General features: G+C 45.1%; 1 protein-coding gene across 1 annotated transcript; it reads left to right on the forward strand.

Moving 5' to 3' along the window:
• Positions 1-15,385: 15,385 nt before the first annotated feature.
• Positions 15,386-100,533, forward strand: ERP27 (endoplasmic reticulum protein 27). The gene is made up of 7 exons (XM_085601018.1): positions 15,386-15,555; positions 18,543-18,634; positions 68,755-68,892; positions 69,480-69,596; positions 93,671-93,796; positions 98,829-99,026; positions 99,837-100,533. The coding sequence occupies exons 1-7, from the start codon at positions 15,453-15,455 to the stop codon at positions 99,885-99,887; spliced, it is 825 nt and encodes a 274-aa protein (XP_085457144.1). The 5' UTR covers positions 15,386-15,452; the 3' UTR covers positions 99,888-100,533.
• The last annotated feature ends 43,646 nt before the right edge of the window (positions 100,534-144,179 follow it).

Here is a 144,179-nt window from a genome sequence, read left to right on the forward strand (position 1 = left end):
CCGAGTTGTGACCCCTAGGCTATGTGTACTTTAATCAAACTTTTCTCATGAGGCTTGCATGCACCCCCATGCTTAATTGTGTCTCAATGTTAATTGCTTAGACTAGCAATGCAACGTAGCTTCAGATTGTTAATAAATAACAGGCGGCGATGCACACCCTGCTGTTATCAGCGAATTGATTTTTATCAAATTGCTCAGTGTGTCCTTTTGAGATAAATTACAGTCTGCAGAGGGGTTGTGACCTCTAAGCAACGCATGTACCCTTCCATTTCCAGTGCTTTGCAGCCGTTTTAAAATCTTCTTACAGTTTCTCGTTGCTCAAATGGGTGTCATTTCTGATATTTATGTTGCCTTTGTTTTTATTGCTTGCTTTTCCTTGCGAAAAAAGTGTCACTCCTAGTTGTTCAAATGTCACTCATAATTACGCTGACATTATAAAAATGTCACACTTAGCAATCTGAAACCTTGGCAGCTATGCTTCCTTTATGTCCGGCCTGCGGTTGTTAGCTGTACTTCCAGTGCCAGCTGCGACCCTCCATGTGCACAAACCATGAGCTGAACATTGCAGGCATTGCCCTGCAACTGTAGAAACGTAGACATGGCCGCCAGTTGTACAGTGGGGTGTCGGAGAACATTCCATAAAGTATAGAACCCTGCGAATGCTGGTAATTTCTACGTTTTTATTTCTTTATTTGAAATTTTATACCACTCGCAGACGACGTTAAAGTACTCTACAGTTTTTTTTTTTACAAAAAAATGTGAGAAATGATTCCATATAATAAACATACATATTTACAAAGAAATGTTCAGGATGACGTCAGAGCATTTTGCAATTTGTAGATACATATTTTGAGAAATGCATCCAAGTCAGATAAATCCATGTTAGCAAAGACGTGTTGTCTTATAGTTAATGTTAAATTGTCAGTTTGTTCTTCACGCTACAAGTTTTGATTTAAGAATGACACTGCATATGTGGCGGTGCAGGTGCTTGAGAGAGCTGCAATTAAATGTCACAAACGTAAGTGTTAGTATTAGGTGTTATGATGCATGAATATGGAGTTTTATTGGATAAATAAAAAATCCATATTCTGGGTGCTGTTATTGAGATGGAGTAAGGGCCTACTTTGGAGTTTGGCCGATGGGACACTCAGACACAAATGTATTACAGGTGCATTGTAGCCTATAGCCTTTGTATATAGAGCACAGGATATGTGCCACTGTGTGGCAGAGTATTCCATTCACCAATCTCTAAATAAGGCCATACGATTTTTGTATGTTGAATTTCAGAGCTACAAGCATCAGTGCTTCTTTGTTTCTGGGGTTTCTGTTTTGCCCAGTGACGTGTAATTGCTGATGCTAGGTAGGTTGGTGAAGGGCTTTGAAGGTTATGGACACTGTCCTGAGTATGCAGTATTTCTCTACTGGGAGCGAGCTCAGACATTCTCTAACTGATGAGGTGTGGTCTGCCCTTTCCATGTTTGCAGTAAGCCTTGCTGCTGAGATTAATAATAATGTTGGGGAAGCCAGGCTCGATAGGCCAGTGAGTAGGGCAGTTTCACATACCTACCTGGTGACATCTAGAGAATGGACCAAGGTTTGCAGATCTTGTTTTTAACATAAGGCACCACAGCATGCACAAATCCTGCACTGAAACAAGATCTGCTATTCTCGAGTTAGGGCATGAGATAGGGGTTGCCTTAAAGCTGGTATTAGTGTTTGAGTTGGAGTGACAGTCAATATTAGTGTTAGAAAGAATTAGGTTACAACTAGGATGAGGGTGATGGTTAGATGAATGGGATGGGGTGGAACGAGGACTGGAATTATTAGCATTGCTTGGATTAACAATAGGTTTAGCGATACATGTATGATTATGCTTAGATTGCGGGTTAGTTTTAAGGTTTGGATGAACACAAGTGTTTCGATTGGGTCTTACCGCAGGTTTGTGGTTATGGTTTGTGTTCTAGGTTTAAAGTTACAGTTAAAGTAATTGAGCCAATAATTGTGCAAGGAGGAATCCAGACTGCTTAACACCCAGCCTTAGCACAGAGGCCAGCAATTTACAAATAAACATAGAATTGTCAGAGACTGTATCGAGCTCTGAAAACTATAAAGGGCCTACCACAGCAGGCTTCTTTTTTTGGCCACTCTGGTGAGACACTAAAAACACACACAACATGCGCCCGTCTTTAAAAATGCAACTGAGTAAAATATCTGGTTACCACATTATCAGGCCAATACCTGCCTTAATAATGTCCAATGGGCTTGTGACACATTCATATGGGAGGGGGACTAGAATTTCGTTGAGTCAGAGGAGGTAATAACCAAGAGAAACAGGATTGGGAACACCCAGTGGTGCTCGAACAATTTTCAGAGTGGCATCGCTGCCATCAGTGCTTCATCACTGAACTCACAATGTTGAACATATATCACTAAAGCATGGTGTGTTCGCGCAGTGTCATTTATAGACAGCACAATCTCCATTTAAGTGGTCACTTAACTTGCAAAGACATACAATTTTACAGATAAAACTAATGTACCGCACAAATGGTGTGTGGAAATCGGGAGTCACTCAATCAAACAAGCAGGATTTGCATAGCGCTACTTATCACCTGTGAGGGTATCTAGGCGCTGGAGGGTGGGGGCGGTGCTGCTGATTACGGACATTAATCGAATAACCATGTTTTTAGGCCCTTCCTGAAATCCTGCTGGGTGGCAATCTGTGTGTTCTCCTTTGTACTGCCGGTCACCGGTGTATTCAACTGTGTAGCCTTGGACCGTGTCATGTATGTGCAAGTAACTTGCATGATCGAGGTAACTATTAGCGGCGATACTACGTGTCTCTTGGTCCTTTTTCACCAGCACCCCTCACCCCCCTCTCCAGGGGCGGCAATCTGAGGGATAGCCCCGGGCGCCACAAGCTCTAGCTACGCCTCTCTGTATGTAATACATGGCTATCATGTTGTCAGTGGGTATCAGGACAGTTTTGCCTGCAAGGTGAGTCTTGAAGGCTTTGAGCTCTAGAAATACTGTTAGCAGCTCTAGATGATTTATATGAAGTAGCTTTCACTTTTGACTCCACAATCCTTGAATCGTGTGAGTCTGGAGATGAGCTCCCCAACCCGTGAGCGATGCGTCTCCTCTTAGCACTGTCTGTGGAACTGGGTCGAGGAAGGGCCACCATTTGGATAGGTTTTGTAGATTCCACCACTGTAGAGAGCAATGGGTGCGGCCATCTCCAACACTAGATCTGACAAATGACCTTGAGACTGATTCCACTGACGTGCTAAGCATTCCTGAAGGGGACACATTTGAAGGCTTGCATGGGGAACTATCATGATGCAAGATGCCATCATTCCCAGTAGTTGCATATATACTCGAGCTGGTAATGACTGGTTGGGCTGAAACTGTGAAATTAGAGCCTGAATATTGCAGATTCTGGCTGCGTTGGGACAGACTTGAGCTTTTTGAGTATTGAGAGTGGCTCCTAAGTATGTTTGCGTGTTGGAGGGTTGGAGATGGGACTTCAACACATTTACTGTGAACCTGAGATTGTGCAGTAACTGTACTGTTATTTGAGTCTACTGGAGACACTTTGGGTAAGAACTGGCTTTGATGAGCCAATCATCCAAGAATGGGAAGACATGAATATGTTGTCTTCGCAAGTGAGCAGCGACTACTACCATGCGCTTGGGGAATACTCTGGGAGCAGTGGTGACTCCGAATGGAAGCACTTTGAACTGGTAGTGTTGTCCCGCTACCACAATCCTGAGATGTTTTCGATGAGCGGGATATATTGGAATATGGAAGTATGCGTCCTTTAAGTCTAGAGTAGACATAAAGTCGCCTTGCTGTAGGAGTGCGAGCACTTGTTGAAGTGTCACCATGTGAAAGTGATCTGAGTGAATATATAGATTTAACTCTCTGAGGTCCAGTATAGGCCTGAGAGAGCCGTCCTTTTTGGGTATTAGAAAGTATAGGGAGTACACGCCGGATCCTTGATATTGTAAAGGTACGGTGTTTATAGCTCCCTTTTGCAGAAGAGAGTGAACCTCCTGTTAGAGGAGGTGTAGATGCTCTGGTGACATTTTGTGTGAACGTGGAGGAATGTTTGAGGGATTGTTGGTAAGCTCCAGGCAATAACCAGATTGGATAATTCCTAGCACCCATCTGCCTGAAGTTATTGTATGCCAGACGGGGAGGAATTGAGAGAGACATCCCCCGACAGGTGTGGAATGAGTGGGGGGAAGAGGAGGCAAGTCACTGTTTGTTTGTTGAGGGGGAGGTGTGGGGTGTGGAACCTTTACCCCTTCCTTTTGGGCAAAGCATGTTGTTGGAGCCGGCCTCGTGGCGTGGTCCTGTTCCCCCTCGCCAAGCCGCACGAGGTCCCCTGCACCTAGGGGCTCCTCCATTTTGGATTGTACGTGACTCTGCGCACCAGCCTACGTGACCCCGCTCAGCCCGGCCTCGGCCCCAGCAAGCCCCCACATCAAGGCACCAACAACTGGCCAGGGGGTACCACGTGAACACTTCTCCACTCCCGGCGGAGGGCAGTATCGATGGGACCCCCAACCGTCCTCCCACACCTAGGTGCGATCGCCCCACAGCTCTCCTGGGCCTGGCGCCTCTCCTGCTGAGCATCTGGCCACTCCCAAACCGGCCTCTCCGCCCCCCCGGGCGCAAGGGTCCGGACATCAAAGGGCTCCAGACCTATATCTGGGGCGACCCTGCAACAGGACAGCAGTTGTATCCCGGAGTGAAGAGCCCTGCTGATCGGATTGCGGCTGACCCTACGGAGAAAGACTCATCCTGGAACCACGCTCTGAGCCCTGCTGACTACGTCGCGGCTCCACCGTGCTTAAAGACCTTCACGAACCTTTGGGGCCCTGCTGACGCTGTCGCGGCCCGACCTTGTTGAACTTGCCATCAGAGCCCAGCTGACCTCGTCGCGGCTCGACCGAAGCGGACCTACCACCGGAGCCCTGCTGACTGTGTCGCGGCTCGACCCAAGCGGAACTACCACCCGAGCCCTGCAGACACCGTCGCGGCTCTCCACGTCCGAGCTGCTTTGAGACCAGCACCTGCCGCTCCGATCCCCGGAGCCACCTTCGGCCTAACGCAAGGTCTGGCGCAGAGCTTCCCCGTACCAGGCTGGTACTAAGACTGTCCCGCTACCCTGTCCCTACAAAGACATTGAGACTCTTTCTGGATCTCTCGATCCCCCTGTAAATATTTCGAATGTGCTACTATTGATAAAGTACCTAGATAAGCAACTGATACGGAATCCTGTGTGGTGGTGTTACTGGGCCTAGTACGATCATAGGAGAAAGACCTCTCCTAGGAGGCTTCTCAGCGGCGCTCGGCTATAACTATGCGGTAGGAAGGTGCCCCGGAGTGGGCCCCCTGACCCCCCGGTGGTCCTCCCTCCAACATTTGGTGGCCAGCGACGGGATCCGAGCCAGACGCAATCGTACAGGCAAGTAACGCACCCGCTGCCTAACCAGACGGAAAAAGAAAGAGAACCATGAGCAGCCAAGAAACAACCGTGGCCGCAACCTTCCAGCAAGAAAGGTTGGAAGAATACACCCACAAAGAATTGAAACAATTCTGCAAGGACAAAGGGATCCCAACCACAGGATTGGGCACCAAGGAAGAAATGCAGAAAGCCCTGAAAGCCTGGGCAGAATACGAGGCCACTCCACCCCAAGGCGACGGGACCTCGGCCCGGGACAAAAACCTGCCACCGACCATGACCCCGGCAGATGGGGGACGAAGCATCCCGGAAGCTGGCCTATCCCACGAAGAAATGAGAGAACGGGAGAGGGTCCGGACACACGAATTGGAACTCGCACGACTCCGGCTGGACGGTGAACTCCTGCTGGCGGAGAAAAAGTTGGCCTTGGAGCAACTACGGCTGCAGGAGGAAATTGAAGAAAAGAAACGGCATCGAGAACTAGAAGAGAAACGGCTAACCCTCGAGCACGAGAGGGGCCTCAAGGAACTCGAACTGAAATCCAAAACGGGGGAGACTAGCACCCCCGGATCCCGGGACGCTCTGCCACTGACCGAGCCAAAGGTTCATATCCCCAAGGATGTCGTCAAGGAGTACTATAAAAACGACGACATCCAGCAATGGTTCCGAGCATACGAGGTAGCCATGACCTCCCATCGGGTACCCCGGAAGGATTGGGGTGCCGGCCTATGGGGGAGGTTCCTCAGCGAGGGCCGGGATACCCTGCTGCAACTCCCCGACGCAGTGATGACCTCGTACGACCACACGAAAGAGGCCCTACTCACCCGCTACGGACTATCAGCCGAGATGTACCGGCAGCGCTTCCGGGACTGCAAGAAGCTCCCCGGTGCCACATGGGTCGAATACGTGGACTTCTTCAGCAGAGCCTTTGAAGGGTGGATAAGAGGGAGCAAGGTCACCTCGTACAGCGAACTGTACGACCTCATTGTCTGGGAGCACCTCGCCAACAACTGCTTTGTCGAACTAAGGCAACACCTCCTTGACAGCAAACTGACCGAGCCCCGGAAGCTCGCCGCTGAAGCCGACCGATGGGTCAACACCCGGGTCCCCCGGAATCCCATGGGGGACTACCAACGGAGTACCACGGGACCTCCTCGCCAGCGGGGCGGAGGAGGAGGGTCCCACCGCAGTCGAGAATTCCTGGCCGGGCCGCCCCGAAGCCCACCACGCGGCCAAGCCGCCAACCACACGTCCCCGAGCATGGTCCGTAGGGGGACCCCATCGCCAGGCCTGGACCCCGACCAACAGTGACCTGCTTCGGCTGCCAACAGACAGGCCACTATGCGAGCGACCCGGCCTGCCCCGTGAACCGGCGAAACGGGACCGCTGGGCCCCCTCCCCGACAAATAGCCGCCGCAGCCCTGGGGGAAGGAGAAGAAGAGGAGGAAAACCGCGACGTCGGGTCCCCCGAGTGGGAACCGGCTGCCATGTCACTCGTATGCCTGGGCACCCGAGAAATGGTGCCCCGAGCCCCCATCCCGAGCAACACCCAGAAGTACCAGCAGTGGGTCACCATCAATGGGCAACGGGCCGAAGCCCTCCGTGACACTGGGGCCAGTGTGACCGCTGTCCGCTGCCACCTGGTGACCCCCGAACAGATCCTGCCGCATGTCCTATGCCCTGTCCGGACCGCGGACAACACCGAAAGCATGTGCCGGATGGCCCGGATCCCCTTCGAGTGGGGAGGAGTGTCAGGCACCCTGAAAGTAACTGTCCGCGACGACGCTCCAGTGAACTGCCTCCTGGGGAACGACCTGGAGAGCTCCCCCTGGGCCCAGGTGGAGCGCCGAGAGCATCTGGGGATGCTAGGGCTGCCCGAATGGGCCTGCGCCACCACCCGGTCCATGACCGCCCAACCAGCCGCTGCAGTGGCCCCCGTCGAGCCTGCGGGTCCAGAACTGTCACCCTCCTCCGGCACGGAGGAGCCTGACGATGAGGCCGGGCCATCCAAACTTTCCCCCGACGAGGCCGCCTCCCTCAGCGAGACCCCCGAGCTGGCCCAGTGGCGCCACGACGGGGGCCCCACCCGCGAACAGTTCCAACAAGAACAGAAGGCCTGCCCGTCCCTCGAGGGGGCCCGACAGCAAGCGGCCGCCCAGGCCACGGGGGACCCCACGGGAACCCACTGGATCTATTGGGACAATGACTTGTTATATAGCGAACAGAAAGTCGCCGAACTAGGAGCCGGCCGTGTGTTGGTGGTTCCCCTCCGATTCCGAGAGTTCCTCCTGAACCTGGCGCATGACGTGCCCCTCGCCGGACACCTCGGGCGAGACAAGACCTACAGCCGCTTGGTGACCCATTTTTATTGGCCCCGAATGCGGAGAGATGTGGACCACCACTGCCGGTCCTGCCAGACCTGCCAAGCCAGCGGGAAGACTGGGGGTCGAGTCAAGGCCCCCCTCCAACCATTTCCAGCCGTCCACACCCCGTTTGAACGGGTAGGGATCGACATCGTGGGGCCCCTCGACCCCCGAACCGCCCTGGGCCACCGCTTCATCCTGGTACTGGTCGACCACGCCACCCGATACCCAGAGGCCATCCCCCTCCGAACTGTGACAGCTCCAGTGGTGGGCCGGGCCCTGATGGGCATCTTCTCCAGGGTGGGGTTCCCCCGAGAAGTGGTGAGCGACAGGGGTACGAACTTCATCTCGAAATACATGAGATCCCTCTGGCAACAATGTGGGGTCACCTACAAGTTCACCACCCCTTACCACCCCCAGGGGAACGGACTGGTCGAGCAGTTCAATGGAACCTTGAAAGGAATGATCAAGGGCCTGGAAGAGCCCCTGAGGAGGAGATGGGACGTCCTGCTGCCATGCCTCCTGTTCGCCTATCGAGAGGTTCCACAGAAATCCCTGGGCTTCAGCCCCTTCGAACTGTTGTATGGGCACCCCGTCCGAGGGCCCCTCAGCCTGGTCAAAGAGGGCTGGGAGGCGAGCGTCCAAGATGCCCCCCCCCCGACGTCTACAGGTACCTCTTGACCCTGCGGAACCAGACTCGGAAGTTCCGGGCCCTGGCAAAAGCCAACCTCGAAGCCAGCCAAGAAGACATGAGACGCTGGTATGACGAAAATGCCTCGACCATCGAGTTCGAGCCGGGCCAGCAAGTCTGGGTCATGTCGCCCGTGGACCCCTGCGCCCTTCAGGACAAATGGACCGGGCCCTTCAAGGTGGTTGAGAAGAAGAGCCCCGTCACCTACTTGGTCGACATGGAGTCCCCAAGGAACCCCCTCCGGGTCCTACACGCCAACCGGCTCAAGCCCCACTTTGCCCGAACCGAACTAAGCCTGCTGCTGGCTACCGACGATGGGGGCGAAAGCGACTCCGAGCCCCTACCCGACCCCCTGGGGTCCTCGGACCAAGACGGCTCCATGGAGGGCGTCAAACTCTCCACCACCCTGACCCCAGAACAGCGCCATGACTGCCGGCAGCTGCTGCAACCCTTCGCTGCCCTCTTCTCTCTCACGCCCGGGGTGACCCCCTGATGCTTCCACGACGTGGATACCGGGGACAGCCCCCCTGTGCGACACCGCGCCTACAGAGTGCCCGACCGGGTCCGAGCCTGCATACAAACGGAGGTCTCCAAGATGCTCGCCCTCGGAGTCATCGAGCCATCCAACAGCCCGTGGGCCAGCCCTGTGGTCTTGGTGCCGAAGGCCGCCGCCCCCGGCACCCCCCCGGAACTCAGATTTTGTGTAGACTACAGGGGCCTAAACGCAGTCACCAAGACCGATGCCCACCCCCTGCCACGGGCAGACGAGCTGATCGACCGCTTAGGGGCCGCCCGCCACCTAAGCACTTTTGATCTCACCGCTGGGTACTGGCAGATCAGGCTCACCTCCGGCGCCCAGGAGCGATCCGCCTTCTCCACCCCCGATGGGCACTACCACTTTCGGGTGATGCCCTTCGGTATGAAGAACGCGCCAGCGGCCTTCCAGAGACTGGTGAACAAGGTCCTGGCCGGACTAGAAGCCTTCAGCGCGGCCTACTTAGACGACATTGCAGTCTTCAGCAACCACTGGGCCGCGCACCTAGGACACCTCAGAGAAGTCCTGGCCGCTCTCCAAAGGGCCGGGCTCACGATTAAGGCCAGCAAGTGCCAGATCGGTCAAGGATCAGTGACCTATCTGGGCCATCAGGTGGGGAGTGGCCAGGTGGCGCCCCTCCAGTTGAAGGTCGATGCCATCCAGGCGTGGGAGCCCCCCCGCCACCCAAACAGCTGTCCGGGCCTTCTTAGGCCTCACAGGCTACTACCGGCGATTTATCAAAGACTATGGCAGTATTGTGGGCCCCCTCACGGAGCTCACTTCCAAAAAGCAGCCCAAGACGGTGCACTGGACACCCCGCTGTCAGACCGCTTTTGAAACCCTCAAGGCGGCAATATGCGCTGCCCCTGTACTACAGGCCCCTGACTACGGCAAGGAATTCGTGGTTCAGACAGATGCCTCGGAGTACGGGGTTGGGGCGGTCCTCTCCCAGATGGACACCGAGGGCCTCGACAGACCTGTGGCCTTCATCAGCCGCCGACTGCTGCCCCGAGAACAGAGGTGGAGCACCATCGAGCGGGAGGCCTTGGCCGTGGTATGGGCTCTCAAAAAGCTCCGGCCCTACCTTTTCGGCACCCACTTCCGAGTCCAGACTGACCACCGGCCCCTGCGGTGGCTAATGCAGATGCGGGGCGAGAACCCCAAATTGTTGCGATGGTCCATCTCGCTGCAAGGGATGGACTTCACCGTAGAGCACCAGCCCGGCAACGACCACGCCAATGCCGACGGCCTATCCAGATTCTTCCGCCTCGGCGAGGAGAACCCCCAAGGAGATGGGTGACTCTCCCTGCCTTCAGCTGGGGGGGACGCTTGTAGAAGCCGGCCTCGTGGCGTGGTCCTGTTCCCCCTCGCCAAGCCGCACGAGGTCCCCTGCACCTCGGGGCTCCTCCATTTTGGATTGTACGTGACTCTGCGCACCAGCCTACGTGACCCAGCTCAACCCGGCCTCGGCCCCAGCAAGCCCCGACATCAAGGCACCAACAACTGGCCAGGGGGTACCACGTGAACACTTCTCCACTCCCGGCAGAGGGCAGTATCGATGGGACCCCCAACCGTCCTCCCACACCTAGGTGCGATCGCCCCACAGCTCTCCTGGGCCTGGCGCCTCTCCTGCTGAGCGTCTGGCCGCTCCCGAACCGGCCTCTCCGCCCCCCCCAGGGCGCAAGGGTCCGGACATCAAAGGGCTCCAGACCTATATCTGGGGCGACCCTGCAACAGGACAGCAGTTGTATCCCGGAGTCAAGAGCCCTGCTGATCGGATCGCGGCTGACCCTACGGAGAAAGACTCATCCTGGAACCACGCTCTGAGCCCTGCTGACTACGTCACGGCTCCACCGTGCTTAAAGACCTTCACGAACCTTTGGGCCCCTGCTGACGCTGTTGCGGCCCGACCTTGTTGAACTTGCCATCAGAGCCCAGCTGACCTCGTCGCGGCTCGACCGAAGCGGACCTACCACCGGAGCCCTGCTGACTGTGTCGCGGCTCGACCCAAGCGGAACTACCACCCGAGCCCTGCAGACACCGTCGCGGCTCTCCACGTCCGAGCTGCTTTGAGACCAGCACCTGCCGCTCCGATCCCCGGAGCCACCTTCGGCCTAACGCAAGGTCTGGCGCAGAGCTTCCCCGTACCAGGCTGGCACTAAGACTGTCCCGCTACCCTGTCCCTACAAAAACATTGAGACTCTTTCTGGATCTCTCGATCCCCCTGTAAATATTTCGAATGTGCTACTATTGATAAAGTACCTAGATAAGCAACTGATACGGAATCCTGTGTGGTGGTGTTACTGGGCCTAGTACGATCATAGGAGAAAGACCTCTCCTAGGAGGCTTCTCAGCGGCGCTCGGCTATAACTTTGCGGTAGGAAGGTGCCCCGGAGTGGGCCCCCTGACCCCCCGGTGGTCCTCCCTCCAACACATGTGATTCTACAGTTCTAAATGCCAAGAACAGATGCTCACTGGGTAAGTAACATTATCCTTTTAAATGAATTGAAAAAGATAGGACTGTGGGGTGGGGAGCAATAGATAAGTCGTTAGTGTCAGGAAGCAATGAGGAGTGTATTTGAGGGAGGGAGAAGCAGCACATAAACGAGAGCAACATGGGGTACTGCGAGAGGAACACACAAGCAAACTACAGCAACAGGGAGCACATGGAGAGGGACAGAACACACTAGAGAAAGGGATCAACACGGAGTATGGGGTGAAGGGAAGCACACCGGTGAGAGAGAACACAGAGCATGGGGTAAGAATCACACGAAGGAGACAAGTGGAAAACACATGCACTCTCATGGAGTGCTGAAGTCAAAATCAAAAAGTAGTTCCTTAAACATAAGGAGTGGAAGGACACAAGTAAAGAGGATATGCTCCAGGGCAGGGACAAACATATGCCATTCGAGTAAGAAGCAGGCAAATGAGTGTGACCAAAGAGCCATCCAATGGGAATCAATAGGTGGGCTTTAAGCCCACTGTCAGTAATTTCTTGGTAAGCTGACAGTAGGTATTTTTCAACCAGACCGCTTTGCTGCCTGGGAGGCTCGAACTAAAAAGCCCTGTCCAGTGCTTAATTTATAAAATAATGGGTTCCAGGGCACTTTTCAGGAGGCCACTGCAGCTTGCACTACCCATTGCCTCTGCCAGCCCTACTAATGAACATCACTACTAACCATCACACTCCTACAAGAGTGACAATTGAAACTATTCCAGGCCCCTCAAAGCAATAACAATGGCTTGGGCTGCAGCTATTAGTCATTTTTAATGTGTATTGAATTAATCAACAACTGTTGTTGTGCTCATCTCTAAACTAGACACACAGCGCCACCATGTTGCGCACTATCATAAGTGCCGGTGTTGTCAATTAAGTGCTGTGACGAGCATCAGAAGCCACCAGCTCAAATTAAGCACTGCTGTGCACCAGCAACTCGAATCAGCTGACACCAATCGTAGGCCTCCCTAGGGCCTGGAAAAGGAGATGAAAATCACACTGGTCTCCGGGTGAGGGAACACTGCTTGCCAATACTCAGCTGTCAAACATCAGTTCAAAAACATGGAGGCAGGCGAGAGCACTCAAATGCACCTATTGAGGAAAAGCGCAGGAGTCCATTGCGATGTGACGGCAGGAGGTGTGAGGAAGATGGGAAGAGGTCAGGGGGTTGATCTGGTGCTAACAGTTAAGCTGAGGTACATTAAGGGCTGATTACAAAGTCTTTAGCAGGACCTCATTGAGACAAAGGGGGGTGAATGAGCTGCTGTTTGCATGACATTAAGTCAGGCAGCTCCCAGCTGCTCCCCTCGCAATATTGGCGCCCTGGACCTGGGTTCAGCTGGACCGGCCCTGACTGCATCGCATAGCATTCACGGCGATGAATGGGCCTTTGCCCCTATAAAGGTTATTAAGAGTACTTAAGTGCTATATGCATTTTAGGACCTGGACTGTTAATGCAGAAAGCAAAATTCTGCCCCCTCCTGCTTCCTGTGATGCACCCATACAGATTTTCATATCTCACAGACATTCATAAGCTTTAGGCCGAACGTGGGAGTGCCAAAACTTGGAGCGACCCCAACCTACTCCATTGTGCCCCGCCCAGCTTTTAACTCGCCTTCGCCCTTACGAGTGTCAGAGTACAAGTTACAGAATAGAAGGCAATATGCACTAGAAAAAGTAGTGTTAGTTGGGTATTTCCCGCCTCTAGAGAACGCTCAGCACATATGGCTCGTGCTTGATGTGTGTTACTGGAATTTGTATGTATTTTGTTTTTATCCTCCATGCTTTTCACAAATATTCACTACTCAACTTCTGTCATTGGGGCAAATGATCCTGCCCATTCCACTGCCCCCCCAAAAAATGTATTTTAAAATGTGGCTTAGATATATAATAGTGACTGTATCAGATGAAATTCCACAGTCCCCCACCACACTATATAAATTAAGTTGTAAAACCGTACATTTCCATATCTATTTAACTGACAGACGCGCACTCATACGTTGATGTCTGTCATATTTTAGCTATTTGAGCTGCCAAATATTACACACCAATACATCCACTGGTAAATGCTAGCATTATACCATAAATGTATGTTGACATATGCAGTTATTTAAAGAAATTTCATCCTGTTTTTTAATTTCCCATGCTGTCCATCTGCCCAGCTGCTGGGCTACAATTCATGAAAGACAGAATGAAGAGTCACTTAAAAGAAGCACCATTTTCTGTATTTAGCCACTTTTAAAAGTAAATGCAAACAGAAAAAACATTGTTTTCTGTCTGTATTTATCTCTAAAAATCCGCAAAAACGGAAAACGGGGAGCCTTAATTGTAAACCATTGATTGAACTTAAAGGTGTAATTATCTTTCTGGGTTCAGTTCCAGGGTTGTGAGATTGATAAATTTGTCTTGGAAACAGCCATGTTTTCATCTGTTTTCTGAGCTGTATATGCTACTAAATGCTTTAAATCGTGGCTGACTGTAAGCTCTAGACTAGAGCTTGGCGACTTGTACTGAGAAAGCAGTGTCTACCTTATGGTGAGGTGGTATGGTGATCTGTGATGCAAGGCTGGAGCGCTGTGCCCTGTTTTGTTTGCATTGCCTACATTTAACTTTAGGGATATTGGCTCTTTTCCTTGGGAGTCTCTCTGGACAATTCTGAGTGTCTTGAACTTTGCCCTTCTCACTGTAGTTAGCCAGTGGAGTGACTGCAGTGATTTCTTATATCTTATGTCAGGCTCGCGGGCTGGTGGTAGTAGGTCACATATTTGCCAGGTCCCTTCAAAAAGCTGGTAGGGCTGGGCCAGGGTCAGCTACACCGGCTGGTAGGACAGAGTGTGATAAACATTAAGCTGGTTTTGTGAAGAGTGCACAGTTAAGGCCGACTTCTGCCCCTGAAAGGTCAGAGAGGTTGAAACACAGGTAGTCACATATTAGGCCGTTGGGCTGGGACAATCCATCACACGTCTAGCCAGTTGGGCTGGGGAAGAGCCAGTCCTAAAACCTGTCACTCAGTGCATAGATTAGAGATAGCAACAACACCTGGTCTAGACATACCCATTGTATCTTGGTTCACACCATCCACGCTTCTTCTGACTTGGAGCAGTTTGAGGCGTGGATCGGTACTTGTCTCACATGTCAATACATAACTTGTGTCATCACTCTAAATGTAAACAAGCCAGACACACAACTTCAGTAAAAAAAAAAAAAGACATCTATTTGGAGTATCTATACAAATGCAGGGAATACTCATTTCTAGAATTGAGTTCTACCTCCTCCCCTGACCCCTTTCCTTCGGGAATACTTTAATCGCACCGGGTAGTAACTCCCAGGAGGGCATACAGCACCCTTACTCTGAACAGATATTCACTCAAAGACTCTGGAGGTAGTGCTATCCCCACTGCCGCCCGTAGCCCCTCAACGCCTACATCAGTCATACATCATTCAGGACTGTACATCTGAAAGGCCAACGGGGCTGGGGCAGAGTTGGTAACACTCAGGCCATGTGTGTTGTTGCTGAGTCTGTCACTTATGAGGACATTGGAGCTGTGGGAGAGCCCATCACTCATCAGACTATTGGGGCTGGGATAAAATCTTTTACGTCAGGAAAGTGATGCTGGGGCAGAGTCCGTCACTGATGAGGTCACTAGAGCTGGGGAAGAGCTCGGGGTGGGGGCGGACTCACTTACGGGTAAGGACATATGATGCAGAATGTCACCTACCCATCACCCTTATCTCGAGGCTCATAATCTGCCAGTCCCAAGGCTCGCGCACACCTGGGACCGCTCCCAGGCTTCCTCGGAGGCCTATGAGGCGAGCCGCACGTGCCACGTCATCCTCACCTGCCCCAGTCCCCGGGCGAAGGCCCAGCGGCTCCAGAGGCCAGAGGGGACCCAAGCATGCGTCCACGCACCGAGGGGCTGCTGTCCGGACTATTGGTGCTCCTGCTGGCCACCGCGGGGGGCACTGAGAGCGATGGAGGAGGGGCCCCGAGAGAGGCAGGTGCGTTCTCTCAATAGGACCATGGCCAGCCCTGGAGGTCCATTAGCCAGGTGGGAGAGTCCCAAACTGCCTGTTCAAGGAGCCACTAGGACAGGGCCAAGGGGCGCGGGAGAGGGGAACACACGTCACTTAGCTACCATTTGAGCATAGAGGGAGAGTAGGATAAGGTGAAGGTATATGTACAGACAGCGTGAGTAGCTGGGGCACGTGGGAAGAGAGGCTGCAAAGCTTGGGGCGTGTGGTGGATAGTGAGGAGCGCAGGCACTTTGTCGGAGAGTATGAGGTGCATGGGAAAGTAGCGCGAGGAGCCTGCGTCCGTAGGTAAACAGTATGAGGTGCTTGGAGCCCATGACAGACAATAGCTGGAGAATGTGGAAAGAGATGGCGTACATGGCACGTGGGCAGACAGTAGCAGGTGGCTGGGTGCTTGCACCGGCACTATGAGGCGCTATAGCACGGGGACACTTGGGCAGCGCATGAAGAGCTTGGGGCACGTGGGCAGACAGTAAGAGGAGCCGGTGCCTGAAGGCAGAGAGTGAGAGGAGCGTGGGGGGAAAGTCACATCTGCAGATGACAACGACTGACTGTGAGGATTCTGGCTGAGGAGGTCTGGGTCTGAAACGCTCGGGTACCTTGTTGTGACGGCTGTCGGAGTCTACATGAACTTTGCAACCTGAGCGACATCCCTGCCATCGGACCATGTACGATATGAGTAACAACACGAGATAGCTGTTCTCTTAGTTTATAAGATCTGTCTAATCGACGGCATAGCTCTGCTGTCAGCCTGTGAGACATGTAAACCAGACGGATATATCTGCTACGGCGGTAGGGTCTATGTAATATGAGGGATAGGTCAGCTTTCTAAGCGTGCATGATATGTACAAACATGAGGGGTGAGATATATGTGTAATGTGAGAGATGGCGTCGCTGCCTGATCATGGGTAACCTGAGGGATAACTCTGCTGTCTGAGTCTAGAGGATCTGTCTGATCTAATAGACGGCGCTGCTGCCAGCCTGTGAAACGTGTAAACTCAAAGGAGAGCTCTGCTGTGTAGGTGAGATCTGCCTACAACGAGGGATAGTATGAGGGACAGCTTTGTTTCCTCAGCATGTAAAATAGGCATAAGTATAAGAGATACAATATGTGTAGTGTCACACTTAGCTTTGCTGCCTGTTCCTGGGTAACCAGAGGGATCATTCTGATGTCCGAGTCTGTAAAATGTGTGTAATCCGAGGGATAGTTCTGCAGTCCAAGGTCTGTAAGTGATGTATAACTTGATTGAATGGTATGCAGTTTTAGCTTGTGCGACACTTATAACTTAAGAGAAAGTATACTGTAATATCTGCATTATATGAGGTATGGCTGTGCTGCCTGAACCCGTGTAACTCGGGGGAAGCTCTGCTGACATTTTCTTTGGCCTTAATATACCGCCACATACTTATTAATACCCTCTCAATAAAAGTAACTGCACTAGGCGCAGAAACGGCTGCTGAGTCAGACATGATAAGAATAATGTACCCCGTCTCCAGCAGGGGGCGCTGTCATCAGCATCGGCCCACATCCTACTACAGCGGTTGGAACATTTCTGTCTGAGAACCACGTGGAAATCACTTCCACCATCAGTGGCCTCAGGGGTGGAAAACTCTGCGTGTGTTCTAACAAAATAATACATTTTTAATATCTAGCAGCACTTATATCGACTCCAAAATATCTACTATGAACATATGGTCAAGAATAGCAGATGTGGAGTAAATAACATTGAATCTATACTTCAATATATAGGATTACCTTGACAATATGTCGAAGTCATTTGCATGGATCAATATTATTGACCTCGATACTTTATTATTCAACCAGTTTCTTGATCGATCAGAAACCAAAATATTCAAAAAAATACAGACAGGAACCAAACATAGGTGTAAAAGGAGACAGTCTGAGACGGTAAGTCAGTGGGTTAATGAATTTCCTGCAGAAATCTGCGTGTGACCTGCTGGTTCCTGTGCCTGTGATAGACTTCAGCAGTTTAATATTTCTGCTATAGCAATCCTTGCCTAACCTGCTGGTCACAAGTTTCAGTCTGAGAAATATTCAGTTCAAATGATTGATTCAAGCTGGAATGAATCAGTCAGAGACTACTAGTTAAATTGACTGAAAGAGAATTGATTGATGATAGCTTGATTACATTTCAGAGTGAAATAAACGTTAACAGATTGCATCTCAGAGAATGATTCAATTTGAGTGTAACACTTGCTTCTTGATGAGAGAATCTGTTCACAGGCAACTGATTATATTGCAGAGCGTGAATTAGTAGCTCATTGCTGTTTTAGCCTCAGAAATTAAGTTGGTTTCTGGTTACACCTGAAGAAATTGATTACAAATGACTGCTTCTGTCCAGAGGGAATTGGTTGTGGATTACTGATTATATCTCAGAGAAGCAATCTCCTACTGATTACCAATATCACTGAGAAGGAATTGTTTGCAGATCACTAATTACATTCCAGAAAAGTAATTGGGCCAGATTACTGACTCCTAGAAATAACTACTTACAGGCTACTGATTACATCTTAAAGAAATAAATACTAAAAGATTACTGATTCAATCTAACACGAATCGACTACAGTTTACTGACTGCATCCTAGAGAAGGAATTGTCACAGTTACTAAATACGTCTCTGAAAAGTCATCAATTTCAGATTAGTGATTGATTGGGAATCGATTACCAATTACTGAGTCTATCTCAGAGGAGGAATCAGTTACCGCTTAATAACAACATCTCAGAGAAGGAATCATTTACAGACTACAAGTTTCATCCCAGAGAAAAATCTGTTTCAATTTGCTGGTTGCATCTCAGAGAAGGAATCAATTACAGATTAGTAGTTAAATCCCAGAAATGGAATCCATTAACGATGACTGGATTCAGGTTGATGCACTGCAGTTACTTTTCCAGCCTGTCCTTCCATCCCCAGATGCCTGCTTTTCTCTTCCAGGTGCTGAAAAGAAGCCTGTGGTACTAGAAGAAGTCACGGCCGCACAGGCACTTATCGATTCATCAGAACTCGCAGTCATCGGATTCTTCAAGGTGGGTCCATCCCTTTCTTATCATACGTTTTTGTCAGCCCTAGGGGCGCAAGACTTAGGACCGAACTTTCTCAACTAATACTTCAGCTCAGCTTCAATTACTGCAATTGCAAACAATTGTAATTTTTCTCAGAAAATAGTTAATGTTGTTAGCCTGTCTCTAATTGGCATATGAGGGATCTGGTTCCAACGTGATAAAGTGGTTTCTCCAGGGGCTTATCTTGGTCAGTAAGATTGGGGGAGGGGGGTGAGCATCAGATTTTCCGACAATTAGGCTGGCATATAATGTTTCAATACATTATACTTGTCCAAATGAGAGGAACCGGGAGCTTTTTAAGCAGGTCCTGCACAAGTACTCCCAACCGAGGACTAGATATAACTGAAGTGTATGCAGTTCCTAAGTGTAAGTGAGTGTTCAAGTCTGTGAAAAAGTGCCCTCACACACCCCGAAGGATGTCATGCTTCATCATATGGGCTTGCTCTTCGTCGGCCTGCCGATGCAATGCCACGGGAATCAGATCCGGGGTAGATAGGAAGATGGCTAGTTGCCACGCCGCCTTGTGTCGTGAGTAACAACTAGCTCTGCTTAAACGCTCCCTTCGGTACTTACCTGAATTATTGGGGGTCTTTCAATATCAGGTAAATTGGACCTGGTATTCACTCGCAAAGCTGATAACTATTGAATTCCTTGTACTCTGAGCACCAGCATTACAGTAGTGTAACACTCATGATAATTTCGTTTTAACCACTGGTCCTGATGAATTGCCACTAGACCCGTTAGGGGTTACCTTAGGCAAGAAACATGTCGACTTTACACACCGCGCACGCGTCTTAGGATCATTGTACCCAGCTAGGGCGTCTTTGTTTTTAGTGAGTTAGTGAGCCCTAGGATTAAAGTTTAGGCAATAGGGTCTCCCCAAACCTTTTTTAATACCACACTGCACTCACTACACTTTATTCCACATACCAACATGCTCCAATTGGCTTCAATAAAAAGATCTCCACCAAAGAGCCCTTTTGCAGGGGCCTGTCGGGCATTGAAGCACTAGCCGGACTAGGAGCAATCCCATATGATGAAGCATGACATCCTTTGGGGTGTGTGAGGGCACTTTTTCACAGACCTGAACATTCTCACTTACACTTAGGAACTGCATACCCTTCAGTTATATTCAATACATTATACGACAGGTAGTGTGCTTCAGAGGGGCCTAAGGGGCAATGGAAAGGCAGAGGAATGATGGTTGGTAGGATTACGACGAGAAAAAACACAATATTTTGTAAAAGAACCATTGTTTGGGGACTTTCAAAGCAGAGAGGGAGAGAGTGTGTCTGCATTGTTGTCTGTGTGAAAGTAAACATCCATGGTGAAATCCGACTGACATCTCACAATATCTGACTGAAAGCACCTGTACCCAACTACTTATCCGAAAATACATTTTATTACGAGATGTCATCAGTGATGTCATGAGTGATGTCACTGACCATGTCATGAGTGATGTAATATGTGACGTCATCAGCAGTGGATTGCGGGCGCGCGAGTCATAGTTAGCTGAACTAACTATAACGGGGGAATTTCATTGTTTTTTTACGAGTGAAATGTCCAGCTAACTATAACATGTGTGAAACCTATGGTTTTTTCAGTGAATTTGCAAGGTTTTTTAAATGCTAATTCCTAACTATAACGTGTGTGAAATCTATGGTTTTTTCACTGAATTTGCAAGGTTTTTTAAATGCTAATTCCTAACTATAACATGTGTGAAACCTATGGTTTTTAAGTGAATTTGCAAGGTTTTTTAAATGCTAATTTATGAATGTATTTTTATATTTTTTAAATATTTATTTTACAATAAGCTACCTATATATATAGTTATAGATTAACTTTATCCTGTAATATGGAATGGCTCAGTTTTTTTTTTAACTTTGGATACAGTTGAACAGCATAGTTAATATCGTCTATAAACTTATAAACACTTTAAAAAAAAATATATATATTTTTTTTAAGGGTTTTTGTCCGTGCACGCACCGCGTGCACGGTGCACGCATGCGTACATACTCCGTGTGCGCATGCATACGTGCTCCACGTGGGCATACATACGTCGTGCGTGCTCCGTACGCGCGTGCTCCATACGCGCGTGTTCCGTACGCGCATGCGTGCATGCTCCGTGCGCGTACGCGCTTGCGCGCGTGTTCCGTACTTGCATGCGTGCATGCTCCGTGCGCGCACCGTGCGCGCACAGTGCGCGCACGGCAAGTCATGTGATTTAGAAACAACACTTTTCATTGGTTTATAGTAGTTCCAGAAACTTCCAACACCACACCCACTCCCCTCATTATTACTTCTGATTCCCTGGGAGAAGGAGCTGAGCAGCTTTTCCAGTACTCCAGTACTTGAGAATGGCAGAGCAGCAGTCATCTTCTGGGAGTGAGCAGGAGACCCTTGTGAGACAGAGACAGAGGAAACAGAAAGACTCTTTTATTTGGCAATTTTTTACATTTCCAGTGGGGCAGAAGAAGGTGAATGCTCCAAAAGTCACCTGTACTCTTTGTGATCGTGTCTTATCAAGAGGAGATCCTAAAAAGAAATACTCTTTTAGTATGTTCGTTATGATCAGGCACGTTTAAGATGTACATCCTGTGGCTTATGCTCGAGCTGCTAGAGAAAACCCTCCAGCAGCTCAGCCGAGCACATCCGCAGCAGCTCAGCCGAGCACATCATCGACAGCTCAGCCGAGCACTTCATCTGCGGCGGCAGCTTCACCTGGTTCGGTTCCTCTGGATATACACCCTCTGTTTAAGAGGGTGCATATACGGTGCAATGCGTGCAATGCTCTTCTCTCTTATGCGGACACCAGCATTCCCCTAATAGAGAGCAAGATACAGCAGCACACGTGCGGCACCCTATAATTTTTGCCATGTCTTTTTTTTCCTCTGTCCCTCAATTAACACAACGGCTCTTTTTAGAGGCACCTAACATCTAAACACTTAAATGTGATTTTTAATTCTATTTTTTTTTATGAGCGATTTAAAAAAAAAAAAAAAAAAGTTTTTTTCACCCTTCATGGTCCTTCAGGGACCCCCTGACAAAAGCTAGGGGGTCAGGAACTCTGTACCCTGCCCCCTTTTCACGTTCTCCACCTTTTTTTTTCACTGTCACACACAAAATGGCGGTCGACACTTCCTGATTTCGACCGATTCGAATGTTGACTGACATGAATCCACCAATCAGAATTACGCTCGCGCACGGCACGGTGCGCGCACGGTGCGCGCACGGTGCGCGGCTATAGATATTTATGTGCTTTTAACTGCAATTTTCTCAGGAACTACTGAACAGATTGACACCATACGCTTTGTTGAAGAGGAAGCCCTGCTGCTGCTCTTTGCCCTCTGACCACTGGTGACCTGCCTTTGATTTTAACTGTTCGCCGGACCCGCTTCGCGGGTCCTGCTTCACCAGTATTACCTTTGGGAGAACTGCGCTGTGTCCGTGAGGCTTGTGGTGCTCTGGGGTACTGGGCAGGGCTGCGAGCATTTTAGCAGGGACTCCGTGTCCCAGGAGTCCCTGCCTGGCCGATTGAAAACACCTGGCCCGCTCTCCTTGTCAGCCCCGCCCCCTGCACACGGTTTGTGAAAAGGAGTCTGCTTGCCTTTCCTCACTGGGACGCTTTGTTGAAGAGGAAGCCCTGCTGCTGCTCTTTGCCCTCTGACCACTGGTGACCTGCCTTTGATTTTAACTGTTCGCCGGACCCGCTTCGCGGGTCCCGCTTCACCAGTATTACCTTTGGGAGAACTGCGCTGTGTCCGTGAGGCTTGTGGTGCTCTGGGGTACTGGGCAGGGCTGTGAGCGTTTTAGCAGGGACTCCGTGTCCCAGGAGTCCCTGCCTGGCCGATTGAAAACACCTGGCCCGCTCTCCTTGTCAGCCCCGCCCCCTGCACACGGTTTGTGAAAAGGAGTCTGCCGGCCTTTCCTCACTGGGACGCTTTGTTGAAGAGGAAGCCCTGCTGCTGCTCTTTGCCCTCTGACCACTGGTGACCTGCCTTTGATTTTAACTGTTCGCCGGACCCGCTTCGCGGGTCCCGCTTTACCAGTATTACCTTTGGGAGAACTGCGCTGTGTCCGTGAGGCTTGTGGTGCTCTGGGGTACTGGGCAGGGCTGTGAGCGTTTTAGCAGGGACTCCGTGTCCCAAGAGTCCCTGCCTGGCCGATTGAAAACACCTGGCCCGCTCTCCTTGTCAGCCCCGCCCCCTGCACACGGTTTGTGAAAAGGAGTCTGCCTGCCTTTCCTCACTGGGACGCTTTGTTGAAGAGGAAGCCCTGCTGCTGCTCTTTGCCCTCTGACCACTGGTGACCTGCCTTTGATTTTAACTGTTCGCCGGACCCGCTTCGCGGGTCCCGCTTCACCAGTATTACCTTTGGGAGAACTGCGCTGTGTCCGTGAGGCTTGTGGTGCTCTGGGGTACTGGGCAGGGCTGCGAGCGTTTCAGCAGGGACTCCGTGTCCCAGGAGTCCCTGCCTGGCCAATTGAAAACATCTGGCCTGCTCTCCTTGTCAGCCCCGCCCCCTGCACGTCACACTAATTATATCTTTGATATCCCTCTCCGCTGCGCGGGAGTGCGCGGGGAGCGCCCTGGGCTAAGCCCGGGCAAAGGGCGGGCCGTTTGAGGCCGTTCGAGGACGGTGGAGGCCGGGACCGGGCCACCCCCCCTTCATTTGTCCTGTCTTGCTGGACCCCCCTGGGGTTTGTACACCTGCTCCCTATATATTCATCGGCAAGCCATTTATCCCACTGTTACAATGGTGTTAACAAGAGGCAGGAAAAAAAAGGCCGCGGGAGGGGAGGGTAACCTTTTAGGTCCGATGGACGATTTTATCATTAAGGCAAACTCTTTTATCGACCAGAGTATCAGCCTTATGGAGGGCAGGGTGTCTTTAGACCTTGCACGCGCCAAGAGATCTTCTTTGGGTGCTCTAGCGAGTGTAAGATCCCCTGAGCTAGTTATTGCTCCTGATCACAGGTCATTTAATGAAGGTAGGCGTAGCTTACCAAACATGGTGGATCTATCCGCAACTTTGCTATCAGACTTACAGACCAGCACAGATCTGGAAAAATCCCCTGACCTTCTCCCGCAATCTCCACAGCTATCCTCGCAAGTTATGCCAGAAGAAACAAGAAGAGATAGAGGGAGGAGGGAGGGCGCCGTGAGGAAAAAGAAGTTGGACATAAATCAGCCTTCTCTAGTTCCCAATACACTAGTTTTTAATAAATCAGTTTCTAGGCCTACTTCAACTGAGTACTTACACCCGAGAAAGGTACAAGTAGTTCACTCCGCGATAGCACATCTCCCAGCACACGATAGTTCAGACCCCATTTTTGTGGCCTCATTGACTGATGTCCCTAGCGGTGGAGAACCACTCCCGGTCTGATAATTTACAGATGTCATCAAACAGTATAGCGGATCTATTGAAAACTCTACTCACCCCAATAGAACGTAGGTTAACAAATATAGAAAATAAATTCATCAATCTTTTAAATCTGTATAAGACTAAGCAGGTATCAGAGACACAAATTCCACGAGTAAAAAACCAGATTCAGAACCCAGCCAAATCAGCACTTCCACAAAACTGTATATCTACTCCTACTGCCCCATTACAAAAATTAATTCCATCCACTAACTCAAAAACTAACAGTTCAGCTAAACCCGCCCCTAAAAATATCGCCACCTTAACAGTGGCAAGTACTTTGCCTTAAAAAAAAATGGTACAAAATGCTCAAGCCTCAAAAAACTTGTCCCGGCCACTACCAGCTTCAAAAACAGCACCCCCAGTTTCTGACACAGGTGGTATGAGGGTAGGTCAACAGGCTAGACTTCCTGTTGACTTGCCCCCGGAAGCCTACCCCCTTGTGGTGGTAATGACGGGTGTCCCTGAACTCTTGGATTATAATTCAGAACCCACAGGGTCCCTTAAGAACAAAGTGCAATTCTGGCTCAATACTAGTTGCCCTGTTCCACCGACAAGGTCCTACAGGATCCTTATGGTACGTAGAACTACCTGGGTGGGCCATGGCAGGAAATCACTGCCAGGCGACTGCATCGTGGTAACCTTTGATGAGCCTAGAGCAGCCGACTATATCTGCGCATGGGAAAATTCATGTAAAAGTGGAGGAATAAGCATTAAACGGCTTTCCTTTTTTTATCCTCCAAGGTCCTCAAACATCCAAGAGCCATCTTGGCAATCGATGGGTCCCCACTACTTCGACTATGACAGCCACAGGCAGACAATGGGTCCCTGTCATCCCCAACACGACAATCCCTGGCAAATAGTGGGGCGTCGACATCTGGGTAGAGACTGGGACAGCTGGGGTGGGACACATACGTTGAGGGCGGTCAATCACGAGCGCACTCGCCGGGCTCCCTGGTCCGGTATTTCCACACATAACCGATTCAGTGGCTTAGAAATGGTCGATTGACCACTAACATTGATTGACCCCTTTAACTCAAAGTCTACTATGGGTAATGTTAATACACCTGATTTAAATAACTCAGTTATATTTGGCGAAACAGAGGGGTTTGGGGTAATAAGGACACAGGCGTTTGATGGTGCAAGCACAACTAACAGGGAATGTAGGCTTTCTTCCTCCACCGTGACTCCTCAGCTATTAACAACACAACATTTACCCAGCGACATCAGCTTTAGTATAAGATCTAGTGTAGCAATCACGGAAGTTAGGCCGAGTTTTCCATCCTACAGCCTGATTACGTGGAATGTGGCAGGTTTGAGTAAAAAGGTCCACCAGCAAGCATGGCTGGATGTTATTAATAAACACACTATAGCCTGTTTGCAGGAAACCTGGACGACTGAGGAAGTCCATATTATAGGATTCCAAACCTTTCATTTGCCCGCACTTATTAGTAAACAGGGTAGGAATAAAGGAGGCCTTTGTACTTATGTGGCTACAACGGCGGAACTTAGGGCCATCAAGTGTCTTAACGCAGAGTTTTATCAGGTCTTGGTCTTTAAAGGGCCCCGCTCTATCAATGTGATTCTAATTAATTTTTATAATAATGTACCATCTATCCACACAGAGCATGTTCTTTACAATCTTCTCAATAGCATAATATCTCTAATAGATAATCTTGCAGGTGAGAAGGTGCTAATCTGGGTAAGGGACTTTAATTGTACTGTCTGTCCCCTTTCTGCAACTGGCTTGTGCGGCCTAGCAGATTATGGGGAAGACTGCCCTACCCATTTCACCCACTCAAAATTAGGCAACTCCTTAAATAATATGATGTTCTATTTGAATTTGTCCTTTGTAAATGAACTGTGCAGCCCGATTATTCCGTTTCAACCAACTTTTAACGGACGAGGGTGTAACTCCACCATAGATTTCACCTTAATGTCCCCGGCCCATCCTGGTTGCACAATCCTCTGGGAGACTGGAAAGGCTCTTTTCGGAGATCATTACCCCATATCATTCTCAGTAAAAACAATGGGAGAATGTAGTCAACTCAAGAAGAACCCTAATTATGCTCCCAAGGTTAATCTGGGTGCTATAAATGGGTATGTTATCAAATGGGATAAAGTTGAGCCAGCTGGCTTCTTAAAGAGCTTGGTTTCGACGTCTCTCGAGGATATTCACGTATGTCTAACAGCTGCCATGGAGCCTGATAAAGTCGTGGCTGCCTTTTCTAATATCCAACGGTCAGTAAAAGATCTTTTATTTAGAGAACATAGGCAAACAGCTAAGCGCCCACAGGGTTGGTTTTACAATAAATGCACCAAAGCTTTGACATCTCTCAAAAAGGCCCTACATACCAAACCAAAAAACCAAGACCTGATCCGTCAAGCCAGAGAAGCTTACAAACTGACCATTAAAACGAGAAAAGCCACCCTTAAGCGGGAGGCGTGGGCGACCTTACGTGAGGCCTCGCAACAACGCGATAGTGCACTATTTTGGAAAGTGGTTAATGCCCCATACCTGCAAAGCAGATCGGAAGACATCTTAGACGTGGCTATCCCAGGGGATACCTGGGTGAACCATTTTAAGCAGTTATATAATAATCTGACTGTAGGGCACTGCCCTCCTTCGCTAACTGTCAGTTTGACGGACCTCGGCGGATCAGGCGAGCGAAATGCTTTTCCGCTGAATATCACTTTCAGTCTCCAAGAGGTCATTAAAGCTATTAAGGACAGCCCATCCGGTAAGGCTCCGGGTCCCGATGGTGTCCCAATCGACGTCTATAAGGCAGAGTTGGATCTATGGGCACCCTTACTTACCAATGTTTTAAACAAGTCTAATCAACAGGGATTTGTGGCATCTTGGCCTGACGCTACTGTCGTGCCAATATTTAAGAAGGGTGACAGAAACGACACAAATTGTTATAGGCCAATCTCTCTTCTGGATGCACTGATGAAGGTGGCCGGTAGGATCATCCTAAATCGGATCCAGAGCTGGGAGGCCGAAAACCAGGCCATCTCTAACTTACAATATGGCTTTAGGACGGGCAAGGGAACGGTTGAGCAGTGCTTGAACTTGGCCTTAATTATTGCAAAGTACACTCAAGCGAAGCGCGAAAAGTTATATATTTCCTTCATTGACCTAAGCTCAACGTTCGATTGTGTGAATCATGAACTCCTTTGGAACACACTTTCTTTCTTGGGCCTTGATGCCCAAATCATCACGTTTATTCGCGAACTTTACAGGGACGCAGGGGCAAGGGTCAGATTCGGACGTCTGGGGGAATGCTCAGACAAATTCACTATCTCGCGGGGGTCAGACAGGGGTGCATATTGGCTCCCCTGTTGTTCACCATCTATATTAACTCTATTGGAGAACACCTAAGTAATTTTCAATATGACTACCCCGCTATAAAGGGTACCTCAGTGCACCTATTACTCTATGCTGACGACGCAGCAATAATGTCGCGTACTAGGTTAGGTCTACAGCGGGCGGTGGTCCCATTTTCCTCCTATATGAGGGATAGGGAATTAAAGGTGAATACTTCTAAAACTTATAACATGGTCTGCGGCAGGGGCCTTAGAAGTGCACCTTGTCCTATTTACTTGGACGCCCAAAAAATTGAAACCACTGAGAAATTCTGTTATCTAGGTGTGACTTTTGATAGGAGGGGGAGCTGGAAGCCGGCAATAGCAACAAGGAAATTGCCTTTTTACGTTCTGCGGGAGCCCTGAACAATTTTTCTGCAAAAATCAGGGGGAAGCCTGCTAGGGAACTAATACAAATCTATAAGGCCAAAGTGGTTTCCTCAGCCACCTATGGGGCAGGGCTCTGGGGGATAGAAAATGCGCAGACGTTACAAAGCTGTGAGAATCGGTTTATCTGTCACTTACTAGGAGTCTCTAAATTTTCATCTACTTACATGACCCATATAGAAGTAGGCCTTCCCTACATTAGCGACATTGTTAACATCTCCCCTCTTTTACTGTGGCACAAGGTCTGGGTGACAGAAGAGACAACCTTAAATACGGAAGTAATCACCGACTGTCTCACAATGAATGGAATGGCCAATATTAGGTGGCTCTCCTACGTGAAAAATCTTTGTGCAAGGATAGGACATCCAGAAGTCTTTGATAACCCGCTCAGTTTGGATGGGCTATCGAGAGCCGCCTTGAAAAAGTTGGCTCTTGATCACCTGGTAATGGAAAGATGGGACAAGGAGAAAATGAAACCTACTGTACTTCGGTTTCAGGAAAGTACTCAGTGCGAGGGTCTCCAATATTATCTAAGCTTAGAATTAAGCCCATATGCACGCACACTGCTGACCCGCCTCAGATTAGGCATGTTTTTTCACTTAGTCACCTTCCCCCTTTGTAATGACTGGTCCACTGAAATCCCTTTGTGCCCATGTGATGATATTTCCAGACAATCGGACATACATTGTGTCTTTTTTTGTGTATTTTACAAAGTCCCGCGTAGAGCTCTTCTGTTACCTGTTCTTAGGGCCTGGGGGATTCGTACCTGTAAATTAGCATACATGAAATTATTGCTATTAGAAGATGATTCCCTTATTCATGCAGTTTCAAGTTTTTTAAAACTAGTAATTAAATTTAGAAAATCTATGTAATCCTCATGTTCCTAATTTGTTCCGAATTATTATGCTCTGAATCTTTTTAATGATATTTTACCTTGATTCTATGATCGAATAAGCTTATGTTGTTGACTCTGTTTTATTAAAAAAAAATGTGTTTGTATTATGTGCTTTTATGATTTTATCTTAAAATCAAATAAAGCTTGAAATGAATGACACCATATATGCAAAAGGCACATGCCTGACCTGAGGACTACCTCTCTGCCAAATTTCAAGTAATTGTGTTCAGCCGTTCGGGCAGTACCTTCGACTAAAGGTCCTATGGGAAAATGCATGGAGAAAACGCTTTTTGGGACCCTCCTTTTTTCTCGGCCCCCGCTTGACGAATCACCCCGAGACTTTCAGGGTAGAAGCTGAGCGGAGCGCCCCATTAGTTTGAAAATTTCGCGAGAATTCATCAACCGGCGCCAAAGTTATTCAAAATAGAATTTTGAGATTTCCTATGGAAACACGGTCCTAACTATAACTATCTACTGGCGACCGCCAGTAGATAATATATATATATATATATATATATATATATATATATATATATATATTCACTGAAAAAACCATAGGTTTCAGACATGTTATAGTTAGCGGAAATTTTACTGATAAAAAACCAATGAAATTCCCCCGTTATAGTTAGTGCAGGCAACTATAACTCACGCGACCGCAATCTTCTGCTGATGCTAATACTGTATTTAGACACTTATTTGCCCATGTCTTCTTCCATAAATTTTTAGCTATACATATATTACAAATATTTTTTTTTCATAAAGACACATATGTCATCAGCAGAAGATTGCGGTCGCGTGAGTTATAGTTGCCTGCACTAACTATAACGGGGGAATTTCATTGGTTTTTTATCAGTAAAATTTCCGCTAACTATAACATGTCTGAAACCTATGGTTTTTTCAGTGAATTTACAAGGTTTTTTAAATGCTAATTCCTAACTATAACGTGTGTGAAACCTATGGTTTTTTCAGTGAATTTGTACGGTTTTTTAAATGCTAAGTTACTTTACGCCACTCGTGGCGTGCACGCCCACTTAACGCAGTTCGTTCCGTGCGCGCACGGTGCGCTTCGCGCACCGTGCGCGCACAGTGAGCACGCGGTGCGCTTTGCGCACCGCGCGCCCACTTTACGCAGTTAGTGCCGTACACGCAAGGTGGGCACGCAGTGCGCTACGCGCACCGCGTGCCCACGTTACGCACCGTGCGCACATGGAGGACATATTATGCGCTTCCTTGTGATAGGTAATCTGTTAAATTTAATTTGTAAGTGATGACAATAATATGCCATGCACAGAGAGTGTTTTTTTTTTTTTATTAACATTTTTAGCGTAAGCGCACCGTACGGTAAGCGTAATCGGCGAAATTTTCAAAAAATAAAAATTTACCGTTTTTGGCCTTGGGGGATCTTTGAGGACTCAACTAACATGGCTATGTGCATGGGCGCTGTCTAAACAGCCCCTTTATATGTTTTTTGCCTTTGTTTACAGCCCCCCCCTCAGAGTGCGAGAGAGAAAATGGCGGCCGCCGCTTCCTGGTTTCGACCGATTCGAATGTTTACTTAGATGTAACAGCCAATCAGAATCGCGCTCGCGCACGCCACCGTACGCGTACGGTAAGCTTACGGTAAGCGTACCGTAAGCTGGCTCAGATATATATATTGATTTAAAGGCTATTTTCTCAGAATCTACTGAACAGATTTACACCAAACCTACAAAAGGCACTTCCTTGACCTGAGGACTACCTCTCTGCCAAATTTCTAGTAATTCTGTTCAGCCGTTCGGGCTGTAGCCCTGTCTAAAGGTCCTATGGAAAAATGCATGGGAAAATCGCGTTTTGGGACCCCCCTTTTATCTCAGCCCCCGCTTGACGAATCCCCCCGAGACTTTCAGGGTAGGAGCGGAGCGTAGCGCCCCACCTATTTTGAGAAATTCGCGAGGATTCGTCGACCGGCGCCAAAGTTATTCAAAATAGAATGTTGCGGATTTCCTATGGAAACAGGGTCCTAACTATAACTACCTACTGGCGACCGCCAGTAGGTAATAAATATATATATATATATATATATATATATATATATATATATATATATATATATATACATATGTATATATATATATATATATATATATGAAAAAACCATAGGTTTCACACACGTTATAGTTAGGAATTATCATTTACAAAACCTTGCAAATTCACTTAAAAAACCATAGGTTTCACACATGTTATAGTTAGCTGTACATTTCACTCGTAAAAAACCAATGAAATTCCACGTTATAGTTAGATCAGGTAACTATAACTTGCGCGCCCACAATAAACTGCTGATGACGTCACATAGTACATCACTCATGAAATGGTCAGTGACATCACTCATGACATCAATGATGACATCTGAAATTACACATTGTGGATTGCGGTCGCGCAAGTTATAGTTACCTGATCTAACTATAACGTGGAATTTAATTGTTTTTTTACGAGTGAAATGTACAGCTAACTATAACATGTGTGAAACCTATGGTTTTTTAAGTGAATTTGCAAGGTTTTGTAAATGATAATTCCTAACTATAACGTGTGTGAAACCTATGGTTTTTTCAGTGAATTTGTACGTTTTTTTAAATGCTAAGTTATGTATTTTTTTTTTATTTTTTTTTCTGGTTTTTCACTATGCGCACACCCTGCGCGCACGGTGCGCTTCGCGCACCGAGCGCCCACGTTGCGCAGTCCATGCCGTGCGCGCCTCGCCTTTTTTTACGCAGTAACATTTGTTTTTTTCTCCCTTGTGGGTCCTTTAATTTATTTAATAAATGTGATTGTTACTTCTTTATTTTTATTTTTTTATTTTTTTTGCCGTGCACGTACGGTAAGCTTACCGTACGCGTACCCCGCGATTTTTTTTTTTAAATTATTAAATTTATTTTTCGTACTTTTGGGTCCTTCTTGGACCCCCTGACAAACACTAGGGGGTCTGCAACTCTCTTTGTTGCCCCCGTTTCACGTTCCCCACCATTGTTTCTCAGTGCGAGAGACAGAAAATGGCGGCCGACACTTCCTGATTTCAACCGATTCGAATGTTTACAGTCATGTAACCACCAATCAGAATTGAGCTCGCGCACGGCACCGTACGCGTACGGTAAGCTTACGGTAAGCGCACGGAGCGCGCTTACAGATATATATATTGATTTAAATGCTATTTTCTCAGGACCTACTGAACAGATTTACACCAGACCTACAAAAGGCACTTCCTTGACCTGAGGACTACCTCTCTGCCAAATTTCAAGTAATTCTGTTCAGCCGTTCGGGCTGTAGCTGTGTCTAAAGGTCCTATGGAAAAATGCATGGGGAAAACGCGTTTTGGGACCCCCCTTTTTTGTCAGCCCCCGCTTGACGAATCCCCCCAAGACTTTCAGGGTAGGAGCGGAGCGTAGCGCCCCATTAGTTTTGAAAATTTCGCGAGGATTCGTCGACCGGCGCCAAAGTTATTCCAAATAGAATGTTGCGGATTTCCTATGGAAACAGGGTCCTAACTATAACTATCTACTGGCTACCGCCAGTAGATAATATCTCCTAATCCTATGCTCAAAGACTTTGCTGTAGAAGTGGCAAAAGACTTTGTCCCTTTCTATCTCGGTGTGAATGGCACTGTGCTAATCCTACGCTTAAAGACTGTGATAGAAAAGCAGATATTTGAGGTGAGCAAATTTAGAGTGTCGTTTGTGTTGAGAGCGCTCTATACTGGAGCTGCTTTCCACCTAAACTTGAGAACTACCCAGAGTTCTCTACTTTTTCTTGTGCATAATTTATGCGTCACTCTATGCCTGAAAGGGTATATTTTAGTATATATATATATATATATATATTCACTGAAAAAAACACAGGTTTCATGGGCATTATAGTTAGTTGGACATTTCACTCGTACAAAACCAGAGAAATTCAGCCGTTATCATTAGTTCAGCTAACTATAACTTGCACCCCCGCAATGCACTGCTGATAACGTCGTATATTACATCATTCATGACATGGTCAGTGACATCACTGATGACATCACTGATGATATCTCAAATGACATCACTGATGACATCATCCACATGGTAATCTGATGCACCTCCTAATACCCTAATATAACCTTTGATACACCCACTCTAAAATACAGACTACAATTTTTGAAACAATAGACACACCAATACCAGTTAGTACATACCCACTCACTAATTCCGAGGTCTACACACACATCCACTCATTCACCCATACAGTCCCTCATAAATGCAGTCAACCATCAATACGGCACTATCATATGCACTCACATATCTATACAGACAGTCACACACTGCCACTCATCCATAGAGTTACTCACACACCTAATCAGTCATGCAAACAAATCAATCACACTCCCATTTACTCTCCTATACAGTTATACACACTCCACCTCACTTATTCAAACATATACTAACACATACTTACACTCTTATACAATAAATAATACAAGCACACACTCATCCATACAGCCCCTCTCACAATCACTCACTCTCACATATAGTCATTTATATACTCCAACACTCACATATACTGCCTTTCACATATGCAGTTACTCACACATGTACCACTGAGGCATCCATTCACTCACCAACACACCCATATACACGCTCACCCACCCATACAGCCCTTCACAGATGCACTCTTGAACCCATACACCCAGTGAATCATCAACTCACACATCTATGCACAGAGTCATACCCCTCACCCACCCAAACAAACACTCAGGCACCCATACAGATACTCAGACAACCAATCAATAACCCATATAGAGCCTCATTTAGCTACTCACCAACACATGCAACCGCTTACACACCAACTGACAAACTAAACTGTGTGAATGTCTGCATCAGTCACTAACCCATGCATTCAGTAAGACACATTTAATCACTCACTTATACAGTCAGTCACGTGCCTACTAAATCATCCATTCAGACACTTTTACACCCACTCATTCTTCAATACACCTTGGCCTATATATATATATATAAAACATCTTTGAACTTTACAGAAACACACAGTCACTGGATGATGTCATCAGTGATGTCATTTGAGATGTCATCAGTGATGTCTCTGACCATGTCATGAATGATGTAATATGTGACGTCATCAGAAGTGCATTGCGGGGGCGCGAGTTATAGTTAGCTGAACTAACAATAATGGCCGAATTTCTCTGGTTTTGTACAAGTGAAATGTCCAAATAACTATAACGTCCCTGAAACCAGTGATTTTTTCAGTGAATTTCTTCGGTTTCTTAAATGCTAATTTCTAACTATAACGTCCCTGAAACCTGTTTTTTTCTGTGAGTTTCAAAGGTTTTTTAAATGCTAATTTCTAACTATAACGTCCCTGAAACCTATGTTTTTTTCAGTGAATCTCAAAGGTTTTTTAAATGATAATTTCTAACTATAGCGTCCCTGAAACCTGTGTTTTTTTCAGTGATATATATATATATATATATATATATATATATATATATATATATATATATATATATATATATATATATATATATATATATATGGTTTTGGGTGGGTAGGGGTACTGGGTGGTAAAAGGGTTTTTAGGGTTTAGGAGCGGGTAAGGGTATTGCGTGGTAAGGGTGTTTTTAGGGTTTAGGGGTGGGTAAGGCTATTGGGTGGTAAGGGCGGTTTTAGGGGTGGGTAGTGGTATTGTGTGGTAAGGGTTTTCTTAGGGTTTAGGGGTGTGTAGGGCTATATGTTGCTAAGCGTGTTTTTAGGGTTTAGGAGTGAGTAGGGCCATGGGGTGGCATTGGTGTTTTTAGTGGTTATGGGGTGGATATGGTTATTGGGTGGCAAGGGTATTTGTTTTTAGGGTTTATGGGTGGGTAGGGGTATTGGGTTGTAAGGGGGCTTTTAGGGTTTGGAGGGATGTATGACGATACAACGCATACTAATACCACGCGTGCCATTACAACGCGGGTATTACTACGCGATGTCAATGACATCGCATGTCATTACATCGCATACTTTTACCACGAGTATGCCTTTACCATGCATGCCATTACAATGCAAAGGCATGCGTGGTAAAGCTATACTCGTGGTAAAAGTATGCAAGGTAAGTGACAACCCTACCCCTACACAACACACTACTCCCACCCCTACACTACCCCTAACCCTAAAACACTACTACACTACCCACACTACTTCCACCCCTACACTACCCTAAACCAATACTACACTACAACACTAACCACACTACTCCCACCCTTACACTACAACACTACCCCCACCCCTACACTACCCTAAACCCTAAAACACTACTACACTGCAACACTACCCACACTACTCCCACCCCTGCACTACCCTAAACCCTAAAACACTACTACACTACCCAGACTACTCCCACCCCTACACTACACTAGCCAACCTACAACCACCTCTACACTACCCTAAACCCTAAAACACTACTACACTACAACACTACCCACACTACTCCCACCCTTACACTATCCTAAAACACTACAACACTACCCACACTACTCCCACCCCTACACTACCCTAAACCCTAAAACACTACTACACTACCCACACTACTCCCAACCCTACACTACACTACACTACCCTATCCTAAACCACTACCCCCACCCTAAGCACAATCAGCCTTACCTCTTTCCTCGTGGGTGCAGCGTCGCCATCTCTGCTCCCGGTTCCTGCTTCCTGCGTCGTCAGAGGTCCACATCGTTGTGAGGAAACAGCCTCAGTTTCCTCACAACGACGTGGATAGCCATTACATCGCATGCATTGTAAAAGCGCATGCGATGTAATGGTATGCGTGGTTTTTACCACGCGTTGTAACATCTCATGCGTTGTAACGCATGCGATGTAATTGCAACGTGTGGTAAAAACTGCGTTGAAATGGCTGTTCTCCGTTTAGGGGTGGGTAAGGGTATAGGGTGTTTACAGTGCTTTTCAGGTATAGGGGTGGGTAGGGGTATGGAGTGGTAAGGATGTTTTTAGGGTTTAGGGGTGGGTAGGGGTATTAGGTGTTATGGGTATTTTTAGAGTTGAGGGTGGGCAAGGGAGTAGTCAGGAAATTAAAATAGCCCCCACTTTGAACTAAAGCGCTGATGCCACCAAGCAAGAGAAGCAAGTGAACATAACCCTCCCTAGAACAGCTTCCTAATCTCTTCCATCTATACATCTATCCTATCATTCATTTACCCTTCCATGCACCTGCTGATATCCATTATTTCGAATTCACATTTTGTCATCCATCATTTAATCTTTCCCATTCCATCCATCCACTTAGCCATTCATCCACTCTGCTATTCATCCATTCTGCCATTCATCCACCAATCCACCCACTCTGCCATCCATCCATTCATCCACTCTGCCATCTACTCTTCTATCTATCTAATCTGCCATCCATCCACTCTGCCATCCATCCATCTACTCTGCCACCCATCCATCCACTCTACCATCCATCCATCCATCTGTCCACTCTACAATCCATCAATCCACTCTGCCATCCATCCATTCGTTCTGCCCTCCACTGTGCCATGTGCTCGTCCATTAATTTATAAATTCCATCCATCCATCCATACATCCATCTATCCACTCTGCAATCAATCCACTTACTCTGCTAGCCATCCATCCATCTTTTCAACATCCATCCATTCACTCTACCATCCATCCACACAACCACTCTGCCATCCATCCACTCTACCATTCATCCATCCATTAATTTATCCATTCATTCACTATGCCATCCATCCTCCTATCCTGCCACCCATCATCCATCCACTTTGCCATCCATCAATCCACTCTGCCATCCATTCACTTATCTTTTCACCCACTCATTCATCCTTTTACTCTGCCATCCTTTTGCCTGTTCATCCACCTATCCAATCACTCATCCATGCACCGATCCCTTTACTTTGCCATTGTTTGACCTGTTTATCCATCATCCACTCACCCTTTCATCCACTCATTCATTCACATACTGATTCATCCACCCACTCATCCATCTATACTTTCTTCTCTTCACCCTTCCTTCTAATGTTCCTTCTTTCTTTCACTGTTCTGTTTACCCAGCTGCCGCTTTACCTTGCTCCTGCTTGCTCTTGTATTCACACTGTATTTCAGCGTTATTGTTTTTGTCTGCCAAGTCCCAGACAGAAGAGGCCCATAAAGAACCCCACCCCACTGTAGCTGCTAAAGCGGGGGGATTCACGACACACCTGGGGGTGGGTAAAGTTTAAGGGTGTTTTTAGGGTTTCGGGGTGGGTAGGGGTAGTGGGTGGTTAGAGAGTTTTTAGGGTTTAGGGGTTTTATGGGTATAGGGTAGTAAGGGTATTTTTAGGGTTTAAGTGCAGGTAGGAGTATGGGATAGTAAAGGTAAATTAAAAAATTGGGTTTTTTCCCCAATCTAAAAAAAATTAATATATGTATTTGTGTTTGTGCGTGTGCACGCATGAGTGTGTGTGCATATATATATCTATATATATATATATATATATATATAGAGAGAGAGAGAGAGAGAGAGAGAGAGATTTCACTCACAATATATATATTTACAGTGCGTTGTAAATGCATGCGTGGTAAAGGCATATGCATGGTAAAGGCAGGCGTTGTAAAAGCATGCGCTGTTAAGACATACAACTTCTGATGCTCCTCATTTGCAGCCTTTGTAAAGACATGCATTCAAGAAGCCATCCTGAAAAGTTCACTTTTCAGCATCCTGAAAAGTTCACTTTTCAGGATTTGTTTCAATGGCAGATGATTGGGTCCAGGCTGAGATTTAAGACATCCCAGAGCTAGGGACTCTGGAGGCGAAATAATTGCCTCAAGTGACTGTAATCTGACGGTTTGTTGCCAGATCAAGCGTGAGTCGGCTGATCAGTTTTTTGGGGGGGCTGGGGTTGAGTAAGGAGCCAGCTTTTGCAGGCAGTTATGGTCCATGGTCTTTGTCACAGCGGACTGTTCCCATACTCCATCTCATAGGACATTTAGCTCTGACCTTTGCACCGGGGGACCCGGGTTCTAATACATGCTTTTGAACTTGTCATGTGATTCTGGTTAAATTTCTCTTTGGCACAAATAGAACAATTCTTGATGCGAAATGCCTAAACCTGTATTGCATGCTCTGCAGTTCTGTTCCAATCACATCACCACCTAACATTCCCTACAACATCCCGATTCCTGTACACATGTCTACCCGGGCCCCCAAGCCCTGCTCAGTATTATGAACAGCACACTATGCCCATACTGCACTAGGAATGTTCCCTATGCGATGCTCCGGTGCTTCTTGGAGGTAGATCTGCACTGTGCCCGTTATGTAAAGTGAAAAATAAACACGGGCCTGACCTTTCCATAGAAACAGTAATTGAGTGAACTGAGGGCAGGTCCATATTGGAGACACGTGACAGTAATGAAAGACTTTTGTTCACTGCATGGGAATTGCAAAGGGGAGCCCAGCTTCACATAAATAGCATCCGTAGCCTGGGTGGCATAGGTGGAAGCAGTCCTCAGTAGTCATGGCGCCCTGTTTTGCATTTTTACAAATATGCCATTCATTCATTCATGATCTATACTTTATTTCCAGCACAAGTAACAGACATACATGCCAATCCCATTTCCAACCACTTCACACAACCGTGCGTGTCAAGTTTCAAATGTAGCGAATGAGATATCACTGTTTCTTTACTGTCCGGTATCACATTGTGTTCGTTTCTGACAGGAATTTGTGGGGAAAGTTTTGAGGACAAAATCCACCAATATCTTCGTGAACTTTTACATGTTAAATGTTTGGGAATTTGAAGCACGAGGGTTAAAAGCACCAACTGATGCAAACTCCGTCAGTTTGGAAAACACTTAAAAAACGTTTTTGATCAATTCAAGAGGTACACAATCTCCCTGCCCAAATCAAGTGCTTAGACGCCCCACATTTAGGGGTAGCAAGCGCTATATAAACATTGCAATGCAATATGATATGCCACGTGACCCTTTTCCCTGCATCTGAGAAACCATCTAGTTTTGCGCTGGTTCCTAGAAATCATAAATTAGTGGGCATTATATTCCTGGCACATTTAGTATCCTGGCACATTTTGAAACTGTGCCCCAACACGAGTGCAATGTTTATTTGAGCTCCTGCGTACGTAGTGTGAACAATGAACATCCTTAAATTTGTTCAATTAATCCATTTTGCCTTTGTTTGTTTTCAATGATAACATCTTTGCTAAGAACCGTACCTCAGAACCATCTAAGAGTAGAGCAGAGAAAAGGCAGCGCACTGTAGGAGGATGGTATGAAAATACTGTAACTCTCTGTTAAATAATAACATCCTACCGCTGCTCGCCTTCACTTGCCCGCTTGCTCCATCGCTCCGTTTTGCTCCGTGTTGAACAGTAGAGCAGAGAAAAGGCAGCGCATTGTTGGTAGATGGTATGGAAATACTGTAACTCTCTGTTAAATAATAACATCCTACCGCTGCTCGCCTCCACTTGCCCGCTTGCTCTGTCACTCCGTTTTGCTCCGTGTTGAACAGTAGAGCAGAGAAAAGGCAGCGCATTGTTGGTAGATGGTATGGAAATACTGTAACTCTCTGTTAAATAATAACATCCTACCGCTGCTCGCCTTCACTTGCCCGCTTGCTCTGTCACTCCGTTTTGCTCCGTGTTGAACAGTAGAGCAGAGAAAAGGCAGCGCATTGTTGGTAGATGGTATGGAAATACTGTAACTCTCTGTTAAATAATAACATCCTACCGCTGCTCGCCTCCACTTGCCCGCTTGCTCTGTCACTCCGTTTTGCTCCGTGTTGAACAGTAGAGCAGAGAAAAGGCAGCGCATTGTTGGTAGATGGTATGGAAATACTGTAACTCTCTGTTAAATAATAACATCCTACCGCTGCTCGCCTCCACTTGCCCGCTTGCTCTGTCACTCCGTTTTGCTCCGTGTTGAACAGTAGAGCAGAGAAAAGGCAGCGCATTGTTGGTAGATGGTATGGAAATACTGTAACTCTCTGTTAAATAATAACATCCTACCGCTGCTCGCCTCCACTTGCCCGCTTGCTCTGTCACTCCGTTTTGCTCCGTGTTGAACAGTAGAGCAGAGAAAAGGCAGCGCATTGTTGGTAGATGGTATGGAAATACTGTAACTCTCTGTTAAATAATAACATCCTACCGCTGCTCGCCTCCACTTGCCCGCTTGCTCTGTCACTCCGTTTTGCTCCGTGTTGCTCACGCTCCACTTCTTCAATCAGGCGTCTCCGGACAAGCAGTTCACGATAGAGGCAGACACGCACTCAGATGTTAGGATTCTTCTACGTATTCTTCCTATTTTACGTGCACAAGTATATATATATATATATATATATATATATATATATATATATATATATATATATATATATATATATATTCATTGAAAAAACCATAGGTTTCACACATGTTATAGTTAGCGGAAATTTTACTGATAAAAACCCAATGAAATTCCCCCGTTATAGTTAGTGCAGGAAACTATAACTCACGCGACCGCAATCCTCTGCTGATGCTAATACTGTATTTAGACACTTATTTGCCCATGTCTTCTTCCATAAATTTTTAGCTATACATATATTACAAATATTTTTTTTTCATAAAGACACATATGTCATCAGCAGAAGATTGCGGTCGCGTGAGTTATAGTTTCCTGCACTAACTATAACGGGGGAATTTCATTGGTTTTTTATCAGTAAAATTTCCGCTAACTATAACGTGTGAAACCTATGGTTTTTTCAGTGAATTTGCAAGGTTTTTTAAATGCTAATTCCTAACTATAACATGTGTGAAACCTATGGTTTTTTCAGTGAATTTGTACGTTTTTTTAAATGCTAAGTTACTTTACGCCATTCGTGGCGTGCGCGCCCACTTAACGCAGTTCGTTCCGTGCGCGCACGGTGCGCTTCGCGCACCGTGCGCGCACAGTGAACACGCGGTGCGCTTTGTGCACCGCGCGCCCATTTTACGCAGTTAGTGCCGTGCACGCACGGTGGGCACGCGGTGCGCTACGCGCACCGCGTGCCCACGTTACGCTAGATGGGCCATGTACGCACGATGCGCTTCGCGCACCGTGCGCACATGGAGGACATATTATGCGCTTCCTTGTGATAGGTAATCTGTTGAAATTTTTTGGGGAAATGCTGTGCTCTTATATGGCATGCACAAATGGTGGCCTTCGGCCACCATTTGCACACGGGGTGGAGAGAGTGTGGATTTTTTTTGTAAAATTTTTTTTACCGTACGCGTACGGTAAGCGTACGGTAAGCGTAATCGGTGAAATTTCCGAAAAATAAAAAATTACCGTTTTTTGCCTTGGGGGATCTTTGATGACTCAACTAACATGGTTATGTGCATGGGCGCTGTCTAAACAGCCCCTTTATATGTTTTTGGCATTTGTTTATCAGCTCCCCCCTCAGAGTGCGAGAGAGAAAATGGCGGCCGCCGCTTCCTGGTTTCGACCAATTCGAATGTTTACTAAGATCTAAGGGCCAATCAGAATCGCGCTCGCGCACGCCACCGTACGCGTACGGTAAGCGCACCGTAAGCGCACCGTAAGCTGGCTCAGATATATATATTGATTTAAAGGCTATTTTCTCAGAATCTACTGAACAGATTTACACCAAACCTACAAAAGGCACTTCCTTGACCTGAGGACTACCTCTCTGCCAAATTTCAAGTAATTCTGTTCAGCCGTTCGGGCTGTAGCTGTGTCTAAAGGTCCTATGGAAAAATGCATGGGAAAAACGCGTTTTGGGACCCCCCTTTTATCTCAGCCCCCGCTTGACGAATCCCCCCGAGACTTTCAGGGTAGGAGCGGAGCGTAGCGCCCCACCTATTTTGAAAAATTCGCAAGGATTCGTCGACCGGCGCAAAAGTTATTCAAAATAGAATGTTGCGGATTTCCTATGGAAACGTGGTCCTGACTATAACTACCTACTGGCGACCGCCAGTAGGTAATATATATATATATATATATATAGATATATTATCTACTGGCGGTCGCCAGTAGATAGTTATAGTTAGGACCGAGTTTCCATAGGAAATATCAAAATTCTATTTTGAATAACTTTGGCGCCGATTGACGAATCTTTGCGAAATTTTCAAAACTAATGGGGCGTTCCACTCCGCTCCTACCCTGAAAGTCTCGGGGTGATTCGTCAAGCGGGGGCCGAGAAAAAAGGGGGGTCCCAAAACACTTTTTCCCCATGGATTTTTCCATAGGGACTTTAGTCGCAGCTACAGCCCAAACGGCTGAACAGAATTACGTGAAATTTGGCAGAGAGGTAGCCATAAGGTCCGTTTGGTGCCTTTTGCAGGTTTGGTGTAAATCTGTTCAGTATTTTCTGAGAAAATAGCATTTAAATCAATATATATATATCTGTACGTGCGCAGCGTGCGCGCAGAGTGCGCGCACTCGGCCATCCGCGAGCGCACTTCTGATTGGTTGTTACATCTTAGTAAACATTCGAATCGGTCGAAACCAGGAAGTGTCGGTCGCCATTTTGTCTCTCGCACTGAGAGGGTGTTGAAACATAAAGGAGAAAAACATGTAAAGGGGGCAAGCTGAACAGTTCCTGACCCCCTAGCAGGGGTCAAGGGGTCCCATGAGGTCCCCCTAGGGCAATTAAAAAAAATTAATTTTTTTCGGAAAATCGCCGAGTGCGCGAAGTGTGCGCGCACTATGGAAATGAAAAAAAGTCTGCGACGTTCGCGCAGTGTGCGCGCACGGTATGTATGCTTTAAAATAAAATTGCAATATCAACCCCCCGTGTGCACATGCTGTGCGTATCATTTTACTAACAAAGTATACCACAACCCTTAACAACAAAGCGTATCATGTGTCCTCCTTGTGCGGACGGAGCGCGAAGTGCACCGTGCGTACATGGCCCATTAAGTGTAACGTGGGCGCGCGGTGCGCGTAGCGCACTGCGTGCCCACCGTGCGTGCACGGTGAGCAAAGTGCACCGTGCGTGCACGGCACTAACTGCGTAAAGTGGGCGCGAGGTGCGCAAAGCGCACCGCGTGCTCACCGTGCGCACACGGAACGAACTGCGTGAAGTGGGCGCGCGGTGCGCAAAGCGCACCGCGTGCCCACCGTGCGCGCACCGCGCGCACGCAGCACGAACGGCGTAAAGTAACTTAGCAATTAAAAAAACGTACAAATTCACTGAAAAAACCATAGGTTTCACACACGTTATAGTTAGGAATTAGCATTTAAAAAACCTTGCAAATTCACTTAAAAAACCATAGGTTTCACAATGTTATAGTTAGCTGGGCATTTTCCTCATGAAAAACCAATGAAATTCCCCCGTTATAGTTAGTGCAGGCAACTATAACTCACACGACCGTAATCCGCTGATGACATATGTGTCTTTCTGAAAAAAAATAAATAAATATATGTATAGCTAAAAAAACAAGGAAGAAGACATGGGTATATAAATGTGTAAATACAGTGATGTAATATCTGACGTCATCAGCAGCGGATTACGGTCGCGTGAGTTATAGTTGCCTGCACTAACTATAACGGGGGAATTTCATTGGTTTTTCATGAGGAAAATGCCCAGCTAACTATAACATGTGTGAAACCTATGGTTTTTTAAGTGAATATATATATATATATATATATATATATATATATAATCTACTGGCGGTCGCCAGTAGATAGTTATAGTTAGGATCGTGTTTCCATAGGAAATCCGCAACATTCTATTTTGAATAACTTTGGCGCCGATTGACGAATCCTCGCGAAATTTTCAAAATAGGTGGGGCGCTCCGCTCCGCTCCTTCCCTGAAAGTCTCGGGGGGATTCGTCAAGCGGGGGCTGAGAAAAAGGGGGGGTCCCAAAACACGTTTTCCCCATGCATTTTTCCATAGGACCTTTAGTCCAAGCTACAGCCCGAACGGCTGAACAGAATTACTTGAAATTTGGCAGAGAGGTAGTCCTCAGGTCAGGGATGTGCCTTTTGCAGGTCTGGTGTAAATCTGTTCAGTATTTCCTGAGAAAATACCATTTAAATCAATATATATATCTATAGGCGCGCTCCGAGCGCGTACGGTAAGCTTACCGTACGCGCACGCTGCCGTGCGCGAGCTTAATTCTGATTGGTGGTTACATGACTGTAAACATTCGAATCGGTCGAAATCAGGAAGTGTCGGCCGCCATTTTGTGTGTCTCACACTGATAAACAAAGGTGGAGAACGTGAAAAGGGGGCAACGAAGAGAGTTGCAGACCCCCTAGCGTTTGTCAGGGGGTCCAAGAAGGACCCAAAAGTATGAAAAATACATTTTATATATTTTTTTAAAAATCGCGGGGTGCGCGTACGGTAAGCTTACTGTACGCGCACGGCAGAAAAAAATCATTAAAAAAAAATAGAATAAAAAATCAAATTTAAGTGTTTAGATATTAGGGGTCTTTGTCGGCCGCCATTTTGTCTCTCGCAGTCTGAGGGGGTGAAAAAAAAAGGTGGAGAACATGACAAGGGGGCAGAGTGGACAGTTCCTGACCCCCTAGCCTTGGTCAGGGGGTCACAGAAGGACCCCCAAGGGAGAAAAAAACAATTAAAAAAAAAAAAAAAAATCGCGAGGTGCGCGCACCGAGCGCCCACAGTGCACGCACCTCGCAATTTTAAAAAAAAAAAAATTCACGGTGCGCGCACGGTGAAAAACCTGAAAAAAAAAATATTAATAAATACATAACTTAGCATTTAAAAAACGTACAAATTCACTAAAAAAACCATAGGTTTCACACATGTTATTGTTACGAATTAGCATTTAAAAAACCTTGCAAATTCACTTAAAAAACCATAGGTTTCACACATGTTATAGTTAGCTGGACATTTCACTCGTAAAAAACCAATGAAATTCCCCCGTTATAGTTACTGCAGGCAACTATAAGTCACGCGACCGCAATCCTCTGCTGATGACGTCAGATATTACATCACTGATGACATATGTGTCTTTATGAAAAATAAGATATTTGTAATATATGTATAGCTAAAGATTAATGGAAGAAGACATGGGTAAATAAGTGTCTAAATACAGTGATGTAATATCTGACGTCATCAGCAGAGGATTGCGGTCGCGTGAGTTATAGTTGCCTGCAGTAACTATAACGGGGGAATTTCATTGGTTTTTTACGAGTGAAATGTCCAGCTAACTATAACATGTGTGAAACCTATGGTTTTTTAAGTGAATATATATATATATATCTTTCTCTCTCTTACCTTTTTATTTCTCCCGCACCCGAGGCACAAGATGGCTGCCAACACTTCCTGGTTTGAATTGTTGGTAGACAATTAGAGCCAAGCTCGTGCTCGGGGGTTAGGCTCCGCCCAGATATATATATATATATATATATATATATATATATATATATATATATATATATATATATATATATATATATATATATATATATATATATATATATATATATGTTTCGATCCTGACAGCGTCCAACAAACAGGAACCGACACCGTGAGTAGATTCAGCAAAGAAGGATTTATTTCCAAATGTGGCACAGACGCGATTCGGCGGGAACAGCCGCCTTGTTCACTGCATCCAATTCACAAGTGGTCAAACATAATTATTTATACATAATTGTCTCGTCACTCAACTGCGGTTGTCACAGCAACCAAACAAAAAATCATAGACATAGTAAAGGTCATGTTAGAGTTGTTGTTATGGCAACCCCAAGAAACCGACCTAGCGGGTTTTTAGTGTCAAAACCAAATCGAAAAAGTAACATTACGGATAAAGAAAACACTGTACCATTATTTAATAATTGCATGATAGCAGTGAAATTAAGAAAACCAAAATGGTGAGAAAAACAAACAGTGTAGAAAAATAATCTATATTGTACATGCAATTGTAGGTTGTTGGTATAAACCTACTATACGGGATTTCTCGCGGAGAAATATATACGTTTAAAATCCACTAAAGTTTTGACTTATTCGTTATTGAAACACATGGATACGCTTATAGAAAAAACAGTCTACTTAATGCAATGGTATATATAATAAATAACCAAAACGAAAAAGATTAGACCTTTGTGCGTAAGGCAAGAAGTATGTATCCTAGGTGTGTGCGTATATTGGGTATCACTCCAGAGACTGTTTTAGTGGTAATAGAGCCCAAGTGGGCCAAGATTAAGAAGCGATTGTTGTTGAGGCAGGAAAAGTCAAAACCTGACGGTTTGAGGTAGAGAGTGGGCAATGACAAAAAATTATTTTTTTTAAGAACAAAGAAGATATGTCATGTGTGAACTGAACGCTCTTGAGGGGGACACAGGGAGGAGCGGAGAGGCGGCAAACTGTAGAGGTGTTTTTATAGATGGACATTAAGCGCTTCATCAGCATTCATCCCATGTGGGATTTTAGAGTTGAGGAGAATAATGTATCTCGACTCAAGTCTCCTTAGAGCCAATTGTCTGTTTCCACCACGTGGTTTTTTTTGGACACTATCGATAACAAAATAGGATAGTTCCTGAGATCTCCCATTGTGTTGTGAATTTATGTGTCTGGCCACAGGGTATGATTGATCATTATTCGTGATGGCTCTAAGATGTTGCAGGATACGGACATGTGCTGGGTGAATGGTGCTTCCTACGTATTTTTTACCGCATGTGCACTGGAGAACATTTATTGCAAAATCAGTTTTGCAGTTGAAATTACCTCTTATTTCATAGGGTTTGTTTCTAAAAGGCATGTGTACAAATTTGATGTTAGTACCATGTTTACATGCCTTACATTTGCTGCATTTGGTGAATCCCTTGGGTGTCTGAAACCAATTTGTTTTTTTGGTAATCATGGGTGCATTACGTACTAGCTCTTGGCGCATAGATTTGGCGCGTCTGAAGCTAATCAAAGGGATTTTGGCACATGCTGGTCCTATGATAGGGTCATTTCTTACATTGTTCCAGTGTCTGTACAGGATTTTACGTAGGGCAGCATGATATGCATTGAATTCTGTGATCATTCTTGGCATATCTGTTTTAGCAGGCTCGTGTTTGGTTGAGTTGTCTTTTTTGTTAGGGAATAAAAGTTCCTCTCTAGTAATCGTCTTGCTTCTTACTTTGGCATTATCAAGGCATTTGGTTTCATAACCCCTGTTTTGTAGTCTATTAAAAAGATCGCTGGTAGATTTGTTCAGACTATCTTCGGTGCTGCAGTTACGCTTCATTCTAATGCACTCTGCATAGGGGATGCCTTTCTTGACACTGTCATAGTGGAAACTATTAGCATGTAGGATGGCGTTACCTGCTGTGGGTTTCCTGTATGTTCTTGTTTGGATTTTGCTGTTTTCTATGTACATTTCTATATCCAGGAATTGAATACACTCTTTGCTCACATGGCTAGTGAAGGAAAGGTTGAGAGTATTGTCATTTAGTTTTTGTGCAAATAATTCAGCACTTTCTTGACTACCTCGCCATAGGACAAAAATTTCCTCAATATACCTGACATATATAATCACATTTTCATTCATGATTGCATTGTGTGTTTGCATGAGTACTTGCTCCTCCCACCAGCCCATATGCAAATTAGCATAGCTGGGGGCGAAGCAAGTACCCATGGCTGTGCCCTGCAGTTGTTTATAAAACAATTTGTCGAATAGAAAAATATTATTATCAAGGCACCATTCCGCCATTTGCAAAAGCATAAAAGTGTGTTTGTGCAGATGTATTGGTCTTTTGCTAAGATAGTACTCTAATGCATGTAACCCATCTTTATGTCTAATGCTCGTGTATAGTGAACATACATCCAGTGTCATGAGTACATAATCTTCATGCCATTTTACATCATACATTTTGGTCAAAAAATCTCCTGTGTCTTTAATGTATGATGGTAAGCCGCAGACAAAAGGCTGTAGGAAAAAGTCAATGTATCGGGATGTATTTTCAAATAGTCCACCTATAGCAGATATGATGGGTCTGCCCGGTGGATTGTCAGCATTTTTATGAATTTTCGGGATTAAGTACAACTGTGGCGTTGTTGGGTAATCGTTTTTAAGAAAATCGAATTCTGGTTTGGTGAGCAGGCCTTGACTTCTCCATTCATAGAGGACTTTGTGATATTTTTCTTTTACTCCTATGAGGGTGGTTGGTGCAATACGACTGTAGCACTCTTTTTCATTCAGTTGATTGTGAGCCTCAGCATTATAATTTGTAAGTGGCCACAGAACCACGTTTCCGCCCTTGTCGGACCACCGTACCACAATGTCTTGTCTTTCTTTGATTTTGTTAATGACAATGTTGTAGTCCCTCCTGCTTGCATCGAAAGTTCGATTAAATTTTTGGCTACTTTTTAGAGCTAGGGCTTTGAGGTCTTTCGTGACATTATCTGCAAATATGTCGAGGCCATCTCTCGGCATTACAGGAGTAAAAATTGATTTTGGTTTAAAAGGGGTTTGTTCAAAAGGGAAACTGTCAAGATTACTGTTATTTGCTGATGCTGATGTTGAATAGTTTTGTTCCACATTTCCTAATTGGATCATATCTTGGAGGAGCTCCATATCAGCTACTGTGAGACCACTATTCATCTCACCACTGGGCATCTCATAGGTGTCTTTCTTTGATACGTAGAAAAAATGTTTTTTGGAGTTTTAGTTTTCTAACAAACTGGAAGAGATCAATCCGTGTTTGGGAATAGTCAAAATTGGTCTTGTCACAAAACGACAGTCCTAGTGAAAGGATATTTTTCTCTTTTTGTGTGAGTTCCATATTTGTGAGGTTTATTACTGTGTTGGCGTTATCTGTTGCTGAGTTTATCTGCGCTTGTTTCTTCTGTAGGGCTGTTTGTTTGTATATTGCACTTTTTTTGCCCCATCGTCTGTTTTTGCGCCGCCTTGATCTCGTTGTTCTGTATTTGTGTTCATGTGTCTGTTCTCTTGGCGTGGGGGGCGTGGGCGCAGATTCATTGTCCTTTCTATACGTAAAAAACCCAGCTCTTGGATGACTGTTGGCGTCATACGCGGTTGGGTGGTGCTTGAAGTGGACCCGGTTTCAGATTCTAATTCGGAACTAAGTTCTGATGCGCTTGGTTCTGTATTCATAGGTTGTGACCCAGCTGCAGTTGACAATTGCTGTCTGCGTATGTTATCGAATTTTTTTGAGAATGTGTATATCCTCCCTTGCAAATAATCGTTTCTGTCTCTTTGAAACTTTATTGCTTTTCTCGTTTTGATTGATTCTTCGTGTTTTGCCAGTCTTGTTTTTATTTCACTCAACTTTTTCTGTATCTCTTCTTGATTGTCACATTGTTCTAAGTCTTTTAGTATTGTTTCAATCCTAGTTAGCATAGTTTTGCTGTCACTGTCAGCGTATTTTATTAATATTTGTAGCATTCTCCGTGACGATTCCGCGCTGTTATCTGCCCAGTCTTTCAGCATTTCTGGATTCGGATTCTCATATGTGGGGGCAACAAGAATTCTAAGGCCTCTCGGAATTCTACCTACGTCGAGATATCTTTGTAGGGATTTACACTCCCACCATTTTGCTATTTCACTTTTTCTGAGTTTTTCTAGCTCTTGCAGCATTCTAGCACTGTTGCTGATCGATGTTTGCTCCGGATTCACCGTCGCACTTGTCATTAACCCTGTGTTGGGTTCTCCATCCTTAAACACATCCAGTGCCGCCTCGGCACGCTCTCTGACCCACTCCTCAGCCATGCTTGGAAATACGTGTGCCTTCTGTGCTGCTCATATTTTCGTTAACGGGACTACCTCTCCCAGCAGCCACTACTCAATACCCGCCAAAACACTCTGTCAACCGCTCCAAGGAGCTTACCTGATCCTCTGATCGCCCTCCAGCCACCACGAGAATCGGTTATTCTCCCTCTGCGCTGGAAACTTGGTGTTTGAATCGCGGTAATGTTGAAGTCTTGGTACATCTGCTGGGGGCTCTATGTTCTCCTTTTGCCAGAAGCTGTTACATCAATGTTCCGTATACACAGAGCTCCTGAAGGAGGAGGGTCGGTGTTAAGATCCCGGCAGATCTTGTCAATATGTTTCGATCCTGACAGCGTCCAACAAACAGGCACCGACACCGTGAGTAGATTCAGCAAAGAAGGATTTATTTCCAAATGTGGCACAGACGCGTTTCGGCGGGAACAGCCGCCTTGTTCACTGCATCCAATTCACAAGTGGTCAAACATAATTATTTATACATAATTGTCTCGTCACTCAACTGCGGTTGTCACAGCAACCAAACAAAAAATCATAGACATAGTAAAGGTCATGTTAGAGTTGTTGTTATGGCAACCCCAAGAAACCGACCTAGCGGGTTTTTAGTGTCAAAACCAAATCGTAAAAGTAACATTACGGATAAAGAAAACACTGTACCATTATTTAATAATTGCATGATAGCAGTGAAATTAAGAAAACCAAAATGGTGAGAAAAACAAACAGTGTAGAAAAATAATCTATATTGTACATGCAATTGTAGGTTGTTGGTACAAACCTACTATACGGGATTTCTCGCGAAGAAATATATACGTTTAAAATCCACTAAAGTTTTGACTTATTCGTTATTGAAACACATGGATACGCTTATAGAAAAAACAGTCTACTTAATGCAATGGTATATATAATAAATAACCAAAACGAAAAAGATTAGACCTTTGTGAGTAAGGCAAGAAGTATGTATCCTAGGTGTGTGCGTATATTGGGTATCACTCCAGAGACTGTTTTAGTGGTAATATATATATATATATTTCCTTTAATATCTCAAAAACTACTGAACGGATTTACACCATTTAAAAAAAGGGCTCCTTATGAAGTAAGACCTACCTTTCAGCCAAATTTGGTGTAATTCCATTCAGCAGTTCAGGCTGTAGCTTTGTCTAAAGTTTCCTATGGAAATTAACATGGGGAAAATGCGTTTTGGGACCCCCCTTTTTTCTGAGCCCCATTTGATGAATCACCCCAAAACTTTCAAGACAGGAGCTGACCGGAGTGCCCCATTAGTTTTCAAAAGTTCACGAAGATTCGTCAAACGACGCCAAAGTTACGCTTTTTGAATAGAAACGAGGTCCTAACTATAACTACCTACTGGCTATATATATATATTCTCGATGAAAAAATGCCCCCAAGACCTCCTCTCGGCGAAAAGAGAGCAAACGGACTCCGGATTGACTGGCAAGATGTTCTTTATTATTCACTCCTCCTCTGATGACGCGTTTCGAGCAACTAGTGCCCTTGATCACATACAGAGTGCAGTACGCCATATTCTTTATAAATGCTTTGTCCACACCCCCCTTAACAGTCACGTGGTGATAGACATAAAGGAAAGACTGTACTCTTCATATGAGCACTTGTAATTGTATATGAGTCTGAATTACTTTCTATTGTAAATACTATGTAGTATTTCCACATTACTTAAATAAATATAACAATTTCTCAGCAATGCCCCAATTAATAAAAGCATATAAATACACAAAAGTACATGTAACAATTAACACAAATCAAAGCTGGGACTCATAAATATGTATAAATAAATAAATATGTACATATGTGCTGTGACATTAATACTAATAGGTATACCTGAAACAATATAAACATACATTGCGGCGTAAATGCCCAAAATGTTATTTCACCATGGTATTTAAATATATTTAAATAATGATTCTCATGTCTGCTTAAATGCTGATACCTATGGATTTGACTTAATAATGTTATACCACTATTGCCTAATGTACTACAGTAGAAAGTGCTCAAAATTTAATTTTCATATTTTTGTGATACATCAGCTGAATATCTGATTTGACTTTTTTGCATTGAAATAAAGTGCTTCAGTGCTTAGCATTCTTTGCTAATTGTGCAACAATAGCTATTACTAACCAAAGTGCCTGGTGCTGTGTAAAAAACTATATACAATATGAAAGTGCTAGCGCCTATATGTTAAAAACATATTGTGTATAAAAAGTTACAAAAGGGATATTTATAAAAATCATTAGTTACAATGAGATGGCAGTCAGTATCATTTTACTTCTATTTCCAATATTAAAATACCTGCTCTGTTTGTAATAGTGCTATTATTCATCATAGCAATAATGTTATACATACAGTCTACAATCTATACAGCTCTATGTATCTTGGTTCATTTGAAAAAGGAAAAGGGGAATTTCATAAAAAATTATGCATATCCTCAGTGTTATTTAATCCATTTGGTGTTTTACTGTCAAATTCTAAAATCATGCGAGTTTCCAACTGTCTTAACAGTAATTCCCTGTTCCCTCCTCATCAGTGGACGGGGATGGCATCGACCACATTGCATGTTAGACAGTTAATATTATTGTTGTGCGTGCTTTTAAAATGGCATGCTACCAGATAGGCGGAATCATTATTAATAATGGTTCTCAGATGCTGGAGAATTGTGACATGCACCTGCAGCTTGGTGCTTCCAATATATCTTAGACCTCAGGTGCACGTCAGAACATACACAGCATATTCCGTCCTACAATTGTAGCTGCCTCTTATTGCTGTGGCCGCTTGACAGAATGGAGTGGTATAATCCGTCTTATTGATTCCGAATTTGCACGCTCTGCATGACAAACATTTGACAAACCCTGGTTTCGGTTTTAACCATATATTGATGGGGCCTAATTCCGGACTCTTTCTGTTTAATACATTTCCCATAGATCGTGCCTTTCTAAGGGCCCAATTCTGAAGCGGGTTGGAAAAGCTTGCCGACAAAATCGGTTGGGAAATAGTTTCCAACCCACTCGGATTGGGAGAGTCCGACCGGCGGAGAACAATGCATTCGGATGCTTCCAGATACGATTTGGTTGGACTCGCATTGACTTCAATGGGAGCATATGTTCCTAACCGCATCATAATTGGGCCCTCGGTCGGGAAAACACATTCCTGATCCGATTTGGAAGGAGCAAATGCCATTAGGAGGCCTTCCTAACCGCATCAGAATCAGGCCCTAGGTGGGAATGCTTTCCTAACTGCATCAGAATCAGGCCCTAAATGTGATATTTGGAAATGCTGGGAGTCTAGTTCCCAGAACATTGCCGGTCAAAACAATTGGCCAATTCTTTTTTATTATAGATCTTATTTTCCTTTCTTGATGGCTAAACGTGGTTATAAGTCGAGGATCTTCCTCTATGTGTTAGGGTTTTAATATTTCTCTCTGTTTTGGTAATAATGTCAACCTCAGGCGTTCTTTGGCTTTATTGACCACCTCCCTCAACATTCTTGAGCTGTAACCTCTCTTCCTTAATCTAGCCAAAGCCTCTTGCGTACATTTCTCAAATTCTTCTTCTGTACTGCAAATACGTTTAAGCATCAAGATTTCTCCATACGGAATGCTCCATATGAGGTGCTTAGGGTGAGCACTACTGGCATGTAATGTCGCATTCCCTGCAGTACTTTTTCTAAAAAGTGTGGTTTCCAATTTTCCATTGCTCACATACACAACTGCATCTAAAAATTTGATGCATTCTTTACTAAGGTGGAATGTAAAGTTTAATTTGGCAGAATTATTATTAATGGCTCTAAGAAACTGCCTAGCACTTTCCTCATCCCCTTTCCATGTTAGAAAAACATTGTCAATATACCGAAGCCAGCACATTATATGTTGTGTAAAAATTCCCTGGTGGTCTTTTTTAAGGACCTGTTCCTCCCACCAGCCAACATGTAAGCATGCATAGCTGGGGGAGCAACAGGCTCCCATGGCTACGCCTCTTAATTGTTTAAAAATCTACTTTCCAAACAAAAACTAATTATTGTGAAGACATTAGTTGATGAGGGCAAGCAGCATCTTATTGTGTTCGTGACATTCACAAGGTCTTGTATCTAAGAAATGTCTCATCGCATTCAATCCTGTCAGATGGTCAATACTGGTGTACAGTGATTCTATATCTAATGAAATGAGAATCAGATCATCTGTCCACACAATATCACTGATTTTAGTCAAGAAGTCCCCTGTGTCCTTCACATATGTGGGTAATCCCTTAACCAAGTCCTGCAAAAAATAGTCCACATATTGGGCCACCTGTTCGCCCATACCAATAATTGCAGAGATGATTGGTCTTCCTGGTGTTGGTACCACATCTGTATGCACTTTCAGTATAAAATATATGGTCGGGAGAACCGGGAATTCCTTGTACATGTACTTATATTCATCTGCTGATATCAGCCCTTCTCGTTTATACTGCTGAAGATATTTTTTCAAACTTTCCTTTGCCTTGTTATATTCTTTCATGGTTGTTCTTTCATAGCACAATCTAGTATTTAATTGTCTCATTGCCTCTTGTATGTAGTCTTTCTTCGGCCATAACACAATATTTCCGCCCTTGTCTGATTTTTTTATGACAATTTCCAAATTATCCCCTAGTTTTTTCATCAATTTATCATATTGAATTCTATTATAATCTTTAGAACGTTTTTTATGTTTTACCTGGTCATACAGTTTCTTGATTTCTTCTGTAACTCTTTCATGAAAAATAGCAACCGCATCTTTAGGCATCACTGGGAGAAAACTTGATTTGGGTTTAAACGGGCTGCTCCCAGCTCCTCGTTGTGATATACTGATGTTTTGCAGTCTTGTTTGAGTTGACTATTCCTCATCCAGAACCAGATTTGTTGTACTGGTAACTTCACTGATCTCATTACTTAAATCATGTAGTGTTAGCAGGGTAGGAATGTCTGATGCTTGTAACCCCAACGTGTCACTCCTTTCCACAATATGCTCGGTCTGCGTTTTTTCTAGGCCTGTTTTGATGGTGAAGAACTTTTTTAATTTAAGCTTGCGTATAAAGCAAAAGACGTCAATTCTGGTACTGGAATAATTAAAATTACTATATTATATACATATACATACAGTGCTTGAAATGGAAAAACTTTAGTCCGGAACACATAAATCAGAGGCACTTTTGGGTATTAAAACTGGGGCTCTGACCCCTACAATCAGACACTTTTCGACTTGTAACCAGACATCGTTGGCTCTACACCTGCACATTGCCAGAAGAACTGCTGTGCTGCCAGAAGAGACTGCCACTTTGCTAACCACTCTGCTGTGTTGGCCTGCTGCTTGTTGAGCTGCAGGAGGGGCTGCCACTTGGCTACCTGCCTTGTCATGCTGGCCTGCTGCCTGCTACCTCTGCCTTGTGACTAACTTCCAATGTTCTCCAAGTGCTTGTTGGCTTTGCCACTGTTCATTGAAGTCTCAGGCTCATCAAAGACTTCAGTACCGCCGTGAGTCCAGTGGCTGAGCTCTGAGAAGAAGCTGAGCATGCTGTGTCACTCTCTTACTGTATTCCTTGACTCGCGCCCTGCTTGGGTGAGGAATAGGCTGCGTTTATTTTGCCCAAAATCAGCACTCCAGCCAGTCCGACTCATGCTGCAACTTCCAGCCGCTGTGCATGCTGATTTCAACCCCCGCTGCAGTGCCTTCCAGTGCAGCCTCATCATGACGCGTTGCCTTGGTGATGAGGGGCATGGACGGAGGCACAAGGATCGTCGACCCTCTAGGCACAAGGTGCTTCCTACTCTGGCCACCACTGTTGCGAAAACCACAGCGACTGCCTCAACCAAGCAAGGTCAGTCCTGCATGGCTGCCTGTCCCCTGCGACTCCAGCCAGACAGGTACTATAAATGGGAGTCAGGCTCCTGAGGACCCAGGCACCGACCCAGGCCCTCGTGGACTCCGCCGGTTCCCAGGGACCCATTCAAAACTATATCCCGAGTGCCACGTTGACCACAATTTTTCCCGCAATGGTAAGGAAAAGTACACCCCTTGATCGTAAGTGCTGCTAGCACAATATTGACCAGAATGATTGGACCGGTTTTATATAACTTGAAAAGTACATATCAGATTTTCATTGTTTTGGTCTTGATTTACAGATAATAAAGAAGCTATTTTTCATAAACCTGTGTGGAGTCTTTTTGTGGTGCATTCATTGTGTTACTGTGTGTGTGTTGCACAAACACTTTGCCCTTTGCCACTTTAGATATACCTGCCTGCTCTGTGTCGAGCTACCAGAGGGCGAGCATAGGTTATCTCATTTGTGTAGCTAGCTTACCCTTACTAGGTGTGTTCTGCCTGGCTTGAGTGTATAGCTTAGTCAACCCAAAACCCTATTTCTAACATGCTGAGTTTGTGATTCTCCCAACCATGCACTCTTAACATATAATTTCTATCAATAAAGACAATGTGTGACACATACACATTGAAAACCTCATTGTCTGTTGTAATAATATGTACATTGGTTTACACACTTTTATGATTTATTGTCAATGTATAATCTGTGCGTGTAATTCAAAGCACTCAGACGCCCTACATTAGAGTGAGTAGATCTACAAAATAATTTTATAAAATAAATGAGTACTTGGCATTTAAATTATTTGCGTGATAACTCATGCATACAGATACATCCGGCATTCTTACATTGCATGTACAATTCCTACAGGTGTTGAACAAAGTCAAAAACCTACATCCAAATCATAATTTCTCTTAAGTACTTGTGAAGTGAAAGCAAGCTGTGTGCCTTTGTTTCCATGCATTGAATTGTTGTCATGGTATTAGGCTTCATATAACGTTATGCCAGTATTATACTTGCACAAAATGTAGTGCTGATGGCAATTAAAATGGAGCCTTTGTTTTGGGTCCAGCTGGAAACTAAAACAAGAAAGTTCCCTCGTCCCTGCGCGTTCCTGCTGCTTCAAACAGAAAGCAGACAACGTGCAAAGGCGACAATAGGATGTCCAGAGCCTGGTGATGTTGTGCCAGGCCATCCTGCTGACCCCCAGACCTTGCAAGCAGGGTCAGACTGGACTATATGGCAATCAGGCAGTGCCGGATGGGCTTGTCTGACAGGTCAGTAGGTGGGTTATTTTTTGGACTGTTTATAGGCCTGTTTTATGGTACGGTGGGCCACTCTACGGCACTCTACTCTACAGCACTGCACTCAATGGCAATCTGCTCTGCAACACTGCACTCTTTGCCACTGGACTCTACTCTGCCCCACTCTGCTCTACGCCACTCTACTCCAATGCCATCTATGCCATTACACTCTACGCCGCTCTACTCGGCATCCCTTCACTCCATGCCACTGTACTCTACCCTGCACCACTCCTCTCTCCATCACTTCACTCCATACCACTCTACTCTGCACCACAGCACTCTATGCAACTGTACTCTACTCTGCACCACTTTACTCTATTCCACTCTACTGCACTCTATGCCAATACACTGTATGACACTACACTCTACATCCCTCCACTCTACACAACTGCACTCTACACCAATCTACTCTAAGCCATTCTAATATACTCTACACCACTGCACTCTAAGAAACTGCACTCTGTGACACTCTACTCTATGCCACTACACTCTACGCCACTCTAGTTCACTCTGTGCCATTCCACTCTACGCCATTCCACTCAATGATACTGCAATCTACCCAGCGCTCCTCCACTCCATTCTACCACTCTGTTCTACGCCACTGCACTCTATGCCACTGCACTGTATGCCAATGCACTCTACACCACTTTACTAAAAATCAATGTGCTTTACGCCACTTCACTCAATGCCAATCTACTCTGGACCACTGCACTGTACGCCACTATACTCTTCTCTGCAATTCTTTATGCCACTGCACTCTACATCAATGCACACTGCGCCCCTCTACTCTACATTATTACACTCCTACGACACTCTACTTTGCAACACTGCACTCTCTGCCACTAAACTCTACACCACTCTACTCTGTGCCACTGCACTCTATGCCCCCTCACTTTCCTCTGCACCACTCTATTCTACGCCACTCTACTGCACTCTATGCGTAAATGCAATCTACTGTCAATGCTCTCTATGTCACTACACTCTACACCAATACAGTCTATGCCACTCTAATCTACTGTACACCCCTGCACTCTGACACTGCACTTTACGCCACTGTACTCTGCACCACTCTACTCTATGCCAGTGCACTCTACCCCACTGTACTCTGCACACCTCCACTCTATGCCACTCCGCTCTATGCCACTCTACTCTGAAATGCTGCATTCAATGCCACTGTACTCTACGCCACTACTCTATGTTTCTACACTCTACCCAGCACCACTCTACTCTATGCCACTTCACTCTACTCTGAAACAATCTACTCTATTCCCCTGCTCTCCATGCCACTGTACTTTACTCCCCTTTGAGCCACTGAACTCTGTCACTGCACTTGATGCTGCGCTACTCTACACCACTTTACTCTGCATCACTCTACTCTACGCCACTGCACTCTATGCCAATTCACTCAACACCACTTTACTCAAAACCAATGCACTCTATTTCACTACACTCTACTCCAACTACTCTGAACCACTGCACTCTGTGCCACTATACTCTGCAACACTCTATGCCACTGCACGTTATGCCACTCTACACCATTGGGCTCTATATCACTGCACTCTAGGCCAGTCTTCTTTGCACCACTGTAGTCGGCACCACTCTACTCTATGCCACTGCTCTCTGTCACTGCTCTCTATGCCACTGAACTCAATGCCACTCTACTCTGTACCACTGTGCTCTACTCCGCACCACTCAACTCTGTGCCACTGTGCTGCACTCTACGCCAATGCATTCTACGCCACTACACTCTACATCACTCCACTCTATGGCACTCTAATCTATTCTGCACAACTGCACTCCACGCCAGTGCACTCTAAACCATTCTACTCTACTCCACTACACTATATGCTACTCTAGTTGACACCTCTGTATTCCACCCTGCACCACTCCACTCTATTCTGCACCACTCTACTCTACACCACTTCTCTCTACTCTGAACAATCTACTCTGTGCCACTGTACTCTACACCACTGGGTTCTATGCCACTCTACCCCACTCTGCGCCACTCCACGCTACACCATTGAACTCTACGCCACTACAGACTACTCTATACCACTCTACTGTACACCACTCTACTCTGCGTCACTGAAGTCCTTGCTTATGCAGTCTACACCACTTTACTCAAAACCAATGCACTCTAAGACACTGCCCTCTACGCCAATCTACTCCACACCACTGTACTTTATGCCATTTCCCTCTAGACCACTTTATGATGCTCCACTCTACGAGTCTCCACTCCATTAAACTCATATCCACTCTATGCCACTCCACTCTACACCACTCTGCTTCACTCTATGACACTGCATAATTCTACGACACTCTCCACAACTCCTTTGCTACTCCAGGCCACTTTACTCTACTCTAATCTGTGGCACTATTCCATTCTGCTACACTCCACTTCCCCACTCAATGCCACTCAACTCTATGACACTCTATGCTACTGCACTCTATGCCACTCAACTGTACAATACTCTACTCCACTACATGCTATTCCACTCTCCTACACTACGCCACTCTAATCCACTCCACTTTAGGACAATCTACTCCGCTCTATGCCACTCTGCTCTAGAACACTCTACTCCACTCTATGCAACACCTTCTACTCCATTCCACTCTGTTCTACACCACTCAACGACACTCTAGGCCACTCCACTCTATGACTCTACTCCACTACAACACTCTAGTCCACTCTACGCCACTAAACTCTACTCCATGCTATGCCCTTCATCTATACAACATTCTACTCTTTCCATGACACTCCACAAAACTCTACAGCACTCCACTCTACGCCACTCCATGACACTCCACTCTACTTCACTTTTTGCCACGCCACGTCACTTTCCTTTACCCCGCTAACTTTCAGCCATGCTGAACTGCAGCCATGGCTAAAACATATTGGCACAGTCAATAGCTCTTGCATAGGCGAGACCTATTGACTTTGCCAGTGCTTGTGAAATGCCAACATTTAGAACTGTTTGTAAACTAAACGCTGTCATTTATAATCGAAAGTGGTGCAGCTCCAAATGCCTACCACCAGGTGGCAACACAGACAAGTCTTTAGGGTTTTTAGGTCTCGCCTGACCCAGCGCATGCGCTGGTCTGGCGAGACTTATTGAGAGTGCTCCAAAAAGTGCTACCAGGCCAGCCTAGAGCCACAGTGCATGTGCACGGCCGCTTTGCATAGCCAATAGGTCTCGCTTTTGGGACCTTATAAGTATTTAGTTATGCATGGCTAAACACTTATAAGGTCCCAAAGGCGAGACCTATTGGCGATGCCAATGCTTGTTTATTCTTTCATTGCTTACCTGGTAGCAGTCTCTCTATGTACTACAATAGCCTTCACACTTTTAAGTAGCAACACCCCCCATGTGTAAATACATTTCACAGGGTCTCCTCAGAATTACATATTCTATACATTTGACAGGTCCAAAAATATTTAACTGACAGGTCCAAAAATATTCAACAGTTTAGAACATTGCACTCATCTTCAGTTATCAATTTTAAAATGCAATCAAATACATTATCACCAAGATTCTATGTGCAGCCTGGTCTTCCTCATTCTCCACAGAGGTGATCCTTTATCTAAAACGAGGGAGACTTCGAAGGTTATTTGGAGTCTCCTGACCCTTTAGCAACTACTCCCAGACAGGGCATGAGTCACAAAAGATATAATGATGGTCAATTGCAGAGTGGCTCACTCACTGCCACTCTGTTTTTCTTTTCACTAAAACACAGCACTGTTTTCAGAATGACGCTCCTTTTGCTCCTCCCTTGTCATCAATTCAGCCCACCCCCAGTTTGAACATCTCTGGTATAGAGAGTGAGTGTGAGTGCAACAATGCACATGATGTTGCTCTGATGCTGGTGAACCATGTATCTGCTGCCCTCTTTCAGTTCTCTGGGAATTTACCTGACCACATACCCCTCACTACCACTCCACCCACAGGGGACTTTATTTCTAGTTCGAAGGGTGTGGCTGCAAAGGATGACTTGATCAAATAAAAATGTTATATGTGTTTTATTTGTAAAGTGTGCAGAGCATGACTTGGTTGATACAATTCCTGATTCTAGGAGTGCATTTATTAGCTTAAAATATATTAGGCTTAAGGCATGTTTTGCAGACACCACACCTGACTGAAACACAGGGCAGTAATTAACTGTGTTTCCAATTTCTGCTGTCAGAAAAACATGTTTTAACTCAGATATTTTGAATTAATGTATGCACTCAAGATGCCAAAAAGAAGCGCTGGTACAGCACAGAAAATGGCATCATGATACAGCCCATAGTCTTTGAAGAGTTTCCAGCACCCAATTAGTGCTTCACTCTTAACATCCCGGTGCTAGCCCCATACTGATGGCCCAGTCTGACTACATTGGATTTAATAGTGAGCCCATGGAGAGCACAGGCAGCCAATTATAAAAATACAGGCTTCCGTAGTGAACCCATGACTTCACTCTCCCTGGCAGCCCAAGACCATAAATTCGAGTGCCAAGTGGGTAAGAGTCTGCGTTCTACGTCATTTTGTGCAAAATATAATTGGGTAAGGTAAAAGAATTTACTTTTAAAGTCTGGTTTGACAACACGTCTGTCACCTTGGGGATCAGTAGAAAAACAGCTTTAGAGAGCACTACAGAGAATGGGGGGTAGATGATGTGTACTGCAGCTGAAAAAGAGTGATTGTAGTGCACAGATTGTGCAGAATAGAGTAGGCCTGAGCTAGTTATGATGACAAATATTAACAATGGCTACAGGCCTGATTTGTTCTTTGTGAACCATTATGGCAAACCCCAAAGTCTTATCTTGTTATTATCAAAAGTAACAACAAGGCATAACCCTGACTTATTTATTGTGAAAAGCATACGCAAATCTGATAAATCTTTATGGGTAGATTGTAATATAATGTGTTAAGAACTGTAGGTATGTATTTTGTTACATGGGTTCTCAAAGATTAACATGAATGATAAATGACATAGGGCCTTATCGCTGTAGCCAGGGTGGCGGTGGGGGCACCAGTGGTCCAACCGCCCCATTACGACTTGGGCAGTCGGACCGCATTGGCACCACCGCAACCGCCAGGCATCAGAGATCACTGGCTGTGCTGCAGTAGTCTTGAGGCCCCAATATGCTTGGCGAGCCACCAAGCATGTTACGAGTTTCCTCTCCGCCATGGTTTTCATGGCAGTGAGCCTGACATGAAAAGTGAAGCGGAGAGGGAACAAAAGGGGCCCTACAGAGCCCCCTGTTGCCTCTGCGCCAGGGGATGCATGCAGGAAGGCACATGGAGTGCCCCTCTGTCTGCATGCACCCCAAGTTCCTGCAGGGTATGGACTTTACAGTCCATGCCTTGCAGAAACCTTCAATTGCGTTCCCATTGTGGTGCCTGTACGGCTCTCCTATGAGCCTTTAAACAGGCACCACCGTAGGCCAGCCACCACAGGTCTGCCCGATCTGGATTCCAGCCGGTATCCGGCGAGCGATCTAGTTATGGCTTTGGTGGTGCGGGAGCTGGTCGCTGGCGTGGCGAGCAGCTGCTGCACCACCAAAATCATAACAAGGCCCATAGTCTGATCTGATTATTATTATATGTTACAACAAAGGCAGGAGTCCTGATTTACTTACTGTGAAAAGCATATGATAAAGCCAATAAACCTTTAAGAGTGGATTATTATACTCTGTTAAAACCTACAGGTAAGTATTTTGTTACATGAAATCTCACAGATTACTTCTGTAGCAGGGATGTGCTTGTTGGTTATCCCCTTTGACAAACCCTAAGTGCAGAAGATTAGTACTGTGATCATCCTGGCTATTATTATTTATTTTATTTATTTTATTTATTGAGCTTATTAAGCGCGACAGATACCCAAAAAAGGGCTTCCCGGCGCTAAGCAGAATACTGAACCAGAGAGGCAGGAAAGAGCAATGGGATAAAAACCTGAACAGGTCACTGGTTAAAAAGCCAGGTCTTTATGGCTTTACGGAAGTGTACCTTGTTTCTGAACGGAGAGGTTGCGGAAGGGAGTTCCAAAGCTTCGGGCCAAGAAAGGAGAAGGATCTTCCTCCCATCCTTGCACGGAAAGTTTTAGGAACACAAAAAAGACCTTGTGTGGTAGATCTCAGGCATCGAGCAGGCGTGTAGGTGTGTACAAGGGTTTGAAGGTATTTGGGAGCATTGCCCCACTTTATCCTATGCAGGAGGCTGAGGGTTTTAAATTTGACCCTGTTGTCAATTTTTAGCCAGTGGAGTGCCTTTAAATGACTGGACATATGATCTCTTCTGTTACACTTACGAAGCAGTCTAGCTGCCGCATTCTGTACCAGTTGGAGACGCCGCATAACTGCCTGGGATGCCCCTAAGTAGAGGACATTCCCATAGTCCAGACGGGAGGTAATTAATGCATTGATCACTGTCTTTTGGGTGTCGTCAGGGAGCATCCATATGATTTTCCTGAGCCATCTCAGGATTGTGAAGCAGGTGGCTGTGAGATTGTTTACCTGGGGCTCCATGGTTAGGCCACTGTCGATGATAATGCCCAAAATACGAACTTGGTGTGATGGAATTGGCAGGGGGCCCATTTCAGATGGCCAGTGTCTGGAATTCCAGAGGTTATGATTGGGACCTACTATCAGAACCTCGGTTTTACTACCATTGAGTTTAAGCATATTTTTATTCATCCAGGAGGAAATATTCCTAAGGCCAGTCTGTAGGCGTGAGGGAGAGTCCTGATTTTCGTTTGATAGTGAAAAGACGATTTGGGAGTCGTCAGCATATGTGAACATATTAAGACCAGCTGATTCAGCTATCTGGGCCAGCGGGGCTGCGTAAAGGTTAAAAAGCAGGGGGCTTAATACTGATCCCTGTGGAACTCCGTGCGGAGAAAGATGGACCTTGGACGCGGCATTGCTGGAAGAAATTTGGAATGTCCTGAGAGTCAGGAAAGAGGCAATCCAATCTAGTGCCTTTCCTCTTATGCCCATGTTGGAAAGGGAAGCGAGCAGGGTACTGTGGGAGATGGTGTCGAACGCCGCGCTGAGATCAAGAAGGATCAGCGCGGCAGAGTTACCCTCATCGACCAGATGTCGAAGATTTTCCACGACTCCAAGTAAAGTGGTCTCCGTCGAGAATCCGGTGCGGAAACCCGATTGGGAGGGATGTAGAATATTATTTGCCTCCGTAAAATTGGTGAGATATTTATGGACATGCTTCTCCAAGATTTTGGAGAGAGCAGGTAGATGGGATATTGGGTGGAAGTTTGCCAAAATGTTTGGGTCGGCCGATGGTTTCTTAAGAAGGGGCGAAACCATGGCATGCTTCCAAGATGGCGGGACCGTGGCAGAGGAAAGGGACAAATTTAAGGTTTGACATAATACTGCAAGAAGAGGAGTGTCCAGGAGTCTAAGAATAGAAATCGGGAGGGGGTCGGCAGGAGATCCAGATTTAACCATACCTAAGATGTCCCGCAGACCTCGGACATCGATCTCGGGCCAAGAAGTAAGTGGCGCGTAGGGTAAATGGGGTTGGACACAGATGTCGTCTGTCTTGGGTCCGAAGTTTTGCGTACTATTTGATTGAGCTTGCTGTTGTGTTGTTATATCCTGGTAGATATTCTCAATTTTGATGTGAAATATTTCGCCAGTTCCTCACATTGCAGACTATTAAGGGGCGGAGGTTTAGAAGAAATATTTGCACCTGCTAGTTCTTTTACAAGGTTAAAAAGAATTTTAGATTTGTTGGTAGCTTCAGATATGGATTTTGCTACATAGTTAGCTCTAGCCTTGTAGCATGCTTTATGATAGAGCTTGAGCTCACTTTTGTAGTGTATGCTGGCAGCCAGGGAATAGTCCTTCCTCCATAGGCGTTCTAGTCGTTTACATTTGGACTTAGTAGCCTTCAGTTGTCCGTTATACCATGGAGCAGGTGGGTTATGGGAAGTGGTTTTTTTATGACCTAGGGGCAGGCAAATGTCTAAAGCACCTAGGATCCATTTGTTGATATTAGTGGCTACAATTTCAATGTCTCTGGTGTTAAGCGAGACCTCCGGTGTGGTCGCGCTAAGGATGGCCATGAGGCGGTTGGTGTCCAAATTTTTCCAATTTCTTTTGAGGGACTTGCTGGTCCCACTAGGAGGGCTGGCAGCTGTATGGTCCCCCAAATGAAATTTTATTAGAAAGTGGTCTGACCAATCTAAGGGCAGAGCCTGCTGGCACTGTAGCTGGGGGAGGCTGGAAAACAAAGGGTCCAGAAGGTGTCCCCTTTTGTAAGTAGGGCCTGAGTTCCATAGAGTGAGATTCATGGCAGCCAGGTCATCAATTAAATTTATGCCTGGTTTGTTTGCAGGGTCGTCGAAATGAATGTTTAGATCGCCTAAAATGGACAGATGGTTATAATTCACCCTTATCGAAGCGATCCAGTCCACTAATTGGGTGGCCCAAGGAAGAGTGGGGCCAGGCGGACGATAGATCAAAAGACCATTGAAAGTGAAGGTCGGATGAAGGTGAAGTTTGAAAAAGACAGCTTCACATGCAAGTAGAGGAATGGGCTCCAGAATACATTGAAGTGATTTTTTGAAGATGACTGCTATCCCACCTCCAATTCCGGAGGTTCGGTCTTCTCGAATGATAGCATAATTAGACGGTAGGGCTTCGACAATGTCTGGGCCAGAGCTAGCATATAGCCACGTCTCAGTAAGAAAGAGGGCATCTAGAGAGTTGTCAGACAGAAGTTTGAAAATGTCCCTTTTGTGTTTGCAGAGCGACCTACAGTTAAGACTGCCAAGTAACCATGAACGAGTTGGCTTGCGGCCATTATGTCTAGACCGTTGGCCGCATAGTTGCGGGGTATCAAGATGGAAATTACATGCACAACATGCGATACTATGATTCCTATGGTTAGTTAGTATTTCACAGGTATGTAGGACAGGGGGACGTAGAGACCATAATAGGTCAGGTGTATAGGTAATCCCTTTTACGGATTTTAAAGGCCCTGGGCCCGGCCAGGCGCGGACGGCGCGCAAACGGCGCTCCCGCTGCGCTCGTCCGCTGCGCTTCCGGAGTATGCACATTTATAACTCGTAAGGGAAAGAGCCGGAAGGGGCGTGGCCTCAGGTAGGGGGCGTGGCCTATGGGCTTGCCAGTAATGGCGGCAAAGGACTTTGGAGTTTTCGTCCCGCGGCAGCGCTAAACTCCGCTGCGCGGGTGTCACAGAAGAATGGCAGAGCCACAAAGACGAAGTGCAGGTAAAATCAAACAAACAATTAGTGACACTCAAATATTAAAAAAGCGCTACTGTGGTCAGGCTCCCGGCTTTCCGCCTCAGGAGATTCAAAGCATCTAGTGGCGCTTGTAAGTCAGCGTCCTAAATACCGTAGTCAGGGGGCGTGGCCTCAGGTAGGGGGCGTGGCCTATGGGCTTGCCAGTAATGGCGGTAAAGGACTTTGGAGTTTTCGTCCCGCGGCAGCGCTAAACTCCGCTGCGCGGGTGTCACAGAAGAATGGCAGAGCCACAAAGACGAAGTGCAGGTAAAATCAAACAAACAATTAGTGACACTCAAATATTAAAAAAGCGCTACTGTGGTCAGGCTCCCGGCTTTCCGCCTCAGGAGATTCAAAGGCTAGGTCCTGTTAGGGGGTGTTGTGTATGATTGTACCACCGTAGTTTTGTAAATATTTGTAATTTCATGCATAGTATTTAGGTCTGTGTGTATGAAAAGACTTTTGATCTTGCCTGATAGCTTCAACTGTATCCAAGGCTAGTGTACTAAAAACAATCATAAATGAATATATACATCCACATACACTGAGACGTTTTCAGGCATTGTTCTGCTCCAGTGACACTCACCTTTAGCATCCACCCTTAATTGCCACTGGCTCTATTGCCCTATGAGTGACAGCATTTTATCTAATAGCATGTGCACATCCACCTGAAAATGTGCTTTAATGCAAGGGCTGGTAGGCCAGCTGAGAGTGCCCGGTACTTCCCACAGAGATTGTTACAAGGATTCTCTCGAGCTACTTATTTAATTAATACTGTGCCACAACTCATGTGGCCATTAGCCCTTAAACGAATGGCAGTCTTGGAATGGCTCAGTGGATGGATGAATACATGCATGAGTGCAAGAATGAGTGGCAGAGTCTATTTACGATAAGTTATATAGGGCCAGATGTATCAAAGGGTTTTACCCATTCTGTGTCTATGGTAAAATGTGTTCATACATATGGCCCATAGTGCCTAAACTCCCCAGTGACCAAAGTGGCACTTTCATTTATAAGCCAGACCTAATGGCTTTGCTAATGTTTATTAAGGGGCGGAGGAGTACTCATGCAGTCAGAAAGCTAGCTTCCACTCTTTCTACTCTGCAATACTGCACTCTCTGCCACTAAACTCTACACCACTCTACTCTGCTCCTGCACTCTATGCCACCTCACTCTCCTCTACATCACTCTATTCTACGCCACTCTACTGCACTGTGCAGTATTCTTGAACACATCACCAGTATTGACTTGTCTTCAAGGTGGTCAATTTGGCCAAAATATCTGGGCAACGGCCTATGCTGATTTATAACACCCACAGTAGTAACATCACAAGGCTGAAGATCACAAAATATAGAGTGGGGCCCCATCTACCATCAATGTTTAGCGCTTCATTGTTTTGAAGTGAGGTAGACGCTTGGCAGCCCCCCTACATGTCTACACTCACTATTCCAATGCCACAATTCATTTAGCTCAAATGCTTCATTTCAGCAGGCCTGGCTTCATAATGAGAAACTAAAATAAAGTGCTTCTCCCGCAGAATTAAACCAACAAATTGTCTAAGACCCGCTGAAATAGCTCTGCGAGTTGAGCATCTGTTGCTGAGCGCTGTATTTGCAACCTGCAATTCACAGACAAACCCGAAGGGTCCGCTCACCTGCTCACTATTCTGAGGTCGATGACAAAGGTTCCATTGTCTTTGGATAATAATCACATCTGGGGCATATTTATTAAAGACTTGCATCGCCCTTGCGTCACGCAATGGGGCGCACGAGCGAAGCAACTCTTAAGTTAGATTTATCAAGCCACACAAGGCCACCTTGCGTGGCCCTGCGTGACTTTATAGATCTAAAGTAACGCAACAAAGCGCAATTCACTGCATTGTGTTACTCTGTCCCAGGGAGGCATTTCATGGGTGGAGCATGAGTGTTCCTACGCATCCACCCATGGATTTTGACGCATTTCCAGATTTACCAACACTGGTAGACCAGGTAATGTGTCAAAATGCTACGCCTCCCCATGGGAGGCATAACAAGGAGAAATATCTTTATTTCTCATTGTTACTTCCTCTTTCTATGTGTGCTGCATTCTGCAACACACATAGAAAGAGGAAAATGCCTCAGAGGATTGTTTTTGTGCATGAAGGTGTAGCTTCCTACACAAAAACAATAATCAGTACAACGCAGGCACCCTTTCACCATGGTGCATGAGTGCCTGCATTGGTGCTAGGCAGCACATTGTGCACCAGTGGAGGGAAAAGACAGGAATGCGACTTATAATGATAGATATGGTACATTTCTGCCCTTTCCCTATCACGCAGCTCTGCGCGGCAAGATGACTATCTGCGCATTGCTGGGTAATTTCTTAATAAAAATGCCCCCTGATATTCACAGCTCTTCGAAGCTGTTCCCTTGGGACAGGAAGTGCTATAAAATTATAGGTCCACTATTGATAAGCAATGGTTCTCAATGTGACCCATCAGAAGCAGGTGTCAGGATCGGGGCAGCACAAAACGCACCATCCAGCCTACCTTGAGGACGAGAACATGTCCCTAAGTAGCTAGAAGACCCTCCTCCTCTCGTTTGAATATCTCAGCATACTCTGCATTCCCTGATACAATTACTTTGAAATGTTTTTCTCCTCCCCCTTTATCTCTACCACTAAAATGTTAACTCTCTCCCTATTTCTCGCTGAACCTCTCCCCTAAACTGCTCATCATCTCCCTCTCAACCCTCCCTGGTCAGGCAATCTCCCGCCCTTATCCTTTCTCGCTGATCCTTGCCTTCTCTCCTCTTCTCACCTAACCCTTTGTTTTCTCTCTGTTCCATGACCTCCCTACTTTCATCACCCTTTGAAGGCCCTCTCCTCCTCTCACCCTCTGTCTTACTCCTCCTTTCAGGATTTGAATGCTTCAGAGGCCAAGGATTACCTGTCTGTGGTTAAAGACCTCTCAGACTGGGGGTGTGGGCTAAGCACAAGTTCTGATGTACTGAAACACTTCAACATCAACTGCAGCACTGTGGCCTTCTTCAGGCAGGTAAGAGATACAATAAGGCCAAGACAACCCCATCCAGGGTCCAATTGCCACCAATCCCAGACCTCAAAGACACTGTGTCTATGTGAAGATCCCTCCTTCCCAAGATCATCTAGCCAAGTGAGATAGCCCATCAAAGAGCTGGCAGGGCACGCATCATGGAGGCAGGATGGCAATGCGGACTGCCCATGGGGTAAGCGCTGGGGTGGGGGGACTTCCGTCTATGTTTCTCTCATTCCTTGCAGGATGCATAAGCCTCATGTGTCTGCCCACCTTTATATCTCTCCGTGCTCTGAGACTCCCTTGATCTTTTGATGCATTTCCCGCAGAGTTCACTTAACTTGAGGCTTTAGGAATTTTCTCAGTGCTTTCAAGCTGAGGCTATCCCCTATAATCCGTGATGTAAATTAAAATGCTGAGGCCCCCAGGCAGAAAGTGAAGAAGGACCCCAGAGTCTTGCATATCTCACAGATAATCAATGGCCTTGGGCAGAATGGGGCCTCACTGCAGGGGTCTGTGTTATGCCACTGCCTAGAATAACCCCCTCTCTTCCTCTCTCCATTGAGTACCGCTTTATTTATTTACACTAGGTTGACAACAGGCATGACTTCATGGAGATCAAGGACAGCAAAGAAATTGACGCTACCAAACTCTTTCGCTTCTTGAAGATCAATGAGATTCGGCTAGTGACGGAGTACAACCCCATGGTAATATTGTGCACTGAGGACATATATGCTTTCTATTAGCCGGTTATTTGGACAAAATATTTTAAAATATCGTACTACGGGAATTTCATTAAAAACATTGTTACTACAAAAATATTGCAATACCGAATATCATTGTCAATAATATCGTTTTTTTGGTAAGAAATATTGTTTTAAAAAATGGTGTTGTTTTTAACATTGTGTTCATCAATATAGTTGGAAAAAATATCGTTTTTTAATTTCTGTACTGTGTTTTAGTTATTATATTAGTTTTAGGTTCTACTATTGTTAGTGTAATTTTTATTCATTATTTTAAATATAGTTTGTAACTTTAAGAGTTTTAGTGACTTTACATTTAATTAGTAAGTTTGGGTTTAGTAGTGGATTGTTGGCTTTGTAGAGAAATATGGAGGGTAGTCAATTAAATTATAATGAATTTAGATGTAATGGTAAGTACTGATTTTTATTTAATTATGTTATTGTTTATTAAAAAGAACTGTTTACTTGTTAGTTTAGATTTATTTTATTTTATTGTTAATTGTAAGGAATTCATTAATTTTATTATTAATAATACTATGTCATATTTGTGACATTTTAGTAGAGAGTTGTTAAGTTTGTAGGAGAATAGGGTGAGACAATAATGTAGAATTTATTTTAATTTAATGTAAGTATTGTTAATTGTAAATAAATAATTGATTGGGAGCAGACACACCCTCCCGTTCGAGCCAACAGTTGGCGCCGCTCTCCCAAACTTTGGAGCGGCAGCGAGACTGGACTCCATACAAATGCGGGAACATTATCCCCCGCCAGCATGTCTCCGGGTCTTGGAACTCACCATCAGGTGGCAGCATCGGGAGGGGAACAGCCCTCTCGCGGGCCTTTAAGAAGGAAAGTTCTCCGTCTGTGCCATCGTAGCAGGCGGCTGTTTCGAAGGGGTTTTCTACTGCTACACCACTCACCGGTCACCAGTGCCTTGCCTTTGGTCGCTGCACCGTCCCAGCACCCAGCTTGCTCCTTGCTCTGTTCTCCCACCGCCAAATTAACATCACCCGCGGCCGCGGTGAGAAGACGGGAACTACCTTCCCCATCAGTCCTTGCGCCAGGAGACGCACGACGCCGTTTTCCGCGCCAGGAGGCGCATAAGTCAGCGTAACAGCCCCGGCAGAGCGGGTTTTCTACTGCTACACCACTCACCGGTCACCAGTGCCTTGCCTTTGGTCGCTGCACCGTCCCAGCACCCAGCTTGCTCCTTGCTCTGTTCTCCCGCCGCCAAATTAACATCACCCGCGGCCGCGGTGAGAAGACGGGAACTACCTTCCCCATCAGTCCTTGCGCCAGGAGACGCACAACGCCGTTTTCCGCACCAGGAGGCGCATAAGTCAGCGTAACAGCCCTGGCAGAGCGGGTTTTCTACTGCTACACCACTCACCGGTCACCAGTGCCTTGCCTTTGGTCGCTGCACCGTCCCAGCACCCAGCTTGCTCCTTGCTCTGTTCTCCCGCCGCCAAATTAACTTCACCCGCGGCCGCGGTGAGAAGACGGGAACTACCTTCCCCATCAGTCCTTGTGCCAGGAGACGCACAACGCCGTTTTCCGTGCCAGGAGGCGCATAAGTCAGCGTAACAGCCCCCGCGACGCGGGACCGCGCGCGGGCTAAGCCCGGGCAAAGGGCGGGCCGTCTGTGGCCGTCCGGGGCCGGAGGCGGCCGGGCTGGGCCGGCCCTCTTACGTCCAGTGTAAACTGTGAGTATTGACAATCCCTCGTCCAAATTTTAATATTCATGTATAATGGCCGCTAGAAGGGGTGCTAAAACCACACCAATAGGAATGGTGGCAGGGACTCTTGATCAATTTATAACAAGAGCATCATCGGTTCTTGAACGTGAAATAGAATTGACGCAACGCCGTTTGTCCCAAGACCCGATCTTTCTGAGGAGATCTTCTCTGGGCCATGTTGCACACGCATGTTCACCAGCCTCTACTCAGCCGGTTAGAGCTATCTCGGTCCCTCCCACTAATCCAGACAACACTGGGGTCAATCCAGGTGCCCAGGCAGACGGACCAGATCATCCATTATCCGGCCAACTTACAAATATAACTCCTGATCTAACTGATGTGAGCCCAAACAACCGGAAGGTCACAGGATCTAAGGAGGGTGCAATTCCAAAAAAGAAGAGGGCTGGTATCTCATCCCGGGCCAGAAAAACCAAACAGCCTAAACCCAACAGTACTCCGGCACCTCGACCTGCAGAGCCCTGCCCTTCTGTGTCTTTATCTGATAGTCTTGATAAGGCCAGTGGAGACCTCGCAACTACATACCCCCTTAACTTTGATTTATTGGTGGGGAAATTGAGTTTGGTTTTATCCTCTTTTATCCAGCCTGTGGAGCAAAAATTGAAACTCCTAGACGATAGACTGGGAAAAATGGAGGCTTAGCTTGAGGAAAATATGAGTCTTAGAAAGGACCTTCTCGTTATCCAATCCCAAATTGAAGCCTTAATAGTCAATGCCCCGCAGCCACAACATAAGTTAACGCATTCCATTGCAAATGATCAACCCTCCTTGTCTACTATCCAGGGGCCGATCTCGGGCTTAAATGTAAATGGCTCAATAAATAATCCTCCCCTTGTGGATAAAGCTTATCTCCCACAATTGGCAGACCTTTCAAATACCGCTATCCCAAGGAAGGAGCCTTTAAACCTACATGGAGGAAAAATTATCTGCCGAGACTTACCATGCATTAATTTACCCCCGGACTGTGCCCCATTTGTCGTGATTCTTACGGAGGTCCCTGAACTGATGAGTTCCAAACAGGAATCCTATGAGGAACTGAAAAATAAGACAATCCACTGGTTGAACATTCATAGACCCTTGCCCAGTTCCATCCATAGCAAGATTTTGTTTGTAAGAAGGGTGGGATGGGTGGGACAAAAACCAAAAAATGTGGATGGGGACTGTGTAATCATCAACTTTGAGGATTATAGGGCTGTTGATCATATATGTAGTTGGCAACAGACAAGCTCTAACACAATGATTAAATCTCTGAGGTTAGACTATTTTTATTCAACAGATCACGTTTTTATCCCGCCTGATTATGGGAGGAATTTTTTAAGGCCACACCAGGAGGACACATGGCATTATGTTCATAGAAGAAGGGGTGGCCAACCTAGGGGAGAAGTGACGGGATTCCCTTTGAGCAATAGATATAGTTTGCTAGACCAAGTGGATTGACTCCCCGTGCCCTTCAGTCCTACCTTGACCTATCAACTAGATTTTATTAACACGGAAGGAGCTTTGAAGACCACCAGGAGGGAGCCCATGGTGCTGGCTAAAGCTGTAACTAATCCCTTGCCCCCTATAGTAGGCAGTATGACGCCCAAGGAAAAGTCTTATGTAATTACCAGGGAGCATATGGCTGACCCACTTTTCCCCACGATTGATAATCGCACCTTGGACACACAACTCCAGACTGCTAACGCACATTCTGTTCTACATTTAGTTGGCTCTGGGATATTAGACCATGATGAGCTATCCCGCAATGAAACCCCGAGACACAAACAGGCAGTGCCAAATGGGTCCTTTAAAATTTTATCTTGGAACATAGCGGGTCTCACATCTAACTTAGATATCCCGGATTGGTGCACCTTTGTGGACTCCCACGGGATTTGTTTATTTCAGGAAACGTGGGCGGTAGGTTCTACCCATAGAGTGGGGTTTGTAACCTTTGCGGAACCCGCAATAAAAGGCTCTAGAGGAAGACCGTCAGGGGGGTTGTGTATTTGGGTGGGTATCCATCTTGGATTCACACTGAAAAAACTTGAGACAAATTCTCCTGATCTCTTATGCATCCTGATGTCTCATAATAAAACACCAAAAATGGCCTTGATTAACATCTATTCCCGGCCAGTTCAATCTGGCAGAACTTCTACAATTTTGAATAACTTAACCTCTCTTCTATATAAGCTTGGGGGCGAGGTTGTCTTGCTGATAGGAGGGGACTTTAATTGTCATTTTGAACCTTTACAAGGGGTTCCTCCAATCACATCGGCCGAGGATGAAACTTGGTCAGTTCCGCCATCCAATTCCTATCCTGTAAAAAATTGGTCTGCCCTAGCTCTCCAGTTGACCTCTCTTACTTACACATTTTCTGTTAGAGCCTGCAATGGACGCTTTAAGAGCGACACCCCAGCCCAGCACACTTACAACGGCTTGGGGCACACATCCATAATAGATTATTTTCTGGTGAGTTTGGCACATTGGCCAAAAATCCTAGATTTTAGTGTACCCCCTCGCATAGAAAGTGACCACAATGCCCTGATAATCGAGATGGATTATCAACTAACCAGTGGGGATAACGTCCTTGTTAGCCCCCCAAGCAGTAATTTAAGATTAGTGCAAGGTGGGAAAAGAATACGATGGGCGGCCGCGTTTTCATCTATTGAAACTATGGCAAAAGTATACCAAGATGTTATCCCCCTGCTCGAAAGGGCAAACTCTACCCTTATCAATCCCTCGAATATGGATGTCGACTTAATGGCCGATCTCCATAGTGGAATGGTTGCTATATTAAAGGACACCTTTTACAAGGAAGCTACTGCTAAACCTAAACAACGCCACGATAATAATCCATGTTTAACAGATGCTGTAGGGACGCAAAAAAGGCGCTATTGCTGGCCCTAAGGCAAGGAAACAGGCCTAATGTCATTACAGCCAGGAAAAAATATAAAAAATTGCTAAAAAATGCAAAACTAGAATGGGAGGCAGACCGCTGGGTTGCTATTACATCTGCACTCGCGGCGAAGGATTCAAGGACTTTTTGGAACCTTGTACATACTGGGAATACAGAAGGTAGGACTACGATTGCCCCCAATATCTCGGAAGAAGCTTGGTCTACTTATTTTAAAGATCTCTATTCTGTTTCTCCTTTATGTACAATCGAAGCTCCTCCGAGCCTTCTGATCCCGAACCCTATGTGGCCAGTTCAATCTTTTTCACGAGAGGAAGTAAAACTGGCCCTTTTAAGTATCCAGTCTAATAAAGCACCAGGACTCGATAAGATCCCTGGTGATCTATTTAGAGAGGAACCAGTAGTTTGGGGTCCATATCTTTTGGTATTATTTAATGCGATACTGCAGGGACTACCACTTCCAAGTACCTGGTTAGGGGCGGAGATCATTCCAATATATAAGAAGGGCTCTCCGCTCCAACCCTCCAACTATAGGCCGATTAGCCTTATCGATGTTACACAAAAAATGTATGCCAGGCTATTGTTACATCGTCTACAGATTTGGATTAGTGACAATAACATATTGACGCCGCTACAGGCGGGGTTCAGGGCTAAAACATCAACAATAGACCAATTATTCCGGTTGCAAGTGCTCTATTGGAAGCATGTGACCTTGGAAGGGGGTAGCATCTATCTCACATTTGTCGACTTAAAGTCAGCATTTGATATGGTGGATCGGAACCAGTTATGGTCCATTTTACTATCAATGGGGGTTCCTCCATATCTATGCCAACAGTTCAAGATCTTACATGAAGGTACTTATGCGAGAGTACGCTTCGGTAACCAAGGCCAGCTAACTGGTCCTTTCCCCATCGAGAAAGGAGTCAGGCAGGGCTGTGTCCTTGCCCCGACTCTATTTTCTCTTTTTATCAATGGGCTTATCGAAGATCTCTTAACTATAATCGACATCGATTCCCCCAAATTGGGTGCCCGGAGATTCCCCGCCTTAATGTTTGCGGACGACACGCTTCTGCTCTCTAAACCCCCGATGGGGATGCAGCGCGTGTTAAATCAATTCTCCATATTCTGCACTAAAAGAAATCTGGTGATTAACATTAACAAGACTAAGTATATGGTCTTTAACACCAATACTGTCAATTGCCCTCATCCAATAATGGATGGCAGACCCCTCGAAAGGGTCCCAATTTTCGAATATTTGGGTCTGACTTTGAACGACAAAATGGGATGGGGTCCCCAAGTGGCCAAAGCAAACTTAAGATTAACCCAAGCAGCTGGAGGAATCTTGAAAGTACAGAAGAATTGCACTCATAAAATAATAAGTGCCCCCCTTGAAATTTTTAAAGTCCAAGCCAGGGCATCTTCCCTATATGGGGCAGAACTCTGGGGACATACATTAGTTAGCAACCTATCATTAACTGAAAATAATTTTGTAAGACAATTATTGGATTTGCCGAAAAGCACTCCTTTGGTCCCGCTAAGATTAGACCTAAATATCTGCCCAATTGCAGAAGTTATTGCCGTCCGGCCCTTACTCTATTGGAAGCACCTGAGTTGGTGCACTACAAGGAGGAGCTCAAAGTTGTGATGACTTCATTAGGCTTTGGTAAGATTCCTTGGTTGGCATTTGTAAAACAGTCACTTATATCGACTGGGCTTGAGGAACTATGGTTTAATCCCGAGGCTTCCTGCCCAGCCATCTCTAAGAAAACGTTGACGAGTACTGTTAAAGAAATTAACCTAATGAACCTTTTTAGTTCTACAAAAACGTCAAGCTTGACCGACACCTTTTTGGACGTCAAGCCTTTCTACAGCTTTGAGCCTGAGATTGATATAATCCAACCTACATTAGCAAAAAAGCTGTACTTACAATTTAGATATGGTACTTTGCCCCTTTTCCACAAAATTGACAGGTGGAAAGGGGAGCCGGCACGTCCTTGTCCAGGTTGCTCTCTAGAGGACGAAACTCCTGTACATGTTACCCTTTTCTGTCCAGCTTATGCTGATATTAGGAAGAAATGGATAATCCAGCTGTGCAAAAATTTGGGTATAAGGCAATATTTGGCCTTTTTTAGGATACTGAAATCAGATACAGACGCAGTGATTGTCTCTGCAGTAGCTAAATACCTACATTCCATGTGGATAACTCGAAGGAACCTGATAAACAATGTTAATGTACTCCAGTCCTAAGCTAATGATTATTAAGCTAGTGATTATTAAGCGACTAGATAACATTTTATTATTCTTAGAATGATCTGTATTTTATCAATTTTAGAATTTTTAGGAACTATTTAAATTTTTAAGCAAAAAAAGAAAAATTAATGTCTAACAACCAACCAAAAATCTGAGATTATTTATATTGAATTGGATTCCTTGATTTGTCGCTTTGTTGTGTTTTCTTATTCTTTTTTTATGTACTTTTATGGTAAATTCAACCGCAATAAAGTTTACTTGACTTGATAATTGATATGATTATTAATTATGTTAATTGTTTGTTTGTTTATATGTTTTATTGTTAATTGTAATGCATACTTTAAATATATTATTAATAATAGTATGTTATATTTTATTACCCGGTTATTGGGATTTTAAGGATATAAATTAGGTTATTAACTACGTTATAATTAAGTTAACTTTAATGGTAAGTAATTATTTAGTATTATCTAATTATAAATTGATTACAAATGATATTAATTGTTCAATTGTAACATTATCTTTTGTAATTATTTTGCTAATTTAATTGTAGATTTTAGTTTTATTTTAATTAATTTAATTGTTATACATGTTAAATTATATTTATATATTTTTTTAGATTTTTGTTAACTAACATAGTATTAATAGTTTTCTTATGTTATAATTTATTATGCTTCATTATATATTAAAACATTTTAATACATTATTTAGAACTTTTATTGTTATAGGTATTTCTTTCAAAGTCCAACTCTTTTCCTTCTGTTGCTGAGGCTACAGTGGGGATAGAAAATCTAACCCTTCTGAAGTCCAACGCTTTCCCTTCTGTTGCTTAGACTGGATCTGGAATAGTAAATCTAACCTTTCCAACATCCAATACTTTCCCTACTGTTCACTAGAGTGTAGTGGAAACAGTAAATCTAACCCCTCCTGAGTCCAGTGCTTTCCCTACTGTTGCTTAGACTTGAGTGGGAATAGTAAATGTAACCTATCCGAAGTCCAAAACATTCCCTACTGTTCCTTAGACTGGAGTGAGAATAATAAATCTAGCCTCTCTAAAGTCCAAAACCTTCTCTACTGTTGCTTAGACTAGAGTGGGAATGTTCAATCTGACTCCTCCAAAGTCAAATGCTTTTCCCACCGTTCCTTACACTGCAGTGGGAATAGTAAATCTAACCTGTACGAAGTCCAGCGCTTTCTCTACTGTTGCTTACAATGAGTGTTAAAAGTAAATCTAAGCTCTCTGAAGTCCAACTTTTTCCCTACTATTGATTACAGTGGATTTTTAATGTTTAAGATATTGTTGTTTATTGTAAATATCTTTTGTATTTTTTTGTGCTTAGAATTACTTATGTTATTTTTACATTTAAATTTGTATTTACGGTATTTCTAAAGTGCATTAGACCAGAATGCATCAACGCGCTATGAAAGGAGGTGAACAGAGTGAACCATGGCAACCCGAAGCAGACCAACCCACTGCAATACAATCCCTAACAGAAGTCTAACCCACAAAAAGACACATTTGAATTTGCTTAGGAAACAGCAGGTGTGAGCTCAGGCTCCTGATATGTTCAGGGAGGAAGTTCCACAGCCTGGAAGCCGCCACTATGAAAGCATGTTTCCTCAACCTGGCTTTCTTACATTGTGGAACCCCTACCTTACAGTGTCCCGCTAATCTCAGAGATCTCCTGAGAACATACTAATTCAAGGTTGTCCTAAGATAGCTCGATCCCTGAGACTAGAGGGCTTAATGCGTCAAGCTAAGCACTTTAAGGGACACACGTTTCTTTATTGGCAGACTCTGAAAGGATCGCAAAGATTCCCTGACTGGGGAGTGTTTGGGTACTCCCAGGACCAAGCATGCGGCCACATTGTGAATGATTTGGACCTTGTTTAATGAAAGTTGGTTGATGTTTAAATAAAGGGTATTGCTGTAGTCTAGGCGGGAGGTGATCAGCGCAATGATGACTGGTGCCCTGAGCTCTTTTGGAAGGAGAAACAGTATTTTCTTCAAGATCCTAATCATCCAAAAACAAGAACTCACTGTTCTATTGACCTGGGTGTCGAAGGTCAAAGTGTTGTCAAACATCACCCCCAGGTTTTAGGCCACCGCCGTTGGGACAGGTACCACAAGTATCTGGCCACCAGAGGTCAGTCGAGCTTGAACTGTCCACTCCAAACACCACAATCTCAGTTTTCTCCCCATTCATTTTGAGCCAATTCAATAAATGGACAGACATAAATGTTTTTTTATTATATTACTTTGGCAGTAAATGTTTTATATAGATAGGGTTTTCATTTATTTAATATATAATATTATTTATAACAAAAAGTACAAATAATTCAATATTTTTAATATATGTCAAATAAATAGTTTTTTTATTTAGTGGACATCATAAGTAAATACATTATATTTTATTATGTTTATTTTAATATTTTATTTAGGTTAAATATTATGTTGGTTTATATTTATGTTCGTTAATTGTTTAATTTATTTTATTGTTAATAACGAAAATTAAATAAATTACTTAAATATAGATATAGCTAAATAAAACATTAACTTCCAAATACTATTTTTAAAATGTAATTACATTTAAAGAGTGTAATGTTTTAATTATACTACTTTAAAGTCAATATTTTATTTAGGTTAAATATTTTGTTGGTGTATATTTATGTTTTTTAATTGTTTAATTTATTTTATTGCTAATACTGAAAATTAAAATATTGCAAAAAAATTGTTTTGTTTGTTAAATTACCTAAATATTTTAAATGTTTTTGTTTTTTGTAAAATTACTTAAATATACATATATCTGAATAAAAAATACACTTCCAAATCTTAATTTAAAATTAAATTACATTTAAAGAGTAAAATGTTTTAAGTATACTACTTTAAAGTCAATATTGATTAAAAAAAACTGTATTTTTGTCTCAAATTGTCGATATTCTTAGAAACAATATTTTTGTATTTTACATTGCAAGTATAGGGCCACCATACGTTGACAATTATATTTTTGAAAAGGTATTTTTGTATCCTGATATTTTTCCACACAATATTATTTCACTGGTACATTAGCAGACTGTTTGCAACAGCTCTCCTGTAATAGATGGGTTTCTATCACAAATCTTTCAGTTAGCCAGCTCTAGGAAAGTTATCGTTCTCCATCAACCATGTAGTGCCACACTCTTCCAAAATATCACAAAGTGGCAGAAACAGTACCTTGGGTTTGGGGAAAATGGATGAATCTCCATGGTTACAGGAAAGGACAGCTCGCTAGTGTCTGCAGGATGTTGGTGAGTTAGACAATATGGCATAGATAGCCTTTCACCACACAAAGCTGTCTCATGCACAGGTCTTGTAGATATTATTACAATCCATACAGTAAATAACTGAGCTGGAGATGTTTTAGTGGAAATCTCAAAACAAACATTGGCAAAGCAAACACATTTGGGTTACGTGTAATATACACAGCCACACAATCGTGAATAGTTCCCCTACCATTCCTGACCCATTCTCTATGTTCCCCCTAACTGCTTCCAGTTTACACTTATCTGTTGAGCCCCCTCCCCCTTCTCACGCCAACTTCTCATACCCATAGGCCCTAATGCAATTATAACTAGTCTATGGAAATAGTATGCATTTCTGGTGGCAGAAAAAGTCCTGGACCTTTTCTCATTGATCCAGAAGGAATCTGCAAGGTTGCTCCTCTGCCTAAAATACAGCCACTCTATTTCTTCTCCTCTATATGCTGTTTACACTGGCTTCCACTGAGAAATTCAGTCCAGTTTAAGACACTAGCAATTGTTCATAAAGCTATCAGCCATAGATTTTTGGAATTTCTGATCACCAGGATTTCCTGATCGGCACCTCACCGAGCCCTGAGATCAAACCACTTAGATCTGCTAAAGGTACTGGCAATAAAAACTGTAAAATTGAGATATAGGCCATTATCTATGGCCACTATCAGATTCTGGATTACTCTTCCTTTTCATCTTCTTTCAAATTTAGTTTCCCAAAATGCAGGAAATTCTTAAAGACTTGGCTTCATTCCTGTTAGTTTCTCCTGTCTATAATCAATGTTGGTGTTAGCTTTGTTTTTCCTCCTGCACCATGAAACTCGGATACAAATGTACTTAATAAATGAAATAAAAGAAAATAACTAGTCTACAGTACATGCTTGTGCTACATTAAGCACACAAGAGTCTGCATAGTTTATCAAGGTTCCTGGGAGGATCTCAGAAGGAGCTCTTTTATTGATGGAATTGTCCAGCAATCCTCATGGTTGGCAGCATGCCTGGGTGACTGCATGTTCCCAGGCTATTACACTCACCAGAGCAGGAGAAGGCTTACTTCCATTAGTTTCCTTCACCCACTCCTAATCAATCACCAACTTATGCCCTTTGCTCTATCTGATAATAGTGAATTGACCTTCCGTCTGCACTTCTTGTCAGAAACCATAATACGTACATATGTGCATTATTATGTTTTTTCTTCAAATATTCAAACCAGGAGCAGACATTCGTTTTGCTACGCACCATGTACCAATCGGGAGAACAAGTCCCTCCAGGTAATTATGGATACTGCTTCCTGTCATTGAACAGTTAAAAGAGAGCTCAAGCATTGGCAATAAGCCTGGGTTTCAAGGAATATTGTATGGTAATGGAAAGCATTACAAGTAAATAACATGGGAATAGATATGTATTTTTGTGAAAACAAAGAATTGTAGAGTAAGATTGGTGTAGGTTGAAAGGTCAGGGGACAGATGCACTGTCTAGCCAGACCTAAAAATCCATATAGTAATGACTGTCCTCTTCCTATTTTTGCTGCTGCAAGAGAAAAACAAACAAACTATCTAGTTATCTAAGACACTTTAGCAGTCCAATGCCATGCGTGTGCCCCTGAAACTACTAGCTGAGACAGCTGAATAAATAAACAAAATGATCACAGCTGCATGGAGGGCAAGCACTTTTTTTGTGGAAGTGCCAACTTCTGCCAATCAAAACATGCACTCTTGCCTACCAACATGTGGGAGGCGCCAAAGTGTGTCTCTAGCGATGCTCACATAATTGTCTGGTGACGGCTGTGCTATTAAGTCATACCTTAAAAAGGAATTAAGCAAAACAAAAAGTCTTGTTATATCTCATATCTTAAGCCATGCTCTAAACGTTTTGTTTCATAACTCCCAGAAAGGTTCTTGTGTGACCCAAACTCAGTCCCTTACACACAGGAAATCTTTACCTAGGTTCATACAGCTACATGGCCTCAACAATGGTAATGTTCACTATTAAAGGATAACAAAACCATTCTTAACTATCTGGGTCAACATTCAACATATCAGCACCCGAATTCAACCTATATAACCTTGACTAGCTCGCTCCTTAAGACCTGGATTGATTGGTAAAGGGTAGGCAGCCAATCCCTACCTATTTGCATTCTGACAATAACAACTGCATGTAACATTTAGTGGGCTTCAGAACCTACCAGTATAATTCTCTGTATGTCAAAAATCAATAAAGATGGTCTTACTTCAATACTACTCAACACAATGCTTAAAGCTTCAGTTCAGTAGGACAACAGACTATCAGCATTTGTGTGGTGCCCTCTACCCTTAGTATGGCACTAAAGTGCTTTCCTGATCTGGGCACCATTTTCAAATGTTAGTGGGATTTCCATTGATCAGTTGTGTATGGTGGCTTGGTTGTGTATTGTTAGCAGAGATTTGTTAAATATCCACTTTACTAATGGCCTGTGTTGCTTATGTGAAAATAAAATGAGCTTGATCTGTATGAAGTTGTTTGTAGTGCTCTGTGTGTATGTATGGGGCAACAGACAAACTTTGCTGGTTTTCTGTTAAACTGAGTGGACAGATGTCTATTGCCTGACCTAAGAAGGCTGTTTTCTATAGAGTACGTATAGCCAGGATAATAGCTGGGATGCAATATTGTATGCGTGATGATGTGGTATATTAACGCTGAATTTATCTGACTGGTTCAAATATATATTTTGGTGTGGCAAGGGAATAGTGCTATTGAATTGGAGTGCTTTGCCAACTATATGGCTTTGATGCCATATTGTGCATATGATGGTATCAGGGGGTCTTTCAAGTGTGTTCTGCTTGAGAAAACTCTAATGTGCTTGGGTTTTAGGGATTAAAAGTGCTATTGTGGGGCCGGTGATGGCCAACTGTGGTACTGGAGTTCTGCTTGGGGCATCTCATGATGTCTATCTGATGTGTACTAATTGGATGGGTGTGTGGTGTTCCTATAGTTTAGGGAATGGTCAAAGAATAGTGAGAGCCAACATGAAGTGTGTTTGATGCATGTTGGGTATTTTTCCAACTAAGACCTATTTTGGGTGGCTAAAGGAAAGAAGCAATGCTAACGGCAGAGAGCCATGCAGGTTTTAGAATAATCACCGCAACAGAGCCAATAAAAAACAATGCTTGTTTTTCAAAAAAGAAAAAAGCTCATAATTTGGTACTGTAATGCAATAACAACATTGAATTTGTGTGATATAACTAATAACCACTATTTCACATGCAATACAATACTATGGTTAATATTTGTTTGTCGCCGGTTTGATTTGTCGGTTTTCATTTGTTATGAGTGGGAACAACCTTTACAACGCAACTGTTACAACGCACTACACTTACAACGCATTTTTTACAACGCATAATCCATTACAACGCACTACACTTACAACGCATGACACTACAACGCATTTAAAAAAAATACTTTTACAACGCATACCATTACAACGCCTACCATTACAACGCATAATATTACACTACACTATCCAACACTTACCCTACTGTTGCACCCCCTGGAGTTAGAATAGTGATTTTTACCCCTATACTATCCAACACTTACCCTACTGTTGCACCCCCTGGAGTTAGAATAGTAATTTTTACCCCTATACTATCCAACACTTACCCTACTGTTGCACCCCCTGGAGTTAGAATAGTAATTTTTACCCCTATACTATCCAACACTTACCCTACTGTTGCACCCCCTGGAGTTAGAATAGTAATTTTTACCCCTATACTTTCCAACACTTACCCTACTGTTGCACCCCCTGGAGTTAGAATAGTAATTTTTACCCCTATACTATCCAACACTTACCCTACTGTTGCACCCCCTGGAGTTAGAATAGTAATTTTTACCCCTATACTATCCAACACTTACCCTACTGTTGCACCCCCTGGAGTTAGAATAGTAATTTTTACCCCTATACTATCCAACACTTACCCTACTGTTGCACCCCCTGGAGTTAGAATAGTAATTTTTACCCCTATACTATCCAACACTTACCCTACTGTTGCACCCCCTGGAGTTAGAATAGCAATTTTTACCCCTATACTATCCAACACTTACCCTACTGTTGCACCCCCTGGAGTTAGAATAGTAATTTTTACCCCTATACTATCCAACACTTACCCTACTGTTGCACCCCCTGGAGTTAGAATAGTAATTTTTACCCCTATACTATCCAACACTTACCCTACTTTTGCACCCCCTGGAGTTAGAATAGTAATTTTTACCCCTATACTATCCAACACTTACCCTACTGTTGCACCCCCTGGAGTTAGAAAAGTAATTTTTACCCCTATACTATCTAATACTTACCTTAAATGCAATTAAATATTATGCGTTGTAATGGTATGCGTTGTAATGGTATTTTTTAAAAATGCGTTGTAGTGTCATGCGTTGTAAGTGTAGTGCGTTGTAATGGATTATGCGTTGTAAAAAATGCGTTGTAAGTGCATGCGTTGTAAAAGTGTGCGTTGTAACGTCATACATCCGTTATGAGTGTCTGCTAGAGTTACATTGGAAGTTGACTGCGTTTTATGTGTTGCATTTGCTGATGGCTTGGCTTTTGATGGAAGAAGTTGAAATGCAATTGCTTACCAAGTCATAGGTATTAATTAGCATTAAAGTTTAAGTTACTAATTAAATGGAACCTAAGGGAATACATGTGAACATCACGTCACAAGAGGGATGGGGGGTTGTCATTATCACCCACCGTGCCCTTAACTCATCTGTTGTGACATTGTGATGGTAGAAATGTAATTTCCCTCTTGCTGTCTAGTTTCCATAGTTATATATAAGCCACCGCACTACAAACCCAACTTTACTGAGTCGTCTTTGCATTTATATGTGGCCTTGGTACCTCATATAAGCATCTATTGGTTGTTGGAGATTTTAACTTTGGTACAACAGCCCTCCCACAAATTCCAAGAACAAAGAATTCTTTAACTTAATGTCTTCTTTATCTTTCGCGCAACAGGTCCAATTCCCCACCCACGCTAATGGGTATATTTTGGATTTGGTATGGTCTCACAGCACACCTATCAAGAAGTTGTTGGTCCTCCCCTGCATATGGTTAGATCACCACCTCATTAAATTTGAAACTTTTCTGAGGACCAGCACTGCATTGAGTAATGCTTGCTTGAGTACCTTCTGCTACAGGAGCAGGGTGAATCTCCAGGAAATGGCTGATACCCTCCACCAAACCTGCCCAGTTCCCAACCCCTTTGTTGAACAGAAGTCTGTATTTTATTTTAACTGGCTGCAGCACACCTGGGATGTACATGTCTCAGGATATAGTCATATGATGTGGCCTCTTTCTAAACATGCTCCATGGTTGAATGATGAATTGAAAGCGTCAAAGCTCATACAATGCCAACTTGAAAGGCAGTGGCTTAAGAGCTATGGCACTGTAGAAGGAAATGTTTTAGTGAAGGTTTCAGGAGGTATAAAAGCTTGCCGCTCACCACCAAATTCTCTTTTTATTTTAATTTAGCAGTAAATGAACAAAAGCAAAATGTAAAGATATTAAACAAACTCAGTTGGGCCAAGCGAGTAACCCGGGAGATAGAACCCTCCTAAACTCTGTGTGACACACTCAGCAGTTTGATCCAGTGAAAAAATTAAATCTATTAAGGATAGCATTCTGATCAGTTCTCTGCCTGCACAACCTGGCTGAAAAGGTGTGGACTGTGGTGCCATTAAATCTCACTCATTGGTTCGGTTTCCACAGCTCCAGTATGAGAATCTTATTTCTCTGATGCATAATGTGAAATCTGGTTCCCCGCTGGATTCCTGCCCCCTTACCACTATGCGAGCTCTGTCTGTCATAACAGCCAACCCTCTGTTAAACCTTTATAAGTCACTCGCTCAGGGCATTGTCCTTGACAGGTTTAAAGCTGGAGTGACACTTCCCTTGCTGAAGAAGTTGGATGATGATTCTAAGCTGCTGAAACATTATCACCCCATTTCATTTCTCCTTCATGCAGCCAACATTTTAGAAGGCTTTTTCTCAGGAACTAAGCAGGTTGCTCTATTCAACTAGCTTTCTTCATCCATTACAGGCTTGTTTCCGTTCTACCCGCTGTAAAGACGCAGTGATGATTTCTGTCCTTGATGATCTACAATGGGAGTTGGATTCACGATACGTGTCCCATCTAGTTCTCCTGACCTTATCGGCCGCTTTTGACCACGCGAGTCTGCTAAATTGTCTGAAGCTGGCCAGTCTATCATGTCATGCTCTGAGCTGGAGATCCTCATTCCTAGGAAGCCGCACACAGAAGATGCAGTTAGGCCCATTTTCATCTTCTAAGACCCATGTCATCGGTGGGGTCCCTAGGGCTCAGCATTATCTTCTTTACTGTTCAATGTTTACATCTGCCCATTAATCGTATCCCTGGGTAGCCGTGGTTATAGATGACTCCCTGTTCATCCTCTGGCTCGAGGGTACTCCCAATCCAATCAGAATATTCAATTTACCCTGACAATCATTTGAAGCTGGATGGACACTAACTTCCTCAAATTAAACGCCAATAAGACTAAGCTGGTTATTCTCAATCACAGGTTGGATCTCTGGGTCAACACCTGAAGGCCATCTGAGCTTGAAGTCCCTCCTGTCCCAGTGCCCTCTGCCAACAGCCTGGGAGCTGTGATAGACAATCAACTGTCCATGATCCCCCAGATTAAGGCAGTCACCGCAAAGTGTTGTGGCCTATTGAAAGGTCGCTTCTCTTTTGTTGTGGATTTGAACGTGACTTTTGCAGCAGTAATTGTGTCCCTCTTTGATGATACAAACTTTCTGTATATGGGCTCCCTGCAACGTCATAGACATGCGCATATCTACCCTGCCTTAATGAACTTTCACTAGCTCCCTTCAAACATAGAGCCCTTACTTTTTAAAACGGCTTCTATTATTTACAAATCCGTTCATCACCAGGCTTCAGACTTTGTAGCAAGCAGAATTGAGAGATATGTTCCTTCTCAAGCTCTCAGATCCTCTCTTGCCAACCAGTTGAGGTTCCCTGTGTTGAAGCGACAGAGATCAGGGGCTGGAGCTTCTCTGTCCTGGCCCCCTTCTTGTGGAACTCTCTCCCTTTGTCGGTCATGCTGGAACCTATCTTCTTGCGGTTCAAGAAGCTTTTGAAGGCCTGACTGTTTAAGCAAGCTTCTGATTAGCCTGAGTCATCTCTCCTTACCCTCCTGGTTGTCACAGCATCAAAAAAAAGCCCTTGGGTGTATATGCGCTCTATAGGTTTTCCTAACATAACAAAGGGGATTTACCATTTAAGATACAAACCATATAGGATGTTGGCAGCAAGACTGGAATGGACTAATGCATTGTTAAATTATGAATTATGTTATATGGGGGTCCCAGTATTATATACATGTACGTGTCTGATGGTTGTTTGTTTCTTGGCTAGAGTTGGCTTTTAAATCCCTTCTTATAAGTTCCCGTAATTTGGTGAAGGGATACAGGGGACCGGAATCATTGATTCAGTGAGTAATTCTGCAGCGTAATCAGGGCCACTAGAATTATGTGATTATGCAGCTGTGGTGTTTTCCTCATAATTGTGGATTTGCACAAATGGCACATAATCCATCATCTGCTGTGTAATCTACAGAGTTAAAAACAAAAGTTCCTTTCTCGCTTGAACAGGTCAAAAGTTACTAAAATCAAAGCATCATCTGTTGCCGTACAGTTGAAGGCCCTTTGGTAAAGGTTGACTGGCCAGCAGCTTGTTGCTATAGTTCGGTGTTAAATTGGTACTAATGGTGTGAAACCTTTGTCAAGACGGTGCTAACACGTAAAAATGGCAAAGTAATGAAATTATACTATCAAAATATGTGCCACTGTACTCCACATAATTAGCCTTTTCTTGCTACAAAAGTTAGTCCCCACTGAGGCATAATTTGGTCCTCTCTTGCCGCATAATTCCAGAGGATTGCATGTTATTTTTCTTTGTTTGGAAATAACACACAGGCCGACAATACAGGGTCCAGTTCTCTGTGTTTTTTCCATTCCGAGCAAAAATAAGCTGGTGGTAAATGGGTGTGGAGCTTAGTTTTGGCCTGTGGTGTGGGGTTGTGAAGAGAGGTCACAGCAAGGGAGGGGAGAGCTAGAGGGAGCGTTTTAAGCTCCGCCCATTATGCAGTAGCAAGACTGAGTGCCATAGCTGGCTGAAGTACAGCAAACAGGTTCTTGTCCAGTTTACCCGGCAGGTTGTGATGATATCTGGTGTCCTATAGGCAACAGTGCACTGAGTATCTGAGGAGTCTTGTCCAAGGTCCTTACAGGCCCAAAGAGGGGAGTCATCACATGGAGTCGAACTTTACTCCACATACGGCCTTTAACCCAGGGGCGGCTCCTCCGTTATGGCGGAGGAGCGTCGCCCCACTAGGTGGCCATGTCTGAACTGGGGTGGCGTAGTGGGCAAAAGAACGATGGATTTAACCCAGATCTCTTGACTGGGGGAGAATGTCTGCATTGTCAGCATTCCGTCCATCATTTGTTTGTTGTAACGCCCCACTAGGTGGCAGCAGATGTAAACACATGAAAAATAAAATGCTAATAAAACGATTTTATCATTTTATTTTTCTTCTTACCTGCGGGATGCCAGCGAGCCGTGTCATAGGGCAGGGCAGGGCCATGCAATCTATGTGGAAGAGGAGTGATGGGCACTACTAAGTGCACATAACAGTTTGGCCAGCCATCTGAGGCCGGCCAAACCATCATGCGCACTTAACATTTCTCCATCTGGCTCTGTTGTACAGCCGGGTGTAGAAAAGCCACAGGCTCCCAGGCACTGTCTGAACGGCAAACCAGGCTTCTCAGATCAATCCCAGCTCTTCTCTCATGCTGGCAATTGTATTCCCAGCAAGAGAGCAGCGTCAGGATTGGCATCTGGGGTCCTGCGCAGTGTGCACCAGCCCTGGAGTCGAGGATCGGCAAAGGAGCAATGCCATGACCGCAGCGGCGGGTAAGTAGGTAAGTAAAATTAAAGACAAAATAAAATAAAATAAAAAAAATAAAAAACTATATATATATATATTTATAAAAATCGGTTCCTATTTTTGTATCCCCCCTCAACACCCCCCTCCCCCGCTGCCAAGTAAACCAGGCAGATTACCACTCCCAGTAAAATGCTGATGACCTTATTGTTCCTAAGCACTTGCCCTGGGGCAGGGCAGGTGTTACTTTTAATACCGCCTGTTGTCCCCTCCTAAGCAACAACCAGTGGATGGACTTCCGCAGGTTCTTGTGAAGTGCTGCTCCCCGTCTGGCCAGCCCGGATTATAAATTGCCAGTCGTAAATCATCAGTGACAAGTGGAGAGCATCTCCCCCCAGTCACGCTAGGGGGCGGTCTTGTGCTGCTCGCCAGAGCTGCTGACTTTGGAACTGGGGTACTGGTTTCTTCCAGTCTCGCCGTCGGCTCAACAGCCTGTGATTCTGAGCATATCACTTAATTTCCCCGTGCCTAAAAACTCTAAAACAAATGATTGGCACCTTGTGGTGTAATGTAAATGTTACTTATGTTCATGTAAGCGCTCAAATACCGTCGTGTCGAGTTCGTGCTATTTAAAGCTGCAGAAAAATAAAACTAATAATCTTGGCCGTGTTTCACACCAGAGTTCGGAGCTACAGTATGTCCTCGTGTCGGTACCCAAACCTCAAGGGATGTCTGAAAAAATGGGTCAGATTCTGCCAGGTGGTCACACCGGGGCTCGTGGGTGGTGTGGTTTGGACACTTACTATAACCTATGCTCCCGGGGGTGTGCAAGGACAGGGCACTCAAACTCAGCGACACCAAGCCAAGCCCTCAGCCTGCTTCTGTCAGAGTATCCACAGAGTTTTCGATAACTGGCAGAAAGGGAGACCCCCGCCACAGGTAGGAACATGGAAGTGTCGACTAATCACATCTGATGACATAGCCTAGTTGGTTTTTGCGTCTGCTGCGGAGATCAGCTTCCAGCCCAAATGTCACGTGTCAGTAAATGCACTAAGCAGGAACACTGTTGGGGCTGGTTAAGTGACAGCTGCCACTCAAATGACTGTATAAATACTTTTCATCTCGTGAGCGATGAGGGACCCGTCAGTGGAGACCTGAGAACCGTCTCTTTTAAGTTTGCCTCTTTGTCCCTGTGGCCTGTGTCTTGTTTAAATCCCACATCTGTTAATGTCTCTTTCAGTCCGTATCTGTTTCCTGTGTGTCTCGTTCCGGGGTGGGGCCTATATTTTGTGCGGATGTCTCTCTTTTACCCTTTAGTTATCCTTGATGACTCTTGTGTCTCGCCCTGTCTATTCTCTTGGGGCCTGTGGTTCATAGTGTATGTGTTTCTCTCTCACATGGTATGCTGTCTATTGCTGTTTGTAATTGACATTGTCTGTCTCTCGTTCTCACCCGTGCACCGTCTCCTGTGGAATATTTTGTGTGCATAGTAACAAAACAATCGACATACATAACATCAAACTGAATATACACAAATTTAAACAAATATATGTATTTTCAAATGAAGTTGATCCAAAATAAATTGCATATGGCACCACAACATATATCTTCTATTTTTCAATTGACTGTTGGTCACTATATATGTTGTGATTTAAATGTTTTTTGGTCAGTCCTGTACTGTAATAATATTTATGTGGATTCAAATATAGTTTAAAAGGAAAATCATCTCCTTGTTTTTTCAAATTAATGATTTCTATATGTGTGTGTGTAAAAGTGATTAAGTACAATTTTCAATAGCTTTCTAAACACATTTAATGTCATTGGAACTAAGCGTATTCCCAACAGAACCAATATTTTTGTTCTATGTACACACCCAGGTTCTGAGGGTCACTGGGTTACCCCATTATTCTTAATGGTTCTATTCCCTTACGTTTTGTCCTTCTCTTCCTTACATTCTTATCTCTCCTCTTCTCTTCTCCCATTTGTTCACGAATCCCAACCATTACTTTTTCCGCTACTTCTTCTATCCTTTACCGTTCTTTCACACCTTCCTCTCCTTACCTGTGCCTTTCGCCTTCCCTTCCCCCTCACCATCCTTCTTCCCTTCCCATCTCTTTCCATCTCCTATCCTCTCCCCTCCAACCACCCTAACCCACCCCTGCCTTCATTTGACACCCTTCTTTTCTTTCTCTCCCTTCTTTTCCCTCACCCTTCCCTTCCCTCACCGACCCCTCACCCTTCCTTTCTCCTTTCCATTCCCGCTCTTTCCCCCTTCCCTTCCCCCTCGCCCTCTCTTCCCCTTCTCTTCCTATCTCTTTCCATCACCATTCCTTACCCTTCACCATCACCTCACCTCACCCTTTCCTTACCTTCCCCATTACCTTGCCTTCATAATCCCGTTCTCTTAACCACCCCCACACTCCCCTTCCCCTCTCCCTTCCCTCTCCTCCTGCCCTTCCAACCCCTACCCTTCCTTCATTTACTTCCCCCTCCTTTCCATCCCATCCCTTACCTTCCCTTCCTTTATCCTTCTTTTCCGTTTGACCTTCCCTTCCCTCCTTCCCTATCCCTCACATGTTTCTTTCTTACCCATCCTTCACCCTTCCCCTTCCTCTTCCCCTTCCTATTCCTCTCCCAACCCCCTTCCCCATCTCCTACCCATTCCCCTTCACCATCTCCTTCCCTTCCCCTCTCCTTTCCCCCTCCCCTTCTTCCCTTCCCATCCCTTCCCTACTCTTCCTTCACCCTTCCACCTTCCCTTACCTTCCTTTCCTCTCTCTTTCTGTCCGTTCCCTTCCCTTTCCATCCCCTCTTCTACCACCTACTCCCAACCCAACCCAACACCTGCCTTCACTTCCCATCTTCCATTCCCATCCCCTTCCCTCTCCCCCTTAACTCTCCGCGACACCCTTTCCCCCTTTGGTTTCCCTCTTCCCTTCCCCTTCACTGTTTCCCATCCCTTGCTTTCCCCTCTCCTTCCGTCTTGTTCCATCAATTTTCTTCCACTCACCCACCTCCTCCTCCTCGCTTTCCTTCCCTTCCTTCCCCATCTCTCTCTTCCATGTCCTTCCCTTCTCTATCCCTTATCCTTCCCTTCTCCTTTCCCATGACCATTCCTTGACCTTTTCCTTCCCTTTCTCTCCCCTTACCTCTACCCCCTCCCTCTCCTTTACCCTTCCCTCCCCAATACCCCTCCCTTCTCTTCGCCTTTTTTCCACTAAACCTTCCCTTCCCCTCCTTCCCGTCCCTTCTTTCGTTCCCTTCCCTTCCGTTCTCTTCCCTTCCCCTACTCTCCCTTTCTGTCCCCTTCTTTTCCTTTCCTTATCTTCCCTTCCCTACATCTTTCCTTTTTCCTTCCACTTTCATCTCACCTTCTTCCCTTTCCTGTCCCCTCCACTCACATGTCCCACCCTACTCTTCCCTTTCCTTCATTCCTTCTTTTCTATGTCCTATGTCTTTCTTTCCATGCTCTTCCTTATCCACTTTTCCTTCTCTTCCTCAAGTTCATATCTCTCCACTTCTGTCCCCTTCTCCCCCTTTCCATTTCTCTATCCTTCCATTACTTTTTCCCCCTAACTCTTCTATCCTCACTCCTTCTGTCTCCCTTTCCTTTCCCTTTCCTTCCCCCACCCTTCTTTTCTCCTCCTCTTCACTTTTCCCATTCCTTCCCTTCCTCTCCCCTCCCGTTTCCTTTTCCATCCATCTCTTCCCTTCCATTTGCCCTCTCCCTCCACCTCCCCTTCTTCCCTTCCCTTCCCTTCTCTACTCTACTCTTCCCTTTCTATCCCATCCCATACCTCCCCTTTCCTCCCCCTCCTCCTCTCCCTCCCTTTGTGTCAACACCTTCCTGTCCTTTCCCATCCCCTCCAATTGACTCCACCCCTGCCTTCCCTTCCCTTTCCACTCCCTTCTCCTTCCTAATCCTCATTCCCTTTCCTTTCCCTTCCCTTCCCATACCCTCCCCTCCTTCCCCTTTGACATTTCCCCCTCTTAATGGTCTCCGAAAACAACTAAAACAAGCATTGGCATAGCCAATAGGTCTCGCCTTTGGGACCTTCTGAGTGTTTAGCCATGCAACAGTTGATGTTGTTGCACCGAGGATATTGTGCTGGATAACTAAACACTTATAAGGTCCCAAAGGCGAGACCTATTGGCTATGCCAATGCTTGTTGTCATTGGCTTGAGTCATTGTCCGTCCAAACTGCTGGCTTCTGATTCATAAATAGGCTTGTTAGTCCCTCCTTAGTATCGCCTCCACTTTATTTGTCACCTCCCATGGCGACTGGCCCTTTTACTTGGGTTGTCAAACTGTACCTGTTATTTTGTTTTTAAGCATTATTTTCTGTATCCAGTTTCTCTTACTGCAGGCACAACATGCTTTGGTGCCTTCTTCACAACCCCACCTTCCCTCCCGTTGTCCGTGCCTTTTTTACCCCTCCCTCCCTCCCGTTGTCCGTGATGCCTACCATTGCAATGCAATAGGTCTCGCATTTACGCAAGTTTGAGCTATTATCATTGTAAATAACAATGCTTTTTATTTATGTTTTGGTTTTTAAAACATAAATGAAACAGTGTCGTTTACAATGCCAATAGCTTAAACTCGTGTAAATGCGAGACCTTTTGCATTGCAAAGGCTTGTTCTCTATCGCTTTTGCCTTGTATCTTTTGAGTCGCCCTTTCAGAAACACCTTGGAGGATTTCTTGTAGTTTGTGGTTGTTAATGTCTCTTTCCCTCTCTCTGACAGTTCCTGATAATTCCTGTCTCTCCCTCTCCTACCTTGCACCACCTCTTGTGGTCTGGGGATTTTATTCTGCGTGCCTCTCTGACACTCTTAGCTGTCTCTCGCAGAAGTCACTGCTCATGTCTATCTCTCTTGCACTGTCTCTTGCAGTCGGCCATCGGTCTTTTTAACAGCTCGGTGCGGGTCCATCTTCTGCTGTTCCTGGACAAGTCCTCCCAGACACAGCGAGACGCCTTGAAGCCCTTTCGAGATGCTGCGGAACAGCTGAGGGGGAAGGTGAGTAGAGCAAGAGACCTAAGAGTCCTTTCTCGATTTCTGTTTCCTCTCCGTACGTCTTTCCATAAAAAATTACTAATACATGCAGCCCAAGCTATTCTTATAGCTTTGGGTGGCAGGTATTAGTGATTTTAATGTATATTTAATTATTAGGCAACTGTTGTTGTGCTCCATGCAAAATTAGACAAACAGCGCCACCATGTGCCAGAGTTGCCAATAAACTGGAGGTGGCAAGCACCGGAAACCACTGGCTCAACTTAAGCACTACTCTGATGGGTGGTCAATCCTGAAACCTGAACTTTCAAGAAAATGTAAAGGTCCTTCCTTTAGGATGTGTAAGCTGAGCCCGCACTCGGGGTTCGACATGCAGTAGTGTCCCTCCAACCATGCTGACTGGCTACAAATAAACGTGTGTTTAGTCATTGTTTCTATAGACTACCGGCCAGGAACAGCTTCAGCACTGGTGGCACCTCGTGCGGCAATCTTATTTGGCACCCCTCCCCACGACCTCCTCCTCGGATTTCCTCACTACCACCTGGCTAAAGTGCCCCTCATCTCTCCAAAGCTGCTCTCTTACAGATATTTGTTTTAAAGTGTTGGTAAAGGCCGACCTTTCTAATCCACTCAACTATCCCCATAAAATACAAATCTGTTCTCTGCAGCAGACATATTAACCCTCTGTGCTACTTTAGGATGAGTCAAAACTGCCACCAGACAATACTCTGATCTCTCTCTCTCTCTCTCTCTCTCTCTAACAGGAACATTAACCACAAGAGTTATCTTAACATTTATAGTGCTGCCTGAAAGCTGGAGGTACAAGGAACTCTGCAGCATATATGTTATTGCTAAACACAGCACCCTCCCCCTGAGGTCAGTGCCCCCCACTCTCGGTCAGTGCCCAGTGCGGTCCAATCACCCTAAAGCCGCCCTGCCACTGCCATGTTCATCTTGTCTGTAAATCTTTTCATCAATTCTCCTCCTGGACCAAACAAATCACAGCGCCTCCCAAGGCAGGTTTAGGGCAATCCTTATGGATACAGGGATATTGTCCTAGATTTAGGGTGCAGAAATGAAGAAGGCCTGCCGCTTTGTTTTTTCTTCTTTGCATTTAATTCGTACTCAGTCTAATGGTTGCCTGGCTGCAGGAGCACAGCAGATGTACTGAGAACCACCAGAGATGATGAGTTTGTAAATAGGGCAGACAGGGTGTTGGTGATGATGGTTCTGGGGTCTGATTTATGTATTTTTTAAAGATAGTGCAGGCAGCAAGGGGGGCAAGAGGCGTTCCATCAGGATGAGGATGAAATGGTCATATTTCGCTATATCCTTAATGACTCATGCTGCAGAGTGGAGTGTACTCCTAAGGCTGCCAGTGTGGAGCCTGGTAAGACGTAGAGCAGGTCATTGCCACCCCCCAAATACAAGTGTATGAGGACTTAAACTGTAGTTCTGAAGTGACTTTTTGGTAGGAATGGTTTCACTTTCTTAAGTAGAGAGAGCTGGTACAGGGCCATCCTCTTATTGGTAGCGATTGATGGAGAGATTGGTGTCCAGAGCGAGTCTGAGTCTTTTCATTGTGTCACAATTGGGGTTTACATCCACCCCGGTTAATGTCATTGATCTAGGGTTGGACTAGCTGTTACTTGTTGTTCATAATCATCATCATGTTTCTTTTATTTTTCTTCCATAGAACTATAAAAGGTACAATGTAAAACATTTAATAAAAGATGCAATAAAAAAAAATGAATTCATTTTCATTTCATTGTTCGTAAATAGCAGGCTTATTTTAGCAAATGCAGCCCACCATTCCAAATCTCATCATATTTCCAAATCCATAAATATTATAATAAAAGTTCTTAAAAAGGGAAAAAAAACTCTTGGCTAAAAAAGATTTTCATGGAGTCAAGTAAAATCCTTTGAAAAAATTAAAAAATGGATGCTTGTTAATCTTGGCGAATAGCGGATATTCCGTTTTGTTGGGGTTAGGTTTCAGGAAGGTGTTGTACAGCCAGGTCTGATAAGGTGCAAGCAGTGATTGAAGCACTGGATGTTTGGAGTGGAGGAGACTTTAAAATATACTTGTGTGTCATTGGCATGCTGGTGAATTTTGATGTTATCCGCTAGCGGAGTCTATGGGGCTCCGGGTAGAAGTTGAAGATGATGGGGTACAAGGTGAAAACCTGGGGAACTCCGCAGGTGATCAAGATATTCTGGGATCTGGAGTGTCCCTTATGAACAAACTAGTGTCAGGTGGCTAGGTAGAAGGAGAACCAATGAAGGATGTTTCCATGGAATATCATTTGAGACAGAAAGTGTGGATAAGGCTAGGGTTGTCAGCAGCACCAAAGGCACCAGAGACATCCAGTAACATTGGGAGGCAAGGTTCATGTTTATCTGTGATTAGGAGCGCTTTGTCTGTGATTTAGAAAACAGATGTCTCTGTGCTGCAGAGTGACATCAAGCTGTTTGATGGCCATGCAGCTGATATTTGGTGTTGGTGTGATCTTGAAGTTGTGTATAGACTGCTTTATTATGATTTAACCAATGAAGGGTACATTGTATTTATTTATTTATTTAATGCATTTTTATATAGCGCAGACTTTACCCAAAGGTGTCAGAGCGCTTCACAATAGAACCAAGTACGTTACATGACGAGAAGATTACAGATTTACACGTTGCAGAAACAAATGACAAACAAGACCAGGTTATATAAAATAATTGAATGAAGGACCGTTAGTTGGCGAGGTCATTAGAGTTTCATGTGGATTTCTGTAGGAATTGGGAGGATATGGCCTGACGTGAAAGCTTCGGGGAAGAGACATTGACGATGCTTAGTAGGCGTGAGAAAGCTGCTCCCGAGAGAGCCTGATGAAGGGGTAAGGCATCATCTTCATAGGAGCGGGCTTTGAAGAAATTGATCATGTTGATGGGGTCTTTGAGAGACATGGGCTTGAAGGATGACCATCATAGGAGGAGCAAGTTGAAGATTAGGAAATAATGAATTCAGTTTTGCATGTGTCTCTCATGCTCAATTTTGCAAACTATGTAAATTAACTTCGGCAATATGTAGTCATGTCAGTTTCATTTACGGCATTTTTGTACTTATCATTAAAGTTTGTACTCAAAATCAGCAGCCAATTAGAAATGTTGTTTCAAGTTAAGGCAGACATTGGCTAGTTTCTTACTAAATGTTGCCAGCATATGCTGTTCACATTACGAAGCATTGACAACAGCCAACAGTTTTGTAAGTGTATTTCTTTACTGCTGATGAGGCAACGTAGTTGCCGTTGGTTGGTTGGAAGGACGTGGGTTTGTAGTGTGTCCTGTCTGGGTAGTGCTTTGGTGTTGTGCACAGTGACCAGAGTGGTTTTCTTACCATGTTTGAAAGCGAACAAGTTTGATTAAGAGTAACGTGTTACACCATTTGATTGAGTAACACAATTGTTGGCTCAAGGTAACCATGTTTAAACTGCAAAGTATGGAGGCCACGCTTTGCCATTACATGCAGGCACTGGGCTTGTTTCCTGAGCCATAAGGCAACTGGAGATATAAGCAGAGCCACCCCTCTTTCCTCCTCCTGGCACAGAGTGCCAGAGAGACAGGGCTGTTTTTAGGCACAGGGGCACAGACAAAATATTAAAGCTGATAGGGCTGGAAAGCACCATTAGGTAAATGCTGATCCTGTGTGTCAACGCCATGAAAAAGAGTCAGGTAGATGTTAGGGTAAGCGTGCCCAACATCCTCGTAAATCAGAGCCATGCCAGGTTTTCAGAATATCCACAGAGTAGGTGCATTATTACACTGTGTGTAAATTGATTTCATATGGATTTCTTTAAATCTGGCACCACCCACCTCTGTAAACCAGTGATGGACTCAGCTTTGTCAGTGAATGACTATGTGAGCATTAAAGAAGTCAGGGTAAAGCGTACAAGTGTGGATTTAGGCAGAGGGGAAACCAATTTAAGAAACCATCAGCCATGTTCAGTGACACCTCCATCTATGTCCAAAGACCCATCTATAGACCCCCTGGTACTAAGCCAGAGTGAAATTATTTTTTTTAAATGGTGCGAAATCTTACAACGTGAGTTTCACAGATTTCTCAGATACAAAAGTTTGCGTGATCTTTGCCCTTGGGAGACATGTTTGAGCAGAACATGCCTTGCATGAACAGTAAAACCACAGCCAAAAGTCACCTGCTTGTTTCTCACATGAAGGTTTCAGCTTGAGTTATGCACTTGCGTTCAAATTTCCAGTGACATACTGGCAAGTATATTTTGCGAAAACTTAGTGGGGAAAAAATCACTTTTTCACAGACACATCCCTGGCACCCACAGTCATTTTTTGATTTGTAAATGTTACTTGCTAAAAAAGCAAACACGAAAATACGTGCAGGTTTGCGTGCCAAGAAATTGTAAATTCCAGGTGTGGTAGAAGTTAAGCAATGTACATTTCTAAACATTGGTTTTTAATTTCAAAAGCACCTAATCCAAATAATATCAGCATTGCTTCCATTTTTCCGCTTAAATCCCTAGACTCTGATCCCTACATTTAACCCCAAAATAAGACAAATATTGTCCAATATTCACAGCACTCACCATACTTGTTTCTTGTTGAAAAACTCTCACCTTGAAATGGTAAAACATGGCTGTCCCCGCTTAAACCAATGTAGTGAAAACAAGCCACATGACAAGTGCCATCATTTGTGTGATAAATGGTATCACAAATATCTTTCATACATTAACAGACCGAATTCAGGGGGAGACGCCCTATTTTTGAAGCTAAAAACAGCTGTATTTTAACAGTCACCTGCCAGAACTTTCCACTGCTTCAATGAAAGTCTATTATGGGGAGAATACAGTCCCCCAATTTATTTTTCAAAATCTTTTTAATTTCAAAATGTTGCCATGTATGTCTTTGTATATTTGTTCAGGCTCCACCTCTCCTCTTCCTAGCTCCTAAGTCTTCTACAACTCTTCATCTCTACAGTTTCCAAATAATAACCCTTTCTTACCCCCTCTTGTCCTGCTGCCAGGTCTTGTGTGTACTGGTGGACATCACCATCAAGGGGCACCAGCGAGTGATGGCGTACTTCCACGTGACACGGACTCAGCTTCCAGCAGCCGCCATTTTTCATGTGGACACTGAAAAGCAGGAAGTGATGGACGGCAGGGAAATGTCGGCTGAGCAGCTAGTAGACTTCAGCCAGCGCTTCTTGGATGGGAACAACAGCGTAAGCCTCTCCCTTTCTAGTCTTTTCTCTCACACGCTTCATTGGCATCTCAGCCATTCCCCATCAGAGGTGTTGTATATACAGCATAGTTGCAGCTTGGCTGACTACGAATGATTTATAGAATTTAGACTGTAGGATGCTAGGGAAGTTTATTTATACTAGTGCTATAGAATGTTGTGGCAGAAGCTGTTGGATCTTTGTCAGAGGCACAGCTCCAGTGCGCCTCTGTGTCTCTCTTGTGGGCCTTTTTGTGTTTTACTAATCTTGAATAAATTCACTTCTATTATTGAACACTCGCGACAGTAAGGAGGTCTCTCTACAACGGGAGGACTCCCCACATTTAGCTGTGGTCTCACTCATTCTAACAGCACCATTCTCACACATTTCATTGAGATCTCACGCAATGTCCATCACTGGCGTAACTCGCTTGACTGGTGTGTCACTCATTCCCCCCCTTCCCCCCCCCCAGGCCTCATGCGCCACAGTGGTATGGTAGCAGAATATCATAGTCTAAAGATCGTCTGACAAAAATGTAGTGTCCAAAATATTTTTTACAAAAATATAGCCCCTTTGGGGATGATAATGGAAAGTCTGCACCCAAAGGAGTGATACTTTTGTGAAATGATGTTGAGGCCATGATATTTATATGGGAGGATATTTTGGTTATCAATATTCTGACATTCAGCTGCTTCAGTGAACACTTGCTTATGACCATCACCGTCCTCATTCACTCAAGTAGAATCTCACTTAGGAGGAAATAAGACTCTTCCCCATTAAAAAAACTTTTTGTTTGTTTGTTGGTAATTTCAGAAGGAAGAGAGTGTTGATTCCGACGACAAAATTCCGAAGACAGAACTCTGAGTCCAGCTGAATCCCTAAACTGCCCACGCCCCTACCGCTACCTCCGGACAATCATTATCTCCTGTGTACACAGGAATACAATCAGCCTACCAAAACTCCAATAGCACAAACTCAATCTGTGCCACCTCTCTGAACCTGACATTAGTCCGGCAAGTTAATGTCAGCTTGTGCATCACTGTAAGAACCTGACAGCTGCCATTTTTACTGGAAAGTGGCATCACTCTTTGGCCTCACTCTAGGAAATTGGTATCACTCCTTTACATAATTTCAAAACCGTGGGAACCTTGCAGAAACTTGAGGTTGTTACACCACCCCAGGAACGTAACATCAGACGGTGACTGAGTTCTCTTCATGGAGTTAAGCACATGTGTAACTGTTTAGATGTGTTGTTCAATGCTGATGGGGTCTGCCATTTCGTGAACAATTCTAGGGGTCAGACACTGGCATACAGGAGGGCCTTCTTGTCACCGCTGGGTTACTAAGCAGGACTGACTCTGATCACAGTGGCAATAACTAACACTGAAAAATTGATTTAACAAAGGTGTCGGTAGGGACGGGTTTAACCCATCATTTTGCCTTCTCAAGTCACTGTACGTTTCATAATTAATTAATTTCTACATTAAATATTGATATATTTACAAACAAATTATTGTGACTTGGAGTGCTTTCTTAATGTTGAGCCAAAAACATGAACACAGCCTCACATGGGTTAAATGTTAAACTGGGCGTTAAAGGTGAACTTTCCTTGGTTAGAGATTTCCAATGCAAGGTAATCACTAGAGACAGGAATCTAAGACAGGTATCTGTTTGAATCTGGCATCAGAGCAGAGTCCCAAAACCATTAGTCTTTTCTGAAGACCTTTATCACTGAGATCATAACTCAGAAATCGTATTAATGAGATGTTATCCCAGAAGTAATTTCCCCGAGATCTTACCCTAGGGGTCTTAAAAAGAGGTCTTGTTCACAAGATCATACCCTTGAGATCATATTACTGCAATATTATTTTACAGAGCGTATCTCGGATCTTGTTCCAGAGTCTTACCCTACAAGATCTTGTGTGGGAGGTCTTATCTTACAATGATACCTCTGAGATCATTCCCCCTTCTAGATCTTATCCAAGAATCATATGGGTATTTTTTTCAGGATTATCTCCTAGAGATCTTATTTCAGAGTCCACATGCAGTGATGTCATCATACAGAGGTTTTCTCTCTTGTCTTATCCCACAGATCTTCTCGAAGAGCTCTTATCACCGAGATCTTATATGATTTTCTATACCAGATATCTTACCTAGGAAGATTTATATAGGGGAGCAAGGCCATAGGAACTCTTCCTCCAGATACTATTTTTGTGATCTTATAGATATTGTCCCTGAAATGGTATCACCAAGACCTTGGAATCAAATTTAATAAACTATATCCCATGGATCCTAATCCCAAGATATTCTTCCAAAAACCGTATACTAGAGATTATATCCCTCTGACTCTATTTCAGTGGTAGTATGCCCCAACATCTTACCCCCATGATGTTATCTTATATAATTTATCCCAAAGATCCTATTAACATCCTTAATGCTTTGGAGAAAATGCAAAGGAAAAAATCAAGCTAAAATCTGTAATGGCTCTCTGTTTCACCACATAATATGTATTTATTAGGGTAAGATTAGGTATTTGTTTTGTGAGGAAGTGGCATTGAAACCTAAGAGTACTATTTTTTATAAGAATCCACTTGGGCTCATTTAATTTCAGACATTATAAATTATTCACTGGTAACTTGTGGAAGAAGTCGAACTGTGATTTAACAGAAGCACCCTAAGGGAAAATTAAGCAACAGACATGGCAGCAGAAATGTTTGCAGTCTGAAGGTGACAGATAAGTAGGACTGGGCGGAGTCCACAGAGTCACGCTACATGGAACTCCATGAAGTGTTGAAAAAGCTCTGCAGCACTACACAGAGTTTCACAAGCAGCGGAGTCCGGCATGTCGCGCTGTTCATGCTGATTTTTAGCATCAGGAGTTTCTCTTGTGCTGTAAAATCAGCAAAAATGGCATACCGCGGAGCGCCAGAGGGAGCTACTACTTTTTGACGCCCGAGTAGATTTTCTACTCAAGTGGCAGCTTACTCCTCACGAGCAACAGCTTTATCAATAAGAGTTGTAGTGACCTGCCGCGACCTCCTGTGTTCAGAAACCTCGCCGGGAGGTGGTCTAGTGTGTGATTTCTCGCACATGCCAACTTAACTTTGGTGAGCCACGCGAGAGAAAAATTACGCTCTGTATCGCGTCACAGAGTATTTCAGGCGCGGAGTGAACAAAACTCTTCGCCCAGCCCTACAGATTTTTAGGCAGCCATGCAAGACATCATTCCTTTAATCCATACAGGATGAGACAGCTGCCTTAATCACCAACCTTCTCCCTTCAACTCAAAGGCAAGTAAGAATTTTCCTTATACTGTTCAATATGCAGTGACATTTACCAATCTTGTTGCCATGCAGGTAGAAGTTAAAATCTGTACTGACAGTAACATCAACATTTTTGGTCATAGAAGCAGGGGCTGGGGGTGGGCCAAAAGCCAGTGGCAGCCAAAAGAAGGTCCAGGTCTTAAGATGATTACCTATAACCAGCCCCTCTGTTTTATCGGTATTCAACTTAAAAAGGTTATTGGCTGTCAACCATGCAAATGAAGCAATACAGTCATGAATTTAAGGGGAAAATACGAGTTGCTTCCACTTTGTTGAATCAGGAAGTTAATACCAACAGCTTAGTTAAACGATCTAAAGCCAAATAACTACCTAAAGTAAAAAAAGGAGTTGATAAATGTTAAAGAACTCAATAAAGTAGACAATAATTCTCAATAAATCAATGCCCAGTGGTGTTACTTTAAAAAAATAAAAAGTACTTTAATTCATACACAACTAATTACTAAACATAAAATTATAAACCTACAGAATGAAAATGACACATCTCTAGTGCTACCCAAACTAGAGACCTGTTTCCCAGGGCTTCTAAATTTTATATAATGTATAACCTTTCCCTGGGTTGTTTGCCAAGGAGTTCACAGCGAAAAAATCTTCCTGTTGCAGATGTCACAAAGTTGTCAATGTAAAGCCCTTTACTTTTTCATTTGTTAGAGTGTTCACAATGTAAAACTCCTTCATAGTGCATTTATCAAAGAGTTCATAATGTAATACCTAACTCTCAGGATATTGAGATAGAACAGTCCAACGCTGATTCAGGGAGGTCTCTTGGACCAGAGAGTCAGAACTCGGCAACATAGAAAATAACAGATAATGCATCAATGCTCAAGCGATGCTTTTCCTTTTAAAGGGAAACAAACCTACCTTAACCCCTTCCCCGCTCATGACGGAACCGCTCCGTCATGAGCCACGGTTGCCGTGTGCTCATGACGGAACGGTTCCGTCATGACACGACCGTTGGCGGCCGCTCCGCCCACGCGGCGCTGTTTCCCCGCCTGTGCGGGGGGACAACGCAACTGGGCGGAGTCATGACGGAACCGTTCCGTCATGAGCACAGCTCAACTGTGGCTCATGACGGAGCGGCTCCGTCATGAGCACCGGGCCACCGCGCTGCCCCCCCGCACCCCCCAGCGCCGCGGCGGAATTCCCGCCGCGGCGAAAGGGTTAATACACACAATAAAATGAATGCTATTACTCAAACTGACATCTATTTGCATGATTTCAGGTGGAATTACAAAATGGAATCCCTCCTTTAGCAACCGCACACATTAACAAGGGGGCAATTCACGTACCCTAAAGAAATATCACAGGAGGGCACTAAATATGTAAATGTAATCTGCTTCTTTTTTCTGAGAGGTACCATGTGATAACTCACACACCAACAGGCTTCAATACTTAAAAACAGCAATGGTACTATATGGGTCTATTGGAAAACATGAGGCTTTTCACAAAATAAGATTAAGCCACATGCTTTGTCAAATCGTGCACAATGAGAGTGTTATTGTCTGCGATGCCATATTTAATAATCAATAATGCACACCTGTTGACTTTAACATGAAAATAGATAAACATGATCATGACATTTCTGCCTAGAGAGATCGGATCCATCAGACATTTTAGGGAGATTCAAAGAATACACTGATATGCATCTTACAGAAAGGGCATATGTACTAAATCCCTTCCTGTTGCATTTGTCAGAGAGTTCACATTAAAAATACCCTTCCTATTGCATTTTTAATACAGTTAAAAATGTAAAGCCCCCTTCTGTGGTCTTTGTCATGGCATTCACAATATATGACCCCTTCTTGTTATATTGGACAGAGAGTTACTGCTACAAAACCTCTTTGGTATTGCATTTTTTACAATGGCAAACCCCTTTCTAGTGCATTTGGCAGCGGGAGCTCAGTGTACAACTCCTCCTAATGCTGCTTGAAAAGCAGTTAAACATGTAAAACCCCTTCCTAATGCATTTGAGAAATAAAAGTTCAGAAGGCCCCAAAGCAGGCGGAAATTATGAGCTCCACTTGTGTTGATGCTGTGGGCTAGGAAATCAAACCATAAAAACATTAACACTCAATAATTAATCTCCAGCCAGTGCTTTTTCTTTCCAAGGGGAAAGTTATTTAATGTACACATAATGAAATACCTTAATCAGAATTACAAAAATGTTCAATATTCCAACAAGCTCTAGTTGTAAAACTCAGCAATGATCTCATATGAGCCTACTGGAAAACATGAGGCATTTCCCAATCGAAAAGGTTAAGTCTTCAGCCTTTGACAATTCAATCACTGCGTAAAATGAGGCGGGTACGGGCTTTGTCAACTCATTTAATAATGACTAAAGCAAGTCTTTTGGCTTTAACGTGAACATGATCATGTTGTATCTGCCTAGAGAGATCCATCAAACAATTTAGGTCCCCCCAAAGTACACAATAACAGAATATTTAATAATCAATAAAGCAAGCCTATTGGCTTTAACTTGAATATGGCCATGTTGTATCTGTCTAGACATTTCCATCAAAAGAATTTAGCCAGACCACAAGTAAATATTGACACAAACATTAAGGCTTCCTCTTGTTATACCAAGCATTTACTGTGGCCCGACCTAAAAAAGAGGTATATGTACTAAAACCCTTCCTATTGCATTTGTCACAGAGTTTGCAATGTAAAATGCATTCCTATTATATTTGCTAGTTTGGTCAAACTGTAGACCCTCCTCCTATGGGCTTTATCATGGAGTCCAAAATGTAACACACCTTTTTATTGTATCTGTCAGAGTGTTCACAATTCAAAGGCCATTTTGTATTATTTTTGGCAGGCATTTCAATGTTTAAGCCCTTCCTATATTTGCCACAGACTTCACAATGCAAAACCCTTCCCTACTGTTTTGGTCACTTGGTTACAGTGTGCAAACCCCTTCCTACAATATCAAGAGTCACTGCAACTCGTACTTCTGTGCACTGTTGCTAAGGTGTAGTTACCATAAACACGGAAAAAATCTAAACAAACACAATATTTCAATGAATTGAAAAACCATTTATCTCACACAAGATTAACATACGGTTTAACATCGTATTCACTTTTTGGATTATGTACATTCAATTGTTATCACATAACGTAAACATGATAAGGGAATTCAATGCATTCCATAAAAGATAACATTTTGAGTACAAATCGTGAAATCCAATCCAATTGCTTTCGAAGTGCCCAATGCATTTCGGGCCAGAATTGGCCCTTCTTCAGGGGCTGGGACTCTATGAATATGAACAAAGTTTGAATTGTGTTAGACAAATGTGGCATATAACACACAGAAAGCACCATCACAAACAAGGAAAAACCATAAGTTGTTAATCAGAACGTTTAAAATTATTTGTGATTCATGGACAGCCTCCAATGAAAAAAATTAAAAATTAAAAAAGAATAGAAAGACCCTCCACCTTTGTGACAGAACTCAGGTGAATACTCACTGGAAAAAACCTTCACAACCTCTTATCTACAAGAAAAAAATAACACAATGCCGTCACGCTGACTGCAAGACACAAAGCTGGACTTGCCTACTCAATAGAAAAACTCGTACCTTCAATCAAAACAGACTGGGCTGAGTCACCGTGATGCAAATCAAAGAACCTGCAAAAAAATCAAACGTCTCTTAAACACCGAACCTTTCAGTGGTCACAAAAAAAGTTACGTATTCGGTGCCTCTTATTTACCTGCACTGGAAACCTGCAGTCCACACCGTATACTCCTCAGATGCTGCTGCCTCTGATCCTAACTGGTTTTCCCGACGCGACATTTTAAAACCTTAACCTCGATACACGCCGGAAGCGGGAATCGCGTTTGGCGTGAAAAACATAAATAACCGACTACCACGTTACCTATTAAGGCAGCCGCCATATTGGAAGTGTCACATCAATACTGTAGTCCACTGATTCAACAGGAAGCACTGCTTAAACACTTCACCCTTAGAAACGCAATTACCCTAAATAAAAAAATAGTACAATAAAACGCTGCTACAAAACTGAAAAGTATATCAACAAAACCAAGAACCACCAACTCCAAGAAAAAACGGCGGTGCAGGGGCACCTACCTAATAAAAATGCAACGAAACTGATAGCCAAAAGGTGGAACAGAAAAACGTGATCAAACTTAAAAAACAGCTTGAGAAACAGAATACCATGATCAAATTGGGATGAAACATACATACAAACAGTATTCACATTTGTATGAATGATGCACGAACAATATGTACAATACCATTAATTGTAAATATTTCATAGATAACATGAATAATCAATTTTGTCATTCATTCCTTTATCTATTAGAGTGTCAATGCGCCTAATCCAGAATGTTTCCCTTTGTAACAGGGATCTAGTGAGATCCATATCGGGGTAATGCATGACTCTTTCTAAAACTGCAAATTTCATTTGGGCTATACTGTGCCTTTCTTCTAGCCAGTGTGCAGCTAAACTGCTACTCTTATTTTGAGTCCTGATTGTGCTTTTATGTTCAGATATACGAGTTTTTATTTTGCGCTCAGTTTTACCAACGTATAACTTGCCATAAGGGCATTTAATGTAGTAGATCAATGTGTTGGAATTGCAGTCTGAATCATGGAATAACTTAATAGTTTCTCCAGTTAGTGGCTGATGCAAAATATCACCCATGATGACATTATTACAGTGTACACAGTTGTAACACCTACTCATGCCTTTGAAATCAGTCTTAGATGTTTTAGTCGTAGTCCTGATAATCTCTTTCAGATTTTTTGATCTAGTGAAGGCGAACAGGGGTTGCTCTTTGAAGATACCATTAAAATCCGGCTCATTTTGAAGCATTTCCCAACGACTGGTGATGATTTTTTTAATCTTCTGCGAACTTGTGGAGAATTTTGAAATAAACACTTGTCTGGATGTGCACTTTTTTGGTTTGAATTGTAACAAATTACTGCGTTCATATTTAGAAATGCGTACTTTGGCCTGCTCAATCACTTCTTCAGGATATCCTCTGTAAGTAAGTAAAGTAAGTAAAAAAATGTATTGTATCAATTAACAAAAATTGTTACAAAAATATCTCCAATACAATATACAAAAACTTAGTTACTACAATAGACACAGTTAAATACTACAAATCTAGTCAGTAAATTCTAAAAGAAAAGAAATAAAATCGTCAATTGAAAAAAAAAAATAGAATAACTCGTATATCAAGTTAAGATAGCACCAGGGCGTCTGTCCCCCTGAGCAAGAGCGTGACGATACAGAGAAATTCATGTAGATAGAACATTCAAAGACCTATTTAAGAAGTAAAATATAGATTCAATAAGTGTTAAGTGCGTCTTGTCGCAACATACAAATCAAGTCTAGACATGCCCGAGGTGCAGTCTTAAGGTTCCAGGTTGCGAGATGCGTTATTTAGACAGACTTTTACCTTATACACAAATTCAGCAAACCTAGCTAGTTCCATAGGTAGCTCCAGACTAAACAAGAGAGTCATAGCATCCTTGCAGTTACGTGTCCCATATTTCAAAAACAATGGTCTTAAGAAAGTGCGACGTGCATGTGTTCGGCAATTGCATATACAGACCAAATGTACCATAGATTCAACATGCTGGTTACATAGTCTGCAGTTGGTAATCGTCTCTAGTGTTTTCCATTGCCTGTTGATGTCTTTTATCGGCAATACCATGAGCCTTGCTGTTAGAATTTGCCTTAAGATGGACTTATTTAGTGCAGCGTCAAGGTATGCTTGCCATTGCCGACCTTCGTAGGAGGTAATGAGGAATCCGATGTTGCTTTTAGATCTAGTCAGCTCTTTCATGTCTTCTTCCTTAGAGAGTGCCCTAACCTGCTTCTTTAGGATGGATTTTAATGTGCCTGGCAGGTGGGTTAAGTTCTGCAGTTTAGTCATATCGAGATGTAGTACAGTGCAGGCAATTTTCAGGCCATTGCTCCATGAGTTGTTAGATTGAATGAAGATCACTTTCAGAGTTGACTTCAGAGTATTGGGGGTAGCAGCACAAACTCCTTGATGATACCGCACAAACGTTGCCCAGTGTTCATAATTTTGCTTATTCAGCCCGAATTCCAGTCGTACCAGGACATTACGTGTGTGTAATGGGATCTGGAAGATTCGCTTATACGCTCGGCAGTTAATGTGTTCAAGGCTGTTGACAAGAGCAGTTGGAAATGCTAACTGGCCATATGTAATTGAGGGCAGCAGTTTAGCCCGTATAACTTTTCTGATGGGTTTTGTTGTCGGGCTGTTTAGTTTAGCATTAAGCTTACACAAAGCAAACGTTACTGCCTTGGCCTTTGTTTTGGCTGAGGCAAGGTGAGCGGTTGGTTTCCCATTGCTCATCAGCCATACCCCTAGGTAATTATACTTGGGTACTGTTGATATCTTCAAGTTGCCCAACCTCCAGTAGTGGCCGAGTTTGTTAGCATACTTACCAAATATAATTACCTTCGTTTTGCCTGCATTTGCTCTTAAATCATTCTTGTTGTTATAGCGATTTAATGCGTCCAATAACCTTTGCATGCCTACTTTTGTATGATCCAGTAATACCATGTCGTCTGCATATTGTAACAAAGGAAATTTATCAAAGCCAATTTTCGGAGATAAAAAGTTTGCGTTGAAAATTGTTTTAGCCAAATCTGCTGTATATAGGTTGAAAAGCAGAGGTGCCAATACGCAACCTTGTTTTAGGCCACGATCTGTAAAGATCTTTTTGGTGGCCGAATTTCTTGAGGTTTTCACCCGAACCCAGGTTCCAGTATAAAGGCTAATTACTGCCTTTAAAAGGGTCTCTGGTATCCCCAAGCCATGTAATTTCTGCCACAACAGTCCGCGATTGACTCCATCAAAGGTTGCGGAGTAGTCCACAAAGCATGCAAATAAAGGAAGAGACTTTTTTGTGTTGTTTGTTCTATCATGTAAGCCAATGGGATGTATGACGTTACAACGCATGCTATTACAACGCATACCTTTACAACGCATTTTTTACAACGCAACATCCACTACAACGCATTCCATTACAACGCAGGACACTACAACGCATTTTTAAAAACTACCTTTACAGCGCATTCCATTACAACGCATACTACCTTTACAACGCATACCATTACAACGCATAATATTACATTGCATTTAAGGTAAGTATTGGATAGTATAGGGGTAAAAATTACTTTTCTTACTCCAGGGGGTGCAACAGTAGGGTAAGTGTTGGATAGTATAGGGGTAAAAATTACTATTCTAGCTCCAGGGGGTGCAACAGTAGGGCAAGTGTTGGATAGTATAGGGGTAAAAATTACTATTTCTAACTCCAGGGGGTGCAACAGTAGGGCAAGTGTTGGATAGTATAGGGTAAAAATTACTATTCTAACTCCAGGGGGTGCAACAGTAGGGCAAGTGTTGGATAGTATAGGGGTAAAAATTACTATTCTAACTCCAGGGGGTGCAACAGTAGGGTAAGTGTTGGATAGTATAGGGGTAAAAATTACTATTCTAACTCCAGGGGGTGCAACAGTAGGGCAAGTGTTGGATAGTATAGGGGTAAAAATTACTATTCTAACTCCAGGGGGTGCAACAGTAGGGCAAGTGTTGGATAGTATAGGGGTAAAAATTACTTTTCTTACTCCAGGGGGTGCAACAGTAGGGTAAGTGTTGGATAGTATAGGGGTAAAAATTACTATTCTAGCTCCAGGGGGTGCAACAGTAGGGCAAGTGTTGGATAGTATAGGGGTAAAAATTACTATTTCTAACTCCAGGGGGTGCAACAGTAGGGCAAGTGTTGGATAGTATAGGGGTAAAAATTACTATTCTAACTCCAGGGGGTGCAACAGTAGGGCAAGTGTTGGATAGTATAGGGGTAAAAATTACTATTCTAACTCCAGGGGGTGCAACAGTAGGGTAAGTGTTGGATAGTATAGGGGTAAAAATTACTATTCTAACTCCAGGGGGTGCAACAGTAGGGCAAGTGTTGGATAGTATAGGGGTAAAAATTACTATTCTAACTCCAGGGGGTGCAACAGTAGGGCAAGTGTTGGATAGTATAGGGGTAAAAATTACTATTCTAACTCCAGGGGGTGCAACAGTAGGGCAAGTGTTGGATAGTATAGGGGTAAAAATTACTATTCTAACTCCAGGGGGTGCAACAGTAGGGCAAGTGTTGGATAGTATAGGGGTAAAAATTACTATTCTAAATCCAGGGGGTGCAACAGTAGGGCAATTGTTGGATAGTATAGGGGTAAAAATTACTATTCTAACTCCAGGGGGTGCAACAGTAGGGTAAGTGTTGGATAGTGTAGGGGTTTTAATGTAATATTATGCGTTGTAATGGTATGCGTTGTAAAGGTAGTATGCGTTGTAATGGAATGCGTTGTAAAGGTAGTTTTTAAAAATGCGTTGTAGTGTCCTGCGTTGTAATGGAATGCGTTGTAGTGGATGTTGCGTTGTAAAAAATGCGTTGTAAGTGTAGTGCGTTGTAAAAGTTGCGTTATAAAGGTTGTATACCAAGCCAATGTTATGATGTTATCCATTGTGGATGCTCCAGGTCTAAAGCCATTTTGGCATCTTGGAAGGATTTCGTTTTCGTTGGCCCACGTCTGGAGATCTTGTAGTAAAAGACTGGCGTATCCTTTGGCTTCAATGTCCAGAAGGGCTATCAGCCTGTAGTTTGCGGGATCCCCAGTACTGCCCTTTTTGTAGATAGGTTGTAATAGAGATCCTTTCCAAGACTCTGGGATTGTGGAGTTTGCTAAGCAGTGATGGTAGAGTGGCGTTAGTAAACTACTCCAGAAGTCGCAATCTTCTTTAAACAGTTGACCAGGTAACCCATTGGGGCCAGGTGCCCCATCTTTTCGAATACTTGTTAGAACTTTTTTCACACGTTTCCCTACAGATGTGGCATTTCGGAAAGTCTCCATATTTGATGCAATCCTTGCCACTGCCTGTCCAGATGTGTCTTCTATGGCTGCTAGTGGAGTTTTCGGGCAGAATAGGAGAAAGGACTGTTCTTGGCTATGCCCAGATGAAAAATTTTGTGCAACACAGTATAATGTTGTTATATGGTTTATCCATGTTTCGCAAGCGATCGTATTGCACCTATCATGGCCTTGCCCAAATAGTTTGTTGATATGTGTCCAAAATTCTGCCTGTTTGTTTGATTTTAACAAGGAAAAAATATGTAGCCACTCTAGTTCTTGTTGTTTTCTTTTATTATTCCATACATTTTTCCTATGGTTTTTCTTTGCTAGAAGTTGGTTTTGATAAGTTGCATGATTTCTATTTTGCTTATAAAGCTGTGTTGCAGTTCTGAGAAGCTTTTTACTTTGCTCCACTTTTTCAAATTTTTGCTGAAATTGGCGACCAGAGGTTTCTATAAAGTGAGAATGATGTTTCTTGCCTTTCAGGAGTTGATATACTTCGGACGTTAGTTTGGTCCAGTTTGCATTAATATTGCCTGTCATGAAATGTTCGGCTGTACCAGGCCAATTATTTTTCCACCACGTTAATGCTGCTGTATCTATTTTTGTCCATTTTAACCTCCTTGGCAAGACATATATTTCCTCTCCATTAGTGTGGCCCAAGGTGCTAGTGGACTGAAGGCGGGCAGTGTTTAGAGTAATAGAAATGGCGAGTGGAAAATGGTCGCTGGATGGAATGAAAGGTTTTTGAGATTCTGTTACTTGCCCAAGAAGACGACCACATATGAACATATAGTCAATTGGTGATTTAGAGTGGCCCTGTGTATCATTGCTTGGGGCCAATTTGGTTTTGGAGAACATTTGTATTGATTTCAGACTATGTGTGTTTAAGAATGTGTTCATCGTCACTCCAGCCTTATCAAGGGGCAATGCTTCTTCTAAGTTTGTTCCAAGGTTTTTCGTATTGAAGTCTCCGACGATTATGATCCCGCAATTAGGTCGGCTACTCAGTAGTTCCTCTAGGGTATCCACTAGTAGTTTCATTTCAGTGTGTCTGGGTGCCTTTATGGGATTAAAATAGATATTCGTGAGAATAATCTTAATTGGGCATCCGTTTAGTTTCAGTCCCTGTACTAGGACTACCTGAGCCATGACCGTGTTTAATAGAGGTTTTATTTCTATATTACTGCTGATCCGTGTATATATTGATAGACCCCCTGACGGTCTTCCAAATATGTTATGCTTTCTTGCGGGCTGTTGGATTTCCGTAAAGGCTGGTATGGTCGTCGGAGTAAGCGACCAAGTTTCTTGCAAACATAACAGATCACCTGACTGCAAGAATTCAAAGGCTTCTTTATTCTGTAAAGAAGCTTTTAGCCCATGGATATTCCATGATATTATTTTTAAAGTATTGCCAAGTCTATTATTCATGTGTCCTTTACCTTGTGTGCTAGGAGCACATACGCTTTGTTTGGAGGGAGTCGGTCTGGAATTGTATTTTTATGTTGGAAAATGCTGTTGTACGAGGGACATGTTTTGTCCCTTTTAAGATGGACTTTCGTAGGCTCTGTGATGAGCTTTTTTGGTGACCGCTTTTTAGCATAAATGGGTATTTTTCTTCCTCTACAATATGAACGTTTATCCCCCAGTGTGCGAACATTTCTTTTTCTTTCATGATTTTTTGAACAAACGAATCATCAATCCATTTTAGTATTGTTGATTCTCTGGTTGTGTTATTGTCCAGGATTTTAAATTGGACTTGAATTAGGTCTTCACTAGAGATGGTAGAAAGCTCTGGGATGTGGTGGAAGATTTGTAGAATATTTGACCGATTTAGTATGTCCATACTTCCACGTGACGTATATTCTGGTGTAAAGATGACTATGTTGTTCTTCGCCTCCATATGCTCTTGTACTAGTGGATTAACTGCAAGAGAATGTGTGTCCAATTGAGGTCTGTTTGTTGGGAGAACATCCTGCTTGTTAGTAGTTTCTTGAAGCACGCTACTACTCAGTGATTTACATGCTGTCACTTTTCTATTTGATCTAATCTGCTGAGTTATTATTGAGCTTTCTTCGTGCTGTACCCTAGTCAGGCAGCCTGTATCGGCCAATTGCAAGGGTTCATTTGGTTTGTGCTGTGATCGCTTTTCCTCGTTGTTATTTGCTGCTCCATGCGAAACTATTTGAGGTATCTGATCGATTGTAAGATCATTTGATATAGTATGATGTTTTACCCGGTTTTCCCTTTGGAATATCAGGTATAGTTTCTGTGGTTCCAGGTTCTTATTAGTAGGCGCTTGTGCTGCCAATGTTTTTTTAATTCCAGCGTCAATAAGTTCTCTCACGGCCTGTTGTTGTGCCGTTGCCTTTTTTTGTTTTTTCAGGTTTTTAGCCTGTTTTTTCAGGCGTTTCTTTGCCCTTTTCGAAAAGTTTTTGCTCAAATCTGCAGTGTGCTCTAAATTTATGGCCCCACTATTATTGCCATGTAAGCTCTCTTGATTTGTGGGTTCCTCAAACGGTGTTTTAGTTTGGCTGGAGGCTGCCAATGATTGCTGAGCAAGCGATGGTGATCCCACACACAAAATTTGTGTACTTTGTTGGATATTCGTCAGTGTCTTGTCGGTTTCTATTATGCCAGCTTTCCTCTCATAATCGTATACGATACTCCCTTCAACTTCAATGTCTGATCCATTTGGGAGGATTGTGGCTGATGCCGAACTAGACTTAATTTCTGAAGTAACATTTTTTGCGGGCCCTTCAGCTTCTCTTTGCGTGCTCTGAGCTATGGTTGCCTCTTGCCTTTGCTTTAACTCTTTTATGATTGATGTAAGCACTTCCGGCTATGTGCTAAGTTTTTCCACAATTGGGAGGCAGGAACACCTGGCGTTTGGTTGCAACCTGAACAACTCCATCTTTTTGTCTAAATGATTGATTTTGGTTTCTATATTAGCCATGGCTACTGCAAGAGCCTGTACTATGTCCATTTGGGTTTCAAGTTTTTGCGTTTGCCAAGTAAGTGCATTAATGGTTGTTGTCAATGTGGAATTTATAAAGGATAACAGGGAGTTTTGATTCATACATCCATTATGTGATGTGCATTTTGATTCAATGGTAGAGTGGAGGAGGTCCTGATTTCCCGTAGCACTAATCTCTTTCTGCCCCTCCAACGACATATATGGATTTTGGTCCGAGGCGAAGCTTTGCATTATTAATGGATGCGGTTTTATTACGGCTTCAGCACACACTTCTAGAGTGTCGCTTTTTGTTTGGACCAGTGTTGAGGATATTTCCAAGACTTCTAGTCTCCCCTGATGTGATTCCTCCTGTGCCCTTCATGGAGCTTCAATATTCTCCACAACCGATGAGATTTTCCAAAATTTCTTGGGGTGCCTGCCCCTCTGAGGCTTGCTCTGTCTCCCCTAACAAAGGGGGATCTGAGGCTCCTTGCCTTGTCTCTTGCGTGCCCAGGCGTTCGGGCCGTACCGCAGTTTCAAAGACTTCGGAGTCTCCCAGCTCCAATTCGTACTTCTCCAGTCTAATACAGGACTCATTAGAGTGCCATTTGTCATAGTCATAATCCATGTTTCCAATATCGCAACTCGAGCCATTAGCGGTTTGTGGTGTTGAGTGTACTAGTGCCCTGATGTATAACATGCTTTTTCCTTGTTGTTTTTCGGCGGGCTCCACGAATGCTGGTAACGGTGAAGATACTGACGTTTTTAACTTAGGCGTTGGTATTGTTGGTGTTATTGTTATTATTGTTGTTGCTGTAGGTGTTGCGGGCATTGCGGGCATTGCTGTTGTTAATACTGCTGGCATAAAAAATTTGGGGTGTGAACTTAAAGTTGGTGATTGCACTGTGGGTTCCAGCCTTGACTGCCCCCTTGTCAATGGTTTTGATCTGGAGCCTATGCCGTTTGATTTGCCCATGCTGGTTTCTATAGATTTGTGTGTTTTCCCCTCTTGTCTTCACCTCTTATTAACCTAACCGCCAGAAACGGGGGGAGGAAGAGCTGGAGCAGGGCACACTGAGGCTCCGCAGGCTGGGCCCAATCCTAGTTGGGACGCCTACACGGAGACCCCGGGCACAACACTATGTACCCCCCAGTAGGGAGAGCACTCTCCTGCTCACACGTCCCCAAGGTGCTTCAAAAAAGAAAACAATAATAGCGTCTTTGGCGTATTTTAGGCGTGTTTAAAAGCGTAAAAGTTCTTACTTGCCTCCTCTCTCGGTCAGCCCAGTCTCTTTGAACACCTCAATCATCCAGGCACAGGACGGAGAATGGAGGGAGGAAAAAAGCAATGGAGTCCCAGCTGGAAGAGCCTGGACCCTCGCGCACGTAACTCCAAGAATTAACCGTCCTGTGGCCGTCCTGCAAGGCTAAGCTCCCAGCTCCCAGCTTGCCCCCTCCTGTGGCCGTCCTGCAAGGCTAAGCTCCCAGCTCCCAGCTTGCCCCCGGCGCCACTGACCAGGCAAGCCGGGCTGGAACAAAGTGCAGAGCAAGAAAAAAGCAGCGTCCGTCCTGCTCGCCAAGCAAGTGGGAAAGCAGGAAAGTGAAATCCTCTGTCTAAATACATTTGTTGTTGAAACTTTAAGTGCTCTCCTAGGCTCCTATGATCTGAACATATCCTTTTGATCCGTAGAAACTGGGAAAAAGGTCAATTATGTTTGAGTGTTTTAGGATGGAAACTCCGAAAGTGGAGAGCACTATTAACATCGTTCGCCTTTCTATGAACTTCTGTTTGAATCTTGCCTCCTTCAATCACAATGAACACATCTAAGAATGAAATCTTCCTGTCACTGATCGTATGTGTAAATTGAATGTGGTCATCATACTTATTAAGTTGTTCAATTTTATATTCCAGCTACTTCTTCGTATTAGTCCAAAGTATGAAAATATCATCAATGTACCTGCAATACAGCGGGAGGTTCTCAGTCCATTCACAATCACTATAAATATGATCGGACTCAAATTTCGCCATAAATGTATTGGCATAGGCGGGTGCCCCCGCAAAGCCCATAGAAGTGCCTTGTTGTTGTAAGAAGAAACGGTCATTCCAATAAAAATAACTATGATACAAGCAAAAATGTAGGATATGCAAAATAAAAACTTTGTCAGCTCTGATAGAAGTTTGGCGCTGCAGCGCCCATTCCACAGTTCCATGCCTGCAGTGTGCGGAATGGAAGTGTATAGGGACTTGATATCCACTGTGCAAAAAAAGATCTCACTTGTGGATGTAACTGAATCCAATTTAAGCAGAAAATCCTTTGTGTCTTTCACATAGGAAGTCTATTGCTGGACGAATGGTTGTAGGAAATAGTCAATATAATGCCCCAAAGGTTCAAAGATGGTACCACAACCTGTCACAATTGGCCGCATGGGAGGTTTATGAATATCTTTGTGAATTGTGAATTTTAGGGAGCATATAAAGTAAAGGTCTCCTGGGATAATCAACAGTCAGAAATTGTTTAGTGGATACTGAGATCCAACCCAAATTTTGTGCATGTTCTAAAATGCTCTTACGGGTAGCTTTTAGCTCGTTGGTGGGGTCAGTATCCAAAGGTAGATACGTTTGAAGATCCGCGACGTGTTCTTGAACTGAAAATGTATAGAAAGTTCTATCCATGACGACAATAGCTCCTCCTTTATCAGCTTTCTGAATACAAATCTCTGCGTTATTCTGGATTGAATAAAGAATATTTATATCGTGATTAGAAAGATTTTTCTTCTTCGTTCTCCTTAAGTTCATATTGAGAAAAGCTTTACGAACCAGATGTTCGAACGAGTCCAAAATTTTATGAGAGATGGATGCCTGATATTTGGATTTGGGTCGAAACTCCAAAAACTCAGTTTCGTCTGTGTCAGATCTGGTAGGTAAAACATTCATGAAAAAATTTCTGATATGTAAAACCCTCATAAACTTGAAAAGTGATACTTCACATTCTAAGACATTGTTGTCATATGTAGAGACAAAGCCCAATCCTTTGTTGAGAACTCTAACTTGATGTGAAGTGAGTTCTGTAGAAGATATGTTGACTACTAGGTTTGTTTCTGACTTTGTGTGCATCCGGGTTTTCCGACTACTTCTCCTGGTTTTCCTGATTTGGACGTTCCTGGTGGTTGGCTGGAGTTGGAACCTTTGGCTAAAAAATGTGGAACTGGATGCTTGTAATCCATTTTTATCTGATGCTTCTGTTGGTGTTTCAACAACTCTGATCTGAGTATGAGCTGGTGGTCTAGTCATACTGATGTCGGTTTCGGTGGCTAAACTTTCCTCAGAAGAGGTGGTCACGTTCGTTTTAGTATACGCTCGTAGCTGGGCATAGATTTCTGCCCAGGTGTAAACCTCGTTTAATTTGTAGTCCAAAGTGTCTCTTTTATATTTACGAAGTTTACCTTCTTGAAGTTCTTTGGTGTATTTTTCAAGTCTGACATTAATTTCATCAAGAGATTTGTTCCAGTCTTCATCTTCCATACGTGAATGCAATTTTTGTTTAAAACCCCTTCCTACACCATTTTACCTGTGGTTGGCGATAACAATGTCCCTTTCAGTTTCGAGCAATGGAGATATTTCCTAGGTTGTTTAAATACAACTCTTTTTCAATCAAACGGATGTACAGAAGATCAGCATGTGAGTGGAGCCATGCTGTCTAGCAAAACCTAAAACACAATTAAATTCCAAAACCCAGGGTTTGTGAGATGGTAACTAAATATCTTGCCTAAAATAATCCATGATAATCCATTTTAAAAAATACTTGTCTATTGGGCATAGTCAAGCGACTGAAGATGGCGGCCTTGTTTCCGTGAGCTCCAGTTTGCAACCCATTCATCCAACATAATCCGTAACGCCTGCGGTCACCCTGAGACCTGGAGAGCACAGAACATTTTTGGGACTCTGATGGCTGCTGTGAGTTGTGAGGGAGACCCTGCCCTCACTGTGAAGGACTGTGTTGGGGAGAGGCCCAGGCCAGCTCGCACAGTGGTGGCAGGCGTTGAGTTTAAAGTGCGGTCCGTTGCTCAAGGAGCTCACAGAGCCTGCGGAGTATGTGAGGCCACGGAGGCAGCAGAAGTCTATGTGGTTGTGAAGGCTGTCATGCTGGTGAGGACTAGGGGATGGGCCTGGCCAGCTTTGGGGGTGGCTAAACGCAGCTCTTTGAGTGGCACTGGATCTGCACCCTGCTGGCCTCCCATAGTGGGTGGAAACGGAGGGCCTAGGTCAAACCAGTGACACACAGCTGATGGGTCCTGCGTTACTCTGGGACTGTGACAACAGTTGCAGGGCAGCCGGAGGGCGCCACTCAGCCGCCCGCTTGAGGAGAATCGGTCCTCTGCGTTGACCACTTGGGCCACCATGGTCACTCCTCCCATTGATCAAGTCATAGCAGAAGGGTCTCACATGTTGGTGGGGCCCCTGTTCAGGAGATTGACCTGAATTTGGGAATGGAGTGCAAAAGCCTGTCTGCAAGGATTTGGCAGCTGTGGAGTGCGTCCTGCCCGGCAGATTAGGAGAGCGTGGGGGTGAAAAACTGGAGAGATTCACTCTTGCCCTTCTGAGCCTGGGACATCCTGGTTTTGACTACCCCAGGAAATTTGCTGGCCAGCCATGTACAGGAGGCGATATAGTGGGCCACACTTTCGACCCTCTGTGCAGACAGTCTTCCCCACAAAGAAGGGCAAAGATAAACAACACCGCAATCTGCACACTGGAAACTAAACAAGAACAGAGGGACATGGACAGCTATGGACCGATAGATCCCAGCAGACCTTTGACACGTGCAGGGAGATCCTCCTCTGAAGACACAACATCTATCCTGCACGCAATACAGGGATCCAGAAACTCCCTAGAAGGCTGAATTGGTGAGCTAAGCCTGGATCTCTTGTTAATGTGCCCAGGACTTGCACAATGCAGTCAGCACAGTTACGGAGACCGAGTGTAGAAAGATGGAGGGAGAACCCTCGATCCAAACACTCCAAACAGAAGATGCAACTCTGTGCAAAATGGTCCAGTAGCTGGAAGAGGCTTGCCAAGGATGCTGAGGGCTGATAAAGACGACAATATCCAGATAGTAGGGATTCTAGAGTGCCCCTTACCAACATTCTCCATTAATACTCAGCTCAAGTAATGGATCCGAGCAAAGGATATCTATACCTGCTTCATCATAGATGGGGTCCACAGATTCTTGGGTCCACTCCGGCCCTGGGGACACCACCTCACCCTTGTATAGCCCCCATATTCAGCTTTGTAGACAGAGATGCTGTACTGCAGGCTGCCAGGAAAATGAACCAACTACAATGTAGTAACACAACAGTCTCATGACCTTTCCAGACCATACCTTGACGGTTCACAAACAGCGCTGCTGCTTCCTCGAGGTGAAGCAAAAACTGAGAAAAATGGACATTAAATATAAGTTTCTGTTCCCGGCAAGTCTAAAAGTGGTTTACAAAAATAAAGCTATTTTCTTTGATACATTAGAAAGTGCATAGGACTGGGTGTGAGAATGGCCTCCCAGAGGAAAATCAATCTTTTGGAAAGCGGCTTATCCAGAGGTGGTGTAACCGATGTATCGACTTGGAAATTGGTTGAAAGCAAGAGTCTGAAAGATAGGCAAAGACATCCCTCCGATGGTCCATCACCTAGGATTGTGAGAGTGCACCGCCCATCAACTGGAGATGGAAGGCCCAGAAGACACCCTACCGCTCCCTGTCAATGTTGACTCATTGGTCCCCCTCTCAGCTGTGCCTCAATGGTTGAGGTGCCATATCGGTGTTATCAAATCTTGAGGTACCGCAAGGGGCTCCATCTCTGGATCCCAGTTTATGCTATCTTGTGTTATTAGTAAATGTTTATTTATTGTTGAATATGTTCTATTTTGTACAGAAGATAATTCTGGGGCAGAAGTGTAATGTTAGGGGCGTTTTGAGGGGCTGGGGCTTTTCTACCGCACAATACTACAAACACCGCTGGCAGCAGTACGCAGCAACTGCACATTATTACCATACTCCATGCAGCCACTGCCGATAGGATGACACACGGGGCCTAAACAAATATTATCTTGGACTGTTAATGGCCATAGGGAGTTTATCAAATGCCATTCCCCATATGTCCTACTATTGCAGGAAATACACTTGCTCTGTTTTTTAGGAGACCTGGGTACAAGGGAGTCTACCATGTTGGCTTTACATCTAGCTCCCAAGGAGCGGCTATCCTCCTTCATCGATCGTTTCTGCTCAGAATTTAGGGTGTTGAGGCTGACCAACTAGGGAGGTACATCCTTAAAACTGGGTCTGTGGACAGTCAGGACTGGTCTCTGTTCTCAACATATATTCCCCCAAAACTACTTGAGAACACTCTCTATTGCCTAACCTATCTTATAGTCCAGAGTGCTGTGGGTAGATTTATAATGGTAGGGGTTTAAACATGGTCATGGACCCAGCCCGGGACACTTGGCACCCACACAGACCACTAAAACAATTTTAAAAGACTCTGATTTCCAAACTGGGTGGCCTCCCTGGGGCCAGTTGGCTGTGGCATGCCTGATGAAGGTCTATAGATCTGTTATGTTCTTCCTGGGTGCTTATGGCTTGTTTTCACACATAGACTACCCCCCTCTCCCAACAGTGGTCATCAATGATGCCGTGGACATAAAAATCTTATGTAGGGGGTATCAGATCACTAACCACTTACACTCCACTTCTATGGCACCAACAAAAGACCAAAGGGCATGTGGAGGCTGAACATGTGGTGGCTGACGGATGATGACTTTACTGTGGCCCTAAGACAGGTTGTGGATGACATTTTTGCATTCAACACCAAGTCAGTCCAATCTGCGCCCACCCTATAGTGAGCCTTCAGGCCAGTGACAAGGAGCAGCTCCATGACCTATGCTAAAGAACAAAGAAGCTTAGATAGGTCACCTTCGTAGAGCTGGAGGCCAAGAACGCCAAGACTGATAGACAAGGGCAGACCTATCTCTTAGCGGAAGCAGAGATGAAACGCACACAGCTGCATAATTTATTCCTGGACACTGCCAGAGGGCTGTGGATGGACTCACAGGGACAAATGCTTGAATCGGGTGATCAGACAGGCAAACTGCTGGCAGCAAAGGGACAGTCACACACAGTCATACCTCTCTTGAAGGATGCAGGGAGTCACGCAGTGTCAAGAGAGAAGGTTATCTCAGACACATTCACAAATTACTATGGTTCATTATATGCTTGCTGCTCCCCTCCCCAAATCAAGCAAACACACCCCTTACTCTCAGATCACCCAATGTGTAGGGTAGGTCTTTTCTGCTTTCTTCAGTATATCTCACTGTGCCTCTTGATGTTAATCCAGATGTTGTGCATAATTTGTTTGCATATTGGCTATTGGCACTGCTGCGCTGCGCTGTACTGCAAATATCACATACATGGAAGCAAATATCACATACATGGATTAAGCCTTATTGTTTGTATAAAAATCAAGAAAATACTTGTTGAAAGGCTTTCATAATACCATTTAATAACAATCCACCCATTAAAGTCTATTGAATTTAACATACACTTTTCAAAATACATCATACAGGCTACTGTCTTTGGCATAACTTCTTAATAAACATATCATACCTATGGCATGTAACATAGCTTGCCCAATGAACCAATCAGGCTTACAGCGTTGATCATTGGTTTATCACCATAATCAACTCAGGCCTACCATACTGAGCATGATCTGTTCAATATAAGCGCTCTTTTTTCAGTGGAAGCACACAACTTCTACCCAATCAAAATCCAGTAATGAGGAGGATTAACATATCGTCGGAGCCAAAGGTTCTCACCTAGTGGTGCTATCAAAGCTCTTTTTTATGTTGATGACATAAAGGCATAGTTTCGGCCTAAAGATCCTGCAAAAGTGAGATCTATGGGAATGGACTTTGGTGTAATTAAAAGGCAAGAAGTGACTCAAGACTAGGCATTCTTAGTAATAGACATCTCTGTCAATCAGCAGTGTCAGAGGAGGGAGGCTACGAAAAGCTTTGGGCCCATTAAAGTTTTTAAAACACTTTAAGCACTTGTTTTTCGCCTTCCTCTGCTCCTGGTCCGTCATTGGTCTTCTCTCCCACGTCCTGGATCTCTCTTCCGGAAGCTGGCCCCCCCTTCCGCTGTTTTTCCCGTGACTGGTTGGTTTCTCCCCTCCCTCTTTCCTCTCATCTTTCTTGAATTTAAATTGTTGGCTGAGTGTAGTGTTTTCGCTGATGTGTTCCAGCTCCTTTGCCCCCCCCCCTTGGGCTCTCGGCAGCTCTGATAGGGATGGAAGGAATGCAGTAAAAAAAGAGACAAGCGCCCCCCCCCCCCCCCAGCCCCTCCCGACCCTGCGGTTGGCAGCGTCTTCCGCTCATAGTGCCTCATGATGCACGTGGTGAGTTTCCTGTCGGAAATAGGCGGGAAACTTGTCCCCACCAAAGAGGGAAACCAGGGATGGATTGGACTGGGAGCAAACCTGCACCCGGGAGCGTAGCTTGGTCAGTAAGATTGGAGGGGTGTGAACTTCAGATATTTCAACAATCACGCTGGCGTATGATGTTAAAATGCATTACACAACAAGCAGGGTGCATGAGAGAGTTCAAACAGAAAAGAGGGCCCCTGGTAACGAAATAGAGAGGCAGGGGCTAGTAGAACTACACAATACGCAGCAAAAACAACCTGCCTACTCTTTTTATACAACAATAGTATCACTCATTGATAATCACTATGCGCTAACAAGTCACAAATGAGTCTTGTCATTCAAAAACTCATACAGTTCTGATAATTTTTTTTTATATAGAAACACATCAATTTACTCAAAGATATTTTTACTTTCACCAATATTCTGTGTACATGTTGTTTATTTCATTGTTTTTTTCCCTAGGGAATTTATACCTGTATAAACACCATTTGTGTGCATTCGATCATAGCCGTTTTGGAAATATTATGACTTTAGAGATATTATTTTTGATCAGATACTTTCGCTGCTGGTCTTAGGTTTCTAAATGTATCTGATTTTAATCTGTTTTGTCTGTAAGATAGATTGTTGGTGACATATGTATTATGAATGAGATGTGCTGGTACGCATGGAAGGTGTGAAGGTGCGTGGGGTGTGAGCACAAGGTTTCCAGAGAGAGTGCAACTTTTGATATAACTGAGATTTATTTTTTACAAAAAAATATTTTTGGTTTATCTGTAGATATCAATGATTGTATCTGTCCAGTAGCATGTACACAGAATATTGGTGAAAGTAAAAATATATTTAAATAAATTGATGTTTTTCTATATAAAAAAATCATCAGAACTGTGTGAGTTTTTGAATCACAAGAACCTGTTGTGACTTGTTAGCGTATACATATTATTGATGAGGGACACCAAAGTTGTATAAAAGAGTTTGCTGCATAGGGTGCATGAGAGGGTCCTTCGGGCAGTAGAAAGGAAGAGGAGTGTGGATTGGTAGGAGTATTAAGTGACAGAAATGGGGGGCCCGATTCAAAAAAGTAATCTGAGACAAATCCTATCTTTACGACTTTCGGTATTCACAAAGCACACTTAGGAGTAGTAAAGTAAGGATTTTGTCTCAGTTAAACTTAAGTTTTGGTCTCAAGTTTAACTTAAGACCAAAACTTAGGCTTAACTGAGACAAAGTTTTGGTCTTAAATTTAAGTTTTGGTCCTAAGTTTAACTTAAGCCCAAAACGTTAGTTTAACGGAGACAAAATCCTAACTTTACTACTCCTAAATGCCCTTTGTGAATACCGAAAGTCAAAAAGTTAGGATTTTGACTCAGTTAAACGTTTTGGTCTTAAGTTTAACGTAAGACCAAAACTTAAGTTTAACTGAGACAAAATCCTAACTTTACTACTCCTTAATGCCCTTTGTGAATACCGAAAGATATAAAATTAGGATTTTGTCTCAGATTTCTTTTGTGAATCTGGCCCGATATTATTTTAAATAACTAAAAAAAGAGAGATTGTGTGCGTTTTTGTCCATTAGATGTAAAAATTCCTGGTGAAATCAGACTGATAGCACCTGCACCCAACTATTTAGCAGAAAATACATTTAATAGGGGGAGAGTGACACCCCCAAAACCCCCCTGAAGCTATGCCCATGCTTGCACCTGCGAGCTTGGGGACCTGGGCAGGATGACAAGGTCGACAGACTGGACTCTGACTCAGAAAGCAGCATTACACCTGAGCGACCTGGACTGGATGTTGTGCCGGACAGGAAAATTGGGGGTGATCAGGTGGGGTAAAACGTACTTTAGATGGAAGCCTCTTCAGTGTACCCTGCAATTCCTAGAGGGATAAGAGACCCAGATCTGGATTTATTATCATTGAAATGACTCTCAGTGCACTAGGACATAGGGGAAAAGTCAGGACTGGGAATTGCTGCCCTTCATAGGAACACACAATGCGTACCCTGGGAAAAGGAACCCCACACTGGATTCTGTACCTTCTGAAATAGTGGAATTAGAAGCATGAGAAAAATCTGGATTTGGACATCTGTGGCTCTGGAATGGATTTTGATGCAGGCCTGGTAAGGAAAGGCCTGGAGTTGTGTGGCCCTGGATAGTCTCTGATGCAAGGCTAGTACGGACCTGAAAGGCCTTACACTGGAGATCTGAAGCCCTGGAATGGACTCTGATGCAGATCCAGTGAGGGCAGAAGGCCTGGAATTTGAGTTATGTGGCCCTGGAATAGACTCGGACGCTGACCCAGTGACTAGCGGGAAGGCCTTGAACTGGACTTTCTCTGGCTCTGGAATGGACTCTGATACAGAGTCAGTGAGAGGCGTAACTGCCTGGGACTGGACGTCTGTGGCCCTGGAATGGACTCTGATGCAGACTTGGGGCCCGATTCACAAAGAGCTTCCGCACTCGTGGTAGAGGCTCCGCAGTTGTGGTGGGATTTCCACAATGAGAAACTTCAGTGCGGAGATGCCGCTACGTGTGTGGCTATATCGCCATGGGTGCAGAGGCTCTTTGTGAATCGGAGCCCCAGTGAGGGGAGAAAAGGCCTGGGACTGGGCTTCTGAGTCACCAGCGTGGACTTGGATACACTGCCTGGAAGGAGGAGAGAAGCATCAATGCCTTTACCCATGGAATGAATTCTGGCGCAGTCACTGGAACAATAAAGATCTGAAACTGAACTTCCTGCCCTTGAGCGTGGCTCTGATCCAGCCCCTAGGACGTTCTGAAAGAACTAGAACTGGCCTTTTGTGCCTTGGGATTGGGCTTTGGGAATGTGCCTGATCGGACGAAAAACCCAGAACGAGGCTTATGTGCCTGGATTGCTCTGCAGTCCATGGCAGAGTAAAGATCCGGAACTGGATACTATGGGGTGCTTAAAGACCTGGAACTGGAGTTCTCTGTTCTTAGACTAGACTCTGTCGCATTCCATGGCAGACAAAGGACCTGAAAATGGACTCTGGAGTGGTCTGCTGAATTGGACTTTGATGTCCCCTGGTATCAGGGCCATCTTAACAGCAGTATAGGACCTCGGGCAAAGCAGTGCACTGGGCCCTGCCTACACAACCACTCACATGAATAAAAATGTTTAACGGAAACTTTGTGTTAAATTCTGGTCTTCATGCGGCCCCTATGCTCGTGGGGCCACTGGGCAACTATCCATGGTGCCCATGCGTTAAAACGGCCCTGCCTCGTTGTGGTACAGCACCTGGTAGGAGGGGCAAGCACACAACTGGATTCCTCTGCCCTTGGACTAGACTATTAGGAAAGTAGGGGGTTTACACCAGATCCCAGTTCTGGAAAATATTTGTGGGCCGGGTCTGGTGTTCGGCTGACCCAGAGTCATCTGCTGACTTCGCCTGGTGTAATTTGCCAACCCTGTGGCACAATTCAGCACTGCCTATACGTTGTTTGCTTTCATTTGTTAGGAGCAGCAACGTGCAGGTGGCGAGGGACTTTCTTATTTCCATTCCAGCTCAAACCAAAACAAAGGCTTGATGGAGCGGGCCATCAGCCTTTATTTTGTTGAAGGTTCACCTTGTCTGGGACCCATCTGGAGCCTAACACCTATACACGAATGCAATGGCAGGAAACAAAGGCACATAGCTTATCATTTCACAAGTACTTTAGAGAAATAATAACTTGGAGGCAAGTTTTTCACTTTTTTTTTACACCCCCTCCCCCATGTAACAGATGTGCATGTACTGTAAGAATGGCAGATGGATAGGTGTGTATGAGTAATTACACAAATAATGATTTAAATGGCACCTACTGTTTTTTGTATTTCATTCTTTCATAGCACTACTCATCCCTGTTTAGGGTGTCAGAGCATTTTACATCAGACACACACACAATAAATCATAGACAAGTGTGTAAATCAATGTACATGAAGTGTGACTTAAGACAATGAGGGTTATAAAGTGTCGGAATCACATATCAGCCTTACTTGTAGAAATTATATGTTAGAAGTGAAATCAAATACAGATCTAAACTCATGACTATAATTTTCATGCAGCTCCTTGATGTCAATTAAAAGATCACAGTGCTGCATTAGGAGGATTGCACTTATGAACTGGAAGTAACAACATGATCTCTGTGTCAAAAGCAGTAGCCCAGTTACCTATCTACATAAAATACACATCTATGATCTGCATGCTACATAATTTCACCTTGCAGCAGGCACAGTAACCCTCGATGGTACTTTATGAGTCAAGACTGTAGATTGACAAAACTTGGAACTCTCCCAGAACTGCATTAACCACCAGAGTTATCCTACTGCTATTATAAGCCTCTCAAAATTGCTGGTCACACAAAAATCTCAGCAACAGGTGTCTTAAACATGTAAGATATTTTACAATGCAGCTTCTTTGTGACCAATTGAGTAAGCTAGAACAGATTTGCTGTCACATGTGTCCTTGCTGCTGGTTTCTTTGAATCATTTTTCTTTTAAATGTATACATTGACTATCGGACTCTGCTTGTTAAGCTCCACCCCATGCCTCCACCACCTATGCTCTGCCACACCTTGACCCCCAGTTTATGGGTTCCCGAAGATCTGTTTTCTCCAATTCTAGCCCTGTTGTCAGGTGAAGGTAAACCTGAGACTGGACACCACTGCCCCTGGACAGGACTCTGGGGTAAGTCACTGCCAGTGGAAGAAAGACCTGAGACTGGACTCCCCTTTCCCTGGACTGGACTCTGGGGTAGATCACTACCAGTGGAAGAAAGACCTGAGACTGGACTCCACTGTTCCTGGACTGGACTTTGGTGTAGGTCCCTGCCAGGGCAAGAAAGGCCTGAGACTGGACACCACTGATCCACTGCCCCTGGACTGGACTCTGGGGTAGTTCCCAGCCAGTGGAAGAAAGACCTAACACTAGACTCCACTGACCCTGTACTGGACTCTAGGGTAGGTCCCTGCCAGTGGAAGAAGGGCCTGAGACTGGACTTATCTGCCCCTGGGCTGGACTCTGGTGTAGGTCATTGCCAGTGGAAGAAAGAACTGAGACTGGACTCCACTGCCCTTGGACATGACTCTGGGGTAGGTGCCTGTCAGTGCAAGAAAGACCTGAGACTGGACTCCACTGCCCCTGTACTGGACTCTGGGATAGGTCCCTGCCAGTGCAAGAAAGACCTGAGACTGGACTCCACTGCCCCTGGACAGGACTCTGGGGTAGGTGCCTGTCAGTGCAAGAAAGACCTGAGACTGGACTCCACTGCCCCTGTACTGGACTCTGGGACAGGTCCCTGCCAGTGCAAGAAAGACCTGAGACTGGACTCCACTGCCCCTGGACAGGACTCTGGGATAGGTCCCTGCCAGTGCAAGAAAGACCTGAGACTGGACTCCACTGCCCCTGGACAGGACTCTGGGATGGGTCACTGCCAGTGGAAGAAAGACCTGAGACTGGACTCCACTGCCCCTGGACTGGACTCTAGGTTAGGTCACTGCCAGTGGAAGAAAGACCTGAGACTAAACAACACTGCCCCTGGACAGGACTCTGGGGTAGATCCTTGCCTGTGGAAGAAAGACCTGTGTCTGAACTCCACTGATCCACTGGACTATGGGGTAGGTCCTTGCCAGTGGAAGAAAGATCTGAGACTGAACTCCACTGCCCCTTGACAGAACTCTGGGGTAGGTCTCTGCCTATGGAAGATAGACATGAGACTGGACACCACTATCCCTGGACTGGACACTGGGGTAGATCCCTGCCAGTGGCAGATAGGCCTGAGAATGGACTCCACTGCCCCTGGACAGGACTCTGGGGGTGGATCCCTGCCTGTAGAGGAAAGACCTGTGACTGAACTCCACTGTCCCTGGACTGGACTCCAGTGCCTATGGAATGGACTCTGGGGTAACTCCATGCTGGGAGGACTAAGACCTGGGAGTGGTCACCTCCGGCCCTGGAGTGGATTCTGCCCGCCCATGTGTTTGACGGTAAACAGGATTGCTTGTTTTCTTCACTTCTGCTCATATTTTTGAAGTCTGGGTCCCGCCCCCGGCTGCGGCTGTCAGTATTTTTAGATAATTTGAAAGTTATTTATTAGCCAGCCCCCAGAACCCCCGCCTGTGGTGTCCTGAAGTGGGTGGCTTTGAGGGCGGAATATTTGAGGTTTCTCGGTCTCCAGGTGGAGACAGCAGTCGGATTTAATGCTGAGGGGAAGTGAGGCCAAAAGCCGGTGATTTCAAGTCAAAAAACAGGAAATGAATGCAAAACGGGCATGGGGCAGCCACGGGTGGGGGCAGCATTAGGGGAGCAGGGCTGGGATAAGGCTGGAGACAAAAGAGGGTCTGTGGGGTGCAGAGACTGGATGAGTCTGGGGAGGGGGCTTCGCTTGCGGGAAAAGGGCTGAATGGAGCTCATGGGCAGAGGGGGGCTCTTCTATGCAGTAAGGGCAGGGGCGTAGCTTCCATTGGTTCAGCAGGTGCAGTGGCACCGGGGCCCACTGAACCCTGATTATTGCTGTATTTCACTATTCAACACAAAGGGCAGAGGACGCATTTTCTCCACTGGGAACTGGGACGCATTGGCACGGGGACAGAGAGGTTGGCTGGAAGGGTCTCGAGTTCCTATCTGCAGGAATGGCCACACTGGGTAGGTCTGAGTTCAGCAATGTTTCTGTCTCTGCGTGCCTTGATTCACTACCCCATTACTGCGACATCATTACATCGCCATCGTTACACTGACCAACCAGTAGCACCATTTACCTCTAGTGATCAAAGTGGCTCGGAATATAAATGCAATTACAATACAATACCATACGTTTGTCTGTCCTGTCCAAGGGAGGGCAGGTCAGCATCATGGCTGGTCCAAGTCCCGGCGGGTCAAAGTAACAGCGGGTCAATGTACAGATAGGTGTATGTGAGGGCTGGTCCAAGTAACAAGTGGGTTGATGGGTTTGTAATCGGGATTGGGTGACTGGGTGTGTTTGGAGAGTGGGCTGGTTATGGTGAGAGGGTGGGATTTTGGGGTTAGTTTTTATGGTCTCGCCTACAGACATCTTGTAGGGACCCGTACACTTATAGTGTGATTAAAGTCATTCCATTGTCTGCCTTCGTTTGTCTGTCTTGTCACTCTCCTGTCCTTGCATCTTATTCAATTACTTTCCTCCTTCTTCTTGTGCATCTCTCTCTCCTGGAGCATAGCTTCTTTACCATCCTTTTAATTGGATGACTTGTGTCCTACCACTGCTCAAATCAGGAAACTACTTATTTCTTTCAGCGCCTCATGACACTGCATGTGTTCTCTTGGTGTGTCCCTCATTAGCCGCTTTCCCCCTCAACTACAACCCATGTGCACGCCAAGTTGCTCCCTCATCCGCCCACCCAGCCTATCCATTGCCCCCCGACACTGTCTATTTTTTGCTTTTCAATCAATCAATCAATCAATCAGGGGAATTGTAAGCGCGCTACTCACCCGTGAGGGTCTCAAGGCGCTGAGGTGGGGGAGGGGTGTCTGCAGATCTGTTTAGCCGAAGAGCCAGGTCTTAAGGGTCCTTCTGAAGGTGTTCAGGAAGGGGGCACGTCTGATGTCTGCCGGTAGTTTGTTCCAGGTCTTGGCTGCAATGTGAGAGAAGGATCTCCTGCCTGCTCTGGCTCTGTGGATGTGTGGGGTTTCGACCGGTGCCAGGTTGGAAGATCGGAGGTTTCTTTTGGGTACGTGGAAGTTGATTTTGCCGTTGAGGTATTTGAGTCCGTTGTTTTGTAGGCATTTGTATGGGGTGAATGAGGATTTTGGAGGTGACTCTTTTCTCCACGGGGAGCCAGTGGAGTCTTCGTAGGTGTTGGCTGATGTGTTCATGCCAGGGGATGCCGAGGACGAGTCTCGCGGCGGTGTTCTGTATTGTCTGGAGTTCTCGGAGTAGGGACTTGTTGATGCCGGCGTAGAGTGCATTCCCATAGTGCAAGACAAAAATGAATATATACAAAATCTTCAAATAAGAATCCAACATTAATATTTTATGTTTCTTTAACACTTTTATTATTTCATTTTTACTTTTTTCAATGAAGGCCTGCGATGTTTTGCAAGTGAAACTTGCAAAACATCGCAGGCCTTCATTGAAAAAAGGAAAAATGAAATAATAAAAGTGTTAAAGAAACATAAAATATTAATGTTGGATTCTTATTTGAAGATTTTGTATATATTCATTTTTTGTCTTGCACATACTTTTTCTGACAAAAGTTGTTTATTGAGTGGTGCACCTGTGCTTCATTTCTCAATTATTCTAAAAGTTCCATTGGGGACTAGTACTGTGATGGTGGGTACGTTTCAGAGTGCACACTACCCCCATAAGCAATAGATGGGTCACTAATAAGAGGTATAGCCTACTAGGTTAGGTGCTTTATTAAGAAGGTTCCACCGTCAGGCCATTGTTCTTATGCATTCCCATAGTCCAGTCTGCTGGTGATGAGAGCGTGGGTGACTGTCTTCCTTGATTCCGGGGGGGGGGGGGGGGGGGGGTCCATTTGAAGGTTTTGCAGAGGATGCGGAGGGTGTTAAAGCAGCTGGAGGTGACGGCGTTGACGTGTGGGTTCATGGTGAGTGAGGAGTTGAGTACGATGCCCAGGTTTTTGGTGTGGTCTGAGGGGGTAGGTGGGCTTCCAAGGGCAGTCGGCCACCAGGTGCTGTCCCATGCTGAAGGGGTGGTTCCAAGGACGAGGACTTCTGTTTTTCCGGTGTTGAGTTTCAGGCAGCTGTTGGTCATCCAGACTGTGGCGTCTTGCATTCCTTTCTGGAAGTTGAGTTTGGCGGTGGTGGGCTCTTTAGTGAGGGAGAGGATGAGCTGGGTGTCATCGGCGTAGGATACAATGTTGAGGCTGTGTTGTCGAATAATGGCTGCGAGGGGCATTTAATTTATATGTATCTGTTCCCACCTCACCCTTCTCCATTGCTACCCCACTCACTCATGTTGTTGCTCTGCATGCCCTGGCTTTTTCTCTGGCTTCCCCTACCTACTCCACTATAGCTCCTGCCCAGTGCCGTCTTAACGCATGGGCATGCTGAGCAGTTGCCTGAGGGCCCCACGAGTATAGGGGCCCCATGCAGACCAGAATTTAACACTAATTTTCCATTAAACATTTTTATTCCAGTGAGTGGTTGTGTACTCTGGGTCCAGTGCACTGCTTTGCCCGGAGGCTGTTAAGACGGCCCTCCTATTGTGTTGTTAAAAAAAAAATAATAATAAATATATTTTGAAGGACCCAACAGCTACCATGTGCTGCTTTTTTTAAATTTACCACCCCAAGTGGCATCTGCCAACTCAGAACGGTGATAAAAAATGATTTAAATGGCAGCTGCGTTTACTGTATGCACATACATGCGGATGGATACATCATCACACCAGACTGCCATAACATCATGATACATTTGCAAAAGTGTGCATACACGTCATTGCTCTATTTTTTTCACTTCAATTTTGTTAGTGCTGCACAGCATTGGCCAGACAGCATTTGACAAAGCCAGCAGGTCGCAGAGGTGAGACCGATCTGTTTTGCAACTGCTTATTTAGAATTGGTGCATAAATAGTTTGTAGATGACACGAGGGTTTCGAGTTTGGAGTGATATGGTTTTGGAGTCGAGGTGTCTTGTCTCTATTTTGGGGTATTCCTATTTTGGAGACATATCTGAATGTTAGCTATTGGGGTTAGAGTTTAGCATGTTATGTGTTTGGGTTTATGATTTTGGGGTAATGGGGTTTTGGGGTTCGGAATACTTGTATTTTTGGGTTATGGTTGATATGTTTTTTATTCGGATGGGGATTATGGTTTGGGAAAGGCATTTTGAGATATGCGTGTTAGGGTCTTGGGGATGTCTGAATTGTGATATTGGTTTGGGGGTCTGGGGTATTTGGGATTCGATTTTTGGGACATGTTGTCAGCCTTTTGGGGTATTACGATTTTAAGGATGCTTTAGAGTTTGCCGATTTGAGCGTGAGGATTTTGTGGTTGTTTTGTAAATTGGGGTCTGTTTGTTTTGTTTTCGAGGTCACTGGCTCGAATGCAGTGTTTCTCCATCCTGAGACATTTCTGAGGAGAGCAGGAACGGCAGCAGCTCAGGGCCTCACAGTTTATGATGTATTTAATATCGTCCCCCCTCGCGAGGGCTCCTGTCAGTCCAGTGCCACGCGGAGGTGTTATTCGCTTTTAGGGATGGGCTCTTCAGAGTTCGGTGTTGAATGTCGGGGCCGGAGTCGGGCTGTGACTCAAAGGATGTTTGTCCGCGTCTGGAACGCATGTGGGATGTTGTCGGTGTGCCTGGTGCTGGGGCGCGGGTGGTGGGCGGGGCATTTATGTAATCGCGTGACGCGTCTGCTCCCAGTTAACGATTTGAGTCACATCCACCGTGTCCGGTGACGCGACCCATAACGCCCCCAGCCTGGGGACCATCAAACCGGAGGGGTGGTGGGCGGGTCCATGGACGAGTGTGTGTGAGCGTGTGTGTGTGGGGGGGAGGGGGGGGGGGTGAGGATTCGGATCCTGACGCCTGGAGGTACCGGACGGTCCTCAGGTCAGGGGACTCGGTTAGTGGATAGTCGGTGGCAGACACGTGGATAACACACAGACCCACAAAGTCTCCATCAGACCCCACATAGTCCACAACAGACATTTACACCGTTTCAACAGACCCCGCGCACCCCACTAAAACCCTTATAGATCCGCACGCATTACCCCAGCAGATCCTTTCGCAGTCTCAACAGGCCTTTGCTGATAGCCCCACATTGCCTCAGAGAGGGTTCAACACACTCGCACAAGGCCCAAGGTACCCGGCAGGGCTCAGCACACCCTCATACAACCCCCAACAAGCCCTCATACAACCTCCAACTAGCCCTCATACAACCCCCAACAAGCCCTCATACAACCTCCAACTAGCCCTCACGCAGGCTTCAGTGGTCCCTTTGACAGGACCCAGACGACCCTCACACTGACCACAAAAACTCTCCCACAGGACTCAACGGACGTTTAAAAAGACCCAACTGACCCCCATGCAGCCTCCGTCAGACCATCACTCAACCCCCAAGACACCCTAACGTAGATCCTAACTGACCTTCATCCAGCTCTCCCAAAACCTCATTCCACTCCCACAATAAACAAACAAAAGCCATCAAAACAACCCTCACCATAACACACTCCCACACAGCTCCCAAAAGATTAAAGCAGCCTCAAGAGCCCCTCACACAAGGTCCTACATACCCCTGAACATGGCTCAAGATAGACTCACAAAGCACCCTACCCCGCAATAGGCACTCATTCAGCCTTTAAAAGTACCGCAGACAGGACCCAGTAGAACCTTACATAGTCCCAAAAATACTATCGCACAGGATTCAACAGACCCTCACAAAGCTCCAACTGGTCCTCGCTCACCATCACCCAGACCATCACTTAGCTCCTAATTCCTCCTCATACAGCTCTAATCAGAACCACAGTCCACACTCCCACCTATCAGACAACAACCAGCAAAATTACGCTCTCCATTACATATCCTCACACATCTACCCCCTGATTGTAGCATTCAAATAAGTCTTGCACAGTACCAACAGACCGTTAACGCACCTACACATACCATCATGGAGCAGACCCCCAAAGCTGTTCACCCTTCTTCGCATAATTGTAACCCTCCCTCACTTAGTCAGCCCCGAGCACACTCTCACCTGGCTACAGCAGGACCCTCCCATATTCCTAACAGACCTCCCACAGCTACGAGCAATCTTGAGAGTTCATGGCACCCTAGCAAGCTCCACACTCTCTAAAACAGGCCGCGTGCGCACCAAAGGGTGAAGGGGTGAATACCAGGTCCCTCCTCTGCAACATACACATGATGGAGCCTGACGCAGAAGGTGAAGCACACAATACACAGCACATAGTGCACAGAGCACGGAAAGTGATGCACAGAACAAGGTGTAAGGGGCAGATCGTATTACAAGACGAGCAGGAGATGAGCCGAACACTCATGTAAGTCCCAGGACAGAGCACGTGCCACAGGACATAGTGCCAATATCAGCAACACTCCCCATCCCTCCCACAGCAATATCTTAGAGAAATAATCAGACAAGACACATTCTTAGTGGAGAAAATTGCTGCAGGTTTATTTGCATAACAAATATGCCAACATGGTGGGTTATCTTACGGGCGATACCAGGGCAGGCAGCCCCTTGCCGCCTGCCCACCTGATAAGCCAAATTTCACTGTGGCCCTAGCCAACCGGTGTTTGTTAGATTTGGGGGAGGGGATAGCCCCTCCCACCGGTGGACCACCAGTCCACCCCCTTACTCACACCCCCCCTAAGAGTGGCAGAGCGTTGAAGCAACCCCGGGTTGCTCAGGTCCACAACCGCCCGGAGGACTAACGGGGCGCCGTCGCTCCTCCGGGGTCCAACGCGAGGACCTCCCTGGGGATATTTGGCTTTAGCACCCTTACTGTGCTCCTGAGAGGGTTCCCTTCTGTACCTTACAGCCTCTAGATTGCCCTGTAACTCTGCCACAGCACTGGGTGTGGCCACCGTCACCCCAGGCCCCCCCACCAAGGTAGGCATCTTTACCTATATTCTCCTGATTCACAGGCCTCTTCCCGGTACAGGTCCCTGTTCACTCTGGACAGGTGAACCCCTCATAATCAAAACACCCTGTGTACTAGGCCTGCTAAAACCCCTGCCTGATGAAGCTAAACCACCTTTGTTCAGTGAATTTTACACCAGACACTGTTAACTTTCCTGCACAAGGATTCCTGGACTCCCCTGGCCAGGGTCCCTGCCATACTAAACAAGGGGTTATCCCTGACCCCTATAACTCATACGCTCCCCAATTAGCTGCTCATCTTACGCATTGAGGGCTTCAAATCTTACTGCAGTGCCTTCCTTCCCAGGAAAGTCAACTCATGCCTCCCCTAGTATATGACCAAAAAGATGGGAGGGGAGAACATCCCCCCCCAGTGATTCCGAGGTGGAAAACCCATGCCTCCATTTATTGGATTCCGCCCATCACGCCACACTCAGGACGCATGGACGGCCCTAGCCCAGACCGTTGATCCTGGCAAAATAAAGATATGCTCAGTTGCTAGCCCCTTTAATGAGCGCTGCACACCATATTATACAACTACTCGAGCTTGCACCTAGTTGCACAAAACACTGCACCCCGTCACCACAGGTGCCTCACAGGGTGCCTTCGGACAACATAAAGTTTGCCTGTACATAATACACTTAACCTCTCAATCCGGCCACTCCACAGGGTGGCCACTCACAGCTATACCTATAAAACCTTGTGATTCCCATCATCCCACCTGCATGGTGCGCTCTGCTGCCAAGCCCACCCAGAACGCTGTGCCTGCTGCCCTTGCTAAAGGAATGACTGCAAAGGCACCTGTCAGGACCCGCCTTGCCTGCCATAATAATAATGCCCTTGTCTACCGCAAGCAGGACTATGGACTCAAGGGAGTCATATCAGGAGTCAAAAGCCACTACGCCGGAAGCGGACGTGCCCACCCAACCTACTGATGCTCAAACTGCTTGCTTAACGCTCACCTTGATCAAATATATGCAAAGTGCCATTGGCGTCCCCTCACAGTTCTATCTAGCACATACCCAAGCTGAAGGTATTGAGGTGCCTTACCTGAGCACCTGTCACGTTATCCCAAGACTTGCGCCTGGCTCTGAGCAACTGGCTCCGGACTGATTTGACATATGCAGTGCCAAGTGTGACCGCCTCTCAATTAAAATTGATTGACACACAACAGGCCCTTCCTGTGAACAATTGCAACGCTGGGTTGCTGATTTGATAGATGGTGTTACCCAAGAATGTCTCTAAATGTTATTTCCTCCTGTTTAGCAGTAGGTATATTATTAACAAACAGCAAAGAATGAATCGCTCATCAAAGTCAGGTGATATATCAAGCCGCTTAGGTCTACCTCGCTGAGAAGGATGGAGCCATGCCTATTATCGGTATTAGTAAATTAAGACTTTATTCATTCATTACCCCAAAGAGAGAAACACTGCCTCCAAGTGGCCTTCCCACTTTATGGCACCCTGGCTGTACAAATTGATTTAACGCCCAATCGTCAACCCCAAAGTGATATACTGTTTTGCCCCACCCAGGGCACCCTGTCCCGTTACCGCCCCGGCAGACGCACCGCAAGGCCAACTGAAGGAAGAGTAAAACAGCTCTGACCTAAAACTGTTCGCGGCGACACATACATAGAGACCTCCAATGTTACGCGAAACTGGGTTCAGCCCACGCTGCAAGCAGCAAGGGGTGGATCACCCTGGCCTTCTTGCCTGCATACCCATCATCCCCCAACTATTGCCTCAGAGAAGTAAGCGGTACAAAAGGGGGTGGTGATGGACGGAGCATCAGAACCAATCAAACACTCACACCCAGTCAACAGATCTGGGTTTGATCCATCACCGTTCTTTAGCCCACTCTTCCACCCCAGTTCACACATGGCCATATGCAAATGAGTCTGACCCTGTGCCTCATGGGAACCGTCCAGCCCGAACTGCCAAGCCATGCCTTCCCTGGACCGGAAACAAGCTTCCTAGGACCGGTTTCTGGCATTTCAGCCGTCTTCAGCCAGGCTTGCTTGAATCCAGTGGCAAAGTGAGCAAGGGACTCACGTCTGAGCATACCCTGCCAACTTATGGCGAACAAAGCGGTACAAAAGGGGGTGGTGATGGACGGAGCATCAGAACCAATCAAACATTCACACCTCACAGATCTGGGTTTGATCCATCACCGTTCTTTAGCCCACTCTTCCACCCCAGTTCAGACATGGCCATATGCAAATCAGTCTGACCCTGTGCCTCATGGGAACAGTCCAGCCCGAACTGCCAAGGCAGAGTGGGCTAAAGAACGGTGATGGATCAAACCCAGATCTGTTGACTGGGTGTGAGTGTTTGATTGGTTCTGATGCTCCGTCCATCACCACCCCCTTTTTTACCACCCCCTTTTGTTCCTCTCAGAGAAGTAAGGGCATGCCACCAGCCCCACAGCATATTGCAAAGTTCCTTTAACTTTCCATCCGGACTGAAAGTAAATATGATCCCCCCCATTGTAACTTGGCGCAGAGTAACGTAGCCACCCAACTGAATGGCACTTGAATTGTCGACTTCAGAAGGATGAGTTGCTGAGTGTACCTACCAGGTTCTGAACCTGCTACCAGGATCCCCCTACAGGATCCGATATGCTCGACTTATCTGTGCATATACCCTTCACTCGTGGGATGTGACCTTAGTCGTACATAAACTGTGGAATGCAACGAAAACCAATAGTGAAGAAGGGTAACAGGCATATTTCCTTGTTCGCAACAATCAGCGTAAGAAAGCACACTGCAGAAAAGCAGGTCCCTTGCAATCAAGATGGTACCCCTGTCCCACCGTGCTGTATGCCTTGTGCACATTACTGACTGTTAGAGTTGGGCCCCAAGTAATAAAGATTTCATATAATTGACTGTGTATTCCATTGCTTCAGCTAAATATGCCCCGTCGCACAGCCATGTAGGGGGTATGAGAAACCATTCCCGACCTGCTTACGAGGTTATGTAGTGCACTACCCCTGATCGGTCTTAGTGACTGAAAACAATATTCATTCATGTTCAGCCAAAGCGAGAAACACTGCCCCCAGATTGCCTTCACACTTATGGCACCCTAGCAGTACTAAATAGTTTCGCACCCTTACTCCCACAAACTGATGGGCACCCGGTCCTGTTCCAGCCAAGGCGGACGCACCGCCACGCAAACTGAAGGCAGTGCAATACACAAGATCACAGCGACCCCAACCCAAAAACGTCCAATGTTGCGCAAAATTAGAAACAGCATTCGCCAGGGCTACACCACACATGAGACACGCGCCAACCGGATCGGCAATCCCAACACAAAGACGTCTCACATGTCAATGTTCGTTCTCCTCCCTTGATCTGTGAAACACCTGTGCCTGGCCACCGGATGGCACGGAATCAAGGCGCTCGCAAACCTTGGGGCAGCACCAGCCGAGGAGACGCGCAGCACACAGTGGTCAATTTGTAAACTACAAGTGCCAGGGCTCTCGTCAAGCGGACAAGGCAGCGTGCACCATCCATTGCCCCCCACGAGCGCCGCCAATGACAGCAACAACATAACTACTAACCATCGCACTCCTACAAGCGTGACAATTCCTACCATACCAGACACCAAAGCCACAATATTGTCTTGGGTGGCATGGACTAGTGGTCGTCAATATATATTAAACCAATAAACAGCTGGTGTTGTGCTCATGTCCAAACCTGGCAGACAGGGCCACAACACGGCAGACCGTCACAGGCCCCGGGGCCAAGAATTAATTACTGGTGCCGAGCACCGGAAAAACACCGGCCCAAACCAGGCACTGGATGCACACCCCCTCTGTTCCCGTCACCAAGTGCCTCACAATCATATCTCTTAAAAGTGTATGGACCCAAAACAGACCTGACGTATCCCCACTGGAAGCAGAGCACACTGTGAAAAAAGCCCCTCCGACACGAGTTCGGGGCATAGGCCTAGATTCAGAAAGGAAACGTGCTAAGAGACGGCAGTATGACATTCCAAGCCAGAGATGTCCTCGAGACGTCTGACTTTTCGCCTCAGTGCACAACAGTCCATTAGCAAGGAAGAGGCTAGGAAGAGGCTGGACACAACACACTACTCTGTAATCTTTTCCTTTTGAGAATTGTCCCCATGGCCGTCTAAGACCACTGTGGTCACCATTAGACAAACATATCAAGGTAGTTCTGAGATTCGAACTAGAAGTTGTGTGTACTGGAACCTCCCGACTGTGTACTGAAAGAAAACTGTGGCTAAAAGTTCAATAGAATGTTGATAATTCACTTGAAACAGATCACAACACATGTGCATGGAACTTCTTGTAAAGCACACTTTTTCTATAAGTATCCCAAAAACCTCAACACCAATTATCTGCTATCCATTTCCATTCACCGCAATAGGCAAACTGCGATGACAACGGCTTGTGTCCGAAGAAACTCTGTGTGTATCGTGACCTCGCATGACAACAACTGTATTTGCTAACCAGGGTTCTCACTTTTCAAAATGACAAATACCTCCCCATGGTCAGAAAGCTCGTGTGATGGCAAGAGCGACTAGCAGATCACCCACAACAGGCACATTCACCCAAAAGGGCATCGAGTCGCCAAAGTCAAATGGCTCGTTGCAAAATACAATCCGGCTCCCGACCACATTCCCAACAAAGGAGAGGAGAACCAACAGAACAAAACGAATGCAACCATATCATATCCCGCCGTATTCTCGCTTTTAGCTGTAACTTCCAAGACTAGTCACTCGTATATCTATACGTCAGTACCCTCCGGATGTAGCACTGACTCACGCTTCGCTCAGGGTACGCCCTGCCCATGAGCCACTGCCAGGCACCAGCTCCCGGTCAGCTCTGCCAGAAGCCACACCACATGAGGCAGAAGCCCGGACCAGCCAAGTCATTGCACTCAGTCACTGACCATGAAATCTAGCAATACGGGTAAAGGTGCCTTTCATATGAATTGGTTAAAGTAATCCGTCACTGCAGATACAGCATGGGCCTTGCGCGGCCTAAGGCCCACATGGGGCAAATCATTAGGATGATGCCAAGGAGCATGAAATAAAGCCATCTTGTTAAGCAGGGCATGTATAATGACCGAAACCTTACATGAAAAAAAAAAAGAAACTAAACCCCGACACATCCCATTTTGGGGCCAGGCACAGCAAGAAAGCCCCACGCGCCCCCCCCCCCCCAGAAAAACGGAGGCCCGGCACCAGTGGTGGGGCCCCTGCCCAAGCGGGCCACCGCCGTGCTGCTCAATGGACGCCCCCCCTCCAATCACTAAAGAACGGCCGGACAGGAGGTAGATATAAGAAGCTCCAAAGAGAGCTTTTAGAGCTGTAAGATTACCAATGCGAACAGTAAGACAGTGCTAACTTAACGCAACCACTGGCGACCAAAACTAGCAGCCGACTGCAATAGAAACAAGTGTGTCCACCGCAAGTGTGGTTGTGACTACAAGTGTGTCCACCACAGCGGCAGATGGACTTACGACAAAGAAATTGGAGGGAGAGCCCAGGACCGAGGACGTGCCTTCTGGAGGGGGCTGGGGAGAGACCTCCACCGGACCAGCAGGCCCAGGGCCTGCCTCGGTCTCTGTGAACTTCAGTGTGGAAACACCCGCAGAAACCCATGTCGGAGGAGTTTGTCACTGGTTAACTAGGCTCCGCAAAGTCCTTTCGAAAAGATAGCTCTTTGTGCCCCGGTACTTCACTAGCAAGCTTCTGATTTATGTGACAACTATACAAATGCGAAAATCCAAAATGTGGTGACGTCATCTTTGCATCACTGAGAGGGGTATCCAATCCATCAACGGATGGCGCCTGATGAAATCTTAAAGGATCCACGTCACAACGTGCATACATTCAGGATATATATATTTCTTTTTTTGCAGTTTTATATAGCGCGAACTCGACCCGAAGGTATCAAAGCGCTTTACATACGCACCAGGTGCATTACAGACTGATAGCTGCAATATGGAACCAAGGCAAGTAATTGTGTTATTTCCTCTGTGTTAACGGGTTGTGTGTTGAAACAATTTATATTCTTTATAAAAGCAAGTAACTTGTATTTCAAACTCAGGATTTGAACAGAAGTTGGTTTGAGAGGAGCTTTAGAGACAGGCTGCTGCGCGAGCGCCCACACCTACATGCGGTTTATGTGGAAATGACAGGCCGGGCATTGTACAACCCGGTGGAGTCCCTCAGAAAATAGGGAACCAGATTTTGAAATCCGAAAACCAGGACATACCATAAACATAGAAGTAGGACCACAATCTTGTATTAGGCGAGTGGCACAGATTGGCTAAACAGACAGCAGTGTCCAATTTAGACAAGCATTGGCATAGCCAATAGGTCTCGCCTTTGGGACCTTATAAGTGTTTATCCATGCAACAGTTGCATAACTAAATACTTATAAGGTCCCAAAAGTGAGACCTATTGGCTATGCAAAGCGGCCGTGCGGCCGTGAAAGTGAAAGTGATCGCGATCACGATCAAACATCAAAGCGGCCGTGCGGCTGCGAAACCGAAGGTAATCGCGGTAAAGCGTGGCGCGCGGGCCCGCGCACATGCACTGTAGCTCTAGGCTGGCCTGTTAGCACTTTTTGGAGCCCTCTCAATAAGTCTCGCTAGACCAGCGCATGCGCTGGGTCAGGCGAGACCTAAAAAAACAAACAAGGAGTTACTTTGCAGGGCTACCCTGGGCCCACGCAGGGGGCATAGTAGCTTCACCGTGGCGATGGATAGACAGGCCACCCCCCAAAAAATGCCCAGGAGCCGTAGCCCTCGCAACACACCACCAGGCAACCCAAATCACCCTGAACCACCGAGGGAAGCCATTCTGTCCCGGAAGCGACGCATAACGCGTGACCCTGGTAAAGGCCCCTCCGGGCCTCGCACCAACACTCGGCGCTACTCTCGCTCCCCCACTGCCCACCTCCGAGCCACACCAGGAGGCCGTCCCGGCCCGGCTGCTCCCACAACACAGCACCCAGCCAAACCAGGGAAGATCGGGGACATCAGGGCAGCACACGCCGACGAACAACCCGACACCACAACACACGGGCCCCGGGTCACCCACCATGGTGTGGGACTGCCCCCCCCGCACAGTAACACACGAAGAAAGACTTGGGGGAGGGGACAGGCAATACCCCTGCACTCACCTGGACCAAGCGGTCAAAACACCGGGGAAGGGGACCGACGCCAAACCAACGACCAAACGGCGTCCAGGCAGAATAAAAAAGAGGGCGACCAGTGGGCGGAAGAGGTATATGTACCTCTCCCCCCCACCCCCTCCTGCCCGGAAGTGAGATGGGCATGGGGGACCCACGAGGGTCCCAAACACTGGGAGGCTGATTTCTCGTGTGCCATCCTGTGGCACTAAGGGGGGGCGCCCTCTTAGGAGGGCCCCCTGCATGGGCCAGGGGCAGCCCTGCACAGTCTGCAGCCCACAGCGGAAGATGCACCATGCCCAGCTCTGGTCACAGTATGGCTCCAACCCTGTAGGAAGCCCCCTACCCCTCAGGGGAGGCACATTGAGCCCAAGACCAATGAATATCTATACGGTATGGGAAACTATACGGTATGGGAAACTCAGGTTCCCTTAATCTAGTACACAGAGCACTAGTCACAGGGCACACACGGGGCAAGAACGCAAGGACCACGAGGCACAGGACGCGGTATCGTGCAGTATTGTGCACGAGGCACATGCCAGAGGCACAACACGGGAGGCACAGGGCAACTCTCAAAGCCAGGAAGCACACTGAAGCTGATGGCGCACCCAAACGTTCAGAGCAGCCACTGATACTTTTGCGGAGCTGCATAATGCAAGAGTGTTGTGGCCCAGCTCTCTGCCTATAAATGTGGCCCGCTCTAGTGACACCACTACAATACACAACGCATACTTCACAAATCACGTGCTGCAAACAAAGAGTGGGACAGCCTTAATATTTCAGGGAGCTATCTTGTTTGCTTTTATGTTTGCATATATAATGCAAGGGCTGGGCAATAGCTGTCAGTAGTGCACCATGGGTAGTGGCTGCAGGGCCCAGGGGCGGAGTGGATGAACCGCAGCCCAAACATACATGCTTTTTAATACCAACAGGAGGATAGGATGCCCATTTTTATAGTCTGCCTAAAGGCCCATGGCCCCTTTGCCACACCATTGAGTGCACACTGCACAACCCAATTGCTTCTCGGCACTTGAGAGCGCCATGTTCAGTGGTTACAATGACTGACCCAGACAGAAGACAAGTATCTTTTTGGTTGGCAGAAACCGGTCAGTAAAGAGACTGAGCAGACACAACGCTAAATGTGACACTTTAACTCATGTACTCAGGTCCCCTGCGTGACGAGCACCTCTCGTCATACAGATGGTGCTTTGCACAGGGCTCGGTATAGACAGTTTTACGACCCTTTCCGTATTATAAGGCCCAGGCAGGCAGTGCAATGTGCTCTCCAGGCTCTGCACAGGTCATGAGCTCTCTCTCCGGGATAAGTTGGAATGACAAGAATTCAGAATCATTTTGTTCTAAGAAAGTAATTGCTTTTCAAAAGTGCCCTACAAAGTTTAGACAGCCCTGAGAAGTAACTTGGCGCTATCGCAACTTCATGTTCACTCTCTGCCTACCCATTGCACCATCAATGGCCTTATTTTCAAAGTCGTAGCAAGGCCACGCATCTATGTCGCATCTCCACCACTCTTATTTGCATGGCACTTTACACTTTTCCACAAGCAAGCACATCCCTGCTTCACACTCCCAGTCTGTATGTAACCAGTACAAAAAGAACAATTGATGGACAGAATGCAGAACAATGTCATACATGCACCCCAGTACAGAGATCTGGGCCTAAATCCATCATTTTTTTGCTCACCATGCC

Source organism: Triturus cristatus, chromosome 4_2 (assembly GCF_964204655.1).
Source record: "Triturus cristatus chromosome 4_2, aTriCri1.1, whole genome shotgun sequence".
Lineage (NCBI taxonomy): Eukaryota > Metazoa > Chordata > Amphibia > Caudata > Salamandridae > Triturus > Triturus cristatus.

What these genes read in the sequence shown, in the direction of transcription:
- ERP27 (XM_085601018.1), top strand. Translation starts at nt 15,453, where the DNA reads ATGCGTCCACGCACCGAGGGGCTGCTGTCCGGACTATTGGTGCTCCTG. An exon ending in CTGTGGCCTTCTTCAGGCAG is followed by an intron (nt 68,893 to 69,479) that starts GTAAGAGATACA and finishes TATTTACACTAG; the next exon opens with GTTGACAACAGGCATGACTT. An exon ending in TGACGGAGTACAACCCCATG is followed by an intron (nt 69,597 to 93,670) that starts GTAATATTGTGC and finishes TGTCTCTTGCAG; the next exon opens with TCGGCCATCGGTCTTTTTAA.